We start from the raw sequence: 144,179 nt of genomic DNA on the forward strand, positions 1-144,179 counted from the left end.
ACAGTCCCAAGATTTTTTTGGAAATTCTTCAGGACCCCCTTGAGAAAAACAAAATCAACTGCTGTCCAGTTGATGCTGACTCATGGAGACTCCGTGTGTTTCAGAGTAGAACTGGGCTCCACACAGTATTCAATGGCTGTCACCTTTTGGACAGATGGCCAGGCCTTTCTTCCAAGATGCCTCTGGGTGGACTTGAATCACAAACCTTTCAGTTAGTAGTCTGGTGCTTAATTGTTTGTGCTACCCAGGCAGTCTCAAGCCCCTTTTAAGGTTCTTGAAACCCAAATCCACTCTTATGCGTAAAGGGTTAATGCTTTCATAACACAACTTTATTTGGCCTTAATGGGGGGAAGGAAAACAATAAAACTATTGTTTTAATTTCTTTATTTATCAATAGTATCCAAAAAAAAATTGGGAATTATAAAAACAAGTTAAATGCAATATAGAAGCCTACTAAATACATTTTACAAACACACAGGCAACAGAAACCTGTTCAAATTCTTTCTTGATGTTTGACTATTTTAAAAGTAGGTGGAAAGGAAAGATGTTCGGAGCTTGGTCCACATGGCTTTATTAGCAGGTGGAAGAGCCCTGCTTTCCAAAACCAGTGATGGAGTCCAGAGTCATGGTATGTAGGAAGGTTTCCATGGACGCTGGTCTCAACAGATATGTTTATAAAACCACATGCGCACACAGAGAAAGCCCAAGGAAGCTTGCAGTCTAAGCCCTGTGCTTTTTAGAAGGCTGGAGGAACTGAGCCCAGTTTGATCCAGTTTGTTTGCTCCATGCAAAGCTCTATGCAGGACTCTCCAAACTAGGCTATTCAGCAGCTTTCCATGAATGGCCCTAAGATTATGTGATTCTCCGGCACAGACAACAGCTGCCCTGTCTACACAGAAATAGCAGAACTCAGGAGGAATGTAGATTTGCTCGTGAGAACTCAGTGTTGCTGGGTGGGATAGTCTTGGATGGCAACCACAGTCCTAAATGTGATCGGTGAAGACACAGCCAGACTTCTGCTTTAAACAAACCCGTTTCCCAACTCTCTCCCTGACAGTGTCCAAGGACTTGTAAACCTTTTGATTAATGTGTGCTGTTGTGAGCTCTCCAAGATGCTTGGACAGGAAGGTACATTTCTGATTGTACAAGCAGGGTTTGAAGTGAGCTTTTAAATGGGATGACACATAAAAGCTCAGGATTCTAGAGAAAGTGGAATGTTGTCCTTTCGAAGGAGAACAAGAAAGAATTCCAATTTAGGCACGACAGTTTCTCACCGTTGTCTGTGCGTTACAGCCTACATAAATTTCCTCTGATGGTTTGTAATCTGCTTTCTGTACTGAGTTTTCAGTCCTTGTTATTCCAAATGCATCTTACATATAGTATTGGAGTTGGATTAACCATCACAGAAGCCAGGAGACACAGAGTTCATTGACTTCTTGTCACATTAGTTTTAAGATTTAATTTCCTTTTTTTCCCTCTTGAAATTGGAAACCACTTTTTGTCCTCATCTCTAAAGGGAAAACTATTGCTGTTTACAAGATGAGGTTAAACAGGAAATGAAAACGCGAAGACAAAATGGAGGTTGCTCTCCTTCCCAAGCTCCTCCCAGCCAGGCCTTATGCATGAGGCCTCTACATCACAGTACAACCTGCGGATCTTCCAGACCCAGGTAATATTCGGTCATCTTGTTTTTGGTTGTCATATAAAAAAGGTTTCATTTGTCTCAAGGAGGAGGAGGAAAATCACAGGAACCTGTCTCCCTCTGGACCAGTGACCAGAACCAGAGAATTTATTCATTTATCAAATCTAAAGGTTTATCAAATCCATTTCTACCTGCTCACTGAGGAAACTGAGGCCCAAAGAAGAGTCAGGGAAGAGACAGGGCTGAAGTCACTCTCCTAGTTAGTGGTGGTGGGTCAATTAGCGTATTAGTAGGCTGGGGTATCCTAAGCCCTGCTTAGCTGCATGTATTTCTCATCTCCACCCTTGGGAATACTGATTTGCACTGAACTTCTCAGAATAAACAAAAACAAATTAGCTTTTTGGACCTTGAAAGCTTAGTATGAAGATGTTGCTTCTTCCCCTGGCATCTCTCCGAGGCATCCCCTGATCCTCGGACAGACCGCTGACCCACTGGAAGCCAGTGGAGCAAACTCTGGGCTGCAGCTTGTCTGTGACAAGGTGGGGAGTCTGGGTGATAGGGACCCCTGCCCAAGGAGCACAACACACGAAGGACCCCCAGAGTCTCCCACCTCTGACATGGTAGGACTACTGACAGAAAGTTATAAAAGCTTAATTTCTAGTCAAGAAAATATTAACACAACAACAATAATATAATGATAATAACTGAAAAATGAAGTCAACTTGCAAAAAAAAAAGAGTGTTTGACAGAAAAATAGCACCTTTGGTAAAATGTGTTTTTGGAAATTTGGTTAGCTCTCTAAGGGGCTCAAAGTAGGCAAGTATCTGCATCATTTGGGCGTGCCTTCTCAGAAGCTCCATCCAGATCTGAGGGATGCTGGGAAACCAGCCAGATGGGTGCGGAGCTAGAGGCAGAGGTTGGCGTTCTGTCATGCTGACGGCAGTGGGGAGTAGCTGGACGCAGAATGTGTTCCTCTGCATTGAGCTTCTCAAACCTGTCTCCTAGGGACAGCCTGAGAAGATCTCTTGGGCACTGCCTGCCCTCCCTGCAGCATGTTTGGAGCTGCAGAGGACCAGAAGGGGTTCCGACCTGGGTCTGCTCCTCTCCCAACCACGAGGCAGTTTCCTTACCACCTCCAGCCCCCGAGCACCATTTACAGTTTCTCTCAAAGCACTCTGAGAGATGAGTCTATGGCCCTTCCCCTCTTGGCCAGACACCCCCGTTTCCTTTATTGCAAAACAAATAAACAAAATAAAACTCATTGCTATACAAGCAAACACTGGTGATTTGGCGATTGTAGCAGACACTTGCGTATACTGGACTCAGCGCTGAAGTAGAAGGGAAGGTGCCGGCTCCAGACACCATTCCCAGATTCCCCCCTCATTAGATCTCTTTGGTGCTCACTCTCTTGGTCTTTTCAGCTGTTTCCTATAAGAAGTAATAGAAAATAATCATTATGAAAATAAAAAAAACATCTTTTGCACGTATCTAGTCGTTGACAGGTATTTGCTTATCATGCTGGATTTTACTGCTGTCTCTCCACGGACAATGAGCAACTTGAGGGCAAAGACTATGCCTTATCCATGACTCTTCTGTACCCAGCACAGTGCCTGGAATACAAGAGCTGCTTTCTCAATTAAGACCTGACTCCATTTGAACTTGTATAAAACTAGTAGATGAAACATTTTAATCCCCATTTTAAGGATGAAGAAAAAGATACTAAGTGGAAGGGCTATGAGATGCTCTGAATCCAAGTCTAGAGAAGTTTTAACAGCAATGAACTCTGGGGGCAGGCTGTCTGAACTTGAGTCATGACCTTGGGCATATTACGAAGATTTTCTGTGCCTCGGTGTCTTCAACTATAAAATGATAGTAATAATAGCACCACTTCTTATAATAGTGTTAGACATATTTCTCCAAAGAAGATACATAAATGGCCAATAAGCACATGAAAGGTTGCTCAACATCATAAGTCGCTACCCATATCCATTGCCGTCAAGTCGATTCCAACTCATAGCAACCCTACAGGACAGAATAGAGCTGCCCCATAAAGTTTCCAAGGAGCGCCTGGTGGATTCGAACTGCCGACCTTTTGGTTAGCAGCTATAGCACTTAACCACTATACCACCAGAGTTTCCAAATCACTAGGGAAGTGGAAATCAAAACCACAATGAAACCACAATGAAATACCACTTTGCATCCACCAGGATGGCTAAAATAAAAAAGATGAATAACAAGTGTTGGCAAGGATGTGGAAAAGTTAAAATCCTAATACACTGCTGGTGGAATGCAAAACAGTGCAGCTACTTTGGGAAATAGTCTGGCAGTTCCTCAAAACACAAAATACGCAGGTACCATATGACCCAGAAATTCCATTCCTAGGTATATATGCCCAAGAGAATTGAAAATATATGCCTCTACGAAAACTTGTATAGGAAATGTTCATAGCAACACCGTTCATAATTGCTAATCCAAACATCTACCAAATAGTGAATGGATAAATAGAATGTGGTATATCCGTACAATGGAATATTATTCAGCCATAAAAAGGAACGCAGTGCCAACTAATGCTACAAAATGGATGAATTTTGGAAACATGTTAAGGGAAAGAAGCTAGACAAAAGGCCACATATCACATGGTTCCATTTCTATGAAACGTCCAGAATAGACAAATCTATAGAGTCGGAAAATAGATTAGTGTTTGCCCAGGGCTGGGGAAGGACAGAATAGGGAGTGACTGCTAATGGATATCGGGTTTCCTTTTGGGGTAATAAAAATGTTTTGGAATTAGATTGTGGTATTGGGTGCATAACTGGGTGAATATACTAAAAGCCACCGAATTGACTGTTCAGATGGGTGAATTTTATGGTATGTGAATTACACACCAATTAAAAAAAATTCAAGAGAAAAAAGAAAAAAAAAAAAAAAACCCCAACAGTGCCTGGATCTAGCAGGCACTGCTGGGGCCCCACCCATGACCTCCTTGCCCTTAACATTTCCATGTGCACTGGCATGGCTTCTTACTGCCAGTGCCTGCACCTCTTTGCCTGAGGGCTTTCTCTGGCTGCCAGCGCTGCTCTGCCCACACATCCTAGCAGGCCAGGAATGCCAGGGAAGTAAGGTTTCCCGGTAGCAACCCTCACGGCTGACGCAAGTTGTTGTTTAAATACCCTGGGTCCTTTCCTCCTCAGGCAGTCAGTCACTCTGTTCCCAGAGCTCCCCAAGGGGGTCAATTTCCACTGCCCCACAGTGGTAACCTGCTGGAGTCCACCCTCTTTATTGCTTTCTTCCCTTCCTGGGCTCATTCCTCAGTTCCCCTTCGAGTGTTTCCTGGGATTGCTTCCCAAATAAACTATTTGTACTTGAATGGACTGACACAGTGGCTACAACAATTGGCTCAAGCATAGCAACGACTGCAAGGTTGGCACAGGGCTGGCCAGTGTTTCGTTCTGCTGTACGTAGGGTCGCTATGAGTCGGAACCAACTCGATGGCACCTAACAACAGGGCCTGAATCCTAATGTCAGGGTCCTCTTCTGAAGGAACTCACATAAAACAGAGGCACTTAACGGTGTTAACTATTACAACTCAGTCTCCACTGTGTACTCTCACACATTCTCCACCCTAAATGAAAGAAACACCTAATAAGCTTTTTTATTCTTTTATAGGGCTGTATGCATCAGGAGACTCAAGACTGTTGAAATATGAGAAAACAAAAGATTACATTTCCTCTTCTGCTTAAAAAACTGACATACAGTGTCTACAGTATCGGTGACAATAGTGACAAAATGTATATGAAGAATAATCAATAAATATGAGAAACTGTTATTAACAGTTCTTTATATTCATGCCAAATATTTTATCTCAACAGTTCAGCAGTTCTTGTGACCATTATATTCCTTACACACTTATGTGTCAGAGGGAAGGCTTGTATTTCTAGACCTAGTCTACAGACAGGCCATCTAAAGGATAATATCCATTCTTAAAACTACACGGTAAGTCTGGGAAAATGGATCCAGGAACCCAGCATGTCCATGTGTTCTCTAGGTGCTTAGCATAGTATCTCAGTGGATCACTAAGGACCTTGCCCCCAAAGAGGCCTCTCAACTGAACGACATAGAACTGAACAGAATTCTTAATTATTCTCTCAAAAATCTCTAGGAAGGAGAACTTCTAAGTTCCCTGTGCTTATCATTCCCAGGCTGTTTTCTAGCCAGCATGACCGTTAACTTCAATCCTTTCTGCTGCAGTCCAAATCCACTAATTCCAGGCTCACTGAGTGCTGGCTATGTCCCAGGCCCTGTGCCAGATGCAGGGCACACTGGTGACCAAGTCACAGGGCCTGCCCTCAAGGAGCTCTTAGTTTTCAGGCCTGGGCACTGGTCAGGACAGGGAATAGTAACACTCCTTTGCACCAGGCTCATGTGCAAACCACTTCCACAGCATTTACAAACCACGCGGTTGATTCTTACTTAAGCAGCAACTCACAAAGTTGTAACCTACAACTGCTGGTCTGTGCGCCCTTCGAGGACTCCATCACGGAACTATCTGTATCATGGTTTGATACAGATAATGGGATAGTATCATTTAAGACCTACTGTGTTGGGCAAAGCGTGTCTTCTTGGTATCCCTGGGCACCAGGCGGCTACTGAGTGGTGCGAGACCAGCACGGAGGCTGCCACTCACCTGGTGCTTTTGGAGCTCCTGGACGTATCTGGTCATCCCCTCCTCTGTGTGGGTCTGGGACCCCTTCTGATTCTTTCCTGTAAAAAAAAAAGCAGGGCTCAGAGCAGTAGTGACTGTGGGAATCCAGTTAGCAATCCCACCAAGACCTGTCTTCTAAATTCTCAATTAGATTGCCCAGTTAAGCTATAGGAGAGGTGGAGTACCCTCATTTCTCTGCATATGAAGACCTGAAGTGTCCAGTGCTGCTGATACTTCCAAGGCAACGCACTGTAAACGAAACAATCTTGCTCCCTCCCACCACCACCACCCTACTCTTCTCTGGCCTCTGTCCTGAGTGCCTCCTTTAAGTGCTCCCAGCACACCCACGCCAGGGATTGGTCATGCAGAAAAAGCTATGGGAAAACCTGGATCCTGATTCAGGAGAGTCCTCTGAGACATTGATACTCAACCGTTCACAGGGCCTCCTAACTTCCTGGAGAACGTTTACAGGTACAATTGCCTAGGTTTAGGCCACAGAGACTCTGATTTCACTGATGTGAGGCAGGGTCTGGGCACCAGGATTTTTTAAAGGCTCTCTAGGTGATGCTAACATGCAATCAGGGTTGACAACCACTGCATTGCCCAAATGTAGACAGTGATTTAAAAAAACAAAAACACCACATAGTAGACATCTTAAAAATACAGGTTCCCAAGCTGCTTTTTGCAAATCCTGATTCAGCAGGTTTGGGATGGAGCTCAGGAACCTGTATGTTGATCAAGCATAATGGCTATTGTTAGCAAACTCTGATAGGACATGTCTTCCTGACATCGACGTCAATCTGCTCCTCACAAGCAGTTTCCAGTGGCTCTGGCACCATTGGGCTTCTCATCCTGATACCCTTTCCTGTTTGCTTCATTTGAGTTTGTGATTTAAGACCAGACTGCTCACTTTCCAGTACTGACCTGAAAATCCCTTGAAATAACGCAGAAAACATTCTTGTCAAGTCAATTCTGACTCATAGCGATCCTATAGGACAGAGGCACCACAGAGTTTTCATGGAACAGCTGGTGGATTCGAACTGCCAACCCTTCGGTAACCAACCAAGCTTTTAACCACTTCACCACCAGGGCTCCTGGAATAGCACCTCTTAATTTCCTTTTAGATCCATGGCCTGTACACCAAGACCTGCTCAGGTCCCTGAAGCACCACCATCTGGATTGTTCTTTATACCCATGTGTAACTTTGAACCTGGGCCATCTAGATGGGTAGTCCAGGCCTGTGTGACTGTGGAAAAGGTCACTGGCCCATGGAGGTGATTATTTGGTTTTTGTCTGAAGCATGTGGTAGGGCTTATTATCCACATGACCATGATTAGGGCTCTGTAAACCCGCTATATACCAACTACCTGTGTCTTGGAAATGAAAGAGTACTTTTACAAAGTCAGAAAAGGAGCAGTTAGGTGTGGTGAGCCACGCCCTCCAGTCTGTCTTGTGAAGTCAGGCACCAGGAACACAACAGGAAGAACACAGGATGCTTCCTGGTAAGGCAGGCTGGGCCACTGTTTTGAGATGTTCTCTGATAGCTTCAGTAGCTGCTGTGTGCTTGGTCTGAGTACTGTGGTTTGGTCTTGACTCCCAGCAACTTCTAGGAATTTCTAGAATCTAAACAGCTTTTCTGCTCCTTCACTTGTCCCTGAAGATAGGTTGGCCTCCTTTCTCCCCACACTGAGAACAGTTATGGTCCTAGGCAGTGGGGCACTGGCAAGCCCCTGGTTAGTACTGGATTCCATTTACACAGCTGGTGTTTCCTGGCTCCTTGCCTAGAAGAACTTTTCCTGGGCTCTGGACCGCTGTCTTCCGGTTATCATCTTACCTGACTTTCTTAGATATAATCTTAGGTACTAGTCTTCTCTTTCTTGCCTCAGTTGACTTCTTAAGATGTAACTTTACATTCACCCCACTGGTGTAAACTTTGGGCCTGGTTCCTTCTAACTGACCCATCTTCCAAAACCCAATGTGACCCTCCATTCTGGGCTTGACTTTAACACCTTTCTCTTTCTTGCTTCCAATCTGAAAAGTCCCTGGTTCTTTGATGAGACTTGGCTTTGGTTCAGTAGTCCCTCATCATAGCCCCAAGAGCTTGATGGAAGCCCAGAGGCTTCAACATACCCTTCAGCTCTGCATTGGCCCCAATTTCCCTCTGACACCTCTATCTTCCCATTCCACCACTGCCCATGTCTTGACTTTCCCTATGTTTAGAATTATCCAATTCTGTTACTTCAAAGAGCACTTAAGAACATTTTTCCTTTTTCCACTCGGCATGGCAAAGGGTTGTCATTTTGTCTTCCAACCACCTAAGTCTTCTACATAAAGTGTTTCCTCAGGTGTCATAAGGATTATGTGGGTTACTACGGAAAGTGCTTAGAAGAGTCACTGCCATAGTTAACACTAAATAATTGTTCGTTTTCATCATCATCATCATCATTCCAATCTCTTATCAATATTTACTCTTGCCCTGGAACTATGTCTTCTTTCATGCCAAGCCTCTGGAATAATTTTTTAACTTAAGGCATCCAGGGTAAGTGCTTCGCCCTTAGGGCTGCCCACTGGGATCTTCAAAATTACAAGTCTGAGTCTGTCATTTCTCTCGTGTTCTTTGCTCCCAAACACTGCAGTTTTCTGTATCACCCCCACACTGACTTCTCTAATGGTGATTTCATGAAGGGCGCTCTCTCCCTGCTATTCCTTCTTTCTGCTCAAGGCACAGCTCACCGTCACAGGTCATGGCCGTGCAGACCCAGTTTCCACAGGCACAGACACAGCGGTTACAGTCCACCTCGGTCTCAGCTCCATCTGCATAGGTCTCATCCTCCAGGGCACACTCTGGTGCATCAGAAAAAAGGGGCAACAGTTTTAATTGTGAAGGTGGGACACCTTACCCTTTTCCCAGACAAGACCCGCTTATCCCTCAGAGGTGCTATATCTGAGCAAACATCATCATCAACCCAACGATTATGGACCCTAACTTCACTGTGGAGATAAGGGGCTGGGGTACAGTTTAGAACTGTGCGAAGGGGATTGACCCAGGAAGTTCTGGAAAACTCTATCAATCCTCTCTATTGTGGCCCCAAAATGCCCCCACCCCTTATAATTCCCTATATTTCTTAGGTTAAGGTGAGGGAAGCATACTCTTCTCTGGAGGGTTGAAAGACGGGTTGAGGCACTTAAGGAACTCTTGGAAGCTGAGTTTCCAGTCAGCATTTTCATCAGACAGTTCGATGAGAGCATCAACACAGAGTCCTCTGAAATAAAATAGGAAAAAAGTGTCAGTAAGACCTCGGCTCCACTCATGAGGCAAAGGAATTAAACATCAGGATGTCCTTGCTATCATGTACATCTGAGGTCTCTGCAGAAAGTCAAAAGGTGACTATTAATCAAAATGCTTCCTTCCACACTGACCTCCCACAACCATTCCCATCCTGACTACTATGAGCAACCAACCTTCCATTTGTTAGGCTGCATGTTGGATCACTCAAACTGTTCAAATGTTCCTCCCAGGACAACCAATGTGTCTCAGTGGTTTTTAACACCTTGACTGACAAATATTTTCATTACCTGTACACTTTTCACTAGCAATTGCCTTTGTCTATGGTATAAGGGTCAAGCAGGAAAATCAAAACAGAGGAGATATGAATGGATGACATGACAGCAACATGCGATTTGAAGGAATACGTGGCCCAAGCATGAGTCACCATCATCACTGTTGTAGAAGTGGGATGAAGAGGTCTTTCAGAACAGTTTTCCAGAACACTAGCTCCATCGTTCCCTTCAGCCTGGGTTTGAGCCCTGGCTTCATCACTCACTACCCAAATGGCCCTGAGCTAGTTATTCAACGTCACTGAGCCTGTTCCCTCATTTATAAAATGAGAACAAGAAGCCCACCTTTACTGGGCTACTGTGTAAATCAAACATTGCTAAAAAATGATCAAATTGCAGTACTTTAGGTTCTAAAAACATCAAGGATTTGCAGATCAGATACTTTAAGGTTGTGGACTATGATTACAAAAGAATGCTTTGGTGGTATCATTTGGAAAAAGAAAAAAAAATGGCTGCACAACTTGAAAAATGCAACCCATCGTCACCGAAGCATACACGTGGAAACTGATTAAATGTTTTGTGTGTTCCTATCTGTATTTCACTCTAATAAAAAAAGAAATAAGCCTCGTAGAAGGTGGACTTTGTCCTTTGTACTTCTTTTGAACAAAAGTGGTGATTTCCTCTTTTTAATGCTTGCTCATGAGCTGAAACCAAACCAGAAGTTTCCTAGGGGTTAATTTTTATTACTGTTCACCAGGAATAAAATAAAACCAGGACAAGTGAGAGACATATTCACATTCATAACAATTAGTAATCCTTCTATGAAATAGCACTGACTACCTTAAAAATCAGAATTAATATTATATTAGACCTACAGTTAAATAATACATTAATGTAATTTCTTCAGAAAAAATTATAGAAGATGGCTCAGGAGCTTACGTAACTTTACTCTGTTGTGATCTTGTTAATTTGTTTTAAAATTACATTCTTTCTACTCTTTGCAAGACTTGGCCAAAAACAATAATTGTTTCATCAGATACTGAGGTTTAATACGTTAGTTCAAATGTGAACCAAAGATTGGCACTGGTGGCTCTTCTGTAGATAGAAAGGGGTTCGGATCTCCTCTCCTACCCAGCCTTCCCCTCGTCGGCCACTCCCTGATCCCCTAGCCCTACTCACCTAAGCAGCTTATTGTTCTCCTGGTCTACATAGGTGCTAATGTTGATGGCGGTTTCATTCTGCTCCACAAATTTCAGGAATTCACTGGAGTCCAAGTGAGAATCACCATTATCAAAGTTCTAGAAAACAGATGAAGAGATCTTTCAGGTTCAAAGATTTGTAGGACCCCAGTTCCATCACTGACCCCTCAGCCATCTCTGGTTCACCATTTTCTTGTCAGGTTCCACGCCTGCCCTTGCCTCGCCTGAGAGAACTACAGCAACGAAGGTGTGAGTCCCTGGGGCATCCAGAGAGAGTACATGTGCCCCAAGGTGAGAGTGAAAGTGCCTAGCAGAGACCACTGAGGTCCCTTCAGCCTAGCAGAGACCACTGAGGTCCCTTCAGCCTAGCAGAGACCACTGAGGTCCCTTCAGCCTAGCAGAGACCACTGAGGTCCCTTCAGCCTAGCAGAGACCACTGAGGTCCCTTCAGCCTAGCAGAGACCACTGAGGTCCCTTCAGCCTAGCAGAGACCACTGAGGTCCCTTCAGCCTAGCAGAGACCACTGAGGTCCCTTCAGCCTAGCAGAGACCACTGAGGTCCCTTCAGCCTAGCAGAGACCACTGAGGTCCCTTCAGACTAGCAGAGACCACTGAGGTCCCTTCAGCCTAGCAGAGACCACTGAGGTCCCTTCAGCCTAGCAGAGACCACTGAGGTCCCTTCAGCCTAGCAGAGACCACTGAGGTCCCTTCAGCCTAGCAGAGACCACTGAGGTCCCTTCAGCCTAGCAGAGACCACTGAGGTCCCTTCAGCCTAGCAGAGACCACTGAGGTCCTTTCAGCCTAGCAGAGACCACTGAGGTCCTTTCAGCCTAGCAGAGACCACTGAGGTCCCTTCAGCCTAGCAGAGACCACTGAGGTCCTTTCAAGTCTAGACCCTACTCAGGAGGGCAGGCTGTATAGAGGCCTGAGCTGCCCAAGCAGCCTGGTGTGCCCAACACTATACTATAGACATCCTCAACTTTGTCTTTGGGTTTAAACCACCCACCACGCCATGTTTTCCAACGCTGATGATCAAACAATTAAAAAAAAAAAACCCCAAACCTGTTGCCATTGAGTTAATTCCAACTCATAGCAATCCTATAAGACAGAGTAGAAGTGCAACAAAGGGTTTCCAAGGACTGGCTGGTGGATTTGAACTGCTGACCTTTTGGTTACCAGCCAAGCTTTTAACCGCTGCATCACCAGGGCTCCAATCAAGCAATAGCAGAGTCTAAAGCTATGAATCAGAATCTCTGTGCTGGAGCCCAGGGTGTGCATTTCTAACAAGTTCCTGAGAAGCAAGGACGCAGGTGACCCTCAGAAGTCCCTTTGGGAGTTACTGGACCATTTCTTGCTGTATGGCTTCCAGCCTCCCTGCCTTGCTGTCACCGCTCTACTTTCACACTGTGGCCACATCATCGAGAAGTCATAGGCAAAGGCCCCGAATCAACAACAGCAGGTGGAGGTGCTGCCGTGCCCCACTGCTCCGCCCCATGCTGTGGACCCACTGCAGATGTGTGCCTGGCTCCTCGATTACTCAGCACAGGCTGTCCTTAATGACCAAGGTGGCATCCCATGAGTATGGGGTGAGGGCGGAGTGAGCTCAGGTGTTGTTCTCTCTTTAGCAAGATGCTAAACTGAGACTTCAGCCATCTAAGACGATGCTGGATGCCCAGGCTCCATCTGCAGGAGGAGGGTATTAATTTCAAGGCTCTGATCAAATTTCAAGCCGGATACTGCTACTCTCCTAAATAATTCCAATGGCTTTTTCCCCAAAATTCTTTCTCCGTGCTGCCTCATCCTGCTGCCCTGGGAGATGGTCAGCATCCCCATGCCACTGTCACGATGGCTCCCCAGACAATACAAGGGTTTCTGGAAGAAAAGCTGCCCAGGTTTCTAAGTAGCAGGAAAAGACGCAGCTACCAATGCGCCTCTCGTGACTGTCATGCCTCACCGGCATTCCATCCCAAGGTTGTAAATTTCTCCATAGTATAATGATGAAAAACCAAAACCCATTGTCGTCGAGTCAATTCCAACTCTTAGTGACCCTATAGGACAGATTAGAACTGTCCCATATGGTTTCCAAGGAGCATCTGGTGAATTCGAACTGCTGACCTTTTGGTTAGCTGCCAAGCTCTTAACCACTGCACCACCAGGGCTCTATACAATGCCAGGTGCTTAGAACGTAATCATATAGGCCTTTGTTTGGTCCTATTTATCATTCTTGCCCTAATTCCTAGGAACAAGTCTCAGATGTTCTCTAGTCACCTTACATCCACCCCACAGAAATCTCCCTAAGTATCCACCTTGTGAAGTCTTAATCGGCTAATGGGGAGGAAGTTAAGTTTGGTCAGGTGCCATTGTTAGGAGCACAAAACTTCCGTAAGTCCAAATGTTGCCTCATTTGGACAGACTGGAGTGACCCTTACAGACCCAGACACCATCAGGGTCTGATGACAGGCTGAGTGCAGTGAGAGGACAGTCCATCGGTGGCTGGAGGCCCAGGGTCAGAGGGCACCAGTGGGCACCCTGTACCTGATGACTGCGGCCCCGGCAGCTCTCAAAGGCAGTACTGAGTGTACACACTCCACATTCAATGCGGCCAGAGTCCAGAAAGGCCTGGGGCTGCCAGGAGTTTCCAGCTGCTGGCATTAAGGGCCCAAATGGGTCTCCCCAGACCAAATCTGTATGTGGGCACAGAGGTCTGGTGCTTGCCCCCAGAACAGCCTGAAATGCCTGGTGGACCTACCTGCCTATGGGGTCATGATCTCGGACCATAAAGCAACCTAATTCACTTGGCCTCTGCGCAGCGAACCAGTGACAAAGGCCTAGCATATACCTGTATTTCCCATATTTTCCGTATTTGAGGTAACACTTTTCTTCTGTCATTATAAGGTTGTGGAAAGGCAGAGAGATGCGTTAGGAGACTCATGCTTGGGGCTAATCATTATGTCTTTAAAGACTGTTCAGAAGGGACAGGCTGAGTCAGGCTGAGCTTCACTCACACACAGCAGCTGGCACAATGGGGGACGCGATATTGGCTAAGGGAGAAAAGAAGCCTGGCTCCAGTTATAGCTCTGGACACCAGGATTCTGCCACCAGGAGTCACAGAGAGGGGGGTGTGTGTGTCTGTGTGTGTGTCTGTGTGTGTGTCTGTGTGTGTGTGTACCTGAAAGGCTGCGGTCTTCTTCATCTTGTCATGCGTTCATCTAAGAAACAGTGACTGAACCACCAAAGTTAGACTTTGGCCATCTTCAAATTCTGATTAAATTTGCTTTTCAACTAATTTTGATATAAGAAATGGGACAGCTGGGCTGGGCTGCAATTCACTGGCTCAGAAACAGTGTCTGAGTATACAATCCATTACCAGCGGGCAGCTGCTGAATACGGTGGGAGGGAGCCTTCCCTTGAAGACAGGATCATACAGGACCCTGATAAGCATCAGAGTAGAAGGCGAAACCCCCTATTTTCTCCTGAAAGGCACTGCTGGCGAGTCTGGAAGAACACGTGTGCTGTTTGTCAGTCATGACCCAGCTTTCTTAGTTGGGCGTGAAATGCCCTGGAGAAAAGCTACTCTCTCAAAGGGCCTTAAGGTTTTCAGGCAGGAGCCTGCTGGAGCGAGATACTGCTGGGGGAGTTGGGCGTGAAATGCCCTGGAGAAAAGCAACTCTCTCAAAGAGCCTTAAGGTTTTCAGGTAGGAGCCTCCTGGAGCGAGACACTGCTGGGGGAGGTGGAGATGTGGGAAAGGGAGAGTGTAGGGAATCAAATCTAATAGCAGGTGTCAGTGATAGCCACCAAAGGGCCACACGAATGGTTACCAGGTCCCAGGGGCCCTCGGGAGGAGTGGTCTGGGCCCCAGGTGCTCCTGCACTGTAATAACTGTGGCAAAGTCACTGCTCACCACAGACCCTGCAGAGCTGCTCACTCGGCTTTTCAAAAACCACGTTAAGTTACCCTTTGCTCCTGCCTCTCCTGGCTCAACAATATGATGTGTTTTGTTGTAGAAGGGGGGCTGCCCCCAAAGGGCTCTGGAATGTGGCAGTGGTGGAGACAGGCAATGGAGAAAAGGGCTGAGAGCTTACCCCTCCACCCAGGTGCTTCCAAAAACCTGGACTCCTGAGACATAATTTTGACCACAGAGAGAAATCTCCATCTCAAAGCAGCACAACCGAAATCTTAACTGAGCAAATATCCTATTTCAACTCCACCCAGTATTTCTCCTTTCGTGGTGTCCACAACCAATGTCAGTTAGAAAGAGGAGTCCATTGACCAGACTTGTGTTGACCATATTTGGTGGCCTCAGAGCTACCCAGATGCCTCTCACGTGTTGGGAGCTGCTCCTGAGTCCTGGCTGGGTAGGCTCTGGGGCGTCCGGCACCGGAAGACTATGGGCAAGGGTAGATCTGGGGATGAGGATCTGAGGGCATCGACCTACAGATTTATGCCTGCAGTGAAGGAGGCTTTCGTGTTTACGTGGGAACGTGTCTGAGTGTGTCTGTATGCGGGATGCGTCTCTGTGTGGTGCTGTATCTCTGTGTTCTGAACAGGGGCCTCACGTGCATTTCCTCCTGCTCCGGAGACGGTGGTCAGGCCACGGCAGGAGGAAGCCTCCCTTTCTCTGGGGCTGAAAAGTCTTGACCCCAACTCTGGATTACCTTAAAGTACTTATCTAGGATTTCACTGTAGTTGCTGCCTTTGGAGAACCAGCCATCTGGGATGATCTCGGCTTCCAGCCACTGGATGATGCGACGCCGGAGCTCATCGCGGTTAGACTGATAGCAAACAACTGCAGGACAGAGAGAAGGAGCGCTGAGTGGTGAGGCAAAGACCCAGGGCCGCCGAGCACCTACCACGGGGGAGGCTCGGTGCCAGCCGGCCGGAGCTCTGCATTCGTCACCTCACTGCACTCCAGGGGGACAGGATTCTCACCCACATTTGACAGAGGCGTGACCAGGGGACACAACTGCAAAGCGTGTCACACAGGATGCAAGCTCACATCTCTGCAAAATTTATAAAGATTGAAAAGACTGCAACTGGGAGATCACACTGCTCAGGTGGGAAAAGAGTAGAGCAGAAACATAAGGGACATTTTCATTAACTTTAGAAAGCTGGGGGCGGGGGAATCAGTCAATAAAACAGCTGTCTTGGCTCAAAGATGAGCTGAAATAATCCGTGAATAAATGAGATCATTACAATTCTTTATGCTACTGGATGTCTTGATTCTCGTGCTAAGGCTTTTCCCTCTCCTACTTAAAATTTTATACCACCTGCACCATCCTTTATTATAAACAACAGGAAACTAGGCCAGAAAAGAGCCATGTTTGAACCCCACACTGGACAGTGTGAGCCACACTGGAATAAGAGATGGGGCTAAGAGTCAGGTCACTGGAAAAGCAAGGAAAGGAGAGCCTTGGCAGGAGGGAATTCCTAGAAGACAACACACGTTGGGATGTGAGAAGGGCACTGGGCCAGGAGAATGAAAATCAGGGTACTCTTCCCCACTCTGCCACTTCCCAGCTGTGTGACTTGGAGAAATTCACCTAACCTCTCTGAACCTCAATGTCTTTATTGATAAGGTAATTACAATAACCCTAAGGTTGCTGTGGGGACCTCAAGAAAAAGTATATGATAAAGCGGTCCGTAGCTATAAACCATGATGAAATCTTAACTTTTATTAATAGACACGGAATCAGTCTTACTGGCATTTCCAAGTACCCCATTTCCAAAAGAGCTGTGCCTTCTTATTCTGCTAGTCCATGACATTAGCATGCTTCACAGAGGGAAGGGCTCAATAGCTTTCCTGTCCTCAGAGTTCAATGGCTACTCAGCAAAGCTGGAAACCACACCCAACATTCTGACCCAACCAGCTGCTTCAAATGGAAGCACAAAAAAATGCTGTCTTGCAGCTTTTCTGAGCTGTGCAGAGGAGTGACCAGTTAGGGGTCACAAGTTCTGACACAGAGAAGACCTTGTGGGCTCTGGCTGGGCTTGTGGAACACAACACTTCCATCATGAAATGAAATTCCTCCTGAGGATGCGTGTTATTAGAAAAGAAAGGCACTCACCTGGGCTGGCAGATGGACTTATATGTTTCTTCTCTGTAAGACAAAAGCAGAAGATATGTAGCGGAAAGTGAAGAAAAAAACAACTGTTACCAGGATTAAAACTGCCCCACATAAGTTGGGTGTTTGTAATCTTTTCACGGTTTTGTCTTGAAGTGGTCTCCTCTGCTTCATCCAGAGCTTAAGTATGAGGATTTTTTATTTCCTACTTTGCCTGGTGGCACTGTGGTTAAGTGCTCAGCTGCTAATCGCAAGGCCAGCAGTTCAAATCCACCAGCTGTTCCTTGGAAGCCCTATGAGGCAGTTGTACTGTGTTTCCTATATGGTTGCTGTAAGTCGGAATTGACTTGACAGCAACAGGTTTTCGGGCTTTTTTGAGTTTCCCTTCGGGTCCCACACCACTTCCTGTTGGGCTGAGGGGTGGCCACTGGGATTTTGTGAATTCACGTGTAGAATCATTACGAAGAAAGGAATGGAGGGAGACCAACGCCTGGGAGACAGTGTCTTATTTCTCCAGGAAAGTTCAAGGCTGAGAGGGGCTGGGCAGGGCTGGGGCTTAGCAAGGGGCTGTGTCTAATACGCAACATTAGCTCAGGGGGTAGAATAAGTGTGGGATTCCCTCCCTCTCAGTGATATTAGTGTAAAAAAGAGGACAGGTAATACTACCAGTGCCAAGAGGTACTCAAATTTAAAAAAAAGGATGGGAAAGATGAAAACTACATGCTTTCTAAAATGGTGCAGAATTCACTTAAGAACTTCCTTATTATGCTGATTGTTGACATAGTTGCCTTATCTACTATCCAGCTGCAGATGGTTCTGGAAACTCCCTTAGGGGTCTGATGGCTAGAAGCCCTGGGCAAATCATCTAGGGCTAATTCAACAGGTTCATGAGTGCCAAGAGAAAATATCTTCAAGCAACTGGGTTGTCTCCGTGGCTATGGGTAGCTGTGGTCAGGGAGGAAAGGACTCTAGGAAGTCAGGCCACGCTGTTCTGCTCCTTGGCTCCCCATGGCAGGGCTGGGATGTGGTGGCGGGAGCACACCTCACCTTTGCAGTGTCCGTCGTAATTAACCTGGATTTTGGATCCAGTGAGGCAGGCGTCTCTATGCAGCTCGCAGTGGTTGAGGTAGGTCTTGCCGTTACTGCCACACACAGGCCTCTTGTGAGGTTTGCATTGCTGAAATAGACCCGCCGGAGGGTGTTCATGCCTTGCGGTCATGGATGCCGACACACACGTACACACACAGAACCACTTGTGAGGGAACTTCCTACTAGCAGAGACGGAGCCTCTGTTCCCAGCAGGGCACCGGGGGACTCAGCTCTGGCCATCAGTGACCCTACCCCCTCATTGCTGGAGTTCCCCATGGCCCTCTGTGCCCATCCAGTACTGGGTCATTTCTTCTACTCTATGAAGAAACACACCTTCCTTACCCTGTAACATCAGCGGAAAGGGTATTTAATTGGAAGTCAGGGATCTGAATGCTCTGATACTTTTGGAAAAAGTCACTCAATGTCGCTGAGTGACCTAAGATTCCTTACAATTCCAACATTCTGTGACATAAAACAGCCAGGTCTGAAGGCTAGGAATGAGGCGAGACCTAAAGGCACGTAAACACACACACCCCCCAATTCTTCTGGGGCCTAACTATAAGGATCTTGGTTCTCCTGCTTTGTTTAGCATTTGGGGGCCATTTTGCTTTCCTCCTCACCTAACAACTCCTGTTGTGAGGCTGGGGGTGCAGGTGAAGGGGTGCATGAGTCTTTGTGAAACAGTCCGCAAAATCACTACGATCAGGGAAATGGAATAAAGTTCACTTGGCATCTTGGTTCTGCCTCAACAATTTAAAGGGCCACAGTCCCAAGCAAGCTCAGTTTATTTAAAGTTCTGTGGTTTCTAAAAAGAGAAAGGAGCAGTAAGTAGGTCAGACCTCATAATAAAAGGGGCCAAAGCAATGACGAACACATGTGCTGAGTGACCAGAAACATAGAAGACTGACCTGGAAGGGCTTCCTAACCCAATCTCTCCAATTTACAGACGAGAATACCAAAGCCCAGAAAGACAAGATTCATTTAACCAATATTCATTATTGAGCGTCTACTATGCGCTGGGGTGCTGGGCAAAACCAAACTTGGTCTCTGTCTTTACAGCATCCAGTGGGAACCGATTTGTTCAAAATCACACAACTAGGATGTGACTTAGCTGAGACTACAGTCAGGACCCCAGACAGAGAACTTGCATTTTTCACTCATTAATGTATTTGGACAAGCCTCCAGGTCAGCAGGCATAGGTCTAGCTCGAAGCCCAGGCTCACGCTACCACACCATGGCCAGGCACACCAGGGCAAATGGATACCCAGCAGGACCTGGGGCTCAAGTTTCTGAGTTGGGAGGGTTCCTTTAGTAATCAGGATCCTCAATCTGGGGACTAAGGTGAATGTATTTATTTGCAGGAACGCAAATGAGTTTCTAGGCTATCGGTTGGTTTTACAGAAAGTGGAAAAAATAAAAAATAAAAGCCCACGTCTCTCCCAGGTACTTATGTTCTCCTGAAGAGGGAGAACGTACTAGAATCCTGCCTACAAAAGAGGCAAATAAGGTTATTTCTCAAAAGCTCATTTTTTACGTTTCATGAAAAAAAAAAAAACCCTATAAAACCTGCATTCCATTAAAATGTGCAATTCCTTTGACTTAGCAAACCCACTTGGGGTAATCCATCCTACAAACATAAAGGCAGCAGCAGCGTGCATGGATATTTGCCCAAGTTTGTTACTGTTTATAGTGCTTAAAAAAACCATGAAACAACGGAAGTGTCCTTCTATAGAAAAATGGTTGAGTAAATCTGGTTCTTTCATATAACTAAATATGCAGCTGTTTTAAAAAATGAGCTAGAACTATACATACTGACCTGGAGGCTTGTCCAAGATGTATTAATGAGTACAAAATGCAAATTATGTGTATCTATCACGACCTCATTTTTGTATGAAATAGGAAGAAATCATATATGTTTATATTGGCATAGAAAAAAAATATGTAGAGCAATATATACACAAATACCAAACTATTAATACTAATAGGATTGGAGGATTATTAGGAAAGATTATTGATTTTATCCTTACAAATGTCTGTACTACTTGACTTATATAAAGCATTTGTTAATTTTGCAACCAAAAAAATTTATAGGGCAAAACATTTTTTTAAAAGAGAAAAAAGCATTTCTGCATTCACGTCTGATTTTTTAACCCCTGGGATAAAAATTCCATGTCTTTCAGATAGACAAAGGTGTGCATTTATAAAGACAATGAAGTAGCTGCATTGCCCTGCTGATGGATGGCTCCAGCAAGGTAGCCACGTACAGTCTCTGCCGTTGTCCTCTGGCTCTGGATCTCACGGCTTACCTCAATGCAGAGGCAGGTGGGTTCTCCCTTCTCGGTGACGGCACACTCCCGGCCAGCTCCACAAAACACATTGGCACAGATCTTGGATTTGCTCCTTAGCTCCTCCTGAGATGTAAAACCATAAAGGAAACCATATCACTGAGATGAACCTATCACAGGATGAGCCAATGGTGGTAATCATCTTTTACGCTTGGGCTTTGGCCTGGAGTCAGAGCTCATGGTGTTGAAACGTCTTAAACGGTCAGCACCACACTCCCCAGCGCTGTTACAGCCCAGGCCCAGGTAGCTCTGTATCACCAAAATTGTTTCTTGTAGACTAAGAGTTCCCTTCTTGCCTCCTTTCTTCTGAAAATGCTCATGGAGCACCTTGTCTATGCCAACACTATGCTAAGGGCTGGGGATATATAGGCTTCATGAAGCAACATGACTCAGAGGAAACTGAAAAGTAAGGAGATATTTAGAAAAAAATATGGAAGTGTAACAACAGGTGCACCAGGAGCTGAAGGCAGGGAGGAGGGCAAAAACCAAATGAGACTTTCTGAAGATACGATGCAGGTCTTAGCTGCCTAGTGCTGCTGTAAGAGAAATACCCCAAGTGCATGGTTTTAACAGAGAGAAATTTATTCTCTCACAGTCTAGTAGGCTACAAGTCTAAATTCAGGGCATCCACTCCAGGGGAATGCTTTCTCTGTCAGCTCTGGAGGAAGGTCCTTCTCATCAATCTCCCCCTGCACTAAGAGCTTCTTTGCGCTGGGACCCCAAGTCCAAAGGACCTGCTCTGCTCCTGGTGTTGCTTTCTTGGTGGTATGAGGCCCCCACATCTCCCTTCTCGCTTCTCTCTTTTATATCTCAAAAGAGATTGGTTTAAGACACAATCTAATCTTAGAGATATCAATATCATTAATCCCTCTCATTACATCATAGTGATAGGATTTATAACACATAGGGAAATCACATCAGATGACAAAATGGTACATGATCATACAATACTGGGAATCATGACCCAGCCAAGTTGACAGAAATTTTGGGGGGACACAATTCAATCCATGACAATGCCTGAACTGATTTTTAATGGTTAAGCAAGAGTAAGCCAGGTAGAAATGGAAACATTTGAGAGAAAGATGGGTATCTGAAGGACCAAAACCTCACTGAGTGGTTTCAAGGCTGTATCATCTCAAAGGGCAACAGGAAGACAGCTAAACCATTGCAGACATGGACCTGCTATCATTCACTATGGCCCCATTCAGCCATCCATCCACATTCGCCTCTGGCCTTAAGAGAAACAAGTCACATGACAAAGAATGAACTATCCTCCAACATGCAATGGACAGGCATGCCTGCTCAGATGTACGCAGCAGGACCGACAAGGCAGGCAATGGCTTCAGTCCACACAACCTGCAAATGTGGGTGTTGGGTAGGCACTAATCCTTTCCCTTATATTAATTGGTGGCAGAAAGCCAGCCTCACCCCCTTTGCCCAGTGGCTCAGCAAATCACGGTTAAACAAAGGAGAACCTGTTTTCTCCAGCCCCCTGCCCTTACTGGCTGAGCAGGCAGAGTCACTGGACTGGCACTGGCTGTGACAAAAGCAACAAAGATGACAGGAGCCAAGATGATGTCATAGGCCTGGCTGTGACAAAGGCAGGGATAGAACCTAAGATTCTACATTCTAGGCCACGTCTACCATATCATACAGACAACAATTCTTACAAATCAGTAAATGCTTTCTATCCAGGAATAGCTCAAAAAAGCAAAAACAAAGTAGGCGCTTGAGCCTTGATGGGCTGTGCCCACTACAGCTGGGGTCTGCTGCCATCTGGAGGCTGCTGGGCCAACTCTAGGTTATTATTTTCTCTTATAAGCCATCTTGCCTGTCATGCAGGGCTCCTATTGGCCTAGAAAGCTTTCCCATTTCATTGGTTTGCACGCTGTTGCTATACCAGTTCTTTTTGGGGTGTTGCTAAGGCGAATTCAATAAAGCTGGCAGGCAGGGAAGAAAAGAGGAAGTAATTCCCAGAAGGCTGGGAAACTGAAGATTTGTTGTTTCCTAAACAGGGAGTGGAGATAAAATCAAGCATATTCTTCAGGCTCTTGTGGAAATGGTGCCTGGGAATGGAAAGCAACTCTAAAAAGGCAAGAGACCCGAATAAGACTACCATCCCCCCTCCCCTCCGCGAACTAACGCTCTAATCGAGGGATACAGACAAATATAAAATGCAACACGGGAGAAAAAATTCTCCAGAGAGAGTCTCTGCGCCATTGGGGCGTGTCCCTTGAGCCACAGATACACAAATACATAACGAAGCCAGCTTGGACATGCTCTATGCTCTAAGATGCCACCAGCACACTGCTCCACAGCCCTTTACCACTGGTGCTAGCTATGCGGCCAAAACTAGCCATTTTAATTCTTTCAGCCTTGGCTTCCTCATCTGTAAAATCAAATACCTGCCCCGTCCTGTGAAGATAAAACGGGATAGAGATAATATATTTGGAAGTACATCATAAACCGTAAAGCAAGCTGTCGGTGAGAAGTGTTGTTCATGTTACTGCCTTATACAGCTTTTTGCAGAATAGCCTGTGGCATTTTTAGAGCCTCCCTTTTTTCTAATGTTGTTGTTTTTTGCATTAAAAATAAAAGCTTCTTACTTCCGGTGAATTCAACCCAAGTTATTTTTCCCAAAAGGCTTCTCAAAAACCCATCTGGAGAAACAGACCTTATACTTAAAATACAGCCACTAATATTTCAGTAAAAACCGAAAACCAAACCCACCGCCATCAAGTCAATTCCGACTCATAGTGACCCTATAGGACCGAGTAGAACTGTCCCCATCGGATTTCCAAGGAGTGGCTGGTGGTGAATTCGAACTGCCGACCTTTTGGTTAGCAGCCGAGCTCTTAACCACTGCACCACCAGGGCTATGATGTTTGAGTAGTACAGTTATTTTCACGTACTACGTGTGGTTTCATCTTCCTGTGTGGACAGCCATGCAAGAAGATGAATTTTACCATCGGATGAGGACACTGAAGATTATTAGGAAGGTTAAGTGATTTGCCCGAGGCCCCAAAATGAAAAAACGAGAGGCGCTATGATTCCAATCCAGGTTTTCAGACATTAGATAACTGAGCTTTCATTTATAAACGTCTAACACCCTGCTATGTAATCTTTATTATACATTATCTTATTTAAGCTCCACAACAACTCCATAAATTAGACATTAATTTTAAGGCGTGCTGGTGGCGCGGTGACTAAGAGCTTGGCTGCTAACTAACCCAAAGGTTGGCCACTCCACAGGAGAAAAGACCTGTAAAGATTACAGCCTTGGAAACCCAACATGGCAGGTCTACTCTGTCTTATAGGGTCTCTGTGAATCAGAATCCACTCAACAGCACATAACGACCACCCCTATTTTATACATGAAGGAACTGAGCCGTAGACGTTAAAAAATTAGAAAATGGCAGAGCTAGGATTCTATTCATCCTAAGGGAAAACAGTTTTTCATATTTTATTTTCATATCCAGATGATTTAAGGTTAAGGGAAGGTTTTAAGAACCTCAGCATTCTGATGGAGATGTGACCTGCGGAATCAGGAAATGTCAGAAGAAAGCAGTTAAGAGTGGGTCAGAGGTTTAGATCTGAATTCTCCATTTCCCACCTCTGCTACTTACCTGCCGTGGTCAGAGGCAAGGCACTCTCTCTAAGCCCCAGTCTCCTCCTGTGTAAAAGAGGAATCATGACCCTAAACAGGGTATAACCGGTTAACCAGGTGCCCTCATGTCTATTCCAACCCAAGGCGAGCCCACGTGTATCAGAAAAGAACTGTGCTCCATAAGGTTTTTGATGGCTGATTCTTCAGAAGTAGATTCCCAAGCCTGTCTTCTAAGGCATCTCTGGGTGGACTCGAACTTCCAACCTTTCAGTTAGCGGCTGAGCGTGTTAACCATGCACACCGCCCAGTGACTCTTGCAGGAATGTGGAGAGGTCGGAGATTTGTCACATGCAGCAGAGTGGCTGCCACACACCTGACAATCAAAGCACCTCTTATGCCATCGAGTCGATCTCGGCTCATGGAAGACCTGTACGACAGATCTGGACCATGCTATAGGGTCTCCGACACTGTAATCTTTATGGGAACACACCATCACTTCTTTCTCCCGCTAGCCTTTCAGCCTTTCAGTTAGCGGCCGAGCGCTTAACCATTACACCTCCAGGGCTCCTTCCACATACCCAGAGGAGGCTATCGCTACATTGGGCTATTTCTTTTCAGTTTTCACACTGAGATGTTGCCATTACACCTTGGGCTGTCATGTCCCTGTTTTCTCTTTCCCCTCTTACACTGGAATGATAATCCTGAGGGCAGAAGGACCGACTGAACAGGAGAAACTAAGAGTCTACCTACCCCAACAACCCCCGCTGAAGATCCCGGACAGAAGGGGGGGAAAGCCACTCACAAGTTACCCAAGCATTCTTCTTTGCAGGTGACACATCTGTCAATAGGTGGCAATCTCTCCCTTTGTCTCAAAAGTGCAAAGAGCCGCAATGCAGAAGTACAGCCCCGGCTCCCGCAGCTCTGTCCTTCAGTGAGGGGGCCAGAGGCAAGAGAATAGGGCCCCCACAGGCAGAGAAAGGGGCTAAGAATGGGGATATGCGGCCCTGACAGCCCTCCCCAGTTCTTCCCATGCTTTAAAACAGAAATCAACAAGAAATTTTTCTCCAGAGGGGAGGCCTCTTTGTACCACTGAAAGCCCTTCTCCAAACCCCATCTTGTCTGGGAGCTGAAGTGTGAGTCTGCATCCCCCCAGCTCCCAGCGAAGTTCCTTGGGGTGGTAGGTGGTCCTAGGGATTTGCTGAGAGACTGGCTGATTGTGCGTGGGGGAGAAGAACATCTCAGGAGGGGACGAACGTGCTCATGGGCCGGGGGTGACTACTGGCTGCCTAGGGGGAGGCTGGTGGCCAGGAAAACAGAGGGTTGAGGCTGGGGCTCTAGCTGGTGGGGGGCCTCGCCAGCTGATCTGAGGGGCACTTCAAGGATCTGGTGGGCAGTGGGGGCCCTGGTAGGTTTGGAATCAGGCAGATGACATGATGAATGGCGTGCTTCGGAATGTTAACGTGCGTCTGGGCCCTTCCAACTCTGAGATTCCAATCCAAAGTGCACAGCAGCCTGGATGGAGAGAGGCTGGAAGCAGGGAAGGCTGTCAGGGCTCAGGCGGCAATCTGGCTGGGGGTGACTAGGGGCTAGGGCCCAATGCTAATGATACTATCTAGAGCACCCACAACTCAGTGAGGCTCCTCAGGGCTGTTTCTGTCCTCACAACCTCCGTGCACGTCTCTGAACAGATGAGGGGACTCCCTGGGTGGTGCAAATGGTTAACATGCTAGGCTGCTAATTAAAAGCTTGAGGCCCCCAGAGGTGCCTTGGAAGAAAGGCCTGGGAGCCTACCTCCAAAAATCAGCTATTGAAAATCCTATGGAGCACAGTTCTACTCTGACACACATGGGGTGGTCACGAGTCAGAAAGAACTCAATGGCAGATGGTTTAACAGATGAGGGAGAATTTGAGATTCAGAAAAGTTCTGTGACATACAAAGGCTACATAACTAGTTAGAGCTGAGTCAGGATTGGAATACAGGTCAGCCTGACTCCCGAGCCTTGATGTTCTCCTACCGGGTACAGCCAAGGAAGAGAGCTACCGGGAGAGGGTACAGCTACAAGGCTGGCACTGAAGGGTCACGGGGTACAACGTAGTTCTTGTAAATTAACTTGCACTGTTTACCTGACCACCACAAAAATTTTTTGGAATTAGGTTCCATGGCTGTATACAAGAATTTTTTCCACGCTGAGATACCACATTGCACATGAATGTCCTCTAGGAGTACGAGGTCAGAGGCAGGTCTATTATCATAAAACTATAAACCCATTCTGTAAGTCTGAAGGTACCTCTGAAAGTGACTGGATGAGTCAGGGGAAGGAGTCATTCTGGAAGTGTGGACACCCTGATGTATTGATAAAAACCAGTAAAATACCTGTCCCCAAATGGAGCTTTGCCTACATCATTTCCTCCACCTTGTCTTCATTTAGTGTTGCAAACCAAGCTCTGGGGGTTTGGTCTCACGGTTCGTTTTCACAATGCAAATTCCACTTGGTAAAAGACTTGACGAAGAACTTCCTGACTTTTACCAGGTAAAAACTTTCTGAGCAACGGCCAGTTGTTGTGTGATAATAATGGTGCTACGTACCCATACAGCTATTTTACTACTCTTTAACTTCTACTGTCACTTTTGATTCTCAAAACCGTTTTGAGACAGGCAGGCCCTTCCGGGTTTAACCTCATATGATGTTAAGAGGACACCGAGGCTCAGAGCCATCTCTGACCAGTCCAAGAGCTCACAGCTACAGAGCTGACTCCTGGCCTAGCTCTCCAGACTTTAATTCCAGGCCTCTCTCCACTAAGCCACTCTGCAGCTTTACAAACCAAAGCCAGGAAAAGTGTTGCCTTGAATCCAAGGTGCTGAGAAAATAGATTATTAGTTTTGGAATCGAAAAAGATCCTTCGCAAGCACGAGGAAAAGTTATTGGCCAAACCACCAGTAGAGGCGATATGGCACCTGAGACTCTGGGCCCATCAGCATTAAGTCTGAATGTAAAATCACTTTGAATGTTTTTTAAAAAAGTCTTCTGAAGTAAAACGATTTCTGGAAGAACAGTGTGCTCTGGCAGGAGAGGAAGCTTATGAGTAAAGCCATAAACCTGTCAGTTTAATATACTATCATTTGAACTGGGTAGGCTCTGTCATCTCCGTTCTTTTCCTTCTCCCCAACTTTCCTTAAAAAAAAGAAAAAGAAAAAAAAAAAAACCCTACTTATGCTAAAGTGGAGTTTTGGCCCCATTTTCCACTATTCTGTGACAGAGCAGCTTTGTTGACGTGAGAAACGCTCTCTCCTTGCTTTGCCAGAATTAGTCATGGAAACTTCACAGGAACACCAAGGCCCCTCCTGCTACACAGATCACCATGGAGCTTGAGACAAAGGAATCCACAGAACTGAAAAGTGAAGGGGGGGCGTACAGGGTGGAATGCTGGCTGCTCCCAGGCAGCTAATCTGGAAGGGAAAGCAGGAGCAAGGCCTGGGAAAGCCAAGGAGGAAGAGCAAAACCATTTCAGGATCCTGCAATTTATACTCTATTCATTCCTTTCACCTTGTTCAAGTCTCTCTGATTCTTTTTCCTCTGAAAAGAATAGTGCTGGTGACTCCTGCATAGTCTAGGGAAAGGGGAGGAAAGAGGAGTAACTTCCAGCATTTGCAGGGACGATATCCCTCCCCTATGTGTGCTCACAACCATGCCAGGTGAATGCAGCAGGGCCAGGTGCAGGTTTTGTGGGGCCTGAAGCTTAAACAATTTGGCGGGGGGGACTGCTTAAGAAAAAGAATACACAATTATGAACGTGAAACTCGGTACAGGGCTTTGGAAGGGGCCTTGTTAGTGAAGGGTCTGAAACAAGCTTAATTAGCTTCACTGTAAATCCAATTCTCCAACTACCCCATTATTTTCTTCACAGACAAGAGCTTTTCAATAATGGCTTTTATGCCTTTGGTCTGTTAGTCAGACCCCATTTAATATTTTATGCATATACGGCTTATCTCAAATAAACGTGAAGCACCTTGTACATTTTGGCTTCTCATAGACTGCAGTTTCCTGCATGAGAGAATGTTTAAATTTTTTTTTTTACATTAAATGTCATGTGGGATCCATTCAGGTGGCAGTGACCATGGCCAGTGACAATGGGGCTCTGGATGTTTTGGGGAAGGCATGACTGTGTTCCATGACATCAAAATAAGGGATACATCTCCCAAGACGATTAACTTTAAAAAGATCAAAAAAAAAAAAAAAAAAAAAATTATGGACCTGTCATTCAAGAATTATTTAATCCTCCTTTGTATTAATTTCTATGTTCAGCCTCTAGCATAGTTTATGGGATAACAGTTTTCCGACATTTTCTACTCATTATATGATAATGCAGGTATGTGCCTGGAAATGAAACCGGTAAACCAGCTGCTGACTGAGTCGATTCTGACCCAATGTGACCCCCCGTGTGTGTCAGAGTAGAACTGTACTCCATCGGGTTTTCAACGGCTAATTTTTTAGAAGTAGGTCACCAGGCCTTTCTTCCAAGGCAACTTGGGTGCTCTCAGACCTCCAACCTTTCATTTAGTAGCCGAGTGTGTTAACCGTTTGCACTGCCCAGGGTCTCCTACTTGGAAATTACTACTCTCAAATTTCAAATGGGATGCTATTGTCCACCTTAACCAGATTCTTTATTATTTTGCCGATCCTGTCACACTCTCTAAGTGTTTACTTTTCAGACTGAAGGATCGAAATTGGCTGAGACAATTTTCACATGAAGTCTCTCACCTTCCCAGCTGCTCTCTGGAATGCCTCCATCCCATATACTCAGTTCTCCCTTGAGGTGGCCCAGACACAGCAAACTAGAAGCTTGGTTTCCACATAACAGTACAGTAAGTTCAGGTTTCTGTAATGGTCTTTTCTAGTTGCATCAGAAGTACACACAGGACCACAAATAATCTCACCAGGATCGATGAGGACAGAGGTGTCATGCCTGTTCGCAATGAGGAGACTGTGACTCCAAGAGGAGCTGAGTACGATTCAAACTCAGGTGGGTCTGACTCCAGAACCTGAGCAGGGCTGTAGGCTGCCTTCGGGTCATGATCCACAATAACGAGTCGGGGTGTCTCTCCGTGAAGTTCCACACCGCCTCCCTGCACTGCCAACTGCACTATTAAAGGGGCAAAGTGGGCGAATCCCACCTTTATCGCTAACTACGAAGTAAAGATCACCATAATCCAGTTCCCACCTAGAACGGGACGCAAGTTTCACCTTCCCACATCTCTATCATCCTCATCTCCAGCCACTTCCCCTGGCACTCTCTCTCTGACCCTAACTATCTAGAGTTGGGTCAGAACACAGAGCCCTGGCCACCTTTTCTGAATTAGCCACCCCGAGCTAAGTCAGAGTCTCAATGCTCCTTTGTGGGTTCACTAATTCCCTTGAACAGCTCACAGAATTCGTGGAGACTAGTACTAACAGTTACCCATTTATTTTAACCAGAAAGGATACAAGCAAAAAGACATATCAAGCAAGGTGTGCGCATTCCTGGCAAGAGGCTTCTGTTGTCTCCAGGGACATGTCACCCTCTCCTGTGCGTGCATGTTCTCACTAATCCAGGAAGCCCCCCAAAGAGAGAGCTCCAAGCTCCAGGGTCGCTCATAGTAGTCACTGGGGCCTCAATGCATATGGATGACAGGCCTTAGAGCACACACATTAACCAACGAATACGCATGACTGAAGGTATCATGCCCTCCTCCCTCAGTTGCCTGGAAACCTTGGTGGTATAGTGGTTAAGTATTACAGCTGCTAGCCAAAAGGTCGGCAGTTCGAATCCGCCAGGCGCTCCTTGGAAACTCTATGGGGCAGTTCTATTCTGTCCTATAGGGTGGCTATGAGTCAGAATCAACTCGATAGCACCAGGTTTGGTAAGTGTTGCCTGGTTGTTTCAGAAAAACAAAGACACCTTGATTGCTAGAGAAATTTCAAGGCTTACTTACGAGAAAAAGGAGCCCTGGTCGCTCAATGGTTAAGCACTCAACTGCTAACCAAAAGGCTGGCCAGCAGTTCAAACACTCCAGCTGCTCCTTGGGAGAAAGATCTGGCAATCTGCTCCAGTAAAGATTACAGCCTAGGAAACCTTGTGAGGCAGTCCTACTCTGTCCTGTAGGGTCGCTATGAGTTGGAATCAACTCGACAGCACACAGCAACATTTTTCAGAAACCAGAGACAAAAGCCAAACTGAGTCCTTTGTCCCCCACTCTCCCCAACACAGGCCATCCAGTGAGTCCATCTTTACTGATGGCGTCAACTGGGCTACTCGACATGAAAGCAGGATTTATCTGTTTACAGTCTTCAGTGTGAAACCTGGAAATCCCAAGATCTCGTCAGTCCTGCAGAGCGCTTTTTTGTTAAAAAAAAGAAAACTTCACAATTTTACCCTTCATTTTTTTCAGATTGCTTGGGTGGAAATCCTCTAATCCAGACACTTATCCACCCTGAATTTCTGTTAAGTGTGAGCATGGTATTCATTTTCCACTCCTTAGTCATCTGCCTAAGACTTGTCTACTTTAAACGAGTGTGTGTGTGCGTGTAGAGTCTTCACAGTTTTTCAGTAAAAACAAGGGAAATCATTTAAACCCATCAGAGAGCATATTTGATGAATGCCTATAACCACAAAGCAGTAATAACTGTTTGTGATCAGCATGGTGCAAGCTCTCTTCGCAGGCATTGCTAACCTATTTGGGGACATAAAACTAACACACACAGATACCGCACAATGCTGTCCTGAAGTAAACAGGGCTGTCTCCAGGGGATGGGGCTTCATGGAAGAGGTGGAACCTCAGCTGAGCCCTAAAGAAAGCTACGATCTAGATAGAAAACCTGTAGGTTATTGAATAGGAGGGTTTTAAGAACAGTCTAATGGTATATGGTACACGGGAAGGAAAGGGTGAGGAGGAATTGGGGGCACAAGGAAACCAGTTATAAAGGGCTTGGGGTGATGAGACTCATGTAAGGTGGTGGTTGTATGGATACAGAGAAAGAAAGAAACTCAAGAGAAATTCCTAAAGAACAAGATCGGGCAACAAACTGGATAGAAGAGAAAAACGAGAAAATCGGTAAGCTTCCAAGATCTTGGCTTTGAGGGCCTGGAAGGCTGGTGCTGTCTCTGTCTGAGATGGAGCCTGGTAAGGGGGCCCAGTGGAGGTGTGGTGGACGATGATGACTCAGTGATTGACATGAGTCGAAGGCGACAGTGGAACATCCCACTGACAGCTGGAAATAAAGAACTAGAGATGCACATTTGGACGTCCTCCATTCAAGAGTGAGAAATGGGGCCAGGGGAGCAAGTGAGCTGAGACGAAAAGATGGCAGTAGAGGGCTGAGGAGAGAAAGTGAGAGGATGCACAGGGGAGGGGCAGGAAGGACAACACAAGGGGTGTCTGTGCAAGTCTGAAAAGGCGCCTCCCCCTCCGGGCAGATGCAGCCCCAGACTGTGACGTAGGCTTGGCAACCAAGGTGCAGGCTGCATTTCAGCCCCCTCATCTCCTTGTGCAGTGAACAGCCTGCACGACCACTTGAGGGCTCTGAAAGCAGAGCAGCCAAGAAAGCAGAAAGCTGGGAGGAAAACCAGGAAGTCTAGAGAGTTCCAAGAAATGGATGATGCGTGTCATTGTACAAGAAAAGATTTGGCAAACACTGGAATAAAACAGCCACACACACATGCGCGCACACACACAAGGCTTTGAAACTTCTGCTGAAACCAGAAGCAGTAACAGCCCGGAGGGCAGATGAGGCGGTGAGGTGCTGGGTAAGAGGAGCTGTGATGCAGGAACCTGAAGGAGACTGAACCTTGGACACGTCTCTACTTCTAACTCATTGTGTGCCTTAAGGCCATACATTTGCTCTCTCTGGGCCACAGTTTTCCTATCCATAAAACAGAGGGGTCATAAATGATCCCTAAGTCTCTTGAATTGTTGGAATTCTATTAACTAGAAAGTTCTGGAATTTACTTTTTCAGATGTATCTAAAGAATCTCCCAAGTGGGCGAACCTCCCTACCCAAACTAGAGCAACTGGTTGTATATAGGGCCTCTTGAGCGTTCTTAAGGGTTTTTGCTGGGCTTTGGTGGGGGAAATTAAAAGTTGACTCTTGTAGTTAAAGGATTTTCATGAGCAATGCCTTTTTATTCCCTCCTGGATCATGGCAGGGGCAATCAGGGGCGCAGTAATGGGACCCCAACTCTGTGGCCTAGCTTCTCTCCTGGTTAACTGGTAGAAACCCTCTCCTGCCCTGGAATGCTATTAATAAAGTTTTTACTCTGCTTGTGTTTGCCTTGCAAGAAAAAAAGGGAAGAAAAGAAGGGAGAGAAGGGCTAAAGGAAATTCACATGAGATTCACAATTCTTCATTCCTGCCAAAAACCTGTCACTGAAGTATGTCTGGGGCTGCCAGGGTTCACATTTACTCAGCATTCATGCTCTAATTATTTCCACATGTAGTTCAAGGAAAAAAGTTGATTAAAAGCTTTTTTTTTTTTTTTAAAAAAAAAAGGCATACCTAAATCCCAATACCCACAACACTAGAGGGGAGAAAGCTCCAGGGCAGCAGTGGGAGAGTTTGGGGCGAGCCAGTTGTACACTCTTCCCCTGCAGTGCCTGCCACATCTGGACCAACATCCCTGCACATTCCTGTCACTCTAGCCGGAGCAACCAACCCTCTACCTCCCCAAGCTTCACAAGCCCCGAACCAATTAACATTCACATTCTTTGGAATTCTGAGTGGAATGTGGGATTTATTCCCCTGATTTGGTGGAAGGCACTTGAGAAGTGGATACAGCCTGAGTTATGCAGTTCTTCTCTCCACCCCTCTGCCCGGGGCTCCATTCAATTTAGGTGGCTCCTGGGTAGTCTCTAGCACCAGACACTGGCAAAGGAACACACTATGCAGAGGGAGAACCTGGGTAATTTCCTGGAGCTGGGGACTAAGTCCCCCTACCAAATCTGTGGCTTTTTTCCATCACCTCAATTTGTACATGGCTTTCTCCAAAACTGAAAGTTAAGCCACCGTGCTCCACAGGTGGGTGGTCACATGACCTAGCACTGAGTTGGATGCCCAGCATTGTCATCTACTGACTATACTTGGCCACAATTAACAGTCTCTGGCACGTGGCTCAGAGTCTTCTTCCTCTCTCCGGGGTGACTTCATTGTTCATGTGGCCTCAAGATCCTTTGGCTTCCTCACTTCTAGTAACCTCCATCTTCCCTCCACTTCTCAGAAGGTATCTGTGAGTAGAACAGGTAACCACAGTAGATTTCAATCAAGAGCAGACTAAAACAAGGGGTATAGGGCTTCCGGGGTTCTACATTTTAAAAAAAGAATTCATTACCCTTTGAAAATGTCAGCACCATGAGGTATTGTTAGATGCTTCTTTAACCTCCAGATGGGCAGAGAACGTCTCACAAACTCAGCTAAAAAAATAATGCCACCATCTGGGAAGTCTGATTTACTGACTGGCTTGCCCAAATTCTTTCCGTCCTTCAAGGTTTGCTCAAGTTACACTACTCCATTTTCCGTGACCTTTTCCTTTCGATTTGGATGAACCCTTTCCTTCCCTCTCTGAATTCTGGCTCCTTTTTGTGTGTGAGCTCATTTTGATCACTTATTTTATTTGTGGTAAGTATATAGATAAGAAATCACTTGCTATTTCAACAATCTTCACATGAAACATGTTCACCATGTTGATCAACCATCCCCCTTAACAGACACTCAGTGCCCCTAAGCACGGTGCCTTCCTTTGCTTTCCACCCTCCCTCCTGTCCACTCCCAGTAACCACTAATAAACTTTGGTCTCTATAAAAAAAATAAATAAAAACCAAACCCAGTGCCATCGAGTCGATTCCGACTTATATCGCTGGCCAATTCTAGATATTTCATATAAGTGGTATCATACAGTGTTTGTCCTCTTTTGACTGACTGACTTCACTCACCATAGTGTTTTGCATCAGGGCTTCTTTTCTCTTTAGGGCTGTGTAATACCTCTTGTATGTAAGTACCACATTTTGTTTATCCATTCATCTGTTGATGGACATTGAAGCTGTTTCCGCCTTTTGAGTACTGTGAATAGCACTGCAAGGAACGTCGGTATACAAGTACCTGTTTGCACTCCTGCTTGTAAATTCTTTTGGGTACACGCCTAGGAGCAGAACTGCTGCATCATACGGTAATTCTAGGTTTAACTTTTCCCAGGATCACTTATTTTTTGTTTGTGTGAATTTTGTCTTCCCAGGACAAGGACTGTCTTAGAATTCTTTCAGAGGTCCCAGCATACCCTGTGTCACTCAATCAACCTTTGTTGAAAGCATTAAAAGGGCAGACTGAACCACACTGCCTTGGGGACTTGGGTAGACACAGAAAGACACGGCCCATGTACCAAGTCCTTTCCTGGGGCTGTTTTCTCCCAGGACTTGTCTTTTTCTTAAAATAACCGGAAGAACCCACCCTCCTCCACCAAGCCACTCCACCAGAGCTTCACTAATTAGAGATTAGACCTACAGAAAGGTATGTATTTATGTGCTGGTTACAGAGCGGAGAACAATGGGGAAGCTGGAATGGCTTCCAGACAATTTCCTTTGTCCTCAGTGTTAGCTGAGACATGCTGATGGGATGGAAAATGAGGTAATGTGGAACGTGAGGTACCTCAAGGAAGGCAAAATTGTGTAACACTTCGAAGTACTGGGTGGGACAATCAAAGAGCAGCAAGTGAGAAGGGGCCAAGGGAATTGCAAAAAGGGCTTACTATCCAAGGCAGCTGTTTTGTGTTCATTCTTCTCCGGAACCCCTGGCCCCTCCATTGCCCCATAAGGTAGAAGGGAGGCAGGATGGGCTGTCTCCCTAGACCAGAGAAAGAAGCTTCTTGCCTTGCTCTGCCTTTCCACCTCCAGAAGGTTCCAGGTGTCTCCAGACACTTTCCTCTGGCTCTTCCACTAGGCTATCCTTGCAGTAGGCCGGAATGCACTGTAAGGGAAGGACAAAGCCTTAGCTGTGTCCAGTGGTGTATACCCCCTGGGGCTGGATGCCTAAAAAGGAGCTGTGATGCCTAGCCAAGAGTTGAGACCGTCTGACAGAATGGCCAGAAGGGGGAGATGGGGAGGATGGAGGTCAGGGTTGACTAGAACAAAATGGAGCTGAGAGAGCCAGCACAGCAGAACAGCATGTGTCTCCAACTTTAAAAACAGGGACAAAGCCCTGGGAATCTTTTGGAGCAGTGTGGCTGCAAAGCAGCTGTCAGGTTTCCAGCACCCCCACACCCACCCCCACCCTCTGCAATTCTTCTCCAGGCCAGGAATGCAGAAAGGGTTAAAACGCAGCAAGTAACTCTGGGCTAAATGAAATCTCCATATGTGTGGCTCAGTAGGGTTCTAGGAGAAGCAGGCAGTTGTAATTAGAAGTTCTCAGACACTGTGTTGCCATGGCAACTGCTGGCCCAGAGAAAACTGGGGGGAAACCTGGAGTCTGAGGAATACAATCTCCCAGGGAAATGCCAGAGGCAGGTGGTGTTCATCACTATCAGACTTCGCAGTTGCTCCTCCAGCTCTTGAGAACCTTCCCTGTCCAATTCCTATTTATCCCTACTCTCCAGATCTCCAAATATACACCCAGAGCAATTCCAAATGCAAATGAAAGGCTTCCTCCAGGATGGCATCCAAAGGAAATAATTAGGAAGGAGCAGATTCTTAGAGGCGGACGGTGGTGGTTCAATGGTAGAGTCCTTCCCTTCCATGAGAGAGACGTAGGTTTGATTCTCAGTCAATCCACTTCCAGCACTACCACCACCCACCTGCTGGTGTAGGTTTACATGATGCTGAGCAGGTTTCAAGCAAGCTTCCAAACTAAGACGGACTAGGAAGAAAGGCCCGGTGATCTATTTCTGAAAAACCAGCAATTGAAAGCCCTATGGTGAGGCCAGAAGAACTGGATGGTGCCCGGCTACAATCCAATTACTGCCCTGACAGGGAACACAACAGAGAACCCCTGAGGGAGCAGGAGAGCAGTGGGATGCAGACCCCAAATTCTCATAAAAAGACCAGACTTGATGGTCTGACTGAGGCTAGAAGGACCCCGGTGGTCATGGTCCCCAGACCTTCTGTTAGCTCAGGACAGGAACCATTCCCGAAGCCAACTCTTCAGACAAGGATTGGAACGGACAATAGAATAGAAAATGATACTGGTGAGGAGTGAGCTCTTGGATCAAGTAGACACATGAGACTATGTGGGCAGCTCCTGTCTGGAGGGGGGATGAGAAGGCAGAGGGGGACAGAAGCTGGCTGGATGGACATGAAAATAGAGGGTGGAGAGAAGGAATGTGCTATCTCATTAGGGGGACAACAACTAGGAGTATATAGCAAGGTGTACATAAATTTTTGTATGAGAGACTGACTTATTTGTAAACTTTCACTTAAAGCACAATAAAAATTAAAAAAAAAAAACCCTATGGAACACAGTTCTACTCTAATATACACGGACTCACCAGGAGTCGACTCTACAACAAACACAACTGGTAGATTCTTGGAGGAGGGGCGTGTGCAGGTGATATTGTTTTCTGGGCAGTCTAGGGTCACAGAGGCCTTCTGAATCGAAGTCTGAGGAACACTGAGGCTGCAAGCTTACTTCACCTATCACTATGGAGCCCTTCTTCGGTCTTCCTTATTCATTGTCCAGACTGAAGAAGAATTGACGCCTTTGAATTGTGGTGTTGGCGAAGAATATTGAATATACCATGGACTGCCAAAAGAACGAACAAATCTGTCTTAGAAGAGTTAAAACCAGAATGCTCCTTAGAGGCAAGGATGGCAAGACTGGGTCTTACGTACTTTGGACATGTTGTCAGGAGGGATCAGTCCCTGGAGAAGGACATCGTGCTTGGCAGAGTACAGGGTCAGCGGAAAAGAGGAAGACCCTCAACAAGGTGGATTGACACAGTGGCTGCAACAATGAGCTCAAGCATAACGATTGTAGGAGTGGCTCAGGACCGGGCGGTGTTTCGTTCTGTTGTGCACAGGGTCGCTATGAGTCGGAACCGACTTGACAGCACCTAACGACAACAACAACATGGAGCCCTGGTGGTACAGTGGTTAAGAAAGAGCTCAGCTGCTAACTGAAAGGTCAGCAGTTCGAATCCACCAGCCACTTGTTGGAAACCCAATGGGGCAGTTCTACCCTGTCCTATAGGGTCACTATGAATCGGAATCAACTGGGAGGCAACAGGTTTGGTTTTGGGGTTTTTATGGAACCTACCTCCTCTATGAAAAGGGGGTGGGGCTGGGTGGACGTTACAGTACAAGCGGGGATATGTGAGCTTAAGCAACCGTGTATTTTATCATCCAAAGCGGGACCTTTTTGAGAGTAAAAGAGAACCTTTTAAATAGATACATCTGGAAAGCAGGCATAAACTAGGTCTCATGGTCAACCTTAATTATTAGGCTTCCTAAGAGAATAATTACTTTGTCGTATAGAGTGGTGATTCTAACCTGGTATCCACAGACCCCCAGAAGCCCAGATATAGATTTTGGGACTAGATTTTCGAGGGAGTATATATGTTCAGATACCGACAAACCCAAACCAACCTAGGAAAGATGAGAAACCCAAAGAAATTACTGCTCTGGGCGTGGACTGTCTCTAGTCACCTTAATTTCCCTTGATTGAACAGCTATATGAAGATTTTGTCCATGGGGTTTTGTTGTTGGGAAGGAGGGGAATCTGAGCAGGTGGGACCACCTTTGCTTCTAAATCTTGGTCATTACGAAGCCTTTCCAACTACTCCTCGAAAGAGAGAATCATTCATTTCAAGCATCGTCGCCAAAGGATATGGTCGTCTATGAATTGTTTACAGCAATAATGTGGGCAGTTGAGTAGGACCATTCTATGGCAGGGATACTAATAGATCTCCCTCTGGATAGGGGAGGCTTTCAGGGGTGCATTCTTACACATTCCTTAACCAAACCAAACCAAACCCACGGCCACCAACTCGATTCCGACTCATAGTGACTCCATAGTGTTCCCGAGGCTGTAGAAAGTGAACCGAAAATGGTGGCTCAGGGACTCTGTGGTCGTGAAACCCAGGGTAAGCCAGCCTCTTAGGGAACCAGCAGAAAGGACTGTATTTTTGGCATAAGATAACCAGTCTAGAAATTATGAACAAGTGGTCCGACCACAAGCTGAGTTAGAAACCTGTAGGATGTTTAAAGGGTCAGGGCTCCCCTGCCCCCAGGTGTAACCCTCAGTACTTTTTCAGAGACTTTGGGAACCAAGAGCTATCTGGTAAGAGTTCTTGGCAGTTACTTGGCAACATGGCTGGTGGTGGCCCTCTTCTCTTAACCTCAGCTAAGGTTGGGAGCCACTGGAAACAACGTGCCTTATTTACAGCTGCTAACCAAAGGGTCGGCAGTTCGAATCCGCCAGGTGCTCCCTGGAAACTCTATGGGGCAGTTCTACTCTGTCAGGAGTAGAACTTGTCATAACAAGTTCTACTTGTTATGAGTTGGAATTGACTCGACAGCATACAACAACAACATACCCAGATGGGTGCAAATCTCCAAGTTAAATGTGGAATTTCTCCAAGATGTTTGGGGTGACACCTTGAGGCTCCTTACAACTTGTAGACATCAGTTAACACCGCTGCTCTTTGCCTGACCTGTGTGTCAGGAAGTTCTGGCACACCTGCAGGTTCCCTGGATTTTGTTCATCTAGTTTAGAGGAACATTCATCTTTCTGGAGCAAATTAAAAACTACATCAAAAATCAGTCCCTTTGAAAAAGCAACCCTGCAAACACCAACTTCTCTGCATTTTCTTATCATTTTCCAAGGTGTAATTACACTAAACCCATTTCCAAACAGGTAAGCACCATATGGAGCAATCAAGCAACAAAATACCAAATATTATGCTGGAGGCTGGGGACTCAAGGAAGTCCATGTCCCTAAGGCGCTTACAGTTTAGGTGAGGAGATAGGGCATAAAAACATGGAATTTTACCTAACAGCAACACAACGCAGTAAGACATGACTCAAGGCAATGTACGGTTAAGTGACAAGTGTCTACAGCAGAGCCGCCCTACAGAAGTATAATGTGAGTCTCATATGATTTAAAATTTTCCAGCAGCCTCATTAAAAAATAAAAAAGAAACAAGTAAAACAAATTTTAATAACCTATTTTATTTAAGGAAACCCTGGCGGCGTAGTGGTTAAGGGTTCGGCTGCTAACCAAAAGGCTGGCAGTTCGAATCTGCCAGGCGCTCCTTGGAAGCCCTTTGGGGTAGTTCTACACTGTCCTATAGGGTCACTAGGAGTCGGAATCCACTTGACGGCAATGGGTTTTTCTAATTTTATTCTACTGAAGCCAGTATATCCAAAATATTGATGGAATCAAAATTACTAATGAGATATTTCACATCCTTTTTTTCATGCTGTCTTTGAAATCTGGTGTGCATTTTATACTTATATGGCACACCTTAAATCGGACTAGTCACATCTCAAGTGCTCAAGAGCCCCGTGTGGCTAGTGGCTATTCGTGGTGGACAACACAGCGTTAAACAATGAGTTCTGAGTTTAGACATATTACTGAGAACTGAACTGAGGAGAGGAGTTTAAGTAGGAGGAAGGCTGTCTTTAACTTGGAATGTTTTAGAAGTGGTATATATGATTCAATCTAATAGATACTCTCTGAACATAAGGCCAAGGCTGGGCTGAATCTCAGAGCGGGAATCTGAAGCAACGAAGAGCCATTCTTTGGAGATAGGCAGGGGTTGTGGCCACTGCAAACTCACCTCAGCTTCATTCCGGCTCTGGTTTCGGTGCCGTGGGACAAGTCACATCCCCCTTCAAGTCTCCTCTATCAGAAAGATCAAATGTTTGCCACCTCCTGCCTTTAGGACTTCGTATGGCTTAGCCCATGAAACAACGATAAATGGCTAATTGAGCTGTAATTTAAACTGCTAGTTAAACTTTTGACTTTTAACTACTTTAATTTTACCTTTTTTACATAGAAATCTATGGATATATCTTTTTCAAACTTTTTTTTTCACTATCTTGTCTCAACCGCTAAAGTGTTTTACCTCCAGCTTTCAATATTTTACTCACACACAAATTTTAGTGCCATAAGAGTAAAGTCAGTGAAAACATACACATTCTGTCTTCTTGAGACATTCCTGCCTTGCATTCTTTCCTTGGAGCAGTTGGGAAGTCACAGCTGGGGGGGAGAGGGGGGAAGGAGCCTTAAAACCTACTTGTGCTGGCCAATCAGGCCTGAGCTGAGCAGATACCCGCCAATGAGAAACCACCAGGTATTCTGTTCAATTGTAGCAAAACCCCCTACTTTGACAGACTCAGATCCCAGGAGACCCTCCAGCAGAGCCAACAATGCACAAAGACTCCCTTTTCTGCTCGTTTTGTTTCTCCCCAAGGATGGCATTAGAAGCCCCACACAAAAACAGATTGTCATTTGCGGTAAAAGCACTCCCAAGTACAGTGTAGCAGCATAGTCCTCAAAGCTCTTCCATTCTTTATTTTTAACTGACTAACCACCACCAGAGAAATGCCACATATCAAGCTGCTCTTGGTTACCCTGAAGGACCCCACCTCCACTGAGAAGTAGGGCAATATGCTGTGGTGAGGGAACTAACTAGTCTTTGGACCAGATGTAAGGGCTAGTACTTAGAAAGAAGGCTGCAGCATGGTGGGGGGGGGTCTCCTCCCAGGGACCCCGCCCCATGCTGATCACTGTGCTACTGGTGGACTTCCCCAGAAAGACGTCTTTTCCTCTGAGGTTTTAATGTATAAACCCAGCGGCACTGGCCACCTTTCTTTTTACTTCTTTCAGTCATACTGAGGACAGACATCACAGTTGCTATTCAGATGAACCAGGAGAGAGAGTGAGTAAAAAGGATCCCAAAAAGCAAAGAACTCAGCAGAGGTCAGAAGATCAAGTTACCTGTGACTTGGGGGCAAGGAATCACCCACAAGAGAATTTAATGCTTTATCTTATGTTCCCTGGGACGTTAGCTTCCTCTGGGAACAGTGCCCAGTTATATCAGAATTGATGATCGTGGAAGAATGAAAATGTTTATTATTCAGCTAGTCCCTGGATAAATTCCAACTTCACCTGGAGAGAATCAGAATCCAGGCATCTGATTACTACACGTCCAAGGTCAAGCGAAGTGTTGATGGGCAAGCGCTGTGGGCCCTCTTCCCGGGGGCACAAGATAATTGTAGAATATGGCCCAGTGATGATCAGGATACAAGATTACAGGCAGGACACTAAACACCGTGTCATATGAGCCATTTGGTCAGTGGATTAATTTAACAAGAATTTATTGAGCACCTAGTATATGCTACGTGAGGCAGTGGTGGCGCCGTGGTAGAATTCTCACCTTACACGTAGGAGAGCCAGGTTTGATTCCCGATCAACGCACCTCAAGAGCAGCTACCACCATCAGTCAACGGAGGCTTGCGTGTTGCTATGACGCCGAACAGGTTTCAGCAGAGCTTCCAGACTGAGATGGACTAGAAAGCAAGGCCCGGCAATCTACTTCTGAAAATCAACTAACGAAAACCCTATGGGTCACAGCAGTCCAATCCGCAACCGACCGTGGGGACGGCGCAGGGCCAGACAGTGCTCTGTTCAGTTGTACATGGGGTCACCACGAGTCGGGGCCAACTCAATGGCCGCTAACAACTATATGCTAGGCACAGTTCTAGGTGCTGGGGTTTCAATGGTAAACGAAACAGAAGGGTCTTTGCCCTGAAGGAGTACACACAGCAAAGGAACAAAAAAGTAACAAGATTATGATGAACGCCTGGAAAAATATAGAGTTTTTATGGCAGAGACATCTCAGGGAGAGGGCACCACTTGCATCAAGTGGTTCTGGAAAGCTCTCATGGGCTGAGACCTGAAGGTTGAGAGGAGAGAAGCACAAAGGCCCTGAAGCAGGATGGAATTTGTTATGTTTCAAAACAGAAAGGAGGCCAGTGTGGCCATGGCAGCATAGGGTCCAACAGGGAGGGGGCGTGAGGTAAGCCGGGAAAAGCAGGCAGAGGCTAGACCGTGTAGGACCTTGTTGGCACTGATAAGTTTGTATATTATTCTTAATGTGTTGGGGGCCTCTGGAGGACTTTATACGGTGGAGTGACATGATCATATCTGTGTTTTACAATATTACTCAGGCTGCTGTGTGGGGAGATAGACAGCAAAGAGGCAGGGGTGAAAAGGGGGAGAATTAGCATGTTCCTGCAATAATCCAGGCACAGAACGGTAGCTTGGACTAGGGTGGTGGTGATGGAGGCAGAGAGTAGTCCCTGGAGAGGTGGGAGGAGCCTGACAGCAGAGCCAACAGGACTTGCTGGTCATCTGGGTATGGGGAGGATGGAACATGAAGAATCAAAAAGAAGAGACCTGGGTACTTGAAGCTGGCACCCCCAAAACCCCAGCCAGTTCTAGGTAGACTAGACACAGCCATGCCTATGGTCTAGTCAGGAGTCATTGCTAGAAGGCCAATCTCCCCTCAGTCTGTCCCAGGCCTTCCTGATAAAACTGAAGTGGTTTAGGAAGTGAGTTCAGCAAGCCCACTAAGCACTGGGGTCAAACATAAACAGACTGCTGATGGACACTGGTCCAGGTTTTCAAAGTGCTCCGTGGAACACTAGTTTTTAAATATTTATGGTATTTTTTGAAAAGGTGTTCTGTTGGTGGAATGTTTGGGAAACACTGTTTATTATACTTTCTTCCTGGAAAGTCATAAATAATGCACATGCATACATTGTGAAGCTTTGAAAATCCCACAGATAAGAAACCATTTAGCCTAGTGTACATATTTACATCACTCAATACAGTTTGAGAAACACAGATCTAGGCTCAGTTCATCTCTGCCTGTAGTTCTATTATTCCCTGGTATTCAACCAATGTGGGAGTCTGCTTCCATAGGGGCAGTTCTACTCTGTCCTATAGGGTCACTATGAGTTGAAATTCGACTCATTGGCAATAGGTTTGAGTTTTGGGTATTTCAACCAATAACAAGGACAATGACAATAATAATAGCAGCTACTGTTTACTGAACACTTTCCTTGTGGAAGGTACTTTATGTACCTTCCCTTATACACATTAGATACAGGTGCTGTTTTAATTTACAGCTTTTATGTTATTGCTTGCTCTTTTGAGTTTTGGTTAGAGATCATACATTCACTTCACAAAAAGAATTATCTATCTTTTCTGATCATATAGCATCAGCAGTGTTTGCTCATGGATAAAGACCAGAAATTCTTCCATTTATCACCCCATCTTTGTTGCTTGTCCCACTACCATTAACGGTGAGTTTGCTACTCCCATCACTGCCTCCCTTCCCTTCCTCTGGTCCTCCTCATCACTATTTTCCATCTTCCTATTTGCTCTGGCCATTTCTAGGGCAAGAACCATTCTGGGACAGTTCATCACATGGTTTGAACCTCCTTGGGCTTAGAATCCCTAACTTCTGTCTCTCCCTCAAAGAGAACGTCATGACTTTCTGAATATGGCTTTTGTCACAGCTGAGCCCACAAACTAGCCAGGTTAGAGCCTGCAATAGCCATCAGCTACCTGGAAGCAAACACACACATACACACACATTTCACCAACCTAGATGGAGAGAAGGTTTTACCTGGACTTAAACAATAAATCACTGGGGATCAGCGAGGTCTTTATGTTCCAGGCCACTATTAATATGAATAATTACAGTCATTAAATAACAATGCCATTTACACTGTGCAAAAGAATGATAGCATTACCCGGAGGAATAGGCCAATCTGCCAACTGAAATACAGCCACTGGGAAGGAACCCAACTTACTCTATAATTCACATAGCAATTCAGGGAAGCAACTGAAGCAGGAAATGAGAGCTTTCTATTTGATCAAAAGTGCAAGAGAAATTTAGAGGAAAAATGCAATTTCCTAAATTATAAAATGAGTGACACAGTGGAGTTAGTAATTCCCAACAATTGCTTGTCCTTATAGGACTTCACATCATCACCATAGTGTTTTTTTTTTTTTTTTTAAAAAGAGTACCTAACCTAGGGCACGTAATGAACATAAGAATGCCAACTTTTATAAGTTAACATCCAGGTTATACTATACTTGTTCTTTGTAGAAAATAAAGAAAAACGCAAGAATCTTTTCCAATTATACTTCTTAGATATAAAGTTATTAAGGCTTAAACTGTTCTTTAAGTATGGCCCACAAAGAGATTAGGAAATTTCATTAAGAAATAAAATTTCTGCGGTGACTATTGAATTTATTGTATCTGACGTCTAACAAAGAGTTGAATGCCTGGCCTCTGCTCCAAACACTTCCCAGTCCCATCCTCCCTTATAATCTCATCAGCCCAGAAAGTGAAAAGGAGAAACAGAACATGAACTCACACCTGAAGTGTTTCTCGAGCTGCAGTTTTCTGTGATCATTCGCCAGCCCTTGGTGCCACGCAGAAAATTATTCTTTTGTTGAACATGATGTGGGCACCAATTACAACAAGGGGAAAGGCTTTCCCCCTAAAACCAACTGCTAAACCACGAAGTCTGCTTCTCTGTGTGTGGCTGTAGGCGAGACCAAAGCCACACAGGATAAGAAAGGACGGCTGACAGAAAATGACAGGGACGAAAGAGGAGGAAACAAAAACAAATGGACACATGCCTGTAAGAATGGCATGTCCGTGGCGTCTGATCACCTCTAACTTCACAAGAGGGAGAGATTCATCATCAACATCAACAGCCCACAGCTAATTCCTATGAGTCTGAGGTCAGCCATGCCTCCTCTCTCTGCCATCTTTACCAATTCTGACACCACCTGTCCTCCCATGGCACTCTCTACTTCCCTGCTGGGTTCGACAATTCATTGCAATGGCGACACGGCACTCACAGACCATACTCACAATAACAGGTTACAATTCAGGTTCAGGAACACAGAGGATACAGTTCTTCCATTAGGACAGCCTCTTCCCAGCCGTGCCAGCAGGCTCGCTTCTCCCTGGCCCTTCGCCTCTCAGCCCCTCAGCCTCCGCCCTGCTCAGACAAGTGTTACAAAGCTCTTTTAGCTCCATTAATATCTGCCTGGAGGCACCTCACTCCACCAGCAAGCCTTGGCCCAAAGGCATTCAGCTCTCTCCATGGCCAGGAAGCCCAATGCACTGTCTCTTGGTTCTGCCACTGCTGTTGCTGCTTCTCGAGGTCTTCAGGGTTACAGCTCTCCCTCTGTCTTTCCTGTTATATTCCCCCCCCCCCTTAAACCTAGCGGGATGGCAAAACTGTGCATTCCCATTGTTAGGGTTCCATATACCCTACTTGCATGGTCCCACCCCCAAAAGAGTGCCATGCATCTTATTCACATTATTAGCAAGCTGTTTACTCCCCTTGGTGGGCCACAAGCACCTTATTTGCATAGTCCCACTCAGTCATTTGGTGAGTTACAAAGACTATGGCTAGAAGGGCCCTATTAGGTAGTTCACTGCACCACAACCCCTGAAAAATTCTTAAGACGCTAAGGAGAAGCCAGGTGAATTTCCTGCTTCTGATGTCAGCCTCAGCCTGCCCCAATTAATTACAGCACCAGCTGCCCGCTGAAGACCCAAGGAGGAGATGCCCTTGGAGATATGAAGCTGAACATTCTGAGCTTTTGTGAATGATAAGCATATTATCTGCCTCCATTCTAAAGCAGCTTTTGAGAGCGGGGCTGGGCCATCCAGAAGGCACACCCAGGCCCTCCTGAACAGGATCCTGACCGTGAAGAGGACTCAGGCATGTCCGAGTCTATGCTTAGCGCTGACATCTGCATTTCTGCTCCTATAGTTTTCGGCTGCTCAGATAGACAGTCTGTTTATATAAATTCCATATTAATATTGAGATGTGCCAGATATCTTGGTGAGAGTCACCAAGAATTTTCAGTTCCCCAACCATTTTGCGACTGCCACAAACTTGGGTCTCTCTTCATAACCGAAAATACAGTCTAACCCTTCCAGAAGCTAACAGGGCATGCTGACCATGGGTTTTGAGAGGGAAAACATACAACTTATTTTTGAAAGGAGGTAAAAAATGAATAAATGAATGAGTAACATATTTATTAAGTTAATGCTTGTTAACAGGCTAACCATACAAGTATAAGAACAAGCACTGGTCTATGTGCTCAGAAAGAAACCAGAGCAGCAAAACAGAAGTCAAGTAATGAACTAAATTAAAACAAAACAGTCAAATTAAGGAAAATGTAGTAACATTTTTGCTTCTCTTCACTGGTTCCCACAGGAATTTGTCTTTATGAGGGTAATCTCACTATTTGAGCTATGGGTTGGCGGTCATGTTCTCCAAGTGGTAAAATTTAACTCTGTGTGCAATGTGTGCCCTGGTGGCACAGTGGTTAAAGCAATCCACTGCTAACCGAAAGGTCAGTGTTTCAAAATCACCAGTGGCTGCAAGGGAGAAAGAATTGGCAGTCTGCTTCCATAGAGATTTACAGCCTGGGAAGCCCTATGGGGTCGCGATGATTCAGAATCGACTTGATGGCAGTGGGTTTGGTTTGTTGCAATGTGTGTGTGCAGAGATGAAAGGGAAGGGTATAGAATCAGACTATCCTGGGACACAGAGCCAATTTTAATTTAATCCTGACACTGTGCAAAGCACCCTTATGAGGAAAGAACGTTTCGTGCATGTAACATGGGGCTGGTCTCCCATTCAGGACCAGCAGTCAACCCAGTTTATCACACTGGGATTATCGGGTAGGATTTGGGAACTGGTGTGCAGGCAAGGTACCAGGATGTAAACACGACTGAAACACCCATGTTGGCCTCTGCTTCCTTACTGAGTTCACCCTGGTAAGTCACTTGATTTAACTGCTGAGGTCGTGACTGAAGGAAGACCTGTGCCCACAGGCTGTAGTGAGAGCCTTGAACTGATCCAGAGAGCAGGGCATGGGGGCCAAGGTGAGAACTTCATCAGTACCTGCTCAGGGAATCCAGGCCACAGGCTGGCAACAACCACAGTGAGAAGGCAAAGCAGGGTTCCAGAAAAAATGGAATTAGGGTCCCTACATTGTTTTCAGACAACTTTTCTATAAGTCTTTTGCAATACCACATCATTATTTTTAAAAGAAAATGTATTTACAAAGATCAGAAGATTTTTTCTTTTGCTTTTAATAAGTTCAATACAAACTCAAGTTGCACACTTTGAAATTTTTCGTTGTCTTTTTTTTTAAAGATTCCTTGCTCAATCCCAACGGACTAGTATCCATAATTTTTCACCCTGTGCTGTAAGCAGTTGGTTTCTGAAGTGGAAAATAAAGTAATTCCTTTCCGTAAACAGCACTGGGGATCCTCCTGCATAAAGACTGTCAAGGTACCACACGCCGTACTGTTTATATTGTACTCAACGCTCGCAGGAGGAGGTCAGGGACACAAAATGACTCCTACTTTTATTCATCTCTCTCTTCCCATTCCTGGGCCAGCCTCTCTTTCAAACTGCCCTTCCTTGGGTCACGAATTAAGACTAGAGCTAATCAAATGTCCTAACTCCATTAAGTAGACTATTTTGATAATCCAACCTAATGACTGCCTACAGAGTTTCAGAGCTGGGTCTTTGAACTCATCTCCTCTAACCCCCAGTTTTGCAGATGAGGGGCCAGGGACTTGCCCAAGTTCATATTACCAGTGGGAGGCAGGGGGCTCACTACCTGGAGTGCCTGTCTGCCCCGGGTTATTCACCCCCCGCCCATCTCTGCTGGATAAATGCAGGCTTGCTTGAAGCCAGCTCACTTCAGGGGTCTGCGTAAACTCAGCCACAGCTCAGCCAGCACTGCTATTTTCTCAACTCTGAACCCCTCGAGGCAGCTGAATCCTGACAGTCTCATAAATTCACTCAGCTGCTTCTTATGTGTGTGGCTTATGCCAGTCCCCTGAGACAGTTTAAGGCTGACTAAGAAACCGAGGGAAATGAGTGAGGAGAGGCGACCAAAGTCAGAGCTGCAGAACTTTGAGGATTGTGCTGAAAAGGCGTGGCGCCAAGCAGACACTGTCTAGACTTTAATCGGCCTCTCCCAGCAGAGTGGGAGGGGGGATTTGCAAGGAAAGAGGGGGAGCAAGCTGGAAAGTCTTCTTACTTTTTGTTCAGCAAATGCAAACATACGATACAACCTCTCTGCCAGGCTCCAGGCTGGGGGTTTGCTCTGTCTAAGACATTTCTTCCCAGGCACTAGAATTCAGCTGGGGGGCCAATCCAGCCATCAGAGGGAAGCTATGAATACTTTTCTTAATTCCTAGGGAATCACAGTTCCCAAACTAGAATGGGTTGGGCAAGAGCCAAAAGTAACACACTGTGAATGCAATAAGAACAGATTTTAAAACTTTCCATTTGTATCTTCTTAGCTTATCCATGAGGAAAATCCACAAAAACAGAACTTGCATTTAATGAAGGGCATAAAATTATGAAAATTTTGTTAAGACTGAATAAAATCTATGTATAAAAGGCACAGATGTAGAAAGTGCCACTGTAGCCTAACAAGTATCACAGGAGTCAGAGATAATGTTGGGTTTGGGGGAGCTTGATAGAGTTCAGGAAAATGGCGCTCCTTCCTCTGCATGGGCAGACAAGCCCCATGCAGGGTACGTGGCTTGGAGAGCAGAGTGCAGGATGGAAGTCAGCCCCACACGCCCCCTTAGCTGGAGATGAACATGCCCAGCAACTCAGAGCTGTCATGCAAAATTTGGTTTTATTTAATGTGGAACAGTTGTGAATGAATACATCTCAAGGGCAAAGAAACCGCCTGTTAACACCCCGAGTCACCGAACATCATGCTGCAAACGCTCTAATGTAACAACTACACTCCAATGCTGGTCATAATGTTGGACCCAAATCCAGCTGACACCACCCACACCCATGTCATGGGGCCAGAAAGACCAGGCCTGAAGTGCCAACCAAGGCACTTAGGCCACTTAACAACTGATATAACTTGTAACTTTAAGAGGTAAATGGCCAGGCCCGTTGAGTCCATGTTATCAAGCAAAAATGTCTTTGGTTTGTTTTGAAACTTGCTTTCTGAAATAAAGACACGGTGGGCCTAGAACATCGAGTGTTTGCCTTGAGGTTTTAAATCCTGAGTTTGCATCCTGTCTTTTCTGCTTAACTAGGTGATTGGCTGATTTTGGGTTAACTAGCTGAATTCTCTGAGTCACAGTCTCTTCACAGACAAAATGAAAATTATAATAACTGTATCATAAGGTTGCAAGAATTAAATAAGATAAGGCTCTTTCCCTCTCCTCTTGTCTTGTTTTTCTCCGCTTACCTTGTGGGTCACTTCCTCTTGGAAACCTTCCTGAACCCCCTAGTGCTGGGTTAGGTTCTCAGCCATAACCTCACGCTGATCACACTGCACCGCTCTGCGCCTGTGTCCTCGTCTGCCTCCTCCCCTGGACAGCAATACAAGCCCCTCGAGGACACCAACACTAACTCAGTGCTGACAGACAGCAGGCTGTGATTCCTTTTACTTTCCTTTACTGAGTTTACTTTGAGAACATCTACTTTGTCCCAGATGGATGAAAGAAAATAACGCATCAAGGCTTTGTGCAACCTCTTTTGCGGGGCTCCTGGGATTGGTGAGGACATCATGCAGGGGTAGGGGTGGCACATCCCCGGCGACAACAAAAGCCTCATGTTGCGACTGCTTCCAGACCTTGCCTGACGTGTCTCTTCACTTGTATCCTTTCTGGTTATAGTAAGTGTGTAACCAATTTTTTTTTTTTAAATAATTTTTATTGTGCTTTAAGTGAAAGTTCACAAATCAAGTCAGTCTCTCACACAAAAACCCATATACACGTTGCTACACACTCCCAATTACTCTCCCCCTAATGAGACAGCCCGCTCTCTCCCTCTACTCTCTCTTTTCGTGTCCATTTCGCCAGCTTCTAACCCCCTCCACCCTCTCATCTTTTCTCCAGGCAGGAGATGCCAACATGGTCTCGAAGGCTCACCTGATCCAAGAAGCTCACTCCTCACCAGCATCCCTCTCCAACCCATTGTCCAGTCCGATTCATGTCTGAAGAGTTGGCTTCAGGAATGGTTCCTGTCCTGGGCCAACAGATGGTCTGGGGGCCATGACCACTGGGGTCCTTCTAGTCTCAGTCAGACCATTAAGTCTGGTCTTAAGAGAATTTGGGGTCTGCACCCCACTGCTCTCCTGCTCCCTCAGGGGTTCTTTGTTGTGTTCCCTGTCAGGGCAGTCATTGGTTGTAGCCGGGCACCATCTAGTTCTTCTGGTCTCAGGATGATGCAGTCACTGTTTCATGTGGCCCTTTCTGTCTCTTGGGTTCGTAATTACCTTGTGTCCTTGGTGTTCTCCATTCTCCTTTGATCCAGGTGGGTTGAGACCAATTGATGCATCTCAGATGGCTGCTTGCTAGCGTTTAAGACCCCAGACGCCACTCTTCAAAGTGGGTTGCAGAATGTTTTCTTAATAGATTTTATTTTGCCAATTGACTTAGATGTCCCCTGAAACCATGGTCCCCAGACCCCTGCCCCTGCCACGATGGCCTTCAAAGCATTCAGTTTATTCAGGAAACTTCTTTGCTTTTGGTTTAGTCCAGTTGTGCTGACCTCCCCTGTATTGTATGCTGTCTTTCCCTTCATCTAAAGTGGGTAACCAATTTTTACAGGCTTTGGATCTGATGAATCAATGCTATTGAACATGGACATCACCATAAAGATATGTCTATATGAAGAATTGTCTGAAGAAGTACTCAGCCCAGTGCCTGGCACACAGTAAGTGCTCAATAATTACTAAACAGATGAATATGAGCATAACAATCATCATAACAGACTTCAATGTACCTCATGAATATTTGCAAAGCTGTGTATCTCTGCGAAGTACAAATTTGACAGTAAAATATCTGTCAAGGAAGAAAAGGACTGTCCAACTTTATCTTGGCATGAAATGTGAACATGGTGGTTCATGGATGTTTTGCCAATTCCTAATGCAGCCCCCAAACTTTAAGATGGCCTCTTTGTAATGGCAGGAGGAGGAAGAAGAGAAAGAATAGATGACAAGGTAGGGGAACGCAAAAAGCAACAAAGGCAGTAACAAACAGACCTCGCTCCAGGGCCTGGGAGATGGTGGTCATGCGAGCCTGGAGTCAGAACTGGCTGCCAGCCCTGAGCCGGCAGCTCAGATTTAGGGTTTGTGTGCAAAACACAAGAAGCTGGTGCCCTGGTTCCCAAGGGGGCAAATCCCAGTCTGCTCCAGGAAAATTTTCTACCCTTTCACAATAAATGGTATGTATTTTTTAAACAATGAAAGCACAGGGACATATTCCTTTGTGTGATCACATTTTCCAAACCCAAAATTTAGAATTCAGGCTGGGCTATGAGGGTTGTGAGTACAGTGTGAATATATGAAAATGACCACCCCCATAAAACCTAAGCTACCTGGTGACCAACTCCAATATGTAAGGACAGACATGGGAGGGGGAAAACTAGCTGTGGAAAAATTCCAGGAGTTTTATTACTTCTTTCGCCTTTTATCACTGTTCTTCTCTTTCCACTTCTTCCCTTCATCCACCCTATCTTTTGGAAGAACCCATGCTGGCTTGCAAATCCCACTGCCTGTGCACAGAGGTGCTCAATAAGGACTTAATTCTTTTCCTGGAGGAGTGAAAGAGTTGTGTCTTCAGAGGAAACACTATCTCGAAGAAATGTGAAGGTGAGATTCGCTTAGAACCAAGTGTTCTGATATAAATCCTGGGTGCCAAAGGGCCCACTGACTGTTTGTAACCACCATATAAATACCCAGAGTTTTCTTTTTAAAACAGAACATGATACTTAAACCTCTGGAATGGGGAAAAAGAGAGGCAAGGGGGGGTGCACATGCCATAGGTGGGCACACACGTGTGTATACACACATACACACACATCTCTCCCTCCTAATGGCTTTTGGGGGTCTTCCCATAAACAGCCAATGCCACAAGAATAACAATATTAACACTTACTGAGCACTAGGTGCCAAAACACTCTTACAACTGCTTTATATGTATTACCTTATCTGATTCTGACAACCCATCTACAGGGTCCTCTGTTTTAGGGCCATTTTATAGATGGGGAAACATGCCCAAAGAGGTTAAGTAACTTCTCCAAGATCACATGGCTAGTAAAGGCAGTGCTAGGATTTCAACTCGGGTAACCTAGCTTCAGGGCCTGGGCTCTTAACCACTATAAGACACTTCCTCTCAAAGGTAGATCACTAAAGTGGAAAAACAACTTGAGCCAGTGCACGGGTTGTACAAATACAGACACTCCGCAGCAGATGTTTATGTGTAAACTAAGAATTCCCTTGTGGAAATCATTCCACTCAAAAACATTCCATGTCAGTCCCCACTAGGGGACTACTACTAGGGCAAGAGGTACTTCATCTCTTGGGGTCCCTCAAGCTCTTTTGGGTGTTTCTTTTTGGTGTTGACTCTATGCCATCATCAGACAAACCTTTTCCATTATCTGATAGCAGAGTTCAGATAGACAGGAGCCAATTCTGTTTTACAGATGAGGAAAGTAAACTTAGGATAAGTAACTTATCCAAGGTCTCACAGGTAAACAAGGCCAGAATTCAGCCCAGTCTACTACCCAAAGCCCTCACTCTTAACTGAAGCAGCAAGTCAGAGGTATCACAAGACTTTAAAAAGGTTTTACGAGCTAAAAAGGGGCAGCCCAGGACTTCTAAGTACAGGTCAAGGACTCTCATTATTCTATAAAGTCCTTTTTAATAATGAGAAGATTCTGTATGTAACAGGGTCCATGTCAAAAAACAGACTTGGAGGTACCCAAATATAAGAATAAGAGAATAAAGAAACTCTGTGGAAGGCTCATGTGACATGAAAATGGGAGAAAAGAGAAAAACACCAGCACTGCTGGAACTGACACAATTTTAAGTGACATTCCTGACAAAAAGCGGCCACCTGATAGACACACTGATCAGGTGGACATGGTGGACAGAACAAAAATGGCTCCAGCTGCCCAAGCGGAGCTGCCTAATTCCAAGCAGGCAGAAGCCATCCATCCCACTGCTCCATTTGAGGGTTTTCTGAACCAGTGACAAGGTTTTCTAAACAATTACCAGTAACTTCCGGTAAAGCCATTTATTTGGTCCCTAATGCCCATTTAACACCATTTGAGCTGCTCAGTAGCTATGGTGGTAGGAGCTCCTTAAGGACAGGGACCTATAAGGTACTGCTGTTTATTCCCATCCTGTCCTTAACAATAACATATGTGCCAAGTGGCTAGCACAATGCCTGGCACTTCTGTACATCAACACGTGCACACACACACACACACATCTGGGCCTGCAATATGTCACGGCTTTTTCCATGTATCCCAGGATTTGCTATGGCAACAGCTTGGTTAACAATAATATCTAGGATTATTCAGGGGACATATTAGGACCCTAAGTTCAGACTTTATTCTGGGAACAGCTTATTGGTGACGGCTTCCAAATGAGCATAGAAAAAGTCTCTAAAGAGATTACACAGAAATCCTGCAGCCACCACAGAAAATGCGGCCTTTTAGGGTATATTTTGTACTCCAACTACCCAAAGAGCTTTCTATCAGGAAGTTATTGCCAGATGACTGCTAACGCAAAAGCCAAGGCCGTTATCTACGACAGCAGCAGCAGCTCTCAGGACCTCAGCAAGAACAACTGTTGACTCCACCGGAACAGCCAAGAAAATGCTCATTATCATATTTTTGTTGAGGCCCAGCATGAGAGGATCTGGCTTTCTTTAAGGTGTTTGGATTCAAATTAAGAATTTAGAAGCTTGAGCCAGAAACTGTTAAGTGCTGGTTTCCTGACATTTTCATCCATTTGCTACCCTAGTTCTATTACCTCTTATCCCATGTTGTCTTTGTGTCTTTCATACAGTCCCAAACTCTGCCTTCTAATCACTTTAATTTTGGCTAAAGATATGTCAGTGCTTGCCAAATGGACTGATTTTTCCAGCAGGAATGGCAAATAGCTTTCATCTCACATACAGACTTAATTGATTGCTAGTGGCTGCCTACAACGTTGCTGAGAAGGATTTTCAAACCTCCTCCAGACTCAGCTGGAAAGAATTCCACGATTGATTAGCGATGTCTGTTATGGGTAAGGGAGAGGATAGTGGTGACACGTATGCCTGGTTTGTGCTATCTCAGCAGGTCATTTACCTCATGGTGTTGGAAGGTACTTACTTGTATTGCCTGCAGTCTAGTGGGCACACCTCACACATCTGTTGATCAGGTCTGATAATTCTTTGAAGGGGAAGCAATGGTGGCTAGCTGTACAACTTTATGTCCCCGTCATCCTCTCCTTACACAATGCAAAGGGCCACCAATCGCTGGAAGTTCGGCTCCCTGGGCATTCTATCCAGTGTCTTGACATGAGGGAAATCATAAGGATTCTTCTGACTTCCCTCCTTTTTCAAAAGAAATTTACCCTTCTAATATATGCTATGGAAACCCTGGTGGCGTAGTGGTTAAGTGCTACAGCTGCTAACCAAAGGGTCAGCAGTTCAAATCCGCCAGGCGCTCCTTGGAAACTCTATGGGGCAGTTCTACTCTGTCCTGTAGGGTTGCTATGAGTCAGAATCGACTCAACGGCACTGGGTTTGGTTTTCGGTAACATACGCTATCTTAAATAAAGTAAAAAATGAATATTATTGTCTGATAAAAATATGAAAATTAAGTATGCAAAAACTTAGAGAATATTGAAAAAACTACAGCAAAGAATAAAGTTACCCATAATTCTACCACCTGAAGATCATTTGTGACACATTTTGTCACACTTGTGTACACATTTTTATCCAGTTGTCAGGACAAGGTATGGGGTGGGGGGGGGATTCTACTTCTTAAGATTAAATCATAATTCCTTCCCAGAGCTTTAAAAAATTTTGCAAACATAGTTTTCAGTGGCACATGAGTGTGTCATGATTTACTTAACGCTGCTCTTCCTGTTGGCTATTTAGCCTGCTTTTAAGTTTAGCTGTCATAAATAATGTGACTGACACACGTAAAAATAATAAGGGCAAAATGGCCAAATAAAATGATCTAAGTTTCTTTCCTTGCTTTAGCTTCTCATTGGAGATTATAATGAGCCTGGGATTATCTATCCACAAAATAGTCAAGTTAGCTCTTTCAAACCTACTAAAACCAAAAACCAAACCCACTGCCGTCGAGTCGATTCCAACTCATAGCGACCCTATAGGACAGGGTAGAACTGCCCCATATGGTTTCCAAGGAGTGCCTAGTGGATTCAAACTGCTGACCTTTTTGGTTAGCAGCCGTAGCTCTTAACCACTATGCTACCAGGCTTTCCATTCAAACCTACTGGATGGGCTTTTAAAGTATAAAAACAAGACAAAGTTGTATTCTTAAAAACCCAGGGAAGACATACAACGGACTATGACCCAGCCACAAAGAGAAATGAAGTCCTGAAGCATGCCACAACATGGATGAACCTTGAAAATATCATGCTGAGTGAACTAAGTCACAACAGCACAAATACTATATGATCTCACTTATATGAAATAAGCAAATACATAGATACCAAAGTGGTTACCAGGGATGGGAAAGAAGGGAAAAAGGAGAGTTTTGGCTTAGGGGCCACTGAGTTTATGTTAATGGTGGTAGAATCTGGAAAAGCAAAAATGGTTGCACAGCATGAAAATGTTATCAGTGTCACTGAATCAAACATGTAGAAACTGTTGAATTGGGGAGTGTTTTGTTGTGTATGTTTCCATCACAATATAAATAAAGAAACAAGGAAGAAACACTGTATATCTTGATTACGGTGAGTCCAAATGTAAGAATTCATCAAGCCGGACACTAAAGAATCATGCATTTTACTAGCGTAAAAAAAAAAAATTAAAAATCAAGGGAGGCCTTATGTTAATGCAACAATAACTGCAAGACACTTGTTCGCCATGTGGCTGTATGTCGCAGCCTACCTCACCAGTACAATGCAAGACAGCCAAGGGGAGAGACCATGTCTTGCACCCCACATCCCTCTGCCTTGTGTGCAGGGCATGCTGGGCCTGCAGAGCCCTCAGGGATGCTCAGGGCCCGGTGAAGGGAAGGTGTGTGCAGGAAAGCCTCACTGTGGGGAAAGCACTCCTTGCCAAAGCCACAGGAGCCAGGAAAGGGCCCCGGAGAGGGAAGCATGCATTTGCCCTCCGAGGACATTAATCACCTGGCTCACAAAATAAACCCATCCAGTGTAAGGTTTTGTTTGTACCCTATAATCCCTGGTGTCATTAAGCTAGTAATATTTGTTTTTACTAAACACTACTAAGTTATTTGTATCTATGAAAAACTACCAAAAACTTTCTGGTGGGAAATCCAGTAATTTGAAGAAGGGCAGAAAAAAGAAACCCTGACATTTTCAATTCTCTTGCGTGACCACTGGTATTCACAGCAGCTCAGCCTTTGCTTTCTCTGTTCTCCTGGAAACGTGTTCATTCTGCCTCACTGACTTTGAAGACTTTATCTTCCTCTTCCTTGGGACATTTTCTCCAGGGTCATTACCTCCACTGTAGCCCACAACCCCTACTCTGACCCTCAGTTCATGCCCAACTTGTTCCTGCGAGCCTGGGAACTGACTGCTGCTTTCCATCACCCAGTCCAGAGACTTCCATGGAACTGTAACATGCTTACCTCCTAAAGACAGTTCCAATGGCCAGAGACTCAATTTGCTGGGTGTGTGCCCACTGGTTTTGGCTATAGAGCAGAGTTCCTGCTATGTTTGAACATCCTAATTTCCAACAGTGATCTCTGGAGTTACAGCAAAGAGTTTATTTTCCCAAGGATAAACAAACAAGAGATTGTTTTAGGGTAGCTGACGTACAAGCTGGGTATTAAAATCCTCATTCTGGTGCAGCTTCGAGGAGAGTCAGAGGATGTGGGTCAGGATCCAGGCCTACCTGCATCTACCACTAGAACAATTCTAAAGAATGCAGACAGCCCACATAAACGAGTAAAACCCCTAGTGGCTGAGTCACTGTGATGTTGATAATAAGGTATAAAAGAGCTTAAGAAATGTGGCTTTGGAGGGACTTTGCCCTAATAATTTCATTTCTAGTACGGCATCCCCAGAGCTAAGTGGGGTATGTCTGTTTGTATACTTGTCCTTGTTATTATCTTAGGTGATACACTCATAGTCTGTGGTTGAAGTGTGAGCCCTCACTAGAACAAGTGTTCAGATTTGTAAATCAGGCCCCTGAACATGTGACTTCTCATGATGAACTGATAGACCTGGAATGCTGAGAATCAGAGTGCCAGCAGAAACCACCACCTAGTGGGTGGGGAATGCCTGGGCACTTGCCAAGGCAGTCTTTCCAAGGCGGGCAGTTGGTCCACAGGGTCTCCTCCAGTCAGACATCTTAGAGTGGCCCCAGAGATCCACCCACTGAGACTCAAGGGGCACACGCACTAATGCCTGGGTTCTCAACCTTTACCCAGACTCCACACAATGCCTCCCAGCATCAACACCTCTCGGTGAAACTGCAGCCATTCTCAAAGGCACAGGGATGGAAGGGGAGAGTAAGCAGGGTTACACAGCACCTCCCAACAGAACCTAGAAATGCGCTAGCTACGTAATTGGTGGAGTCCCCGGCTCAACTACTAACTGAAAGGTTGGAAGCTCAAGTCCACCCAGAGTCTCAGAAAAAGGCCTGGATCCACCTGCGAAAAAAATCAGCCACTGAAAATCCTATGGAGCACAGTTCTGACAAACATGGGGTCACCAAGAGTCAGGATCGACTCAACAGCAATGCGTACTGGTCATGTAGGTGGCAGCTGAAGCACTCCTGCTGCTGTCCCTACCCTTCGCCCCATCACTCCTCTCACCCAGGTGTTAATATGTGCCCCTCTAGAGACATGTACCCACCCCCAGCACTCCTTTCAAGATGAGATTTGCTGCCGTAAGGAGTTCATGAGTAGAAGCTCAGATGGATGGGGCAGAATTAAGATGGAGGCTGGTTGAAGGACTATGTCGGTAGGTAAGGAGGTAAGAGAGAGGGTAAGCAATAAGAAAAGCAACGCTGAGGGGCCAAATAAGTGGGAGACCATTGAAAACATTCAAAACAATGTAAGGCTCTTCTTAATGAGATGTGTTAATAGTGTCTTGAATCTAGCCAAACAGGATTTGCATAGACTGGCAGTGTTGATAACCATGAAGACCACCTTTTCCCAATCTTAGGATACCTCTGATTCTAGAGGTCTACTATTCAAAGCCTTTGGTTTCTTCAAAAGCAACGTGATTTGTTAGGTAACCACATTTTTTAAAAATGTTCAATTAATGGAAAATCCATGTTCCAACAAAAACTTGTACATGAATGTTCGCAACAGCATTCTTCATGATGGCCAAAAAGTCAAAACAATCCAAGTGTCCACTAACTGATGAACGGGTAAACAGAATGTGGTCTATCTATACAATGGAATATTATTCTGCTATGAAAAGCAATAAAATACTGATACCTGCTACATGCATGAACTTTGAAAACATGCTAAGTGAAAGAAGCCAGACACCAAAGGCCACATATTGTATGACTCCACTGATGTGAAATGCCCACAACAGGTAGATCTAGAGACAGAAACCAGGTTACTGATTGCCAGGGGCTGGGGGGAGGGAGTCACGGCTTAATGGGTATGGCATTTCTTTCTGGGGGTGATGAAAACGTTCTGGAATTAGACAAGGGATGATGGTTGCACACCACTGTGAATGTACTAAAAGCTACTAAACTGTATGCTTTAACATGGTGAATTTTACATAATATGAATTTTATGTCAATTAAAAAAATTGCTGAATTAAATCCCTGTGCTTATATTAAATAAAAAGCATCAACAGACTGATTTTCCAAATTTCACTTCTGAAAAATTCATCAGTATCTCTGTAATTGTTTAGCTGACCTAAAGTTTGCTAAAACGTATTCATGTCAATAAATACCATAAATATCATTATTGACTGTGTTTTCTCTATGTTCTTGTAGCTTTCAAGGAAAAACAGAATTCTAGCCAAGCACCATTAACTACTAGATAAAATGCTTAAGGTAACATCTGAATTACAAGTCTCATATGGAGAGGGTTACTTTACCTTTTCCTTAACTATTAAAGGGTTATTATTATTAAAACCTGGATTAAAAACCCACCTAATGTTACTGGGTTCAGAAACCAAGACCCTGGATTAATTAAAAGATAATAATCATTGGGTAAAGAATCATGGAATGTACCCTAGATCCCGTCTAGTACTCAGTTGATTGTAGCTGTTTCCACACAGCCTGAATTCACAGCCTCCTTTCTGTACCAACTTCCTCAGTTTTCATGCCTCAGCACTTCTCCATTTCTGCCTCTTTCCCCATGGATTGTCCCTGGGAATTCAGAGAGAGGAGCTGATGCTCCTACTTCAAGCAGGAAATTGATGCTGGAGGACCTTCCTACGAGAGCTAAGCTTTTCCCTGCAAAGTACTGGGAGTGTAGTGCAGGCTGTCTAAAATAGACCTGGGGCTACACAGCTTTGCGGTGGGTGAACCAACAGCCTCCTCACACCTCATGTTTGCATTCCAGTTCACAGAGTGATTTCCCACACTAGCTAGCAATTCAGACTGGTGTAAAACCAAAGGGATTCACCTCATCCATCACCCATCACCAGGCTGCAGCTGCCTTGAGAGCCACAGCAGGGGATGAAGGAGTGTTCCCTTCACCGGGGCTAAATTCAGCCAGTGATGGGAGTCCCTCCCTCAAATTCAAACCCTGGAAAACAAAGTGAATGAGATGCAGGGCTGGAGTTCAAGACGCGTTCCAAAGGCAGAGGGAGCGGGTTCAGATTCTTCTTCAATACCCACTAGCTGTGTGACCCTGGGCAAGTTACTCGATCTCTGGAAACCTGGTTCCTACTCTGTAAAATGGGGATAACAATACTTACCTTATAGGGTTTGGGGATCTTTAAAAAGAAATGTTGCATTTAATGCAGGTAACGCAATGTCTGGTATAAGTATTTGGGTAAAAGATAAAGCCCTGGTGGCTTCGGTGGTTAAGAGCTGGGCTGCTAACCAAAAGGTTGGCAGTTTAAATCCACCAGCTGCTCCTTGGAAACCACATGAGGCAGTTCTACTCTGTCCTATAGGGTCACTATGAGTCAGAATCGACTCAACGACAACGGGTTTATGTTAAGCCTTTGTGCATGGAAGTGGTAGGGTTAGTAGTTAAAAGCCTGGGTCTGGGGCCAAGCTGCCCGTGTTCAAATCCCACCCCTACCATTTATTAGCTGGGGACATGGATAAGTTATATAATGTCTTCATGACTTTATTATACACATATTAGATATTCAATAAATATTAGCTATTTTTATTTCACTAATAGTAAAAACAGCCTAAGGAGTCTTCACGGCACAATGGTTAAGTGCTCCCCTGCTAACCAAAAGGCCGGTGGTTCAAGCCCACCCAGCCACTCCCCAGAAGAAAGATCTGGCAATCTGCTCCCATAAAAATTACAGCCTAGAGGGCAGTACTACTGTCACATGGGGTCACTTATGAGTCAAAACTGACTCAAAGGCGACCAACAACAACAAAAATGCTTGGTTTCCACCTCAACCAACAATGTAGAAACCAAAAAAAAACCCCACTGCTGCAGAGTTCATTCTGACTCATAGAGACCCTGTAGGGCAGACTAGAACTGCTCCCACAGAGTTTCCAAGGCTATAAATCTGGTGGGTTCCAACGGCCTACCATTCCTTTAGCAGCCAAGCGCTTTAACCGCCATGCCACCAGGGCTCCTGATTACATGAGTTCAGTGTAGTATATATATATATATATATATATATATATATATATATATATATATATATATACTTTTTTTTTAATTGTGAAGAGCTTGTATGCTTTTATGATTTTTCTGGGCAGAATCAAACCTTGATGCTAAGGGTGGGGCTAAGCTGTTATATGAAGGAAAAAAATTCAAAGAGGGAGAAAAAAATCACCCACCAGGGAGCTATTTCTTTTGTAATGTACATTCCATTTCTTCTCCCTCATGCTTTTTAATTCCTTCCACATTTCCTGCCATAATTATCAAATGTTTGGTTTCTGACCTCACTTTTCTGGAGACTAGAGCCCAGGGAATTCAGAATTGTTTATTTTCTGTCCATAAACCTTTGAGTTAATGGAAGGGCTTGTGAGCGCAGGGTTTGTTGGTTTGTTTGTAATGTCTCAGGAAGGTCACTGGAGTTGAAAAGAAAACATTATGGAAAAAAAAAAAAAAGCGCTGAAATCTTTTAACTGGAAACGCTGAGCCCCCAAAGAGCAGAGTACTGGACCTCTCAAACTTGCACAACGCTAGTTTAAGGGAAATTTTAGATTTAAAAGGCCGTTATACGGCTCGGATAATAACACAAAACCGAAGGCTCTTTATAAGGAAGAGAACAGATACCAGAGAATCTTACAATCTCACTTTATAAAAAAATTTATTTCGCCCCCAAAGAAGTCTCTTGAGATTTCGCCTCTCTCCACTCCACACCCCACTCCCCCCGCCCGGCCCCCCGAAGGAGACAGACTTGGAAGAGAAAAGTCTCCAACTCTTCTCAATTTCCTCTTATGGGAAGGAAAGAACTCAAGGCGCCTTTTTGAACTCGGCTGCTGCTCTTGTCGCCGCCTCCGTCCCAATCGGCCGCTCGTCCTCTCTCCCCCTCCCCACTCTCCGTCCATATTAGCGAGGTGGGGCTCCCGCTGACCGCCCCAAACTACTTTTCCTGGTCTTGGTGGGGCTCCCGCTAATCGCCCCAAACTACTTTTCCTGGTCTTGAGATTCAAGTTTCCCAAGTAGCATTTCTGCTCCGCGCGCGCCTGATCCCTGCTCTACCCCAAGTATGGAAACTCCCTATTTCCAGCCCGGCACCCACTCACGGCCCCAGGGCCCGAGCTCGGACCTCCCCGCCGCTCGCCTACCTCGGCGTGGACCCAGGCGACCGCCACCAGCGCGAGCGCGAGCGCGAGCCAGCGTTTCCACATCTGCGGAAGAGACAACAGAGCGAGACTGAAGGCGCCGGGCCCGCGCCGACCCGGGAAACTTCCTGGGGTCCCGCGAGCTCACCCCTCGGCCGACCACCCCCAGCGCCCGGCGGGGTCCGCCGCCCGCGCTCACCGTGGTCCCGTCCCGGTCTCCGGAGGGCGCGGGGCGCGGCGGCGGCAGCGAGCTCTGACCAAGGTGGGAGCGGCGCTTCTCGCCTGCCTCGGAGGAAATCCGACCTGGGCTCGCCGCCCCTTAAGACCACTCTTTCCCCGATGCCTGCCCCCCAGCTCCTCCCCATTCTCCTCCCCCTGCTGCAGCAGCGGCCCCCGCGGCTCCCGGCCCCCTCCTTCTCCCGCGCCCCGCTCCGGGGCGTCCGCGTGCGTCCTGGCGCCTCGGGAACCCCTCTCCGCGCCGGTCCCTCGCTGAGCACCCCTCGGGCCCCCAGGGCATGGAGGGGGAGCAGAGAGGGGGGCGTCCCGGAGGGCACCGCAACAAAGGCAAAGAGGGAGAGGGGGAGAGAGCCGAAACCCCACCCCGGGGAGTGGCCGCTCGCTTGCGGCAGCCGGGGCGGGTCGCCGGCGCTGGCTGCGGCGCTGGCCAGGTGGGCGGTGCCGCCGGGGCCCAGTGCCCGCGCTGGGGCGGGAACCCGGAGGAAAAGGCCCACCGAGGCCTGGGGAGTCGGAGCCGCCCCCCACAGCTGAAAGAGAGGGGGCCGGGGGCGCAGAGAGGACCCCGCAGCCAGTGATTGAAGCTGTCACTGAAGCGGGGCGCAAGGAGCTCAGGACCGGCAGACATGGGGAAGGCTGCTTTGGGTTCAACTGTGGGTTTCCTGGAGAAAGGTGGCTGCCGCCCTGCTCTGCTGAGAAAATCCTTACTCCAGGGTTTGCTGGCAGCCTCATCCCGTCCTTCCTTTGGGTCCTTCCCTTGGGTCCTTTCCTTGGGTCCAGGAGCGTGTACCCCCTTCTCCCCCCACCCCCCCGGGCCGCCTACCCCTCACCTGTGTCCTGGCTCCCAGCCCTGTCATCTGAGCTGTGTTCCATCTTCATGCTGTCCATCTCCACCAACTTCTTCCCAGCTGCTTTCAAATGTCCGCTGCCTCTTTGATGGTGTTGACTCCCAAACTGCTCCTAGCTGTGGCTTTTTCCTACCTTGGGTCTGTGTCCCTGGTTCCCAGAGAAAAAATCCACTTGGCACTTCAGATTTAACATGCCCAATGTTGTGTCCCACTTTCCACCAGCTCCCCTGGAATGTTCACCTGTCTCTCTCAGAGTAGTGCCCCCATTTTACCAGTAATGGGCTTGAAAACTATCTCCATCACCCAGACCCACGTGGTCACCATATCCTGTCAGTTTTCCCTTTGAGATCTCATAACCCATCCCTTCACCCCCATTCACTGGTCCATTTCTGTAGGCCAGACCCTCACCTTCCCTCACTAGGGAATTATGGAAACCACCTCCAGGCTCTTCCTCCCCTAGGCTCCACTACAACACTTTGCCATATTTGCTTACTTCCCCCATTTAAACACTTTCTCATGGTCTTCTCCTGCTCGGAAACCTCCAGTGCTCTTCTTCCCACATGAAATCCAAACTCTCCACCTTCCTCGTAAGCATTTCATTGCCGGATCTACCCTATCCAGCTAACCTGACTTCAACAACAACATAACACCCTCTGCTGCAATCAGGCCCACCTTCTCACTGTCCTCTGAACTTGTCATATTCACTCATCTACCACGGTTTGTTGAGTGCCTTCTGTTGAGGTTTTAGGGGCCCACAAAATAACATCCGTGTTCCCCATGCAATTTCAGAATTGACTGAGGTCGTCTCAGGAGTCAGACTGACAGAGAGCACCATGTCTTCCTTGTCCCTGGTAAAAGCTGGGGTAGTGGCCATGGCTTTAGCTCTGCAGGGAGAGTGGGCTTGCTAGGACTTTACCCAGAATTGAGCATACCTACTCAGTCACAAAAAAAAAAAAAAAAAAAAAAAAAATTTTTTTTTTTTCTTTACTCAGTCACAAGCAGAGTTGAAAAATTGCTTGTGTAAAACTGACTGCATGGAAAAGCAGAAAACACGTGGTGCTGTCTGAGACAGGCCTGCTCCCTAAAATTGAGGGGCATAGAGCCACACTTGCATAGTTCTGATTCCCCGGTCAGACAGTTCATTCCTGCTCCTGTGTGATGGTAACAGGAGGAGGGAAGAGGTGTCCCCACCAGCTCCTCTATTACAGGCAGTGAGCTAGCATGGAGAGAACTGTGATGTACGAGATGCCATGCCTGTCTTCTAATGCTGCACCTCCCTCAAAACCAAAATCTGTGTTATCTCCTTTCCTCCCTCGCTTCTTCTGTCTTTTCAAATTCTTATTTGTTAAGGGCCCCTTTCAAGTTTCATGGCTTCTCCAGCAGCTTGGCGTAGTACAAAGCACATGAGGCTTGAGATCAAACCAACCCGACTTTGTGACCTTGGTTAAGTTTCTTAAGCTCTCTAAATGTAAAGTTTCTGCATCTGAGAAATGGCAGTCACCATGCCTTGCAGGGGGTTGTGAAATTTGAATACAATAAGTTGTATAAAGTGCCTAGAAGGTAGTAACAAAAACCAACTCATAGCGACCCTATAGGGCAGAATAGAACTGCCCCATAGGGTTTCCAAGGCTGTAAATCTTCAAGGAAGCAGACTGCAGCATCTTTCTCCCACCAGAAACTGCTGGGTTCAAACCAGCAACCTTTTGGTTAGCAGCAAAGCACTTTAACCACTGTGCCACCAGGGCTTCTTAAGTACTAGACCCTCTATAAAAAGATAACCATTATCATTTAATTGATCTACTTCACATCTAAATTGCAGTTGGTATCTTATAACTTGGCATTTTGTTGCTTACTGATATAGAATGTTTAACACTTGATCACATGGTTCTTCTTGACTCTTCAGCTAGACTTTAAGTTGCATAGGACATAGGCAATGCTTTTCATATCTTTATTCTCCAGAGCATTTAAGGCACAATTGATGGATTTGATTACATCAAAATTAATGATTCTTGTTCAATCTAGAAAGCCATAGACAAAATGATAGATTAGAAGGAGATACTACAATATCTAAAACTGACATGGAACTCATCACTACAATATAATGAGATCACTGAACATCAGTAAGAAAAAGAGAGGAAACCCGATAGAAAAATGGGCAGCGGGAACAGGCAGTTCACAAAAGGAGAGCCCCAAATGGCTAGCGAATGTAGAAAAGATGCTCAAAGTATTATTTAAACCGCACAACAGCCCTGTGAAATCAGTATTGTTATTGCCTTCATTTTTACAGATGAAAAACCTGAGACACAGAGGGGCTAATTTGTCCACGGTTACACAATAAGTGGCAAATATCACCCGACGCTTGTCATAGCAGCAAAAATTAAATTGTTGGCCAAGGCCAGATGTTAGTATGTGAGTACCGCAGTCTGACTGGTATAATGTAGAGCTTAAGAGCTTGAGTTTAGGAACCGGACTGCCTTGGTTCAAGTTGTCTTTGCAGTAAATCTTGGCTTTACTTTACCGTGTAACCTTGGGCAGGCTACTTAATCTTCTCTACGTCTCACGTTTCTCATCTGTAAAATGGGGATAATAATAGTACTAATTTCATAGGGTTATTATGCAGATCAAATGTGCTTATAACAATGCCTGGTACATTAAAAAAAAAAAAAAAACAACTGTTGCTGTCAAGTTAATTCTGACTCATACTGACCCTATAGGACAGAGTAGAACTGCCCCACAGGGTCTCTAAGGAACAGCTGGTGGAATGAAACTGCTGACCTTTTGATTAGTAGCCGAGCTATTAACCACTGCACCACCACGGCTCTACCTGGTACATAATAGGCATATAACTAATATGAGCTACTAAGAAAATAATCCAAGAAGAGTGACATTGTAGGTACCAATGATAACACAGCACTCATATGGGCCTATATGTCAGACAGTCATGAATTACACAGCATTTGTGAAGTACCATGTATCAAGTACTACGAGGAGGTGCTACAGAGTAAGGTCGACTCAACTCTCTACAATAAGATCTAAAAAATAAAACAACAAGGCAAACTGTGCAAGGGAGTTGGCAGTTAAATCAGTAAGAAATTTTTTGGTTGCAAGTGACAGAAAAGCCAACTCAAATGGCATAAGCAACTAAATGAAATTTATTAGCCCATATAACTGAGAAATTCAGGGACCCGCTCCTGGAACTACCCAAAAGAAAATCAGGCTAATATTGGCAGGAGAAGCAGGAAATAAGTGCTGGAGGCAACTAACCAATATCTACTACAGCAATTAACCCAACAACTCACACCATGAAATTGATGCTCTCCATGTGTCTTGTCAGTTTGTCGTACTATGAGGGCTTGCGTGTTGCTCTGATGCCGGAAGCTTTGCCACCGGTATTTAAATACCAGCAGGGTCACCCATGGCAGACAGGTTTCAGCTGAGCTTCCAGACGAAGACAGACTAGGGCTAACCCAGGGGTTTACTTCTGAAAAGAATTAGCCAGTGAAAACCTTATGAATAGCAGCGGAACATTGTCTGATACAGTGCCGGAAGATGAGCCCCTCGGATTGGTAGGCTCTCAAAAGATGACTGGGGAAGACCTGCCTCCTCAAAGTAGAGTCGACCTTAATGACGTGGGTGGAGTCAAGCTTTCAGGACCTTCGTTTGCTGCTGTGGTGTGACTCAAAATGAGAAGAAACTCCCGAAAACATCCATGAATAATCAGAGCCTGGAATGTACGAAGTATGAATCTAGAAAAACTGGAAATCGTCAGAAATGAGATGGAATGCAGGAACATCGATTTCCTAGGCATTAGTGAGCTGAAATGGACATATAGTCTACTATGCTGGGAACGACAAGTTGAAAACAAATTGCGTTCATCATCCAAAAGAACATTTTAAGACCTATCCTGAAGTACAACGCCGTCAGTGATATCCATACACCTACAAGGAAGACCAGTTAATACGACTATTGTTCAAATTTATGCACCGACCACCAAGGCCAAAGATGAAGAAACTGAAGATTTTTATCAGCTTCTTCAGTCTGAAATTGATTGAACATGCAATCAGGATGCATTGATAATTACTGGTGATTGGAATGTGAAAGGTGGAAACAAAGAAGAAGGTTTGGTAGTTGGAAAATATGGCCTTGGTGATAGAAATGATGCTGGAGACTGCATGATAGAATTTTGCAAGACCAACTTCTTCATTGCAAATACCTTTTTTCAACAACATAAACAGTGACTATAAATGTGGACCTGGCCAGATGGAATACACAGGAATCAAATCAACTACATCTATGGAAAGAAACTATGGAAAAGCTCAATATCATCAGAACAAGGCCAGGGGCCGACTGTGGAACAGACCATCAATTGCTCATATGTGAGTTTAAGCTGAAACTGAAGGAAATTAGAACAAGTCCGCCAAAGCGAAATTACGATGTTGAGTATGTCCCACCTGAATTTAGAGACCATCTCAAGAGTAGATTTGAGGCCTTGAACACTAATGACTGAAGACCAGATGAGTTGTGGAATGACATCAAGGACATCATATGTGAAGAAAGCAAAAGGTCATTAAAAAGACAGGAAAGAAGGAAAAGACCAAAATGGATGTCTGAAGAGACTCTGAAACTTGCTCTTGAACATCAAGTAGTTAAAGCAAGAGGAAGAAATGATGATGTAAAAGAGCTGAACAGAAAATTTCAAAGGGTGGCTCGAGAAGACAAAGCAAAGTATTATAATGAAATGTGCAAAGACCTGGAGATAGAAAACCAAAAGGGAAGAACATGCTTGGCATTTCTCAAGCTGAAAGAAGTCAAGAAAAAGTTCAGGCCTTGGGTTGCAATATTGAAGGATTCTATGGGGAAAATATTGAACGATGCAGGAAGCATCAAAAGAAGATGGAAGGAATACACAGAGTCACTATACCAAAAAGAATTGGTCGATGATCAACCACTTCAGGGGGTCGCATATGACCAGGAACCAATGGTACTGAAGGAAGAATTCCAAGCTGCCCTGAAGACACTGGCAAAAAACAAGGATCCAGGAATTGCTGGAATACCAATTGAGATGTTTCAACAAACGGATGCAGTACTGGAAGTGCTCACTTGTCTATGCCAGGAAATTTGGAAGACTGCTCCCTGTCCAACCTACTGGAAAATATCCATGTCATGGATTGAATGGTGTCCCCCCAAAAATATGTGTCAACGTGGTTAGGCCATGATTCCCAGTATTATGTGGTTGTCCTCCATTCTGTGATTGTAATTTTATATTGAGAGGATTAGGGTGGGACTGTAACACCACCCTTACTCTGGTCACCCCCCTGATCCAAGGTAAAGGGAGTTTCCCTGGGATGTGTTCTACACCCAGAGAATCGGGGACTTCATACCACCAAGAAACCAGCACCAGGAGCAGAGTCCGTCCTTTGGACATGCGGTCCCTGTGCCTGAGAAGCTCCTCAACCAGGGAAAGATTGAGGACAAGGATCTTCCTCCAAAGCCGACAGAGAGAGATAGCCTTCCCCTGGAGCCGGCACCCTGAATTTGGATTTGTTACCTTTTCTTTTATATATACTGTGAGAAAATTAATTTCTCTTTGGTAAGGCCATCCATGTGTGGTATTTCTGTTATGGCAGCACTAGATGTCTATCCCCAAGAACAGGTATTCAACCAAATGCAGAAATTATAGAACAATATCATTAATATCACATGCAAGGAAAATTTTGCTGAAGATCATTCAAAAGTGGCTGCAGCAGTATATTGACAGGAAACTGCCAGAAATTCAAGCTGGATTTAGAAGAGGATGTGAAACCGGGGATATTATTGCTGATGTCAGATGGATCCTGGTTGGAAGCAGAGAATACCAGAAAGATGTTTATCAGTGTTTTATTGACTGTGCAAAGGAATTCAACTGTGGGGATCACGACAAATTATGGACAACATTGCGAAGAATGGGAGTTCCAGAACACTTAACTGTGCTTATGAGGAAGCTGCACATGGTTCAAGAAGCAGTTGTTTGAATAGAACAAGGGGATACTGTGTGGTTTAAAACCAGGAAGGATGTACAGCAGGGTTGGATCTTTTCACCATACTTCTTCAGTCTTTATGCTGAGCAAATAATCTGAGAAGCTGGACTATATGAAGAACAGGGCATCAGGATTGGAGGAAGACTCATTAACAACCTGCATTATGCAGATGACACAACCTTGCTTGCTGAAAGTGAAGAGGACTTGAAGCACTTAATGATGAAGATCAAAGACCACAGCCTTCAGTATGGATTACACCTCAACATAAAGAAAACAAAATTCTCACAACTGGACCAATAAGCAACAGCGTGATAAACAGAGAAAAGATTGAAGTTGTTAAGGATTTCATTTTACTTGGATTTGCAATCAATGCCCATGGAAGCAGCAGTCAAGATATGAAAAGATGAATTGCATTGGGCAAATCTGCTGCAAAAAGACTCTTTAAAGTGTTGGAAAGCAAAGATATCACCTTGAAGACTAAGGAGCACCTTGCCCCAAACCATGGTGTTTTCAGTTGCCTCATATGCCTGTGAAAGCTGGATGATGACTAAGGAAGACCAAAGAAGAATTGATGCCTTACAATTGTGGGTTTGGCAAAAAATATCGAATATTCCATGGACTGCCAAAAGAAAGTACAAATCTGTCTTGGAGGAAGTACAACCAGAATGCTCCTTAAAAGCAGGAATGGTGAGACTGCACCTCACATACTTTGAACATGTTGTCAGGAGCGATCAGTCCCTGGAGAAGGGCATCATGCTTGGTAAAGTAGAGGGTCAATGAGAGAAAGGAAGACCCTCAAGGAGATGAACTGACACAGTGGCTGCAACAATGGGCTCAAGCATAACAACGACTGTGAGGATGGCACAGGACCAGGCAGCATTTCGTTGTGTTGTACCTAGGGTTGCTAGGAGTCAGAACCGGCCCAAGGGCACCTAACATAACAACAACAACAAAATGGGGTGTTTGCTCCCCAGATGGCATGGAAAAATATTAGAACCATTTTTACAATCTGTACATTAGACAGTCGTGAGTTATACACCATTGACAAGTACCGTAAGGAGAGAGTAGGCGTTCTCCCACACAAAGGTGCTGACAGCCGCCGTTCCCTTTACTGTGTGATGACATATTGCAGTGTAGCCAGTTACATGAATTTACGTATTATACTGTCTCGTTTTAACTGAACTGGATTAAAAATAAGGAACCCTGGTGGCACAGTGGTTAAGTACTCACTGCTAAGTGAAAGGTTGGTGGTTCGAACCCACATAGCAGCTTTATGGGAGAAAGACCTGGGGAGCTGCTTCCATCAAGATTATAGTAAAGAAAACCCTATGGGGCAGTTCTACTCTGTCACTTGGGGTCACTATGAGTCGAAGTCAGCTCTATGACACCTAATAACAAAAGATGAGAAATATTTAAGCTAAGAAATCACAGATTGAAGATGAAACTCTTTCCTATTGTTAATAAATAAGAAAAGGGCAGAGTCGACATGTTCTCTACTCCTGAAAGACGCTTGCTGTCTGCCACACTAACAAGGTAAAGACAACAATTTAATTAGATCTGACAATAAGTTGATCAAAAAATTCAAAAGTGATCTGAACAGGCACTTCAGTAAAGAAGACATTCAGGTAGCTAACAGATACCGTGAGGAAATGCTCACAATCATTAGCCATTAGAGAAATGCAAACCAAAACTACGATGAGTTTCTATCTCTTGCCAAAAAGGCTGGCATTAATCTAAAAAACACAAAATAATAAATGTCGGAGAGGTTGTGGAGAGACTGGAGCACTTATACACTGCTGGTGGGAATGTAAAATGGTTCAATCACTTTGGAAATCGATTTGGCGCTTCCTTAAAAAGCTAGAAATAGATCTACCATACAACCCAGCAATCCCACTCCTTGGAATATATCCCAGAGAGATAAGAGCCTTTACACGAACAGATATATGCACACCCATGTTCATTGCAGCATTGTTTACAATAGCAAAAAGATGGAAGCAACCAAGGTGCCCATCAAAGGATGAATGGATAAATAAATTATGGTATATTCACACAATGGAATACTACGCATCGATAAAGAACAATGATGAACCTGTGAAACATCTCATAACATGGAGGAATCTGGAAGGCATTATGCTGAGTGAAATTAATCACATGCAAAAGGACAAATATTGTATGAGACCACTATTATAAGAACTTGAGAAATAGTTTAAACAGAGAAGAAAATACTCTTCGATGGTTACAAGAGTGGGGAGGGAGGAGGGAGAGGGTTTTTCACTAATTAGATAGTAGATAAGAGCTACTTTAGGTGAAGGGAAAGACAACACATAATACAGGCGAGGTCAGCACAATTGGACTAAACCAAAACCAAAGAAGTATCCTGAATAAACTGAATGCTTCGAAGGCCAGCGTAGCAGGGGCAGGGGTTTGGGGACCATGGTTTCAGGGGTCATCTAAGTCATTGGCATAGTAAAATCTATTAAGAAAACATTCTGCACCTGACTTTGGAGAGTGACATCTGGGGTCTTAAAACCTAGCAAGCAGCCATCTAAGATGCATCTATTGGTCTCAAGCCACCTGGAGCAAAGGAGAATGAAGAACACCAAAGACACAAGATAATTATGAGCCCAAGAGACAGAAAGAGCCACATGAAGCAGAGACTACATCAGCCTGAGACCAGAAGAACTAGATGGTGCCCGGCTACAAGTGATGACTGCCCTGACAGGGAACACAACAGAGAACCTCTGAGAGAGCAGGAGAACAGTAGAATGCAGACCCCAAATTCTCGTAAAAAGACCAGACTTAATGGTCAGACTGAGACTAGAAGGACCCCAGAGGTCATGATGCCCAGACCTTCTGTTAGCCCAAGACAAGAACCATTCCCAAAGCCAACTCTTCAGATAGGGATTGGACTGGACTATGGGATAGAAAATTATCCTGGTGAGGAGTGAGCATCTTGGATCAAGTAGACACATGAGACTATGTGGGCAGCTCCTGTTTGGAGGAGAGATGAGAGGGCGGAGGGAGTCGGAAGCTGGCAAAATGGACACGAAAACAGAGAGTAGAGGGAAGGAGTGTGCTGTCTCATTAGAAGGAGAGCAACTAGGAGTATATAGCAAGGTGTATACAAGTTAGTTTTTGTATGAGAGACTGACTTGGTTTGTAAACTTTCACTTAAAGCGCAATTTAGAAAAAAAATCAAAAGTAACAAGACAGTTTCGAATATGGATTCCCATTCGTTATTATTAGTGATGTCATCATTCTACGTGTATATTGTGCCTTGAGATACTGGTTAAAGACACTTGGAATTAGCAAGGCTTTTAGAAACCTGGTGTCATGGATTGAATTATGCACCCCCCAAAATGTGTGTATTAACTTGGTTAGGCCTTGATTCCCAGTATTGTGTGGTTGTCTTCCATCTCGTGATTTTAATTTTATGTTGAGAGGATTAGGGTGGAATTGTAATACCATCCTTACTCAGATCCAATGTAAAGGGAGTTTCCCTGGGGTGTGGCCTTTACCACTTTTTATCTCTCAAGAGATAAAAGGAAAGGGAAGCTAGCAGAGAGTTGGGGACCTCATACAGCCAAGAAACAGCAATGGGAGCAGAATGTGTCCTTTGTACATGGGGTCCCTGCGCCTGAGAAGTTCCTCAACCAGGGGAAGATTGAGGACAAGGGCCTTCTTTCAGAGCCGACAGAGAGTGAAAGCCTTCCCTTGGAGCTGATGCCCTGAATTTGGACTTGCAACCTACTAGACTGTGAGAAAATAAATGTCTGTTTGTTAAAGCTATCCACTTATGATATTTCTGTTATGACAGCACTAGATGACTGAGACACCTGGTATTTGGAACACCAAAACAAATGGGGAGATGATGTTTAAAGACATGCAATACTCAATTCTGTACTTGAGAAAATTTCACTCAACTTAATAGCAAATGTTCACAGATTGCATTTATATTTCTTAATGACAAAAGACACAGCTTCGGGGAAACAATTGTCTTCCTGTTCTAGTCAAGATGGGTAGAAACAGCACATGGAAAAAAAGCTAAAATGCATTCTTTTGTCAGCATATGTCATTGGGATTGGCAAAAAATTTAACTTGCTGAATATTAGCAGAAAAAATAAGTCCTAGAGCAAATTATACGTGTAGCATATTTGCTATGTAATGAGTGAAAACATAGCTGTTTTAAATATTTCCCAAGCAATTATACTGGCTAGATGCTATTTCAATGATGAAATGCACAATGAACTGCTGTTTTTGTGAGCAACTAAGGAAAACTATACCAGAAAAAAACACATTCTAAATAATGAATGACTTTTTTAATGAAAGCAGTATTTTCTGGAAAAACTGTATGCGTAGCCACAGAAGAGTGGCTGCCTGGAATATAGGGGAAGAAAGATTCCACGGTAAGGGTTCACGGTTACCACATGTGAAATTCCTTCACTGCACAACTCTTGGGGAGGTACTGCAGCAAAGACACTGAGGCCGGAGCTGCAAGCATAGTACAGAAAATCACTGATGTGGTTAACGTCATAAAAATAAGACCTTTAAAATACAGCAGAATATTCGTAATACTTAGCAATGATATGAGAAGTGACTGGGATATATTTTATACCACATATAAGCTCAAATATTATTTTGAAACAGAATTTAAATGTTCTTGAACTTGAAAACACACATCTGTCTTTGACATGAAAAGAACTGCTCCAAATTTGTTGTCTTCCTCTGTGATAAAGGGAATGCTACTGATTAAAATCATTGTTAAAAATAAATCCACACGCAACCTATCACTTCAAGGTAAGATGTGGTGGTAATGATGAATAAGAAAGTAACTGCTTCTTAAAACAATCTTGTGCTATGAAGAGGATATTTGGAAATTGGATATTTGGAAATGTTTCATCACGAGATGATTCTGTTGCCAGAAACAATAAAAGTGTGGCACCCATAAAAACTCTCATACCTGCAACTTAAAAAACTTATGAGTCAAACTTTTCTAATTGGCTTAAAATTTTTCTAACGAAGATTTTTCACGAGGGTGCTGGTTTATTTATTCATTTGTTAAAAATATAAAAATGCAGTGACTTTCACTTAGTTTGAAGAACAAATCATTTCCAGAGAAGTTGGAAATTTACTAGCCAAATTTCAATAAAAAAAACTTTTCATGACTGGTTTATAGGATTGAAACCTGAGTGCTCGAGCCAAAGGTGCACATCTTCTATCTGGATCCACGTGTATTTGTGAGTTACCTTTTTCAGCTCTCACAGCCATAAAACCCAATATCAAGATAAATTGGACTTAGAGTCGGGCCTTCAAATCTCTGTCAAAATGTTAAGCAAATATTTTTAAATGAAGTAAAAATATTGCTCTCACTAAATTTATTGCTATTTTTTAATGAGACCAAAACTTTTTAGATTGCTTATAAATAAAACAAAGAGTATTTTTAAAACATTATCTTTAACTCACCATTTCATTCTATATTTTAAAATAAATTTAGAAGAGAAAAACAACTGCCCTTTTGCAGGAAAGGGTTAACTCAGCAGACGTGTAGCGTTGCTCAAACCCTACAGGCTGCCAAGAAAGGCTTGTCTTTAGGACTAGTCCTTGGCTAACTCCTGAGAGATGAGCTGTGAACCGTTGGAATATTCTGTCTGGTAAGTTTTTGTATGCCTTTGGCCTGGGACTGTGCATATGAGTTTGATAACATAGTTTATACTATATGTCTTAGTCGTCTAGTGCTGCTGTAACAGAAACACCACAAGTAGATGACTTTAGCAAAAAAATTTTATTTCTTCAGAGTAAAGTAGGCTAAAAGTCCTAACTCAGGGCATCAGCTCCAGGGGACGGCTTTCTCTTTCTATCAGCTCTGGAGAAAGATGCCTTGTTGAGGAGCTTCTAGGGCACAGGGACCCCGGATCCAAAGGACTGGCTCTGCTTCCAGTGCTGCCGTCTTGGTGGTATGAGGTCTCCCCTCTCTGCTAGCTTCCCTTTCCTTTTATCTCTTGAGAGATAAAAGGTGGTTTAGGCCACACCCCAGGGAAACTCCCTTTACATTGGATCAGGAATGTGACCCGGTAAGAGTGTTACAATCCTACCCTAATCTTCTTTAACATAAAATTGCAATGACAGAATGGAGGACAACCACAAAATACTGGAAATCATGGCCTAATCAAGCTGATACACACATTTGGGGGGGAAACATAATTCAATCCATGACACTATACTAACAATGTAATGTATGGTGAGCACCTGCTTTTGTTTTGGGGGGCGGGAGCTTCAGTAGCTGCGGTCAGGCAGGAAGGTGCTACATGGCTACATGACTGATCCACAATAAAATTCCTGGACACCAAAACTCAGGTGATCTTCCCTGGTTAGCAACATATCACATGAGTTGTCACATAAGAATTGTGTGCATCTGTGTGACTCCACTAGGAGAGGACTCATGTGTCTGGTTTCACCCCATGTGTCTTTTCCCTTTGCTAATTTTAACCTGTATTCTTTCACCGTAATGAACTGTAACCGTGAGTATAACAGCTTTTTATGAGTCCTGTGGGTCCCTCTAGTGAATTGTTGAGCCTGAGGGTGGTCTTGGGGACCCCCAACAGTAAAGTATATAATGTACTGCGTACCTGTGGTACAACAGATGGATTTTGTATGGCCTTTCTCACCATAGTCTTGTAACTCCCACCCAAGTGATTGGGTGGGACTGAGAAAATAAGGTAATTGTGGCCCACCGAGGGGATTGGTCAGTGTTGCCATCCCACTAGGCTTAAAAGAGAGCCAATTTCAGAGCAGGAAGAGGATCTCCTCACTACCAAGGAAGAAGAGTCAAGACCGATGCGCATCCTTTGGACCCGGGATCCCAGCATTGAGAAGCTCCTGGAACCAGGAGACCAAGAGGGAGAAAGAGAGAGACTGAAAGAGACCTGCAACACCAGGGACGGCCAGAAGCAGTGTCAGAGAAATGTCAGCAGCAGAGGCAGCAGAACCAGAAGACTGGCAGGAGAATAGCAGGAGATGACACGTTGGGCTACCTAGCCCACAGAGTAAGAAAGCTGAGTGCCTTCAAGCAGGAGGCTTGCTAGCAGCATGGGGTGCCTCTGGACTTGGTGGAGCTAGGTTTGCCGACCCACAGAGCTAGAGCTGAACACCTCTGGGCTGAGGCTTACTGTCAGAGTGGGGTGCCTCTGGGCACTTATTGGCAGAGATAAAAGAGCATTGTAACACTTGCCTGGGACAGAGAGAGGCCTTCCTGTGAGCATGGCTGAGAAAAGTCTATCCTGATGGAAGAACTGTATCCTGAGTGATCCTGAACCTGAGCTGTAACCTGTAAACTTCCCTAATAAATCCCATAATCGTGAGTATGATCAATGGGTTCTGTGTGGCCATTGCAACGAATTATTGAACTCAGCAGAGAAGTAGAGAGTGCCATGGGAGGGATGATTGGTGTTGGAACTGGTAAAGACGGTGCAGAGGGGGGGCATATCTTACCTCCAACTCATAGGACTCTGCCTTGGGCTGTCGATCTTGATTCTCCTTCCTCCTTGTTAAGTTAAAGTAGGTCAGACAGACGCCTTGCCCATGACATTTTTACAATACTGTACATACCAGTCGCTGTCAAGTCGATTCCAACTCATGGCAACTCATGTTGCAGGGTAGAACTGCATTCCATAGAGTTTTCATGGCTATGACCTTTCAGAAGTAAATCACCAGGCATTTCTTTCAAAGTGCCTCGGGGTGGGTTCAAACTGCCAACCTTTGGATTAGTAGCCCAGCTTTGTACCACTGAGGGAGTCCTATATATTTGCACATTTTTATTGACAGAAGTAAGTGACCGTAAAGTTTGAAGACCACTTCTACAGAAAATCAAATCTCAGAGTTAGGCCAAAAGGACACTTCTACAGTTGAGTCATAATATTTACTACGGTTAATTAATCATACTCACTGTGACATTTTGTTTAATTATTGAGAGGACTTGTGACAAGATGCCTTCATCAGCAAGCAAGTTGGGGAAATAAAGTGTTTATTAAGTGTTTGTATGCCATTGCCCTGCTCAAAGCAGTGTGTAAGCCTGTCTATTCCACCGTGTCTAAAGGTACCAGATACATACAACTTGCGCCAATTTCTCAAAATTCTGTTTAGTAAATCAGTGGCATAAATTTTTATATTAAATTCACGAAAGTATGATTTATAGTAATCAATCTATTCATTACAAACTTGGAAGGCCTATTAAGTTGGATAAATAAAGGGACTTTATAAAATTTTTAAGTGTTATGATAGTTAGTACACATCTATTCCTGTTACACCCATCATACTTTCTCTGGTTGACCCAAAGAGTTTGCACTTGCCTACTAACCAAGCAGGATGGCACAGGCTGGGCAGTGTTTCATTCTGTGGTACATAGGGTTGCTATGAGTCAGGACCAACTTGACAGCCCCTAACAACGACAACAGCGCTAACCTAAAAGTTGGCGGTTCAAATCCACACACCAGCACCACAAAAGAAAAGGCCTGCCAATCTGCTTCTGTAAAGAGTATAGCCAAGAAAACCCTATGGAGCAATTCCACTCTGTAATACATGGGGTTGACATGAGTTAGAATCAATTTGAAGGCAATGAGTTTTTTGGGGGGGTTTATACTTTCACTGTACTTCGGATACCCATACCCGGTTTCCCTCTAGTATACCATTCCTCTGCCACTCCCGATTCATGTGTTCTGCCCCACTTGGAAGATAAAACAATGACCTAGGATAAGCCAATCAGTCAATTTAACATCCCCCCGCCCCACCCCGTGCCACAATAATTAGTTCAAGAGAAGGCATTTGACAGAAGTCAGATCAATAGAGCCAATGAGATCCAATTCTAAGATTTTGTTCTACCATCAGGGAAGCCAATGGAAGTACCATTAGGTACTGGCTTCGGTACCATATGACATGAGTCTGAAGCTCCAAGGGGCCATCTCCTGGGGTCTGAGATGGAGCCAACTCTGAGCACACAGAGCAGAGATGGAGCCCAATAGCATCATCAGAACCCCAAAGGGAGCTGTACATGATCTAGCCCTAGACTTTTTAGGTTTGTCGTTTGCTTGGTTTTGCTCAAGCCTCTTAGTGTGGGTTTTTTTTGTCACAGTTGAAAAATATCCCAACTGACTATCAGGCCGTAAGTATAAGTAAAAAGTATAAGTACAGAGTGTTTAAAACAATAAAATAATTAGCATGAAAAAATGCAACGGTCCTTAAGCCTAATATTTGGAAGGGTTATGAAACAGCAGAGCTGGCAGAGGGAAGTGATTTTCCCAATTGCTAGCAGGGCGAGTGTTCTGTCCTCTATGTCAGGCTGCCTCCTCTGCTGCCCCGCACTGCTGCAGACATGGGGACGTGCATTATTTAAGACTACTTTACTGCAAGTGACTGACTCCAACTCGTACTAGCCGAAGCTACCAGAAACCAAGCCAGACCAATGATGACCCCATGCTGTACTCCATAGGGTTTTCAATGGCTAATTTTTCAGAAGTAAATTGGAAGTAGTTCTTTCTTCCAAGGCACCTGTGGGTAGACCAGGATCTCCCTGTGCTCACCCCTTGCACGAAGAATATTGCTGAGGGGAGAGGTCCTGGGTTTGGCCATGTTTGGGCTGTGATATTATCCTATAGCAGGCTGAGCATTCTAATTGACAGCTTCACAATGTAGACAGTACAGGAGAGAGGCTTCCTACAAAGGAAGGGACACCTGGCAGACTAAGGCCACAAATATCCACTGCAAGGCAATGGGCCTGATTCCTGGGCTAGTCTTCAGCTTGAGACACTATGAGGACAGGTAGGATTGGGGACAGAAGAGCAATAGGCTTGTACCGGGAACACGGGACATTGGATATTCATTCCTCTAATCCAGACAGAGAAACAAACAACTGCCTTAAATTTATGTGTAGACTGGAAAAGCTGCTTGTTTGATCAAAAAGTTGGGCCGACAATCATGTAGCTTCCAGTCAGAGTGGAACTGGTCTAGGCCGGATGAGAGAGTAGCCCCAGCAGCACCATGAAGTATAGCCGGCAGCAAGAGGTTATGGGTAGGGTTGGGCTTTCTTGATAAGACTCGTGGGACAGGCACTTTCATGGTAAGGGCCCAAGGCTGAAAAGAGCCTCTGCCTCATTCCCTGGGCTCTTCATTTCTCTCCCTTTCCACCTTTTAGCCTTCCTTCTCTAGGTCCCTGGGTGGCCCACATTTTTTGTACTCAACTACCAACGTAAGGGTTGGCGCTTTGAACCCACCCAGCGGTGCCATAGAAAAAGACCTGACGATCTACTTCCACAAAGATTACAGCCAAGAAAACTCTGTGGAACAGTTCTACTCTGGTACATGGGGTCGCCATGAGTCAGAACGGACTCCAGTAGCCTCCCTCCATCTTTCCTTCTCTCTTCTCCTCTCCCAGCTCCCACCCTTAGGTAGGAGTAGAAGCAGGATGCTAATACACCAGCCATGGGCTTTGTAGGAAGCAGTTTTTTTTCTTTTTCCCACTGAAAAGAAAATGCCTGACTTTGGTGGAACCCTCTATTGTCAACGTAATCACTGACATTTATCATAAAACATCACTGACTGAGATTCTCCCCGGGCCTGGGTTACTCCCCAGGGGTAAATCAGACACTTTTGAGCAATGGTAGGGCTGCTTTCAGACCCTTAGGTATTTTTTTTAATGGACCAGCAAAACCTAAAAATGGAAGAGAATAAATGCAGCTGCTCAAAGGAATGAAGTTGCACGGAGAGGTCATGCAGCGGGAGAGTGTGGCTCATTAGGAACGTGTGAACGTGGCAGAAAATGTTCATTTTTACTGGCCTTTCACGGTAAATAGAATCGCTGCCATTAACGTGCTGAACAACCGTTCCGAGTGAGCCTCCCCGAGATGCTGCCAGCAGCCTCCACCAGCTGGGCCTGTCCCCTCCATATCTCCCCTTTGCACTCATTAAAATTTTAGGTGCTTTTATGGCTACTTCCAAAGAACGCTGACTCTTTCAAGTTACTGACTTAAATAGCAGTAATGGATATATGGGGATAGGGCTTGTAATATCTCTGCAAAGGAGAGGCTTATGGCTTTGTTTTTTTCAATGTGAGGAAATAACATTATTCTAATATAAATGAAAATCTATAGAGCCAATTAATCTCTGGATCCCCAGCGTGTGTTGGGGATCCCCAGGCTACCCCCAGGCACAGGAATCTGTGTATAGTCACGTTCATGGCTATGATTTATTACAGCAAAAGGATACAAAGCAAAATCAACAAAGGGAATAGGCATGTGGTGTGAAGTCTGGAAGAAGCTAGGTGCAAGCTTCCAAGAGTCCTTTCCCAGCGGAATCGCCTGAAATCATAAATCCAAACTAGTTGCCGTTGGATTGGTTCTGAGTCGTGTGTTTCAGGGTAGAGTCGCACTCCGCAGGGTTTTCAATAGCTGTGATTTTTAGGAAGTAAATCACCAGGACTTTTTTCTAAGGTACCTCTGGGTGGATTCAAACTGCCAATCCTTCAGTTAGTAGCAGAGTCACACAGGACATACTTAATTCCTCCAGCAACAAGCTGTGACAAGACATGTGAAATGTCTGCCACTGAATCTCTCCTGAGCCTCGGAGTCCAGGGTTTTATCAGGAGTCAGTCACTTACACACCGTCTGCCTAGCACGTGCCCAAACTCCAGACTCCTAGAAGGAAAGCAGGTGTTCAGCATAACGTATTTTTTACATGAACAGCTTAGGCACAGTGAGCCACTCTTGTCAGTTTAGGGAACTGACAAGAGGAACCCTCCTGAGATGCAAGTTCCCAGGTGTCAGCCAAGGACCAGCCTTGAACGCAGGCCTTTCTAAAGATCGCAGCCTCGGGACCGCTATGTTAACTCTTTTCTGCAATGTCGGTGGAAACTTTCCAAGTCTTTAATCTCCGCAGTTTACCAATGCCCACAGTATCTCCTGTATCAAGGAAGCTCTGACCTTAGAAAAACAGAACTTACCAGATGTAAGTTAGGAGGTACACTATGAAGCCTCAGATGTTTGACATGCCTCCAGCTGTCTTCTGAATGGTACTCACGTGCCGTGTGCTTATCTACTGTCTGGGCCACAAATGATTAAACCAGGGATCTTTGCTTGATTTAGAAACTAAAAGGTATGGTATAGGCTGGACATGAATGAGACTGAGTCACAAAATCTGACCAATAAGGGGAGCCTCAGTATTTTATGGTGACCAACTGGTTCAGTCCACTCTATGGCAGTATAAGGGCTAGGTGGAGAAAGGGAAAGTGGGTGGCTAGAGCTCAGACTGAGTGAGAATAAAGCTGAACTATTGTTCCAGGTCTCTGTGAAGCTACTCTCCCCAGTCTGGGAAGTCTATGGTTAAGATGGCGATGGCAGCTCCTTGCTCAATTCCCACGTCTCCTGACGATGAAACCATTTCCTTCAGTAATAGAAATGTATCTCTTCCAAGCAGCCTGAACCAGCCTACATAACACCACCAGTTGCTATCAATTCAATTCCAATTCTGATTCATGGCAACTACATTTGTAGAACTGTGCTCCATAGAGTTTTCAGTAGCTGATTTTTGGGACGTCAATTACCAGGCCTTTCTTCCAAGGCACCTCTAGGTGGACTCTAACTTCCAACCTTTTGGTTAGCAGCTGACTGTATTAACCATTTGTTCCACCCGGGGATTCCCGCACAGGGGGAAACATTCTCATTGCAAAGAAATTTGGCAACTAAAATGAGAACGGTTTTTTTAGAAGGCATTCAGGCATCCAGGGACGTGAGAATGAATTTAGTTTGGGTCAGTAACAGGAAGCGGTATGTTTACATGGTAAAAAGGGAATTTCCAGAACTCATTCTACCCCCTCAAAAAATAGAAAACATAAAAATTGTCTGTATGGTCAAATCATTTGGAGTTATTGGGAAAACTCTGAAACTGTTGCCCTGAGGTAGTCTTTAAACCTTAAACCAAAAATATCCCCTGAAGTCTTCCTAAAACCAAATAATAGTTTGGCTTAACTGGAAAAAAAAGTCTGCCTTGAGCATTGTGCCTTTTAAGAACTATCTATATGGGATCAAATTGACAACAGCCACTCAAAAGATTAGATAGGGACCTTAAAACCAAAACCAAACCCAGTGCCATCGAGTCGATTCTGACTCATAGTGACCCTATAGCGACCCTATAGGACAGAGTAGAACTGCCCCATAGAGTCTCCAAGGAGTGCCTGGTGGATTCGAACTGCCGACCCTTTGGTTAGCAGCAGCAGCACTTAACCACTACATCACCAGGGTTTCCATGGGATCCTTAGGGGCCAGTAAATTTATATTGATGGGGGATGAACAACTCAGAAAAGGAGGTGAGAATGGTCACACAATTTGAAGAATGTAATGAATGTCACTGAATTGTACATGTAAAAACTATTGAATTGGCATGGTTTGCTGTGTGTATTCTCAACAATGACAACAAAATAAATAAATTTAAAAAAGAAAGAAAAAAAGCTCAATTTGTTGGACTGTTTCCTCACCTCCGAGGTGGATGTCAGGACAGAATGATGCCTTCCTACAACACAGCTTTAGGGTCCTAGTCACATACTACCCCAGGCAGGATAAACCCAGAATGGCCTGGAGCACGGATTCCCCCGATCCTTTAATCTCTGGCTTCATGATGAGGCTGCCAGCAGGGGTTATGAAGTTGAGCATATCCCCTGAGGACCCCAAACTGTATACAAACAATGAGCCGAAGCAACCTGATGGGCTCAATGGGAGCCCAAAATCAGTCCTCTGAGTTCTTTTAGGAGGTTTGAACTTCCAAATGGGGCCCTAAGGCAGGAGCGTAGTGTACATATCAACTTGTCTGTGGATTCATTACATACACCCCAAGAGTATACATTTCAGGACTCCGCAAGGATGAGGGCAATTAAAACTGCATCCTAGGGGCGCCGCTGAGTCCAGGATTTTCTTATGAAAGGACCCTCAGAACCGCAGTTGGTGTGTGGGAAAGCACGGCCTGCCAACTGACTTACAGAGACCCCCGTTGACCGGCTGTTGGCTGAGGCAGGAATGTGATTAGAAAGGATGACTTCATTCCAGCACCTTCTTAAGGAAAAGATAACCTTCCTTTATCTGGCATGTGACCTTTTAGTTGAACTTGGAGTGTTTCAGGGCTGTTCAGAGATAGTGAAACAGGCTGCTGCTCAGCCATACCTTGAACAGTACTTGAGCCAATTTGTTTTTTTCCTTCTTTCTTCTTTCTCTCCTTTCCCTCCTGTAGCCCAACCCTGCCTCCAAGTAAGATCCTGATGTTAGCTCCCCAAATGGTTAAGTGTTAACCAATGTTTCCTCTAAGACTGGAAAACAAGTGATATTGATGTCAAATAAGACGAAGGATGGCGCCAGCTACCCCCTGAGCTGATGGGATAATGGCAGGAAAAGATCAACATGTTTGAGATAAAAAAAAAAAAAAAAAAAAGGACCACCAAAACCAAACAGAAGAAAGATAGCACACAGTCCTCAAGTCCCTAAAACTTATGGCCCTTTTTCCCTTAAAAACCCAAACCCATCGCTAGTCTGGTGAGACAGGCGACTTTAGATCATTCCCCTCTGTCTCCATATGCCGGTATATCTAATAAAGCTCTTGCTACCCACCTGACCCTGTCTCAAGAGCTGGCTATTTGCGGCAGGCGGCTCTGACTCGCAAAATTGCGGTAACAATAGTGCTAAATGTACGTGAATATTGACTCTATGATGATTGTTTCCCAGTGAGCTTCCTGCAGGAAAAGTGAGAACCATTGTTTGAGACCATCCCGTTTTAGTGTTCAGGCCATTTCCATCCTTTGTGATTAAAAACGGGCCTAAGTTTTCTTTCTCTATACACGTAGAAGTATAGCCAGAATGTTCCTTAGACGCAAGGATGGTGGGACTTCATCTTACCTACTTTGGACATGTTATCAGGAGGGACCAGCCCCTGGAGAAGGACATCACACTTGGTAAAGTAGAGGGTCAGCGAAAAAGAGGAAGACCCTCAATGAGGTGGACTGATACAGCGGCTGCAACAATGGGCTCAAGCATAACAATGATTGTGAGGATGGTGCAGGACTGGGCAGTGTTTTCATTCTGTTGTGCAAAGGGTTGCTATGAGCCAGAACCAACTTGATGGCACCTAACAACAAACAACATACAGCCAAGGAAAAATGAATAACTTCCTTAAGCACTCAGGATGTGGGTATGCTTTGGAATACAGGGGAGTGGTTGAGACTATAGGTTCTGGAGTATTAGAGACTGGCAGCTTACTGGCTACTTGGATCAGTTACCTAACTGTGATGGTAACCCACTGGGTGGCTTCAAACCACCAAAAATAGCTAATAGTAATTGAGCCATTGCTATGTGCTGGGCACTATGCTAAGTGTTTCATATACGTTATCCAGTTCTATACTCACAAAAACCCTGTGTAATATTATTATTATTAACATTTCACAGAGGAAGAAACAAAGGACCAAAGAGGTTATATCTAAGGCTGGGTTCTCTAGAGACGCAAAACCAGTAAAGCACATAACTGTATATGAAGAGAGATTTATATCAAGGAGATGGCTTATGTAGTTGGAGAGGCTGGAAAGTCCCAAGTCCGTGGGTCAGGCTGGAGGCTTCTCCCGACTCACCTAGCTGCAGGGGCTGGCGAACTCAAGGTCCAGACTACAGAGGTTGATGAATCCCAAGATTGGGAGGCAAGCTGCTAGCTCAAGTCCCAAGAACCAGAGATCAGATGAACAGGAGTCAGTGGCAAAAGCTGAGAATCTTGCCAGAAAGTCCACCTATATCGGACGCAGGTCACACCTCCAAGGAAACATCCTTTCAACTGATTGGCTACTCACAGCAGATCCCACCATGGAAAAAAAAAAAAGAAGATCACATTTTATCAGATCTCATCATGGAGGAGATCACATTTTATCAGATCTCACCATGGAGGTGACTACATCATTATATGACTGCCAAACTACATCATAACTGCCAAACCAGTGTGACTCACGGCCCAGCCAAGTTGACACACAATCTTAACAATCACAACAAGTATTCACTGTATTATTCTTTCAACTTTTCTTTGGTTTGAAAGTTTATAGTTGGAAAACCTTTGTAAAACATCCTTTCAAAAAGATTTTTCAGAAAATCCCCTTCAGTTAGAAATTAAGTCCAGAATCTCTAGTCATCTTTCCTGGACCTTGAACTGATACATCACTTGTTAGTTCTGGGTGGAGGGGCCTGGGGCACAGAGAGGAGGAGGTGGACTTCAGAGAGAGAGGAGCAGAGCAGAGACCCAGCATCAGGCAGAGGGCAGAGAGTCTCCATCCCTGGGAAGTGGGGAGCGCAGGCTTGATTCTTGTTCTGGTTTGAGCCCAGAGGCCTGGTTTTGGGGCGAGGCCTAGCTCTTTTTTCTGCTTCTGAGTTCCATAGGATACCATGATAACTTTTTTAGAAAATACATATTTTTTTAAATATATTCTTTTAAAACAATTTTTGCTTAAGATAGCTTGAGTGGTTCTGTTCCTTCTGAACAAACGGGCTCTAATTAAGACACCTGGCCACCCGTGGTAATGGGTGCACTGAGATCCTTATGGGACTCTTCCTCTGAGTTGGTGAAGTGTGGAATAAGTCACTCAGCTAGGTAATGTGCTTAGCAGACTGCTCCCTGGGCTCCGATTTCCCTAACGGATTCTGGGAGTTCTCTCCACCCTGCTCCTAGGGCTCAGCTTGTGAGGCGATGGCACAGGGTCCTTTCTCAAGTCACCATTGTGACATTCTTTCCCTTCCCCCTTGTGCAGCCCTGGGGTAGGCATTGGATCATATATCACCTGGAATTCTTCCCAGTTTACTGCTTATGGCACATATTCTTTTAAAACTTCATTTTTTATTCTTATTAGAATACCAGAAGAACCAAACCCACTGCCATCAAGTTGATTCCGACTCATAGCGACCCTGTAGGACAGAGTAGAACTGCTCTATAGGGTTTCTAAGGCTGGAAATCTTTGTGAAAGCAGACTGCTACATCTTTTTCCCATGGAGTGGCTGGTAGATTTGAACTGTCGGCCTTTTGGTTAGCAGCCGAGTGCTTTAACCTTTGCACTGCCAGGGCTCACTTCTTATTAAATACCTACACAAAAATGGAGCCGTGGTGGCACTGTGGTTAAGAGCTCAGGCTGCTAACCAAAAGATAGGCAGTTCGAATCCACCAGCTGCTCCTTGGAAACCCTATGGGGCAGTTAAACTCTGTTCTATAGGGTCGCTATCAGTTGGAATGGACTTGAGAGCGCACAACACATGCAGAAACAGAATATTTCACTGTTTTCTTTAATTTCAAAATAATTAGAGCTAACAAAAAGAGACTTTTTAAAAAGTTTTTTTGTTGTGTTTTAGGAGAAAGTCTACAGAGCAAATTAGTTCCCCACTTGATAGTTTGTACATAAAGTATTCCCTGACATTGGTTACATTCCCTACAACGTGTCAGCACTATTTCCATTTCCTTCCTAGGTTCCCTGTTTCCTTTTGTCCTGATTTTTTATCCCTTCCTGCCTTCTCATTTTTGCTTTTGGGCAAATGTTGCCCTTTTGATCTTGTATAATTGATTATTCTAAGGAGCACGTTCCTCTCAGGTGTTATTGTTTATTTTATAGGTCTGTTTATGGTTTGGCTGAAAGGTGGTCCCTGGGAATGGCCTCAGTTCCAGTTCTGAAGGGTGTCTTAGGGCCATAGTCTCGGTAGTCCCTCCAGTCTATGTCAGACCGGCATGTCAGGTCTTTTCTGTGCATTTGATATTTTGTTTTATAACTTTTTTCCCACTTTGTCTGGGACCCTCTGCTATGATCCCAATCAGAGTGGTCAGCAGTGGTAGCCAGGCACCATCTGGTTCTTCTGGCCTCAGGGTTGTGGAGGCTGTGATTTATATGGTCTATAGACCTTTGGACTAATTTCTCCCTTGAGTCTTGGGTTTTCTTTACTCTCCTTCGCTCCAGACGGTAAGAGACCAATAGATGTATCTTAGCCGCTCACAAACTTTTAAGACCGCAGATACTACTCACCAAAGTAGGATGCAGAACTTTGCCTTTGTGAACTGTGTTGTGCCAGTTGACGTAGATGTCCCCCGAGTACAAAGAAAGACTTTCTGTATTGCCCTTTTAGAAACATAGGATTCATAATTTAATAATATGTATTATGGCACGATTCTATACCTTGGTTTTTTTTGGGCATTAGCTTTTGGCTCCCAAAAATCCATTTTTCTTGCAAAGCCTATTTTGAAACCCAAAAGCTAAGAGCTGACATCTTCTTCATCTGCATCTTGTCGCAACAAGCCTACCTGAGGAGTATGGTCAAGGGGTACAGAAGTCCCCCCTTATCCACAGGGAATACATTCCAAGGCCTATCATGGGTGTCTGAAACCACGGATAGTACTAAACCCTTTATATACTACGATTTTTCCTATACATACATACCTACATGTTCTGTAACAACCCAGCACCTGAACCCAAGGTTGGTCACATCTCCAAGAGACCAAAGAAGGACTCTGGAACCAGCGATCATGACATATGGCTTACTGGGAAGCTTACTTACGGGGCAGTCATCCACAGAGGTGGCTGGACTGGTTTAGAGCTCCGCAACCACCTAGCAAGGGACACAAGCTTATATACTGTTCCAGCTGGGACCAAGGCTCATTGTTCCTCTCCCACTTCCATGGGCAGTCAGTGTTCCCCAGGACTTCAAGTCCAGGCCCAGATGTTTTCCTTCTTGTTGCTAAGGCGTTCCTTGGCCTTGGTCACTGGCCCAGTCATGCCACTCCCAGGCTTGTACCTTAGCCCGAGTCCGTCCCGAATTCATCCTCAGCATGAAGAAGAGCGGAACTGACTCCATTAGAAGCAGATGCATATAGCTGAATAGCATTATCCTCAACCAAAAAAAAAAAAAAAGCCATTGCTGTCGAGACAATTACGACACATAGCGACCTACAGGATAGAGTAGAACCGCCCCATAGAGTTTCCAAGAAGCACCTGGTAGATTTGAACAGCTGACCTTTTGGTTAGCAGCTGTAGCACTTAATCACTATGCCACCAGGGTTTCCAGCATTACCCTACAGTTTAATTTATAAATTAGGCAGAGTAAGGGATTAACAATAATAACTAATAATAAAATAGAACAGTTATAACAACATGCTGTAATAAAAGATATGTGAATGACAGGGCGGGATGGTATGAGATTTCATCAAGCTATATAGTCATTTAACATTTGCAAACCAAGGTTGACTGCAGGCAACTGAAACTGCAGAAAGCAAAAGGGCAGATAATTGGGGGCCAATGCATAAAAGCAGCCCTGGTGGCACAGTGGTTAAGAGCAGTGTGGGGGTGGGGCGGGAGGGCATGCAGGGGGAGAAGATAATAGGTTATATATCCTACTATATACGCCGAGGTCTGTGACTGGTGGAAAGAGTTAATGCACTTACCTGCTTACCAAAGACTTGGAAGTTAAGAGGCACCTCGGAAAAAAGGTCTGGTGATCTACTTCCAAAAGATCAGCCATTGAAAATCCTACGGAGCATAGTCCTACTCTGACACACATGCGGTCGCCATGAGTCAGAATCAACTTAATGGCAACTGGGTCTTCTATATGTCAATGTGATATTTATGAATTTGGGGATTTAAATAGATCCTAGATTTTTCCTTGCCAATGTTCATGTTTTCCTCTGTGGAAGCATACAGGATTTTTTCCCTTGTGGGAGCTTCTCATCTACCTGAAACTTGGGTTGGATGAGGCAACCTCACTAATCCAAACACAGCTGGGGATAGGAGGTACTAAACAAAGTCTTCAAGTCACTAACACAGGTTTCGCAGAGGCTGTACACCGATGAGTTCATTCCTGGGAGAGCCCTTAAACCCTCCAATAAGCCTATTTATTTTCACTTATATATTGTTCAAACACGTTCAGTCATCAATTTCTGAACTGGTATAGGGCGTGGTAAGTAACAGAGGGACCTAGTTGTTTATTGCAAACAGTGAGAAAAAACACTGAATGCATGACAGCAGGGGAGGAATTGGAAATACAACAGAGACCAAGAACAAATGTTTAAAAATTCAGTGCAGCCTAGGAACTCTAGTGTAAATATAAAAATATAATGCATCTTAAATTCCTTTGTTCCTGTATCCAGTACTGAAATCGATCATAGAATCTTAGAGCTCAGTGGGAATTTAGAGGAATCTAACCTAATTATGAAACATGGAATTCATAATTTAATAATATATAACATGACGTGATTTTATGCTGAATCTCTTTGAGTATTAGCTTTTGATACCTAAAAGCCAAGCTTTTGATCTCAAAATTCTTTTTTCTTGCAAAGACTATTTTGAAACCCCAAAGCTAAGAACTGGTTCTTTCATTGGCTTGCTTTCTGCTGTAAAAAGCCTACCGAAGCTTTATAATTTAGTGACAGAAAAGTCATGTGATTTTTCCAAGGTCTTTAAGGAAGACAAAGACTTGAACCCAGGGCTCTTCCCACTGGGCATGCAGCTTGGCGTAGCAGAAAGAACGTAAAGCTTTAGGCTGGAATCTAGACCCCACCTGTTAGAAGATGGATTGCAGTTTGTAAAGGTCTAAACTTCTCTGAGCCTCAGTTTGCTCATTTATAAAATACAGATGAGCTGTATGGATTATCTGAGATTAAATTCAGGTTACATATGTAAAATACCTAGCACAGGCCTGCATACAGCAGGCAGATAATAAACGTAGTGATGAGATTTGGATGTCTGGGTGGTTAAAAGGATAAGTATCAGGTTTTCAAAATTTGGGAGTTCTTGGGTAGTGCAAATGGTTAACACATTTGGCAGCTAAGTGAAAGGTTGGTGGGTCCATCCCACCCAGAGGTACCTAGGAGGAAAGGCTTAGTGATCTACTTCCCAAAAATTAAAAAAAAAAAAAAAATTAGCCATTGAAAATTCTATGGAGCGTAGTTCCACTCCGACGCGCATGGGGTTGCCATGAATCAGAGTCAACCTACAGTTACTGGTTTCTGGTTTATTCAGAATGCTGGGATTATCTAGAACTATTCATTCTCCAAAGTCTGTCAATAGTTGAGATTTCGGTGTAAGCATAATTGTGTCCTTTGAACCATTTTCACTTTCTGTTCTTTTTTTAGGTTTCTACTCCAAGTTCCCCAGTTTTCTTATACATGATCCATGACTTCTCAGCGGCCCCCACTGTTATTTATTTTTACTACATTTTATTCTTTTCTGTAGTGCCTCAAATGTCTATAATGAATGTATATTACTTTTAAACCAAGAAAAACTCATCATAAAATGTATCAAGAGGTCAGGAAGGAGAAATGCTTGTGAATTTGACCATTGCTAACCTCAAGGGAAGGCCGTTAAGTGTGAGATGGTGATAGAAGCCAGACTGCGCAGGTGGAAGGCTGAGTAAAAAGTGAGGAAGGGAAAATGTGTGTGGATGAGAGCGTGAGAGGGGAGGCTCCAGTGTTTAGAATGAGGGAGACATGGATATATTTATAGATGGAGAAGAAGTAGCTTCTGGGGAAGGTAAGATTAAGCATACAGACGAGAGAGAAAGGCCTGGGAAGAACCAAGAGGGATGGGTTTAAGCACACACAGGTGAGGAGGTTAGCCTGGGATAGGAGAACTGGAAGTCTTCCCTGGGAACAGGCGAGAAGGAGGAAAGTTAGGGCCATAATAGATAAGGGTAGAGAAGAGGTGAGAATGGGGAAGTACACCACTAGCTCATAGCTCTTTGCAACCTTTCATTCTAACTCAAGTGGTCTCAATGGGGCTTCCTTCCAACCTTCCTTCACTCAGTACTTCATTTCTCTCCCTCCCTTGGTATGATCCGGGTGTGCCTCTGTTTGAGATCCCACTTTCCCAAACTAGCCTTGGCCAAATTTCTTGCTGGTAACTGCATCGCTGCCTCCCAGGGAGAGTGCTTTTCCATACACTCCTTTGTTTCAAAAACCTTGTTCCTAGAAGCAGACAAGCTGTGAGATGCCTATGAACAACACAACTAAAAATAGTCACACAATAGGCAGTATTTTGGAACAGAAGTGCATTGTTTAAACAGATTTTTAATAGTTTCCCCCAAGTTGGGGTACAGTGAGCGGCCTCAGCAAAGCTATAATACATAATTTTTTGTTTAAAGGAAATTGTGGTGTTCCTCAAACTTTAATGTGAATATGAATCACCGAGCGATCCTGTTAAAATGCAGATTCTGATTCAGGAGGCGTGGGGTGAGGCCAGGAAACCCTAGTGGCGTAGTGGTTAAGTGCTACGGCTGCTAACCAAAGGGTCTGCAGTTCGAATCCGCCAGGCTCTCCTTGGAAACTCTATGGGGCAGTTCTACTCTGTCCTCTAGGGTCGCTGAGTCAGAATCGACTTGACGGCACTGGGTTTTGGGGCAAGGCCTGAGAATCTGCATTTCTGAAAAGGTCTCAGGTGATGCCAGTACTATCTGTCCACCAATGACACTTTGAATAGCAAAACCTTACAGATTATGGAGCAGAAGTTCTCAATCCTGGCTGCACATTAGAATCACCTAGAGAACTTTTAACAATTATTGATGCTTGGTCCCAAGCCCCAGACATTCTGATTTAACTGGTCTTTGGTAGGGCTCAGGCATTGGTGTCTTTTTTTTTTTTTTAAAGAATTCCAGGTGATTCTAATTTCAGCTAGGGCTGTGAGTCACTGTTCAGTGTTGTTTGGAACTTTAACATGTACCCAGATCGCCTGGTGATCTTGTTACAGTGCGTATCTTGATTCAGTAGGTCTGGACTAGGGCTCGAGTTTCTGCATTTCTAAAAAGTTCTAGGTCACGCCCAGGCCTCTGGGCGGTTGACCACACTTGGAGTAGGAATGGTCTAGTTCTTAGTTGTGGGAGTCTGTCCTGCGTATGGAAACCCTGGTGCCGTAGAGGTTAAGTGCTGCTCACCAAAGGGTCAGCAGTTCAAATCTGCCAGGCGCTCCTTGGAAACTCTACGGGGCCGCTCTACTCTGTCCTATAGGGTCGCTATGAGTCGGAACCCACTCGATGGCACTGGGTTTGGTTGTTTTTTTTTTGTCCTGTGTATTGTAATGATTAGCTGTATCTCTGGCCTTTACCCACTAGATGTCAGTAGCACCTCCCAAGTTATGACAACCTAAGATGTCTCCATATTTTGCCAAATGTCCCCTGGGAGGCCAAATGGTTCCCTGTTTAGAACCACTGGTGGAGAGTGACAATAATCTATGAAAGGAGAACACACACGTGTGTGTATGTCAGCATATGTTTGGCTCCATAGAGCTAAATGGCAGTTCTTGGTCAATGCCTCATGTCCTCACCTACCTCTCCATCCTCTTTCTCCAATCCAGACACTCACTTTGATGTTAGACTTAGCAATGTGAGACCAACAGAAGCCACGATTACATTTATACCACTTCTTTAAAAAGGGGGTGGGGGTCATATCCTCAGTTTGGTAAAACTGGGGGCTCTTTCCCTGGCTTCTTCCCTACCAGAAGAATGTCTCCTTCCTGGGTGGAAGCCCCTCCCTGAGGTGTTTCACAGCTCCTTTCAACTCTTGGGCCCCTGGACAGGAGCTGAGGAGTCTCAGAGAGGGTAGACCTGTAGGGGGATGGGGTGGTTCGAAGGAAGCAGTGGGAGCAGGTGCCAAATGAGATATTTCTCCTGAGGCTCCATACATCAACCTTGTCTTTTCACACCAGGAAAATATGTGCTGAACTAACAACAATAGCCTTCGGCAGGCCAAGTGATGTTTCTCAAGATGGATTTAATCATCAGGCCGATGCACATTCAATGATGACATCTCAAAATAAACTCACTCTGTTTTCCAAACTGTTGGAACATGAGAAATAAAGCCTCAAGAGGAATGAGGAGGGGGTGAATGTACGTCATCCCTTAGTAATGCTGGGAGGATGCTATGAAGTCCTGTCTTCGGGACCCAAGTTCGGGTGCAGAAAGGGTGACTTCCCTCCCTATATACCTTCTTGTATCTCCCAGAACATCTGCCGTGTTGGAACAACCTCCTTTAGGTTTTTGTAGATGAAAAGTAGGCTGACCTAAGAAAAGATTGCCCCTCTGTGTTTAGGATCCTATACATCTTGATTTTCACTATGCGTCATGGTGAAATACTCATTAAACATGACAGGGATCAGAGTTTGAAAGTGTGAAACATGGAAGGAGCCAGTGGTCTCTGTCAGGAGAGCAGCATAATGACGATCATAAATGGGGCACTTGACCCTCTCACCATTCGATCCATATGGAGCTTCTACCGTCTTCCAGGCTCTGCAGTAGACACTCGAGATGTAGGAGGAGAAGATACAGTTTGGGACCACAGGTTGTTGGAGGGGGACAAAGAAGTAGGTAGTTGACTGTCAACCAGGCCGACCAGTTTAAGCAGATGGGAGTTATCCAGGTGAACAGTATGGTTGGTGGGCTGGGTGGGGAGTGGGAATCCCAGGCACAGGGCAATTAAGAGGCCCAGAGGGAGAGAGGCCATAGACTGGAAGCAATTTAGTCTGGTCGGGGTAGAAAATGCCGAGTGGGGAGTGCTAAGAGAGAGGACTGGAGAGATGCATGGAGGAACCCACGTAAGGAATTTGGCTGTTTCATCAGGAGCCAGCTGGAGACCAGGTCTAAAGACATAGCCTTGCCACTGGCACCTAGGTTGGTCTTAGCAAGAACACCACTGGGGTCTCCTGCTGACTGTAAACCCAGAGATCAGGACCAGTAAGAAGCTAGGAAACCCAGGGTGGGGCTTAGTGTCTTGGCAGGTGTGGAGCTGGAATTCCTGAACTCTGCGTGGGTGTAGATGTGCTTAGTCACACTGCGGTTTGAGGGCCAGTGTCCTGGAGGACTGGCAGGAGGTGCTCTGAGAGACGCATATATGGAGCAGGGCAGTATGGCTCATTTCTGTCAAAAAAAAAAAAAAAGTCTCTTATTACCAAAACAGGGAAAGGAATGCATAAATAATCAACGCTAATTTTTTTTTTTAATTAGAGATAGGCAATGACCAAGCTGGAGTTTCCTCAGCTGCCAGACATGAATAAATCCCCCCCCCCAAAAAACCCATGGCTGTCAAGTTGATTCCGACTCATGGATAGAGCCATCTAAAAGGTATAGGGTCAAGGTGGACCCTCCTCCATGCCACACGTCGACATCTTTCTTCAGTTTGGGCAAGCCCGTGATCACACAGGCCCCCATAAGAGAGTTCCAGATCAGTTTGGGGCTCAGACCGCAGCCATCTTCCCTGTAGGGTGTCTGCTCCCTCACACGTACCACGGTCTGCTCTCTACTCCTTGGGATCCCTCCCACCACCCACTAAACAGCACCCATAATAGAATTCTTTCAAATTTCAGAGCCAGAGAGAGAGTTTGCAGAACATATTATCCAACTTCTTTGTTAAACAGCTGAGGAAACACAATTTACAGCTGAGAGCTGTGAGGGGAAGCCATTATCTGCTATGCTGGCTGTGTAACAGAGAAAGCCCGACTTCAGCGAGAGGCCATGAAGCAAATAGAAGCTCAGAAAGGAGCAGAGATGAGAGATGGTGAAAGAGGAGTCCCAGTTGCCTGGTTCCATCTGTTCTTGAGGTCTGGCTGCATCCTTGCCTCAGGCTCTATGAGACTCTCCTAAATCTTAATTACAAATTCCCTTTTTTGCTTATGGTGCTAAAGTCAGTTTCCGTTACTTGTATGTCTGTTACTTTGCAGATGTAACGAATCAGAATTCAGGAATGTAAAGTCCCCTGTAAGAGAAAGGGCAGCTCTCAGGCTGAAATTGTAAGTCCTGGTTTCTTGTGTAATTGTAAATTTCTTGTGTCTGCTGTAACAAATCGTCACAAACTTGATGGCTTAAAACAACAGAAATTTATTCCCTCACGGTTCCGGAGGCCAGAAGTCCAAAATCAGTATCACTGGCCTGAAATCAAGGTGTTGGCAGGGCCACACTCACTCCAGGGCCATGCTCCTTCCGGAGCTTCTAGGGGAGAATCTTCTTTCCTCTTCCGGCTTCTGGTGGCTGCAGGTATTCCTTGGTTTGTGACCACTTCACTCCCATCTCTGCCTCTGTCTTTGCATCGCCGTCTCTTCCGTCTGTGTATCAAGTCTCCCTCTCTCTGTAAGGACACTTGTGGTTACATTTAGGGCTCACCAGATAATCCAGGATAATTGCCCATCAAAATACTTAACATAATCACATCTGCAAAGACCACTTTTTATGCCACAGAAGACAAGAGTCATTGGTTTCAGAGATTAAGATGTGGGTATCTTCTGGGGGACATTATTCAGCCTACCACGGTTGGAATATTAAAAACAAAATTGCCAGTTAAAAAGACGGTTAGCTGGGCATGAAAGCGTAAAGTAGAGCTAGTGAATGTTTTTAGCGCTGGGTTGAATAAGAGGCACCAGACGCAAAGAACACAAATATCTGATCCTCAAGTTTGGGATAGACCCCTGGAGGAGATGGATACGTTGTGTTATCATGGTTCAGACACCAGTCATTAGGATCGCTCAGCTAACATCTTTGGTTCCGATTTCGATGAACGTTCTGTTAATTTGGTTGCTCATGCAGGTTAACCTACACTGACACAGTGTTGATCTGCACACCAAGTATCTAGTTGGTTGGATCATTATATTTCTCATTGTAAATTTAAAAATCAGAATTCTGGCTTTTCTGTTCATTGGTTTGCACGAGTTTGGGTAACACACATCAGGCTCTCAGATGAGGGCTATCTATTTTACAAGCTCAGAAACTAACGTGCTAGTACACCAACAGCGAGTTCATCCCCAAAGTGGGCAGTCAAACTGAGTATTAATCTCTCGGTCCTAGTTTCAAATTCCCAAGGAAGGAATTGAATTGGCCAAATCTGAATCAATTTCCTGTCTTTGGAACGAACTCTGGCTAGGGAATAAGGTGTCTTTGAAAGTGCTGCTTTTATTTTATATACATTTAGGAGGGATGAGTTATCTTCCATAAAAGTTGGAGAATGTGGCAAATAAGTAAAATAGTTGTTCACGTCAGTCTGTGTTGTACTTCAACTCTCAGAAGACATTCTATTTCCAAGTGTCACCTGTACCATCTACTAATCTTCTTGATTGTGTATTTGTATGTATTTTTAGGATTCGTGGTAAAACTACAGTTTCTACTCCCTCTGATGTATTCTTCTCACTTCTGCCAAATTAATCTCCGTAAAACACCTTTGATTTACAAGCTATGATGACTATTACTCATATACCATCCCTGCGTTTTTAGCCATATCTATGTATCACCTGTATTTTATATTTCTCTTTAAATCAACTCACTCTATAATTAAATGCATTCATTATTTATTTTTTAAATAAACTCTCTCTACTACAAATGAAAACTGGATATCGCTTTTCTTAAATAGAAGGTAACCATATGAATAAAATATAGCAGGGACTTAAAGTGGGATTCTTTTTACATTTTTTTTTCTAATTTTATTGTGCTTTAGGTGAAAATTACAGTGCAAATTAGTTTCTCAGTCAAAAATTTATACATAATTTGTTTTGTGTGACATGGTTGCAATCCCCGCGTTGGGTTAGCACTCTCCCCCTTTTTCTTTCCACCCCAGGTTCCCTGTGTCCATTCTACCAGTTTTCCTTTCCCTTCTTGCCTTCTCCTCTTTGTTCTGGGGCAGGTGTTGCCCATTTGGGCTCATCTGCTTGAGTGAACTAAGCGGCAAGTTCCTCACATGTGTTATTGTTTGTTTGACAGGCCTATCTAATCTTTGGCTAGAAGGTGGACTTGGGGAGTGGCTTCAGTTCTGAGTTAGGGTGTCAGGGAGCCATAGCCTTGGGGGTTCCTCCAGTCTCTGTCAGACTATTAAGTCTGGTCTTTTATCTTGTGAATTTGAATTTTGTTCTACGTTTTTCTCCTGCTCTGTCCAGGACCCTCTATTGTGATCCCCGTCAAAGCGGTCAGTGGTGGGAGTTGGGCACCACCTAGCTCTTCTAGGCTCAGGCTGGTGGAGGCTGGTGTTCAAGTGGTCCATTAGTCCTTTAGACTAATATTTTCCTCATGTCTTTGGTTTTCTTCATTCTCCTTTGCCCCAATGGGATGGGACCAATAGATGTATCTTAGATGGCCACTCTCAAGCTTTTAAGACCCCAGACACTCTTCACCAAAGTAGGATGTAGAATATTGTCTTTATGAACTATGTTATGTCAATTGACCTAGATGGCCCCTGAGACAATGGTTCCCAGCCCTAGCCCCAGTAACTCGGTCCTTCAAGATGTTTGGATGTGTCTAGAGAGCTTTTATGACTTTGCCTTGGTCAACCTGTGCTGACTTCCCCTATATTGTGTGTTGTCTTTCCTTTCACCAAAGTTACTACTTGTGTGCTGTCTAGTTAGTGATTTCACCTCCCCCTCTTCCCTCCCTTGTAACCATCAGAGATTTTTTTTTCTGTTCGTAAACCTTTTCTTGGACTTTTATAATAGTGATCTCATACAATATTTGTCCGTTTGTGATTGATTTATTTCACTTAGCATAATGCCCTCCAGATTTATCCATCTTGTGAGATGTTTTGGGGATTTATCATTGTTCTTTATCGTTGTGTAGTATTCCACGGTATGTATATACCATAATTTGTGTATCCATTCATCTGTTGATGGGCACTCAGGTTGTTTCCATCTTTTGCTATTGTGAATAATGCTGCAATGAACATGGGTGTGCATATGTCTATTTGTGTGATGTCTCTTATTTCTCTAGGACATATTCCCCGTAATGGGGTTGCTGAAGCACATGGTATTTCCATTTCTAGCTTTTTTAAGGAGGCACCATATAATTTTCCATAACAGCATTTTACATTCCCACCAGCAGTGCATAAGAGCTCCAATCTCCCCATAGCCCCTTCAACATTTGTTATTTTCTGTCCTTTTGTTATTGAGGTGTTGAAGAATTTTATAGATTATAGAGGTTAGACCCTTGTCAGATATGTCATAGCCAATAAAAAAATAAAAGGCACAGTGGGAGCTAGCAGGTGGGGGCAGGCAGATCCAGGGTGGTGGCAGGCCAGTGGTGCTCTAGCTGAGCTGTGTGGCATGGCCTGCTGGGAAGGGGTGGAGATGGTGTATGGGGCAGAAGGATGAGAGGGGGGAAAGCATGTTTCTCTGTTTACAGGGTACTCTGTCTCCTGTTGGGAGCTCCATGAAGTTGCCTTCCAGTACTCCCTGTCTGGGGTCATTGCCTGCTGCTTTCCAAGTTGGCGACACTGTGCTGTGTTAGTTGACAGGAGACTGCCACTTCATGTGTCTTCTTATTCTGTTTTCTTTCAGTTTCTTCTTCCATTTGGTGTTTGACCTAATACTTTATCCCTTCATTTGATGTTTAGGATTGTTGTTTGTATCTGTTTTACTTAGTTTTTAGGGTCTTTGCTACAGACAAATGGCATGATGCAACTGTCTAGGGTTCCATGTTGGTTCTGCCTCCTATTTAGATTTTCTTTGATTTCTTTCATTGGCATTTTTTATTTTTGAGCATACAAGTCCTGTACATGTTTTTTTAGATTTACATCTAATTATTTCAATATTTTAGCCATAATAAATGGCATTGTATTTTTTAAAATTTATTTTTGGTGGCAATATACATAACCAGACATACATCCATTCACAGTTTCTACATGTGTACTTCAATGGCATTGGTTACATACTTCACAATGTGTCATCATTCTCACTATCTCTACCCATGTTATTATATCACCATTTATTTAGACTCTCTGCCTCTCCAAGTTCTCATTTATGCTTTAGATTAATTGTTGTCAGTTTGAACTCATATAGATAGTTCTTTATAACACTGAAATGCTCAAGGAAAACACTCTTTATTAATTGAGCTAAAAGTTGTTTAGTTTAACAATGGTTTCATGAGACAGTTTCAGTTTAAGGATTGTTTTCAGACAATGGATTCAGGGGTCGCCCAGTCTCAATGGATTCAGCTAGACTGGTTTCCATATGAATTTGAAGTTTTGTACCCTGATTTTCCTCCTTTTGATCAGGGTCCATCTACTGGGTCCTTGATCAAAACGTTCAGTAATAGTAACTGGGCACCATCCAATTCTTCTGGTCTCATGGCAGAGGAAATGGTAGCTTATTGAGGCAATTAATCCTGCAGTCCATTTCCTTCTCTGATTCCTGTGTCTCCTTCTTCCTCTGGTGTTCCAGGTGAATAGAAACCAATTGTTATATCTTGGGTGGCCTCTAGCAAGCTTTTAAGACCCTGAGTGCTACTCACTGAACTAGGAGGTAGAACTCCACTATCTCCACTGCCACTGAGTCAATTCCAACTTATAGCAACCCTACAGGACAGAGTAGAATTGCCTCATAGGGTTTCCAAGGAGCCATTGGTGGATTCAAACTGCCAACCTTTTGATTTGCAGCTATAGCTCTTAACCACTGCATCACCAGGGCTCCACAGAAAGTCTAAAAATAACTTTAGGCCAATTGACTGGAAAAATCTATTAAGCCATGATCCTAAACCTTCAAATCAAGAAAACTAATCTCAGGAAGCATTTAGTTGTACCTAAGTAGCGTCATCATCATGAGTCGGAATCGACTCGACGGCACTGGGTTTGGTTTTTTGGTTTTAAGTAGTGTCAACCAATTCGTTTTTTTTTTTTTTTTGGCTGCTGTTGTAATAGTAAAATTATATAGAACATTTGATTTGCCATTTCACCCCCCTTTTTTTGATGTACAGTTCAGTGATAACAGCTACTTTAGTCAAATTGTATAACTATTACCCTTAGTTGATGCCAATTTTCCCGCCAATATAGACAAACATTAACTCCTTCCCAGAGAATAATTTTCCCTCTCCCTACCCTCTTTTGCCCCTGGTAAACATTTGTAATCATTTCTCTATATAAAATTACCTATTCTTGTCATTTTATGTAAATGAGACCATACAATATTTGTCATTTTGTGATTTACTTACTTCACACAGCATAATATCTTTGAGGTTCGTTCAATTGCAGCATATACCAGGACATCATTTTTCTTTAAGGCAGAGTAGTATTCTGTTGATAACTTCCAATTTTCCTTGATTCATACTTTATAATTCCATGTTCTGATTATTATGGGTGTTTGCAGCTGTTTCTTCACATTTTGAGTCAAACCATTTCAGCAAATACGGGTCCTGGAACCTTTAGTCCATTCACATCATTAAGGTTGACTCTACGATGTCAGTGAGGATAATATCTGCAGGCCTACAAGAAGATCAGCTAAAATGACTGTTATTCAAAATTACGCACCAAACATTAATATCAAAAATGAAGAAATTGAAGATTTTACCAACTTCTGCAGTCTGAAATTGATCGAACGTGCAATCAAGATGCTCTGATAATTACTGGTGATTGGAATGTGAAAGTTGGAAACAAAGAAAAAGGATCATAGCCAACTGTGGAACAGACCATCAATTGCTCCTATGCAAGTTCAAGTTGAAGCTGAAGAAAATTAAAACACATTCATGAGAGATGAAGTATAACCTGGAGTGTATCCAACCTGAATTTACAGACTACCTCCAGAATAAATTTGATCCATTGAACACTAGTGACCTAAGACCAGATGAGTTGTGGGATGACATCAAGGCCATCAGACATGAAGAAAGCAAATGGATGTTAAAAACACAGGAAAAGAAAGAAAAAAACCCAAGATAGATGTCAAAAGAGACTCTGAAACTTGCTCTTAAAGGTACAGTAGCTAAAACAAAAGGAAGAAATGATTAAGTAAAAGAGCTGAATAGAAGATTTTGAAGGGTGGCTCGAAAAGACAAAATAAAGTATTATGAAATGTGCAAAGACCTGGAGTTAGAAAACCAGAAGGGAAGAACACGCTCAGCATTTCTCAAGCTGAAAGAACCGAAGAAAAAGTTTAACCCTCCAGTTGCAATTTTGAAGAATTCGATAGGAAACCCTAGCATAGTGATTAAGAGTTATGGCTGCCGACCAAAAGGTCGGCAGTTCAAATCCACCAGGTGCTCCTTGGAAATCATATAGGGCAGTTCTACTCTGTCCTATGGGGTCGCTCTGAGGTGGAATCGACTCAACAGTAACAGGTTTGGTTTTTTTTGGTACCAAAAAGGATTGATTGATGCTCAGTCATTTAGGGAGGTAGCATATGATCAAGAACTGATGGCGCTGAAAGAAATCCAAGATGCACTGAAGGTACTGGCAAAAAAACAAGCCTCCAGGAACTGACAGAATACAATTGAGATGTTTCAACAAACAGATGGAACACTGGAGGTGCTCATTCTTTTATGCCAAGACAACTGGAAGACAGCTACCTGGCCAACCAACTGGAAGAGATCCATATTTGTAACCATTCCAAACAAAGGTGATCCAATAAAATGTGAAAATTATTGAACAATTTCATTAATATCACACACAAGTAAAACTTTGCTGGAGATAATTCAAAAACAGTTGCAGCAGTACATCGACAGGGAACTCCAAGAAATTCAAGCTGAATTCAGAAGAGGTTGTGGAACAAGGAATATCATTACTGATGTCAGATTGATCTTGACTGAAAGCAGAGAATGCGAGAGAGATGTTTACCTTTGTTTTGTTGACGATGCAAAGGCATTTGACTGTGTGGAACATAACAAATTATGGATAACATTGCAATGAACAAGAATTCCAGAACACTTGATCGTGATCATGGGGCGCCTGTACACAGACCAAGACGTAGTTGTTCGAAAAGGCGAAGGGGTTGCTGCACTGTTTAAAGTCTGGAAAGGTGTACATCGGGGTTCTATCCTTTCGACATACTTATTCAATCTGTATGGAGAGCAAATATTCTGAGAAGTGGGACTATATGAAGAAGAACTCGCCATCAGGTTTGGAGGAAAACTTATTAGCAATGTGTGATATGCAGACTACACCACCTTACTTGCTGAAACTGAAGAGGACTTGAAGCACTTATTGATGAAGATCGAAGACTATGGCCTTCAGTGTGGATTACACCTTACCGTAAAGAAAACAAAGATTTTCACAACTGGACCATTAAGCAATATTGTGATAACTGGAGAAAATATTGAAGTTGTCAAGGATTTCATTTTACTTGCATTCACAATCAATGCCCATGGAAGCAGCAATCAAGAAATCAAATGATGTATTGCATCGGGCAAATCTGCTGCAAAAGACTTCTTTAAAGTGTTGAAAAGCAAAGGTATCACTTCGAGGACTAAGGTGAGCCTGACCCAAGTCTTGATAGTTTCAATCACCTTGTGTGCATTCAAAAGCTCAGCAAAAAATAAGGGAAGACCAAAGAAGAATCGATGCCTTTGAATTACAGCATTGGCGAAGAATATTTAATATAACATGGACTTCCAGAAGAATGAACAAATCTGTCTTGGAAGAAATACAGCCAGAATGCTCTTTAGAAGTGAGGATGATGAGACTTTGTCTCACGTACTTTGGATGTGTTATCAGAAAGGACAAGTCCTGGAGAAGGATGTCATGCTTGGTAAAGTGGAGGGTGAGTGAAAAAGAGAAAACCTTCAATGAGATGGATTGACACAGTGGCTAAATAGTGGGCTCAAACATAGCAATGATTGTGAGAATGGCACAGGACAAGGCAGTATTTCGTTCTGTTATACACAGAGTCACTGTGAGTTTGAACTGACTTGACAGCACCTAACAACAATGTATTTATATATATTTAATTAATAATATTTTAAAAATTATTAGACAAAAGGTGAGTTGATTTAAATAAAAAGTAAGTTAAATAAAGATATAATTCAAGATGCATATCTATATACTCACGTACATTTAATACAGATAGGTACCAGCAGTCCCCAGCTTAAGAACGTCTGAGTTACAGACGACTTGTACTTTCCCTTTTATGTTATGTAAATTCGCCCTCACTTTGAAACTATCGAACCAACCTACGTGGAACAAATTCTTTATCTCAGTCACCCTCACTTGCTGCATGTGCAGCTTCTAAATCATTGAAAAGGCTTCGAGCTTTTTCTTTCACTAAAGGCTAAATAAGAACTGTATGCACCTGTACCAGCTCACCTACAAATACGACTTAAAGACACAGGAAAGGATCTCGTTCATAACCTGGGGACTACCTGTACGTGAAAGTTAACAAACCCAAAAATACATACACACAGGCACATACTCACTGATGTTGTAAATTGGTGGACTGTGGGTATCTTCCACAGACCCTCAGGGTTTCAGGCCTTGGGGTTAGAGGCACATAGTTACTCTGGACACAAATCTCAGGGCAGGGTTGAGAATAAAATGTTCCCCAGTCAGTACACAGGCAGAAGATCCAGGGCACGTGTCTTGTGGCTTCCTAATAAACATATTCTCATCCATCTGTCCTCCAGGAAACGTACAACAGGACAGACACACACACACACACACACACACACACACACGCATGCGCGCAGAGACATAGCTGAACCTGGTTAATAGAAAAGTGGCTGAAATGACTTGAATATAGAAAAGAGAGTATATGAATAATTAATTAGCAGAAATGACATGAGATAAAACCAACATTTGTTAACTACCCACTATGTTCCAGATAGTCTACAAGTATTATCTTTTTGAATGCTCTCTACCACACTTACAAGTTGGTATTATTAACTTGTTTTTTGCAAATAAGCAAACTAAGGCTTAAAAAAAAAAAAGGCTTAGGGAGGTTAAATAATTTGCCAACTGTCACATTTAATATCTGGTAGCACTCATACCTGTACCCAAATTTATTGGATTCAGAAATCTTCTACTTTGCTGTCTGTCTCTCAAAGGAAAAGGCAGGGCTTGGGGACATTAGGAGATAAGATAATAGAGAGAGTTGGTAAAGTCAAGGAGGTGGCCACAGAGGAGTATGCGGCTGGATTTTACTGGCTTCTTCAGGCCCTCTTAACCTCATTATTGTGATGTGCTCTGTTCCAGAGTCTACAGCCTTCTCTTCTCAGGATAAACTTTTATTTCAAGGGAAATCTCTGAGGTGGGCTCTGCTCTCCCTTTGGATTTGAAAAGGAGTTGGCCAGGTTTCCTCTTCCTGAGTGAACATGACTAAAAAAGATGGGAGGGGACCCAGCACAGAGACCCATCGCCAAGAACATCTCAGGGTGGAGAGACTTCTGGAACATTTTTTCCACTCTGCATCAGGCAGAGTAAAATTGATTAGCATTTAATTGGTTTCAGCTGTTCTTAACATGTTGCATAGAAAACTTCAACATACTTTGCTAAATTCGATATTCCTTATGGTTAAAAAAAAATTTTTTTTTTTTTTTTTTTTAACGGGTAACAGGCTGAAAACTAAAATACTCTTGAAGAAAACACCAGAAATGAGTGTTTTGGACTATATTGAGTCCTTTGCTACTGTTTATTCATTTGGAATGCTCTGGGAATTCTAAATACTTTGAATTAGATATAAAAAAGAAACAACCCATGTCCAGTAAGACTTTCGGGTAGGTTGTTGTTGTTAAGAGCCATTGAGTCGATTCTGACTCACAGAGACCCTATGTACAACAGAAAAAAACACTGCCTGGTCCTGCGCCTGTATCACAATCGTTGCTATGTTTGAGTCCATTGTTGCTACCACGGTGTCAGTCCATCTCATTGAGAGTCTTCCTCTTTTCCCTCACCCTCTACTTTACCAGACTTGATGTCCTTCCCTGGGGACTGGCCCCTCCTGATAACATGTCCAACGTATGTGAGACGAAGTCTTGCCATCCTTGCTTCTAAGGAGCATTCTGAATGCACTTCCTCCAAGACTGGTTTGTTTGTTCTTCCACCAGTCCATGGTATATTCAATATTCTTTGCCAATACCGTAACTCAAAGGCATCCATTCTTCTGTCTTCCTTATTCATGGTCCAGCTTTTGCATGCATATGAGGTGATCGAAAACACCATGGATTGGGTCAGGCACACCTTAGTCTTCAAAGTGACATCTTTGCTTTTCGACACTTGAAAGAGGTCTTTCGCAGCAGATTTGCCCAATGCAATATGTCATTTGATTTCTTTCCTGCTTTTGTGGGCATTGGTTGTAGATGCAAGTAAAATGAAACCCTTGACAACTTCAATATTTTCTCCATTTATCATGATGTCACTTATTGGTCCAGTTGTGGGGATTTTGTTTGCTTTATGTGAAGGTATAATACATACTGAAGGCTGTAGTCTTTGATCTTCATCAGTAAGTGCTTCTTCTTCACTTTCAGCAAGCAAGTTTGTATCATCTGCATAATGAGGTTGTTAATGAGTCTTCCTCCAATACTCCTTCATACAGTCCGTCTTCTTGGATTATTTATCATCTGCATAATGAGGTTGTTAATGAGTCTTCCTCCAATACTCCTTCGTACAGTCCGTCTTCTTGGATTATTTGTTCAGCATACAGATCCAGTAAATATGGTAAAAGATAGAACCCTGATGTACACTGTTCCTGATTTTAAACCATGCAGTATCCCCTTGTTTTGTTTGAACAACTGCCTCTTGTTCTATGTACAGGATCTTTTTGAGCGTGGTTAAGTGTTGGGTAGATGACTGCCTAGAAATCAAGGTATCTAGGCTATAGCTCTAGCTTTCCTCCGGCAGCCATGTGATATTTGAGTTAAAATCCTTCACCTCTCTGGACTGCTCTCAGGTTTCTAACCTAGAAAATGAGGAGGTGAGACTCTGTTCTCAAAGATTGCTTCTATCTCTCACACGTTGTAATTGATTTTCATCGTTCTGATGCTTCTGGAAAAATGCAACAGTACAATGCTCTCTCATTATCAAGTGTGCAGAACAAACAATGGCAGATTGCCTGTTGGAACCCAATGAGGGAACGGTATCAAATGAAATACCCTGGCCAAGGGTAAATAATAAGGCATTTTAGTTTCAAAAGGCCAGAGAACAAATGAGAGACTGGGAATATCCCTGGCTGCTTCACTGTGTGTTCTTGGGTAAGGAGACTCTTCAGTCCCTACCCTACGCACCCACCTACCCATTGCCATCTGATTGATTCCAACTCATAGTGACCCTACCCTAGTGTCTCCATCTATGAAACGCAATTCAGGACACTTGCCTGTTATTGTAAAAATCTTTGTTAAGAAGTTTGGTCAAAGGGTGGGGTACAAATATTGTGTATCAGACACTGAGGGCCACAGATGGGGTGCAGGCTCAGTACCTACTTTTTAGTCTTGCCTACTTCTCTTTCCTAAATCCCTTTCAATTGCCTGCTCTTTAACTCTCTCTTTGCCTTTATTTCCTCTCCCTTGCTTCTTCTCTCTTGCTGAATCACTTCCACTGGGTCTTCCCTTTACCAGTGTCTATGGATGACTGAGGCAGCAGCTGGAACAAGAAAAAGCTCCAGAGAAGTTTCACCCTGTGACCCTGATGTTTAGGAGGTCTTGAGGAAGCCTTCGGAGGCCCTGCTTGGCACTTACTTGGCTTTATAAGGTCCCCAACAATTGTTGTTCCCTTACCACCAAACCTCATGTTAGCATTCAACTGACTCTCTACACACAACCCTACCCCTAAGGCCTGAGGAACTCCTGATCTGTCCCAAGCAGCCTCAGAAACTTCCTCACTTAGCCCCAGGGCTGTGAGATGGAGTATGGACTTATTTATACTTGAGCCTGGAGAACCATGAAGTACCTACATTGAATGCCTCCCCCATCCTCCAAAGCTAAGGACTTCCCTGTTCTTAAGGTAACTCAGACTACTGGACCCAGAGTTGGTGCTGCTGCATCCATGGTCCAGGGCCCATAAGGGTTGAAGACTTTCACAGTGGGAGGCAAGGCCAAAGCTGGTTCTATCACAGTGCTAGAGCCCTGCTCCGAATTGTAACATTGAAGCATGGCTTCGAAACGGTTCTTTCCAGTTCGAACCCCTGCTGTGAATTTGCATTTCCACCCCAGATATACTGAATCAGAAAATACAGTTTAACAAGATTCCCAGGTGACTCTTATGTATAATAAATTTTGAGAACCCCTGCTCTACTGGTGGTTCTCAGAAGAGGTCCCTAACTAGGAGCATTAGCATAGCCTGGAAACTTGTTGGAAATCTGAATTCTCAGCAGGGGTTCGAACCAATTTGAAGGTAGGCATTGAAGAGCCATTGTCCTCAGCTGTGATGGTCCTACAGAGTTCATCCACTTCATAGATGGAGTAGATTTGTGTAATGAGGCACACAGTTACGATATTGAAGGCAATACTAGATATTAGAAGGTGCATGTTGCTGGTAAAACTTCATGAGGGGCGTCATATCGATATGGAACCCTCCTTCCAAGGTCAAATCATGCACTGGGAATCTGAAGTGTGGGAGACAGTTCAGTTTTGTTATTGACTCACACACATGGGGATACCCGTCTCATTAGGTGGAAAAATGGATTAGTGTTCTCCCCCTCAGGAAATGTGTGTCTACATGGGACGGGGAGAAAGGGCTCCAGGTAGAAGGTCTTTTTCAGTTTCATCTGTTTGCACTTTACCACACTCTGAGAAGAATGGCCTGCACGTAGTGATCCTGGAAAGCAGCACAGCATCCTTCAGGTTTCTCATCTTCATAAATAGTGGGACATTTTATCTCTCTGAACATTACTAGACGAGCCAACCAAAATAGAGCCTATTGAGTGAGCCTTCCAGCACAGCAAAATACACAGTGCTACATACTGTTTTGTGCTAACTACTCCTGCAGAATCTGGTTCTCTCTTGATTTTATTTTGGATCCCTTACCAAGCTTTTCCTGGGAACTTGGGAACTACACACTATTTCAGGCACCATTCTTCTTAAGAGCTTACTCAAGAATGGAAATGTGAGGGAGTCCATGGAATAGAAATGAGAAAAAGATGAACATGGTTAGTAAACTCTAAAGCGCTAGTGTTATTATTCTGATTGTTGGTCTATAAAACCTCATCAACCCCTCTACCAGTGGTTCTTATTTTCTGCTTGCTGCATCAAGGAACAAAGCTCTGTCATCTGGTGTCCTAGTCATTCATATTTTCCAAGGAGAAGCCCAATCCCATCCTTCTAGTCTGGCCAGCCATGGCAAAAAAAACCAGACTCATATTAGATCCTGATTCTACTCTCCCCTCCCTGTAGCAGTAGTGACACCCTTCCTTACACATTGAACCCAGGCATTTTCCTTAATTTCCTAGCTCTAATTCACCGATGGATGACAGAAGATCATGTAAGTTTGTCCTGTTTTGATTATACAGAGAGAAAACAAAGGAGCTTTTATTCTTGCAGACACACTGTACTTCCCACACGTTGCTCTGGCTCAGGGTGGGAGAGGAGGGTGTGGTTAGAATCAGACCTCAATCCCCCCAGAAGCTCCCAGCACAGCCTCTGTTTCCCTCTGGGCACCTTTCCCAGCCCTTCTGAAGGTTACCTTTCTTTCTCTGGTGTTTCTTATAGTCCGAACTCATGTGAACTATTTAATGAGCCAGGTGGCATTATCCAAGTTTTAGAAATTCAACGATAGAGGTTTATAAGAAAACAAGCCATGATTATGAAAGGTGCCATGAATATCACGTTCTACGCTGCTGCTTTTGAATTGGCCTTTATTAAAAATTCATTGTAATTCTTCTGGGCTCAGGGCTGCTAAAAATATCAGGAAATAACTTGGAAATTCTATGCTTTCATTATGCCCGTTTCCTCTGCTATTTGTTTTCTGCCAGGAAATCTGACATATCTTTAGATATGTTACTTTTGCCATAGGCCATAAACTTTAATTTCAGCCGCTGCGCCCTGAAAACCCAAGACACCCAGAATATTGTTATTTATATTCACAAAAGCAGATTTGTTTTTAATCAATCAGGTTTACTTGCCCAGTAATTAGGTCAGCTGGGACAAACATGCTTTTCTTCCACTTTCTTACTGATGATAAAATTGTGAGAATTATTGTATCCTATAATTCTGTGTTTAGGTATTTTATCTTAAAACACCAATAAAGGAAAAATAATAAAATGGAACAGATAAACAGAAGAAAACTCTTCCTTTTGCCTCCCCCCATTTTTTTTTTTAATTTGACTACTTGAGCAGCAGCAGTTTCATGAATGTCCACGTGAATTTAAATTCTACTTCTTGTTAGGATGACTATTATGAACTCCTCCCTAACTGAAGATGTTGTGCTCTGAAGTCATTGTTTTCGTAGGCTTTGGTCCAGAGTGACTTCATTTTCTGCCTGCTGGGGTGTAAGAGAGCCTGTTAATATAAGGCCAGTCTTTTGTGAGCCAAAGATGTTTCTCTTTCTGACTCATGCTAAACAGGGCTGAACTGTGTGTTAAGATGCCCATCAGGTTTCTCCAAAATTTCAATTAGTATTACAGAATTCTACTTGGCTCAACCAGGGAGTTAATTAAAATGTACATTATGGATCTGATAAACTTAACAGTGAATTGGCACTGAGAAGGTGCAGATACAGCTACTAAAACTCAGTTCTTGGAGAACAGTTCTCAAATCTCATACTAAACACCAAAACCAAAAAATCCCATTGGCTTTGAGTCAATCCTGACTCATAGTGACCCTATAGGACAGAGTAGAACTGCCCTATACGATTTCCAAGGAGTGGCTGGTGGATTCAAGCTACAGACCTTTTGATTAGCAGCCAAGCTCTTAATTACTGGGCCACTAGAGCTCCATATTAAACACATCAAAGTTAATTTTGGCCACAACAAAAAGTGAACATGAGATAATCTATAAATCTTAAACCAAAAATATCTCATGACATCTTCTTAACACCAAACAATAGCTTAGCTTAACTAGTAAAGAATGCCTGTCTTGAGCATTATGCTCTTTTAAGATCTGTCTATACGGGATCTGGAGCCCTGGTGACACAATAGTAAAGAGCTTGGCTGCTAACTAAGAGGTCAGCAGTTCAAATCCACCAGTTGCTCCTTGGAAACTCTATGGGACAGTTCTACTCTGTCTTATAGGGTCACTTTGAGTTGGAATCAACTCTACAGCAATGGTTTTTTATGTACATATATGGGATCTCTCTATAAATGATACTGTGATGGAGGTGCTCACTCGACTATGCCAAGAAAATTGGAAGACAACTGCCTGGCCAATCGACAGGAAGAGATCCACATTTCTGCCCATTCCAAAGAAAGGTGCTGCAACGGAATGCAGAAATTATAAAACAACATTACTAATATCACACACAGGTAAACTTTTACTGAAGATAATTAAAAAATCCTTGTGGTGGTACAGGGAACTGCCAGAAATTCAAACTGGATTCAGAAGAGGGCGTTGAATGAGGGACAACATTGTTGATGTCAGATGCATCCTGGCTGAAAGCAGAGAACACCAGAAAATATTTACCTGTGTTTTATTGACTACGCGAAGGCATTTGACTGCGTGGAACATAACAAATTATGGATAACATTGTAAAGAATGGGAATTCCAGAACACTCAGTTGTGCTCATATGGAACCTGTACATAGACCAAGAGGCAGCTGTTCATACAGAACCAAGGGGATGCTGTGTGGTTTAAAATCAGGGAAGGTGTGCATCAGGGTTGTATCCTCTCACCATACTTATTCAGTCTTCATGCTGAGCAAATAATCTGAAAAGTTGGTCTATATAAAGAAGAACATGGCTTGAGGAATGGAGGAAGATTTATTAACAACCTGCGATATGCAGATGACAAAACCTTGCTTGCTGAAAGCAAAGGGAACTTGAAGCACTTACTGGTGAAGATCAAACACTACAGCCTTCAGTATGGATTACACCTCAACATAAAGAAAACAAAAATGCTCACAACTGGGCTGATAAACAAAAAAAAATCAGGATAAACAGAGAAAATATTGAAGTTGTCAAGGATTTCATTTTACTTGGATCCATAATCAACACCCATGAAAGCAGCAGTCAAGATATCAAATGATGTATTGCATTGGGCAAATCTGCTGCAAAAAGAACTCTTTAAAGTGTTGAAAAGCAAAGATGTCACTCTGAGGACTAAGGTGTGCCTGACTAAAGCCATGATATTTTCAATTGCCTCATATGCATGTGAAACCTGGACAATGAATAAGGAAGATGGAAGAACTGATACCTTTCAATTATGGTGTAGGCAAAGAATATTGACTGTACCAAGGACTGCCAGAAGATTGGAAACCCTGCTGGCGTCGTGGCTAAGAGCTACAGCTGCTAACCAATGGGGCCACAGTTTAGCTCCTTGGAAACTCTATGGGGCAGTTCTACTCTGTCCTATGGGGTCACTATGAGTTGGAATCAACTCGACGGCAATGGGTTTGGTTTAGTTTTTTTGGCCAGAAGATTGAACAAGTCTGTCTTGTAGTAAGTACAGCCAGAATGCTCCTTGGAAACAAGGATGGCGAGACTTTGTCTCACTTACTTGGGACCTGTTATCAGGAGGGACCAGTCCCTGGAGAAGAACATCACACTTGGTAAGGTAACCCAGATAGGTCACTGAAAAAGAAGAAGACCCTCAACAAGATGGACTGACACAGTGGCAGCAACAAGGGGCTCAAACATAGCAATGATTATGAGGATGGCGCAGGACCAGGCGGTGTTTTGTTTTGTTGTACACAGGGTGGCTATGAGTTGGAATTGACTGAATAGCACCTAACATCAACATGTGGAATCGAACTGACAACAGCAACTCAAAAGATTAGATAGAAACTTTAGGGAGCAGTGAGTTTATGTTGATGGGGGAGAAACAACTCAGAAAAAGAGGGTAAGAATTGTTGCAGAATTTGAAGAATGCAATCAATGTCCTGAATTGTGCATGTAGAATATATTCACAACAACAACAAAATTAAAAAGTTGACATGAGAGTCATTCCCAGGGATTTTTTTTTTCCCCCTAAATTGGTTTGAACGAAATGACAAAAGCATGACAGGGTCTCAAAAAGGAGATAAAGAATTTACTAATTATGAGCCCATCCATTAAGAATGATGCTGCCATCTGAGCTACTAATATCAAGACATCCAGTAATTGGCACCAGTGTGAACCAGAAAGTCAACACTTGTGAGGAGGCCTATGTTGGAAGAAAATTGACACTTAAAAATTATCTCCAAAGTTAGTTACTCCAGCCTTCAGGGGGAAAAAGGGCAAGTTTCAGAATTCTTTTTAAGAGGTAATCCATGATGTGGCAAAAGATTCATGTATATGGGTGTTTTTTGCAACATTATTTATCACAGTGAGAAATTGGAAATAAAAAAATAGTCAAAAAGTAGAAAATTGTTTAAACAAATGTTGACACATACAAGGGAATACTATACGATCATAAAACAATGTTATTTTGAAGTAATATTAGAGTTCATAAAAAAGTATGGTATGTTCAGTTAATTAATATACCATGCATAATAAGAGAAGAAAGCAGGTTACAAAATAGTAGTAAATTACAAAATTTAATTGTGGCTAACTATGGGGAAGTACCCAAAAATCTGAATTTTTTTCTCTCTGCTCTTTTTTATGTTTTCTTTGTAACCAAAGAATAATAAATGCCATAAAAGACATTTCATTTGCAAATCTGTTGAGAGAGTGACATATATTTTAATCTCTTGTTTTTAATTTTTTAAATTAGAACTCCCAAATTACTTGCCTTTTCAGAGCTGCATCTACTTTTTGTATTTCTCATCAATTTTTAAAAATGCCTGTCACTTCTTACCGTATCTGAAAACTTGTTGCTTTCCACTTATACAATTCTTTGGGGAAATTCAATTTGATTGCTCAAAGTCATCAGAAATGGCCTTAATTTTGTTTTTGTGAATCCTTTTTAAATGTTTTTTTTTAGGTGGTATTGATAGGCTGTTAAATTAGCCAAGAAGCCATTAGGCCTGCAAGAAAATAGTTCTTTATTACTGCAAAAACTCCCTGGACAAATTCTACCTTCAAAGCAACATGCAAACCTCAGAAAGTGAAAATGAGACACATGGTAAGCCAAGGTGATCCTACATGCATAGCACCAATTAAGCTACATGACTGAAAATGGAGAGCTGAGGCTTCAGTCAGTTAGACTGTACCCTGAGGAAAGATCAGGCTTTTTAGGTCAATACATTCTGTCTTGGATTCTAGTCCAAGGCAATTTCACAGCACAAATGAGAATGACTCTTGGTTAGATGGGAAATTCCATTAAATTCTATTATCCAACAATGTCAAGAAACTAAAATGTTATTGAACTAGCTGCCCTTGATTTGAAATGTATGTGTTAATGGAAACCACATTTAAAAAAAACTTCAAAATCACAATCATCTCTGTCTCTTTCACCGCCCCCCCACCCCCCACACACAGGGTAGCAGGCAGAGACACATTTTTGGGTTATGAATCATGGCAATACCTGAAATTTTCAGTGTTCCTTTCTGTCACATCTCTGCCCGTAAACCAGAGCACGTCCTTTTCTCTCAGGCACTCCTATTTCTTACCCACACCACACCCGCTGTACAAAGTCAGTTGCATGAAGGACAATGGGTTAAATTTCTCCATGCCTGGGGTCTTGGGTTGCCCAGGTTGCTTGCTGTAGGGAAGGAGGTAGCAGAAACGCTAGGCCATAGAGGTGTGGATCCCTGGTGTGGGGTGGTGAGGTTCAGAGTGAATGCTGCTGCTTGGTGCCCATACCATAGGGATAAGGAGACCCAGGTAAGAGGGGAAGAGTACAGAGAGGAAGAATAGAGGGCGATGGGAAGGAAACAGTTAATAATGTGGGCAATATTGGGGCCTAAGCATGGCACAGGCAGGGAAGAGAGTGAGGTGGGAGTGGTCTGGGAATGGAGAACTGCTGAGGAACTGTCAGGGTAGGAGGCATGGTTGGTAACAACAACAAAAAAATTCTTTCAATGAAGATCTATGGATCGTACACATAATCTTAATTTTGTGATTGTGAAAAGATCTTTTTTTCCTGTCACTGGAATCGTGATTTAGCTGGATTTAACAATCAAAATGGAAAGTTTTGTCCTTTCAGCACTTTGAAGACTGCTTTCTCCATTGTTCGTACCATCTAATGTTGCTGCCAAGAAGTCTGCTGTCAGGCTGGGGTTTAGTTTTTGATAATCTGTGTTTTCTCTCTGATATATTTAAAATTTCTTTTTTATCTTTGTATTCTAAGTATCATTACAGTGTATCTATATGGGGATTTATTTGTATTTATCCTTTTGGTATCTTGAGAAAATATACTGAGCTTTTTTCAATCTGAGGATTTGTGTCTTCCTTCTGCTATGGAGAATTCTCAGCCATCAATTTTTCAAATGTTGCTTCTCTCATTCTTTTCATTCTCTTTTTCTGAGACTCATCTTATATGTACGATGAAGTCTTTTGACTTAGACTTCATGTCACTTAGCCACTTTGTATATTTAAGCTCTTCGTCTTTCTTTTTTTTTAATATTATACTTTAAATGACGGTTGACAGAACAAACTAGATTCTCATTAAACAATTAGTACATGTATTGTTTTGTGATATTGCTAACCAACCCCATGACATGTCAACACCCTCCCTTCTCGACCTTGGATTCCCTATTACCAGTTTTCCTGTCCTCTCCTGCCTTCTAGTCTTTGCCCCTGGGCTGGTGGTGCCCCTTTAGTCTTGTTTTGTTTTATGGGCCTGTCTAATCTTTGGCTGAAGGGTGAACCTCAGGAGTGAATTCATTACTGAGCTAAAAGGCTGTCCAGGGCCTGTAGTCTCAAGGTTTCTCTAGTCTCTGTGAAGCCAGTAAGTCTGGTATTTTTTTGTGAGTTAGAATTTTGTTCTACATTTTTCTCCAGCTCTGTCCAGGATCCTCTATTGTGATCCCTGTCAGGGCACTCAGTGGAGGTACCTGGGCACCATCAAGTTGTACTGGACTCAGTCTGCTGGAGGCTGTGGTAGTTGTAGTCCATTAGTCCTTTGGACTAATCTTTCCCTTGTGTCTTTAGTTTTCTTCATTCTCCCTTGCTCCCAACTGGGTGAGACCAGTGGAGTACCCTAGATGGCCACTTACGTGCTTTTAAGACCCCAGACGCTGCTCACCAAAGTAGAATGTAAAACATTTTCTTTATAAAATATGTTATGCCAGTTGAGCTAGATGTTCCCTGAGACCATGATCTCCACAGCCCTTAGCCCAGTAATTCAGTCCCTCTGGGAGTTTGGATGTGTCTATGGAGCTTCCATGACCTTGCCTTGGACAATTTGTGCTGGCTTCCCCAGTATTGGATACAGTCTTACCCTTCATCAAAGTTACCCCTTATCTATTGTCTATTTAGTGTTTTTCCATCCCCACCCCTTCCTTCCCTAGTAACCATCAAAGATTGTTTCTTTTTGTGTATGAACCTTTTCATAAGTTTTTATAGTGGTGGTCTCATATAATATTTGTGCTTTTGTGATTGACTTATTTCACTCAGCATAATGCCCTCTGGATCCATCCACATTGTGAGATGCTTCGCAGATTCGTCATTGTTCTTTATTGTGTAGTATTTCATTGCGTGTGTACCCTAGTTTATCCATTCATCTGTTGATGGGCATCTAGGTTGTTTCCATGTTTTTGCTATTGCAAACAAAGCTGCAGTGAACATGGGTGCGCATATGTCTGTTTGTGTGACAGCTCTTATTTCCCTAGGATATATTTCTAGGAGTGAGATTGCTGGATCATATGGTATTTCTATTTCTAGCTTTCTAAGGAAGCGTCATATTATTTTCCAAAATGATTGTACCAATTTGCATTCCCACCAGCAGTGCATAAGAGTTCTAATCTCCCCCCAGCCTTTCTAACATTTGTTATTTTCTGTGTGCCAGTAATGTGTCTGTTAGCCACTTGAATGTTGTCTTTGGTGAAGCGTCTCTTCGTTTCCTTTGCCCGTTTTTTAGTTGGATTACTTGTCTTCTTGTTGGAGAGGTGTTGGACTTCTCTGTAGATTTTAGAGACTAGGCCTTTGTCAGAGCTGTCATAGCCAAAATTTTTTTCCCAATCTGTAGGTTCTCTTTTTACTCTTTTGGCGAAGCCTCTTGATGAGCATAAGTGTTCAATTTTTAGAAGATCCCAGTTATCTAGCTTATCTTCTGGTGTTTGTGCATTGTTAGTTTTGGTTTGTATGCTATTTGTGGCATGTACTAGGGCCTCTAGCATTGACCTTACTTTTTCTTCTATGATCTCTATATTTTATGTTTTTATATTTAGCTCTTTGATCCATTTTTTAAATTAGTTTTTGGTGCAAGATATGAGTATGCAGATGGACATCCAGTTTTGCCAGCACCATTTGTTAAAAAGGCTGTCTTTTCCTCTTCCATGGACTTTGGGCCCTTGTTGAAGATCAGTGACTGTAGGTGGATGGATTTATATCTGAGTTCTCAATTCTTTTCCATTGATCAATGTATCTGTAATTGTACCAGTACCAGGCTGTTTTGACTACCATAGCTGTACAGCAGGTTTTGAGGTCAGGTAGTGCAAGTCTTGCTGCTTTATTCTTCTTCTTCAATAGTGCTTTACTCGTATGAGGCCTATTCTCTTTCCATATAAAGTTAATAATTAGTTTTCCCATCTCTTTAAAGAATGCTGCTGGTATTTGGATCAGCATTGCATTACATTTGTAGATTGCTTTGGGTAGAATTGACATTTTCACAATGTTGAGTCTACCTCTTCATGAGCACGGTATGTTTTTCCATTTATGTAGATCTCTTTTGATTTCTTTCAGTAGTGTTTTGTAGTTTTCTTTGTATAGGCCTTTTACACACCTGGTTAGGTTTATTCCTAAGTATTTTATTTTTTTATGGACTATGATAAATGGTATTGTTTTCCTGATTTCCTTTTCATTGTTCTCTTTATTGGTGTATAGGAATCCAACTGATTTTTTTTTAATGTTTGTCTTGTATCCTGCTACTTTGCTGAAACTTTGTTAGTTCCAGTAGTTTTCTCTTGGAGTCTTTTGGGTTTTCTATGTATAGTATCATATTATCCACATATAAAAACCCAAGGAGCGCCTGGCAGATTCGAACTGCTGACCCTTTGGTTAGCAGCCATAGCTCTTAACCACTATACCACCAGGGTTTCCTATCCACATATAGGGACAGCTTTACTTCTTCATTACCAATGTGGATATACTTTATTTATTTTTCTTGCCTTATTGCGCTAGCTAAGACTTCCAATACAATGTTAAATAGGAGTGGTGATAAAGGGCATCTTTGTCTTGTTCCTGTTCTCAAGGGAATGTTTTCAGCCTCTCTGTTGGTTTTATATACATGCCTTTTATTATGTTGAGGAATGTCCCTTTATACCTATTTTAATTGAGAGTTTTTATCAGGAATGAGTGTTGGACTTTGTTGAATGTCTTTTCTGCGTCAATCAAGATGATCACGTGGTTCTTTTATTTATGTAGTGGATTTTGTTAATTGATTTTCTAATGTCGAACCATCCTTGGATATCTGGTGTGAATCTCACTTGGTCATGGTGTATTATTTTTTTTGATATGATGCTGAATTCTATTGGCTAGAACTTTGCTGAGAATTTTTGCATCTATATTCACGAGAGATAACGGTCTGTAATTTTCTTTCCTTTTTTTGTGGTATGTTTGCCTGGTTTGGTATCAGGGTTATGCTGGCTTCATAGAATGAATTCGGAAGCATCCCTTCCTTTTCTATGTTCTGAAATAGTTTGAGTGGTACTAATGTAAGTTCTTCTCTGAATGTTTGGTAGAATTCTCCAGTAAAGTTCTCTAAGCCAGGGCTTGTTTTTGTTGAGAGTCTTTTTTTTTTTTTACATTTTCAATCTCTTCTCTTATTATGGGTCTGTTCAGACTTTCGACATAATTTTGTGTTAGTTTGGGTAGGTACTGCGTTTCTAGAAATTTGTCCATTTCCTCTAGGTTTTCAAATTTGTTGGAGTATAATTTTTCATAATACTCTGTTATGATCCTTTTTATTTCTGTTGAGTCTGTTGTAATGTCCTCCCTCCCCCCGCATTTCATTTCTTACTTGAATTATTTACATCCTCTCCTGTTTTCCTTTTTTCAGTTTGGCCAGTGGTTTGTAAATTTTGTTGATTCTTTCAAGAACCAACTTTTGGTTTTGTTAATCCTGTTGTTTTTGTATTCTCTATTTCATTTATTTCTGCTCTGACCTTTATTATTTTCTTTCTTCTGGTCTTCTGTGGTCTTCTTTTGTTGTTCTCTATTTGTTCCAGTAGGGTAGCTAATGTTTTGATTTCGTCCCTTTCTTCTTTTTTGATGTGTGCATCTATGGCTGTAAATTAACCTCTGAGCACTGCCTTTGCTGTGTCCCAAATGTTTTGGTATGATACGTTTTCATTCTTATTTGATTCTAGGAATTTTTTTTTATTCCATCTTTGATTTCTTCTATTACCCAGTGGTTTTAAAGCAGGGTGTTATTCAGTCTCCATGTAACTGATTTTTTTTCCTTGCTCTTCCTGCTGTTAATTTTGAATTCCACAGCATTGTGATCAGAGAAGATACTTTGTATTATCTCAATTTTTGGATTTTGTTGAGGGTTGCTCTGTGGCCTAAGATGCGGTCTATTCTGAAGAGCATTCCATGTACATTGGGAAAGAATGTGTACTTTGCAGCTGTTGGGCAGAGTGTTCTATATATGTCTATGAGGTCAAGTTGGCTGATTGTGACCTTTAGATCTTCTGTATCTTTGCTGAGTTTCTTTCTAGATGTTCTGTCCTTTACTGACAGTGATGTGTTGAAGTCTCCTACTGTTATTGTGAAGCTGTGAATTTCTCTTTTCATTGCTGTTAGCGTTTATGAATTTTGGGGCCCTGTCATTGTTTTTGTTTTTTATTATTATAGGTGTGTATTCCTGATGGATCAACCCTTTAATCATTATATAATCCTCTCCTTTGTCTTTTATGGTAGATTTTATTTCTAAGTCTATTTCATCTGAGATTAGTATTGACACTCCTGCTCTTTTTTTGGTAGCTGTTTGCTTGATATATTTTTTCCATCCTTTGATTTTTAATAAATTTATGTCTTTGATTTTAAGGTGTATCTCATAGATAGCATATTGATGGATCCTGTTTTTTAATCCATTCTGTCACGCTCTGTCTCTTTATGGATGCATTTAGGCCAGTTATGTTCAGCGTAATTATTGACAGGTGTAAGTTTATTGCTGTCATTTTGTAGTGCTTTTTTGTGTGTGTGTGTGTGGTTCTGATATTTTCTTTGTTCCTATTACTCTCCTGTGCTGTATTCCTGTAGTCTGTGGATTTTTAAATTTTTTTTGTTTTTGTAGATTTTGTTTTTACTGAGGCTTTGTTTTTCTTCTTGATTTTGACGAGCAGGTTTGTTAACTTTCTTTGTGGTTACCTTGAAATTTACCCTTATTTCCCTAAGGTTGAACCAGTAGTTTATTACTTGGCATCACCTCGCCTTCCTCTCCATTTGAAAGTTCTATACCTAAGCCATTTATTCCCTCTTTTATTGTTCTAATGTTGTTCTCATTTACAGATTAACCTCTCTGGTTCTCTGTTGTAAATCTTTTTGTTTTGATTAGTCCTTCTGAGTTCCTTACCTAGGTTGGTATCTGTCCAATACAGCCTTGCATTGTAGATTCAGGCTGTTGTCTGATGTTTGTTCTCAAACTGACAGAATCCCTTTAATAATTTTTGTGAGTTTGGTTTGGTTTTTACATATTCCCTTAATTTCTGTTTATCTGGAAATATCCTGATTTCACCATCATATTTGAATGAGAGTTTTGCAGGATATAGTATTCTTGGTTGGTAATTTCTTTCTTTCAAGGTTTTATGTATGTCACCCCATTGCCTTCTTGCCTGCATGGTTTCTGCCAAGTAATCAAAGCTTAGTCTTATTGTTTCCCCTTTGTATATGACTTTTCATTTTTCTTGAGCTGGTCTCAGGATTCTTCCTTTGTCTTTGGTTTTAGCAAGTGTGATTATGATATGCCTTGGTGATTTTCTTTTGGGGTCTATCCTATATGGGGTTCATTGAGCTTCTTGGATGGTCAGCTTTTCATCTTTCTTGATATTAGGGAAGTTTACTGTCAGTAATTCTTCAATGATCCTCTCTGTGTTTTTCATTTTTTCCCCCATACTGGAACTCCGATCACTTGCAAGATTTTGCTTTTGGTTGTATCCTACATCATTCTCAGTGTTTCTTCATGCTTTTCCTGATTTTTCCTCAAACAAAGCGGTATCCAAGTTTTTGTCTTCAATTTTGCTGATCCTGTCTTCCATTGTTTCAAACCTGCTCCCCTGCCCTTCTATGACACTGCCCATTTTTGAAATTTTGTTGTTTATCTTCTGGATTTCTATTTGCAGTTTTTGTATGATTTTTAGTTGTGAGTTTATTTTGATATTTTGTTCCTGTATTATTTTCCTGGCTCCTTCCATAGTTTTGTCTGTTTTTTTCCATGATTTTGTCTATTATTTTCCTCATTTTTTTTTCCCTGCTTTTTCCTTCAACTCTTGGATAGCTCAGAATATTAGAGATTTGAATTTCCTATCAGGTAGTTCCAATGCCTTTTCTTCTCCTGGAAGGTCATCTGGTATTTTATTTTGGACACCTACTGGAACCATCCTTTTCTTTTTTTTAATGTTTTGATATTGTCTTTAGGACATTCAGTAGTTATTTTCTTCGTTTATTGATTTGTTTGTTTTGTCCTCCCTTTTTTGTTTTATTTGGTTATGTCTGAGCATGTGGGCTGGACATTCTTTGTTGTTTGCTCATCTGTGGGCATGATACTTCTCACCATCTTGTCCAATGGGCAGGACCAATCACTCAGCTGTGGTGCAGCAGGGCAGGTACAGCAGAAGACAGGGGATGGGATGGCTTGTTTGTGGCATTTACTGGGCTGGCAGGGTGGGGCTGGGGGTCAGTGAAAAGCAGGTTCCAATAGACTATGTCTGTGCTCTTCAGGGGTCTGATGTTCAGCACATGGTGAGATAGGTGGGGGGGGAGGGGGAAGGTCGTGATGTGTGGAGCTAAGTGGGTGTGGGAAAGAGGAGAAAGGGGAGAGAGAAGCAGGAGCCAAAAAAAGAAAAAAGTGCTGAAGTAGCCTGCTGTTTGAGTGCTGCAGACCAGAGGAAGCTATGTGCTGGTGGCTTTCTAGCCAGGCGTGAAGCACAGCCCATCAAGAAGGACAGACACAGTATGCACAGCTGGATCAGCGGGAGAAAGGAAATAAAGGAAAGGAGAGAGAGATAAGAGACTAGAATTAAAAAAAAAAAAAAGACAGAGGGAGGAAAAGGCACACATGGCTAGGTAGTCAGGAGAAAGGAATGGAAGGAATGTAGACAGAGACAAGACACTCAGAAAAAAAATGCTGCCAAATGGTTTAGAGGAAGAAAAGGAGGGGAGATAGAGAGAGACAAGAAACCAAGAAAAAAAAAGAAGAAAGAAAAATAAGTGCCCCAAGGGAGCCCATTGGAAGTGGATCCCCCACTGAGCAACACTGTAAAGCCTGTTCAGAAAGAGCAGAGATGGCACATGGCACCAGGTGTTCAGGAGAAGGGTAAGGAAGGGAGGTAGAGAGTAAAGTAACTGCGGGAAAAAGACAAAGAAAGCAAAGAAAAAAATGCCTCAAGGAAGCCCACCAGCAGCAGGTCCCCAGCCAAGTGGCACTGCACAGCCCATCAAGAAGGAGTGGAGATGGCACACGGCACCAGGGGCCCAGAAGAAGGGCAAGGAAAGAAGGTAGAGGGAGACAAGAAATCAAGAAAAGAGAGAGAGAAAAAAAAATTAAAAGATGCCCCAAGGGAGCCCACTGGTGTGGTGATGCAGACCTGGGAAGTGGCTCCCCAGCCTCACAGCACTGCACACCCCATCTAGAAGGAGCTGAGATGGCACATGTCACCAGTGGTTCATGAGAAAAGAAGGGAAGAATGCTAGAGAGAGACAAGAAATTGAGCAAAAAAAAAATGAACAAATAAAAAAATCCCCAAGGGAGCCCACTGGCTTTGTGGCTTGGACTAGGGAAGTGGCTCCTAAGTTACTAGGCACTGCATAGCCTGTCTAGAATGGGCGGAGATGGCACAAGTGCAAGGTATTCAGGTGACAGGAAAAGAAGGAAAGTAGAGAGAGACAAAAACCCAAGAAATATAGAAAAACAAAAGAAAAAAATAAATGTCCCCAGGGATTCCACCAGTGTGCCAACAAGGATTGGGTAGGTGGCTCCCAAGCTGCTAGGCACTGCACAGCTTGTCTAGAAGGGGCAGAGATATCACACAGAGCCAGGTGTTCAGGAGAGAGAAAAAGAAGGAAAGTAGAGAAAGACGAGAAGCCAAGAAATGAAAAAAACAAAAAGGGGGGAAAAAAATCCCCCAGGGATCCCACTAGCATGGTGACAGAGACCAGGGAAGCGGTTCCCCAGGTGAGCGGCACTTCACAGCCTGTAAAGAAGAAGTGGAGATGGCACATGGAGCCAGGTGTTCAAGAGAAAGGAAGGGAAGGAGGTGAGAGAGAGAGAGAAAAAAACAAAAGAAGCCAAAAAAAAAAAAGGAACCACAGCAACAAGAAAAAGGCACTGAAGGCGCCAGCCGGTATGGGTGGGGAGAATCCAAACGGCATGGAGGGATGGCGTGGTGCTTCTGTCTATAGCACCGTGTTGGCTCCACCTCCTAAGCTCTCTCTGTTTCTGTGTTTAATTTGAGGTGAACTCCTCAGAATGATCTTCCCAGTCACCAGTTCTTCCTTTACTGAGTCTAGAGTTCATTCCATCTATGAAGTAACTTTTAAATTTCAAGGCCTATATTTCCATTTCAAATAATTCTACTCAGTTATTTTCATACCAAGCTGTTCTTGCTTCATTTCTGTTTATTTTTTTGTATAATGGCTAGTTCTGTTTTATAACTTATTTTTTCATTCATTTGTTTGAGCTTCCTTGTAACCAATTTGTCATACTGTTCATTAAAATTAACTTCCTTCTGGAATTAATTCATGTTCTGATTTCATTTTTTATTGACTGTACTGTCTTAGAATCAGACACCACAGATTCTGAAATTTTGATTTCAAAATTTTGATTTACAAGTTTATTTTGAATTGAAGTGTTTTTTTGTTTCTTTTCAGTCACCTATCTACCTATCATCTATCTCTAGCTTTCTCTCTTCACTTCTCCAACTTCAATAGTTTTGTGGTTGTCGCTTTACCTGGCCCCTGGAATCCTGTTTCAGAACCAGGTGCTATAAAGACAACACAGGGATCTTGGTTATAGTGATGTCAGAGATATCTCAAGTCCAATCATCAAGCCAACATGTGACTTCGTTCTTTTCCTGATTTCAAGGCTGGATATGTGTCCTCTCACCATCCTGAGTCCACAGGCTCCTTTAAATCATAGCTCAGTCAGCCTTTGGTTAAGAGAAATAATCCTGATTTAGGTCCCTTGTCTTAGGTGGAATACAATCCGAGTCACCCAACCACCACCATTCAATTCTGGACCTGGAGACCAGAAGGTCCACAGCTTTAGCTTAACTCACTTTTTTTGCATTCTTCTGCTGCTTTTTCTAGTCCATGAAGATAGTAATCTTTTTTTTTTTTTTCTTGAATTCTGCAATGTCTTTTTTATTTTTTATTGTTTATTTATCTTTGATATATGTTGGGAAGAATAGTAATGCCAAAGTGTGAACTTCCTGGAATCAGTCTTACTACAGCAGTTGTTTTTAAAAGTCTACCTTGTCACACTTTCAATTATCTGTGACAGGCAATCGACCATTAGCACCTAGGTCATATTTAAGGACTGAATTGGAATTTCGTATTTAGCAAAGTTAGGGTGACTTGCTGATTATAAAAATGGCACACAGTTTTCCCTATCAGAGGTCAAACCATTCCCACTGAATTGATGTGAAAATTCTGTAGTCCCTCAAGGCCTAAAATCCGGAAAAAAAAATCTAAGTATATTTTCTCAAAATTTAAAGAAGGATAGGTCATCTTAGGATTTTAGAGCTCGAAGGGACATCGAATTATTATCAGTATCATTATTATTTATTATATATTTATGTATACTACAGCCCCCTTGTTTCTGGATCCGGAAAATGAGACTCAGAGAAATTAAAGGATCTTATTAATTAAAGGATCTGATTAAAGGATCTTAGTAGCAAAGCTGGAGCTTGAAAAAATGGATTCTTCTATGTTTGTGTTTCTTCAACAAAAGTGTCTTCAGCATATATCAGAAATGATAAAATTAGGATGTTTGATATATGATTTCTACTTCAGTGCGCTTAATTATTTACAACATGGAGGCATTTCACAGAACAAATCACATCCAGGTTTCTTAAGGTCTCAGATGCAATTTACTATGTGTTTTTCAAATGCAAATATGTGCATACAGCATTTCTTGTCCCAGAAAGAAAGCTGAGTTAAGCAGGATGCTCCTTATTCTGTCTCTCACGTGGCCATGTTCTGTTAAGAGTCTAATTTAGATAAGTATAAGAGAATAAAAAGTAAGAGTAGATAAGGAAATAGAAGTATTTCTCAGGGTCCATGGCTACTGGCATCAGTAGCTCACTCTGGCTGATTAAGCAGAAAAATAATTTATTACAAGCATTTTGTGAAGCTCACTAAAGTCTTGGGAAGACTAGGGAACCAGGTGTGAAGATAAGCTTCCAGAATTAGAGCTCAAAACTTTAGAAGTAGCCTGATGGGAAAACCACTACAGCTGCTGCTGCAAGCGCCGAACACTAGATGCTATTAGTGAACTAGATGCTTAAACAGGAGCTTTACGAAAACTACAGTTGCCACCAGCATCAATGCCTTTTCTATGCAGAACACATCAGACTATGAATGGTGCCTTCTGGAACTATGCAGTGTGTCGATACTGCTTCAGTCATGGGAGCTCAGCTCGCAACCTCTGCTGACCCTGAAAGCCAGTCACCTCTGTCACCACCCTCAGCAGCAAAATAAATTCTGTGCAAAGCTTCCCGCTCAAGGCAGGAATCCCTTGTGCTTGGGTGTGTCTAATTGGTGGACTCTGGTTCACATGCTTACAAGCTAATTTCAAATGAAGGGCTAGGGAAGCAAGTTTTCTCTCTCTGATCTTAGAGCAACAGGGCTGATAATGGAGAAACTTCCCCAAACATTGCCGTTTAGTCACTAGGCAACTAGAAAGTTTCCCAGTGCTACTACATTTAATAAATTAAAATTGCCAAAACAAATGAAGGAGCCGAAGTGCCCATGGAGGTGCCATGTGGGGCAAGACCATCCACTGTGCTAGATATTCTCCATTTACTCCCCTGCACCGTGCCCCTGGAGGCTGACCTCTATGGACTGTAGCGATGGGTTCCTTGCCCTCTGACTTCCAGGTGGGTTTGGCCAGTGGGAGGGGCTGGCAGGAGATTAGAAGGTAGCAGAAGGGTGAGGTTTTACAATTTAGCTCCTCAGTTTCCTCCTGGCTGGGTTGAAGGCCTCTGTTGAATGGCTCTTCCCTACAGCTCTGGGTTCTAGCCACTGCTCCCTCCTCCAGCCCCTTCAGGTATAGTGATTTCCACTTTTGCTAGCCTGGACTATGTCACCATCCCTTGTGAGTTCCCTTAACCTTCTCGACACCCTGTAAATACTATCTTTTAAAACTCTCTCAATTGGAACCCGAATAACACATCTATTCCTACTGTGCCACGTGCTCAGATCTTGTTTTTTAATTTCATCAATCAAAGTGCTGGAAGATATAGATACAAATATATTTCTTTTTGTTTTCTTCTCAAACCCAAATTACTGATTAATTGAATTAAATGAGGTTAATATTTTAAAACATGACAGTAGGAGTAAGCTGTCATTAAGGATTTGAAGAATTTATTTTGCATAGCTCTAGCCAAGTTCTTTTCAGTCCTGACCATGCGCCATAATCTATCTATAAAACTCTTAGAAATCGAGAATTTGGAGCTCCGTTTCAGACCAGGGTGGAGACAGGGGCATATTTATTGTTTGTTTTTAATGCGTCAGCTGGTTCTGAGGCAAAACCTAGACAGGTGCTAAGGAAGGATTCACAGAAACAACACAAAATGATAAATATTTCTCTCACCTTTCCAGATATCCCTATGGACATATTGCCTCTTTCAAGAGTACCATAACTCTTGGAGGGCTAAAATTAGTACCCTTGGTGGACTTAATTTTTTACGCAGAGAGAAATTGTGTCTCAGTTCTCGTAAATCTCTACAAAGGGCTTTCTTGCTTAAATAGCTGTTTTCCTCAGCTGCTCCTGATTGATGGATAATTTCCTCTTACATTTTAACAGATGTCTTCGTCATTTCTGCCACCTGTAACACGAAATCACTTGCACATAAAACCTTTACTAATATAATACAGTAATGGATCAACTGAAAGTTCTACTGTACCCTGCTTTTATAAAAAGAAAGAAAATCCCAAGAAAACAAGGTCATATCAAGATTATAGTATAAAAAAAATCAACTGGCAGTACAGGCTCAACCCCTCTCTTACATCTACACTTGGAATCAGTACTTACTGATGGTCGGACCAATGGAGCCTGGCCTGAGGCGTAATTAAGGTATAGCAGGAAGGGAGAGTGCCCTGGGCAACACTTACCTGGGACCCGCTTGAGGCAGGGTGCCAATGGACAGTTTCTATTGGCCATCACAGTTTCTTTTTTTTTTAACTTGTGCTTCAGGTGAAAGTTTACAGAGCAAATTAGTTTCTAATTAAACAATTAATACACAAATTATTTTATGATTGCCAGCCCCGAGATTTGTCAACACTCTCCCCTTTGGCCATCACAGTTTCCATTGCCAGCTGTGAGAGATTGTCCAACAATTTAACACTAATTGCCCTAGGCACTATTTCCTGTAGCTAGGCCCCTGCCAAGAACATTATCATCAGTCATAAGTATTGTTTCATATGTTCAGTATTTACTAAATTTTTTCTATGTGCCTAGCTTTCCTCCAAGCTTTATGGGGAATGAAGAAATATGATATGTGATGTGTGTGCTCAAGGAGCTTACAATATAATGGGGACAACAGTGAAAATTATTTAAATTATATTGCATGCTAAATTGTGTGACAGTCAATGTAGAGAAATACAGTAAACTTTGGCGTGGCCCTAAAAAGAAAGAAACCCGTTGCCATCGAGTCAATTCCGACACATAGTGACCCTATAGGACAGAGTAGAGCTGCCCCACAAGGTTTCCAAGAACCACCTGGTGGATTCGAACTGCCAACCTTTTGGTTAGCAGCTGAGCTCTTAACCACTGCGCCACCAGGGTCCCTGGCCTGTTCCTCTATGTGACCTATTTCAGTGTTTGCTCAGCTGCTCACTGAAAGTTTGGTGGTTGGAACCCACCCATCGGCTCCACAGGGTAAAGATCTGGCAATCTAATCCAGTAAAAATCACAGCCTGAAAAACCCTATGGGGTAGTTCTACTCTATAGCATGTGGTTGCCGTAAGTTTAAATCAACTCAACAGCACCTACAACAACTGGTCAACAAGCTTGGACCAGTGAATCTTGGTGGATGACCCATGTGGCAACTGTGACCACACCAAGCCTTCTTTTAATATGGCTTGCAATTATATTCTATTTTTAGCATCCATATCACACAAGGAAACCCTGGTGGCATAGTGGTTAAGTGCTGTGGCTGCTAACCAAAAGGTCAGCAGTTTGAATCTGCCAGGCGCTCCTTGGAAACTCTATGGGGCAGTTCTACTCTGCCCTATAGGGTCGCTATGATTCGGAATCGACTCAACAGCACTGGGTTTGTTTTTTTTGGTTTATATCACACAACTGCCTTGAAGTCTGTTTCACAATAATGATTCTGGCTTTAAATTTCTTATATTCCACACTTGGTGTGATTCATTTTTTGAACCTATAAATAAGACTTTATATACATTCATCCCTATTAGATTTGTTCTTCTTGTTTGAGGCCCATCGTTCCAATTCGTTAAAATAACTTGAATTCTAACATTCAGCTTCTTAGCTTTCCCTCCCAACTTTGGGTCACCTGAAACTTCAACTTGGCTATGTCTTCATTATAAGGGATTTTGGTGCACTGTGAAATTTTCTAAGCATTACTGCATGTATTATCTCATTGCATCGTCACAAAGTCCCAGGACACTGGTTACTCCCATTCTTACGGATGGTACTACTAGAGCTCAGAGCAATAGGGTGACTTATTGGCAAGTATAGAGGCAGGACAAGGATACATGTCTTCAGACAAATGCCTTGGTTCCCTATCTTTCTTTGAAATACTATATTTTATAAAAGGGGCTCTTTTTGAGGGGTATTCACTAATTAGTAGACAAGAACTACTTTAGGTGAAGTGAAAGATGACACACAATACAGAAGAGGTCAGCACAACTGGACTAAACCAAAAGTAGAGAAGTTTCCTGAATAAACCGAATGCTTTGAAGGCCAGCCTAGCAGGGGTGGGGGTTTGGAAACCAAGGTTTCAGGGGACATCTAGGTCAATTGGTATAATAAAAGCTATTAAGAAAACATTCTACATCCCACTTTGGAGAGTGGCATCTGGGGTCTTAAACGCTAGTAAGTGGCCATCTAAGACGCATCAATTGGTCTCAAGCCACCTGGAGCAAAGGAGAATGAAGAATACCAAAGACACAAGGTAATTATGAGCCCAAGAGACAGAAAGGGCCGCATAAACCAGAGACTACATCAGCCTGAGACCAGAAGAGCTAGATGGTGTCTGGCTACAATCAATGACTGCCCTGACTGGGAACACAACAGAGAACCTCTGAGGGAACAGGAGAGCAATGGGATGCAGGCCCCAAATTCTCATAAAAAGACCAGACTTAGTGGTCTGACTGAGACTAGAAGGACCCCGGAGACCATGGTCCCCCGACCTTCTGTTAGCCCAAGACAGGAACCATTCCCAAAGCCAACTTTTCAGACAGGGATTGGACTGGACTATAAGATAGAAAATGATACGGGTGAGGAGTGAGCTTCTGGGATCAAGTAGACACATGAGACTATGTGGGCAGCTCCTGTCTGGATGGGAGATGAGAAGGCAGAGGGGGACAGAGCTGGCTGAATGGACATGGAAAGGGTGGAAAGGAGTGTGCTATCTCATTAGGGGGAGAGCAACTAGGAGCATATAAAGCAAGGTGTATATAAATTTTTGTACGAGAGACTGACTTGATTTGTAAACTTTCACTTAAAGTACAATAAAAAATTTTTTAAAAGGGGGCTCTTTTCATTTATTTTTAATTTTACAGATAATGTGTTAAATACATTAACACTGCATAAAACCAAACACTATAGATTAATTGAAAGTCCCCCTTGGTTCTTACTCCAGCCACAACTCCACCTCCAAAGGTATTCACCCAACTCAGTTTGGAGTGTGTTCTTCCAAGACCTTTTCCCCAAGTACTTCTTCACTTCTGGAAATAGTTTGTTTTGAGGGATATAATATTGTAGTTATTTTTCTGAAGCTTGCCTTTTTCACTTCATAATATATTCAGAGCTCTTTCCATGTCAGTATTTACATACCTTACTCATTCCAAATTCTGCACAGTGTCCCCCATAATTTATTTGACTTTGTTGTTGTTGATGGACATTAAGATTGTTTCCAGTTTTTGCTACTAAAAAAATGCTGCAATGAATATCTTGAACATGGCTCTTTGGGCACATGTGTGGGAATTTCTCTAGGCTTGATACTCAGAAGTGGAATTGCTATTTGAAAGGAATGTGCTTGTAAAGTCTTGATAACTAATTGTCCTCCATAAAGGCTTTGCCAATTTACCTTCCAACCAATGTGTATGAGACTACCATTTCCTCATGTGTTCAATAAAAAAAAAAAAAAATTTTTTTTTTAATATTGGATAATACCAGTTTGCCTTAGTTTTTATTAATCTGAATTGCTCCAATTTTTAATGAGTTTGAGCATCTTTATTTCCACTTCTATGAATTGCTCATTCTTATTCTTTTTATAATATTCTTTTTACTACACCATCTGCACCTCTGGAAAAAGAAATGTTGAATACAACAGGAATGTGTACAAACAGCCTTGGAGACTTTTTTCTGCGATGGGCTTGGACCCCCCCCCACCCGCCATCTAGTCTACAAACTGAGCAACATCTATCTTTTTCAAATATACATTCCATGCATCTTACTGAAAAAAAAGATTCATTGTGCCTGATAGCCTATATTCTATTTTTTAGCTTTATCAGAAAATATTAAGAAGTTACTTTAACCCGTCTTAATGATTCTCAGAAATATGGATCAATTACACATTCTAGAATACTGCAGAAAGTAATGCTAAGCTCACTTTATAGATTGCACAATCCACTTTTTCTCCTTTTAGAAAATCTGTATATTTACCTGGCTTAGTTTTCTGGCATCTGTCCCATTTTCTATTTCTCTGATATAAGAAACAGTGGGCCTGAGGCCTATAATCGCTTTTTTTTTTTTTTTTCAGCCTGTAGATTCTGTATACTGGATTCTCTCTTACTCTCTCCTCACTTAGATTATGCTTCAATTTACTCTCATGGGTATCTGTTCTTTCCTTCTCAGATTGAAGGTCACGCTCCTTGTTGGGGAAAACAGAAGCAATTGAGTAGCTCTGCCTTCTCTCTGTTATCATTTAACAGAATCTTCCCCAAGCAACCAGCCTACCCTTTCCTTCACCTTCTTCCTTCAAACTGTGTGTGTTTTCAAAGCCTTTCTTTGGTCCTCATCATTTAGCACTCGTGAGCTCATTCTGGATTTTTGCCTTTTGTCACTGTCTTCTAGGGTTTGTATCACTTTTTTATTCACCTTGGTATGCCCTTTCTCTCTTTTGTACATGTCATTTCAATATAGACTCATCAGATAACTCCATGTTGGGTCATATTGGTTCTGCAGGTAATTATTATAGCACAAAATTTACTTTTTCAGAGTTTCACAATTTAAACAATTTTTTTCTTCTTATTGTCTTAGGCCTTGTTTCTATGAACTTTTTGAAGGCTGTTTTCCTAGAGCCTAAATTGCATGCGTACTATGAACCAAGGTTCTTTTTTAATTTTTCCTATTATAGATTTTTTTTTTTTTTTTGGAGACCCTGGTGGCATAGTGGTTAAGAACTATGGTCGGCAGTTCAAGTCTGCCAGATGCTGCTTGGAAACTCTATGGGGCACTTCTACTCTGCCCTGTAAGGTCACTATGAGTTGGCATTGACTCGACAGCGATGGTTTTGGTTTTTTATCACAGATTTTAGGATGACATGATCCTCTTTCTTTCATCTTCAGGAAGGCAAGGACTGAATTTTATTTGACATATTTGTTGAAATGAAGGTTTCTATCATATAAACACCACTAACAAATCCTTCCTTGCTGGTCAGAATTGGGCCTGGAATAGGAGTTCCCTCATTCTTTCTTCTACCTTTTGAAAGATGAAATTATTAGGAAGGCAAGCCAAGGATGTATTAAGTTCTAAGACTGTTGTAGAGATTTTGAACAGATGTCTCAAAAGTTGAAGTACACCATCAATATCTTGCCTCTGTGACATTTTTATCCTTTGATTTAGGAACGCATCTTCCTGCTCTTCCACTTAGCCTGACGTTCTTCAAATGTTCCCACAAATAACAGAACTCTCTCCCTCTCACTGAATTCTCCTCCTCCCCATGTGCTATATACTGCACTTGTGGATTCCATAGCTTTGCCGTCTTGACATGCGTTGGTAAAATAAATGCATTTTTATCAGGTTCGATATATATTGAATAACATATACCATTCCATTACTTAAAGCAGTTCCCAAAGTCTCAGTAACATCTAGGAGATTACCTTTATCTATGTGGTAGAAGCTATGATGCACCACCCAGATTGCCCTTCAGAAATAAAGAGATTATTATTCTAGTTGCTGGGAGTGCCACTTTGGACAATCCTTACCTGTCAGTCCTTTCAAGGGGCTGCCTTAGCTGAAGAAAACTGGCTCATTGCCTAAGGCCATGCCCCTTCCAGGGTGGCCTGAGTCCAATGACTGATTGGAATTCCCCTCACCCTCAGCTGTCATCTTGGCAGATTTTGGTGGCTTACTTTGTAGTGTGACCCACATCCTCATTCCTGAGGGATATGCTCTGCTCAGGTCAACTCTGATATGCTTGTCCATTTACAGTGTGCAAGGGAGGACTGAGAGATGCTGAAGTGTGTCACCTGAGTTCCACATATTTCTCTTAATCCTTATTGTGTAACATCAGCCTTACCTCCTTTTACTGATCAGAGTCAGCTATGCTGGCCAAGGTGGTGACTCCTTTTCTTGCCTGCTGATCCTTGAACACAAGGAGTCTAAAGTACTCAGGCAACAGCCACAGCTTGTAGTTCAAAAGGACACTTGCTGTGTCCCTGACAACTGTGCCCCCCCCCTTTGGGGACCAGGACCTGTAACCCTGATGAACCCAGAGTTTTAGGGTTAGTAAGCACAAATTTTGCCAGTGGGTCACTAAGAATGTTGGTATGTGGAACCATTCCTGCTTTACCCCTGGGTTTCCGGCAGGGCTTCAAGCCAATTCTGTCCAGTTCAGTCTTGGCCAAGGAAGTGACACCAGAACAGACCTAAATTTTTAAACTTTGGGTAAACCAAACAGTACCAAGAATGGGAAAAATTATGGATCGAAACCCTGCTAGAAACTTATTCTCCCTTTTAGAAGACAAGGGCAGCATACATATTGCATAGCAACCAAATCTCTTGCCGCATGGAATTTTGTGCAGAGCTGGAAACAGCTGTGCCCTGCTCAAAGATGGCCACTGACTGTGCCACTTTGAACATGTGTCACTGTCTGCAGTCCTGGCAGTAATCCAATCTCATGCATTAGGCTCTTGAAAGGGCTCATTATGCCTCTTCTGAGTCTCCCATTCTAGGGCTTTGACCCGTAATTTTTTGCGTTCTGATTACCGTTCCAGATTACCCAAATTTTTTAAATTTGGGTCTCATCTGGTTTTGCATCATCAGCCATGACTGAACCAGCTCGAACTGGTTCAAACCCTGGTTTCAAGATCTGTATATTCTTCCTATTGTAGACATGGTATCATATAGAGGTCTTGATATAGTACATATACTGCATACAGGGATTGGCACTCATCCTCACAGGGTATTGGCTTCAAGTTGGTACTTCAGCTGTGCCTTCGGTCCACCTGTTTCTGGTTGGTGCGGTATGTGATACAATGCATAGATCCTATGGTTCTGGGCTCACTTCTGCATCTTCACTGTGAAGGAGGTATCCTGGTCAAATGCTATATTATGTGGGAGTCCATGTTTGTGTATCCAGCATTTAGTAAGCCCCCAAATGGTGATGCTGGCCAATGCGCTGTGAGAAGAGGCAAAATCATACCCGGAATAAGTGCCTATTCCTGTGACAACGAGTTCTTGGCCAATAAGTGATCCAAGGCAGTCAACTTACTAGTAAATAATCACAATAATAGCAACTCGCTGGCTTCTGGCAGCCTCTATTGCTTTGGGGTTCCCTGTACTGTTCTTGGAAACTCTGGTGGGACAGTGGTTAAGTGCTACGGCTGCTAACCAAAAGGCTGGCAGTTCGAATCCGCCAGGAGCTCCTTGGAAACTCTATGGTGCAGTTCTACTCTGTCCTATAGGGTCGCTATGAGTCGGAATCCACTCGATGGCACTGGGTTTGGTTTGGTTTGGTACTGTTCTTACCATGCATTCCTGATGGCTGGTGAATGTGGATGGCTGGGCACGCCTGTGGAATATGATGCTCTGGTGAGTCTTTAGCCTCAACATACTATATTCACTCCAATATACCCACTTCCCTGAGGCTTTTAATCCCTCCCTCAACCATCTGCCACAGCAATTCAGACATTTTAACTTTGCTCAGCATAGGCCATTGCTTTCTCCAGGGAATTTTTTACTATACCCTGCAGGGCCTGGCCAGGGTGTTAATTCCTATATCCCAGAGAAGCGGGGGGCAGGGGGGGGGTGGGGGGGTGGGGGAACGAAAACAGTTGCCTGTGAGTGGATTTCGAATTATGATGACACCATGCATGTCAGAGTAGAACGGGGATCTATAGAGTTTTCAATGGCTGATTTTCTGGAATTAGATCACCAGACCTGATTGTGCAGGCTCAAACCTCCATCACTTTGGTTAGCAAACGAGTGCATTAACTGTTTGCACCACCCAGAGGCAATCACCAAGGCAGCAGATTTCCCTTCATGCAGTCTCCTGTTCTGGCCACTTGATTAACACCTTCAGGAACCCATTTCCGAGGACATTGGCCTGGCTTCTGCAGCCACATCCAAGCTAAATCTTCTAGCTCCATTGATGTCTATTCCCTTTGCAGTTCATCAGGCCCAGCATATCAGCTGGGTTATGCTGTGTGTTAGCCCTAGTTATCAATTTGGCAGCTAGGAGAGCAGGAGTAGACAACTCCTGTCTTATTTGAGAGAGGTCTCTGCAGTGTTCTCCAGCATGGGGATGGTGCTCGCTCTTAACAGGGAGGAGTGGGCCAACTCTGCAGGCTCTGGGGGTAGAGTTTGGGGAGGAAAATATTCAGTAGCATCTAACCAAATCTCTCTCTCTAGCCACGTATCAGAGTCTCATGTTTATCCAAACAGGCCCTGCCCGTGGCATAACAGACCTGCCAAGGTTGAACATTCTTTGTCTTTGAAGCTTAATCTATTATTAGATTCTAAGTTTGGTCTTCAGTTCATTCTGCTCTCTCACTGCTGGAAAGAGGCCTCTATGTAAACTACCAGAGAGGCCCTCGGGCCTTAGTTTTCAATTGCTTGCTAATTGAAAATTAAGCTTCACTTTATAGGGTCTCAGGGCAATTTAATACCAGCCAGCCCATTCCATCACCATGCATGTATAGTTCTCCACCGTCTTCCTACCTTTCACAGCCTGAATCGTTGCACCCATGCCACCCCTGGCAGAAATATATCTAAGATACAGCAGGTGAGGCATGTGCTCTGGGCACTGTGGAGGAGGGGAGGTGGGAAGTGAGGGAGTGGCAGCACCAATGAGCACTTTCTATTGGCCACTGAAGTTTCCATTGCTAGGTGTAAGGGCTTTAAAACTTATTGCCATAGGAGCTATTTTCCATAGATAAGCTGTTGCCAGGGTGTTCTTCTCCCTTGGAACATTGTCCCATGTCACCATGAGTGAGAGTTTTAGCAATTGGGCCACCATCTTGTGTCAGCGACTACTCTTGGCTCACATATCTCCCAGAATGGCGTTCTCATTGCCAGCTGGGCAGTAAGTAATCCAGACCCAGCACCCGACCTTATCACCTGCTTTCTTGGACCATTCTCTATATCAAATGTGTCTGTTGAATCCTCCAGGAAGCAGATGCTGAGACACAGCCAGGAGTATAAAAGGTTTATAGGGGAATGGGGAAGAGGGGAAAACGCATGCGGAAGATGAAGAGAAGGAAGCAGGATTGGGTAGGGAAAGCCTTTAGACTATGATGCAGATCTGATATCTGTGGGGGAAAAAGAGGAAGAATTAGAAAGAGAGAGCATCAGGCTGAATGGCACATCTGACAGCCAACCCAAAGGGGAGCTCAGGATCAAAGGTGGCCTATTAAAGGAATGATGCATTGGGCAGAAATGCCCAGGCCCTGGATCCCGCCGTGCACAGTCCTTGACGGGGGGCTCCCTGGGAAGAGCATGGTCACGGCACTGCAGTTGCAGGCTGTCAGTTAACTATCTTTGCTGCCGAGCTGTGAGTTCTATCAGGAAGGGGGACCTGAGTGATGCTGCCGCACCTCCACGCTGCCGCACCTCCACGCTGCCGCACCTCCACGCTGCCGCACCTCCACGCTGCCGCACCTCCACGCTGCCGCACCTCCACGCTGCCTCAAGCCCACTCAGACACAATGGCACTGGAGGGCCAACTTTCAGCCCCTCTGATGGCATGCTCATATAACCTGTCTTAACCATGGATTCACGAGAAGACCTATCATTAGGGGCCCTGGAAATCTAGTTTGGGGTAGAGGGAGAAAGGCTTTGTCTGTAAAGTAAATCAATTCATCCTCTGGGAAACTATTTTGGTACGAAGTCAAGAGAAGATGAGCTCCTCAATACTCAGAGGAGCAGGACATACCACTGCTCTTCTATGATCTCCCTCCATAGGGAAAGCCCATGGATACTCTGGTCCCACTAAGTAGCTCCTTCCACTTTTCAAACTCTTGAGAGTTATTTTGAATGATCTCCACCTCCTCAGAAACTTTTTATTTCTGGTTTCTTTCCTATAATTTCTTTAAGACTGTCTGGGGAACCTCTCCCTCTCTAGTTGTAAATCATAGCACCAGAGAAGTTGAAAGGAAATGACAGTCCTGCTACAAACATGTCAGGTGATATTGTGTTGGATTTTGAGATAACTGAAGCCAGTCTCCTGATTCCCCCCAAGAAATGGAAGGACATTAGGCATGGAAGGGTTCACTGAAAGAGTGGGCCTTAGGCAGGCCAGAGGGAGCCCAGCCTGTCCTTGGTTAGGCAGCCAGGGACCTCATTGTCTGTGAATGGACTGTAGATTGAATGGGATTAAAGATGTCATTCTCTGATCAGAGGGACCCAGGAAAGATCTCATTTTATGCAAGGTCCAAGGAAATGGGAGAGATATGCAGGCCTGCAGGACAAGCTGTGCTTGTGATTTAGATTCTCTTGATTGGTGGCATTCTCTGGGTTTATTATCCCACTTGTCATTCCCTCAGCCTGTAGTTCAGCCTTATCTGAACAACCCAGTCTCACAGAGGCTGTACAAAAGAATGTTTGGCTATGCTTTCATCAGAACTTTTACAAAGGGAGACATTCATTGTGAAGGCAGAAGGCCCGAAGACGAAGGTGACACTCACCGGGATGTTCTCCTTGATCAGCCTTGAGGATGGCAGCATTTCCCACGGTAGTGTTTCATCAAACTTGAGCATTTCTTCTGCTAAGAGGGTGACCACCCTGCACAGTAAACATTTGGTTATCAATTCAGGCAAAAAGAGGACCAGTACTCACCCTCCAGGTTCTACAACACTTTTCTCAGACAGTATACTTTCTAGGTCTTAAATCCTCTCTCAAATAATGTTATTAGTGATAGCGGCTAACATTCAAGTAATGATTACCATCCAGTGACTGTTCTGAGCATTTTATAATTAAACATTAGCCCATTCGATGTTCATAATAAACTCTATGTGTTAGATGCAGTAATTTCCCGGATGGTGAACCTGAGGAATAAACAGGTTCGTAAATTTCCCAAGGTCATAAAAATCATCAGGTGGCAAAGCCAGGGTTTGGATCAAAGCAGTCTGGTCCCATGTCCACACTAGGAACCACTAGTCTATAAACCAAAAACCAAACCCATTGCTGTCAATTCCAACTCATAGTGACCCTACAGAACAGAGTAGAACTGCCCCATAGGGTTTCCAAGGCTATAATCTTTACAGAAGCAGACTGTCACATCTTTCTCCCACAGAGCAGCTAGTGGGTTCAAACTGCTCACCCTTAGGTTTGCAGCCCAGAGCTTAACCACTGCACCAGCAGGGCTCCTTCCACTAGACTATATTGCCCATTAAGAGAATCATCAAGCCCCTCTTTTGTGCCTGTCTTAGTTATCTAGTTCTGCTATAACAGAAATACCACAAATGGATGGCTTTAACAAGCAAAAATTTATTTTCTCACAGTTTATGAGGCTTGAAGTCTGAATTCAGAGTGCTGGCTCTAGGGGAAGGCTTTCTTTCTGTCAGCTCTGGAGCAAGGTTCTTGACTCTTCAGTTTCTTCTTCCTCGTTCCTTGGAGATCTCCACTGTCTTGGGATCTATCTTACCCCATCTCTCTGGCTATCTTCCATTTTTTTTCCTTTGTATCTCAAAAGAGATTGACTCAAAATACACACTACACTAATCCTGCCTGATTAACACAACAAAGACAACCCAATCCCAAATGGGATTACAACTAAAGGTATACAGGTTAGGATTTATAGCACATATTTTGGGGGGACATAATTCAATCCATAACAATGCCTCAAGGAATCTTGCATGAAGATTCAAGAATAGGTGGTTACTGGATAAAATTAAGCCAAACAAGTTACTCTCAGCATCCTTTGCTGGGTGGGATCTCCTACTTGTTTCTCCCATCTGGAGCTAATAGAACCATATGCCATGTTCACACTTCTGGGGCTCCTGAGAACGCTTTTTAAGCCTGGAGGCTGGTTTCCCCCAAAATTCTTACTCCTCTTTCTAAGCAGCCTTCACCTATTAACAAAGCAGTTAACAGCCCCCCCCAGCAGCGTTCTACTATAATTTATTTCTCTCTCCCCACCTGTTCACCAAGATTATTTGGTGAGCCTCTTGGTCTAGGGACCTGTAAGCAGCCTCTTAAATTTACTTTGGCTTTTTCTAAATTGTTATTTTCTACCCTTAGGAAACATACAAAGCAATGAACACTTTATTAATAGATTAAGGTGGAAAGTAGGCTAATCCATTTTAGAAATATTTTGCTACCTGAAGGCTTTTCCAGTTAACCTCCCATCTCCCATTAACCAGAAAATTAATTTAACAGGACTATCTGAGCTATATGAGCATATTGACTATATGAGCAAGCTGGCCAATCCATATTTTAATGTAAGACAATACTTATGATCATTAATCTGATTTTTCTCTAAAGAACCTATTCATTTGACTAATGTTTTTTCCTGTAACTCTCTCACTTACCGTGTGAATCTCACCAGTCTGGTTTTTCCCTGTTTGAGAATGATTTAAGAATTCTGCCCTGTCTTTAAACCTTAAACCAAAAATATCCCTTGAAGTCTTCTTAAAACCAAACAATAGTTTAGCTTAACTAGGAAAAGATGTCTGCTTTGGGCATTGTGCTCTTTTAAGAACATCTATATAGTATCAAATTGACAACAACAACTCAAAAGGTTAGATAGGAACCATAGGGGGCAGTGAGTTTATGTTAATGGTGAGGAAGAACTCAGAAAAGGAGGGTAGGAATGGTTGCACAACTCAAAGAATGTAATCAATGTCATGTAGAAACTGTTGGAGTATGTTCTGTTCAACAAAAACAACAACAAAATAAATAAAATAAAATAACAACAGTTCTGCCCTGAGTATAAGAAAATGTTCAACACTCACCTGAGATTGGTACATGGGATAAACATTACAGAGGAACTACTCATGGGACCTTGAAATCCATACCCTTTTTCTCACACCCTAAAGTGGGGCAGTTAGACATCTGTGAGGTTCTGGTTTGTGTTCCAGCACTCCTGGACAGTACTGACTGGCCACAATATTGAATGAGGTATATTATCAGCTTTTAGCATTAACTGTGTACCCAATGCCATGCCCTTTTATTAAGTTTGTGCATTTAGTATTTATATGATTCTTCAAAGACTGTGGAGAGCTTCCTGGTTCCAGGAGAGCTAAGCCCTTTTCCTGGTCCATGGCCACCTACATAAAGTCATCTTAAGGACAATGTTAAAAATCCAAAAGACCAGGCCCCTGCAAGAACTACTAAATGGGAATATTCAGGAGTAGGCCCCAGGCATCTTCATTTTTATGATTCTTAAGATCACTGAACCACAGGTTAACTAAGATTAATAGTATAAGAATCAGCTGAGGGTCGAATTCTCTGTAGATATCCATTTGCTGATTCTACAGTTATATGGAATAGGAATTAGAAGAATCAAAACAATTTTGAAAAAAGAAGAATAAGGTTGGAGAATTCATACTACCTGGTTTCAAGACTTACTAAAAGCTACATGAATCAGGACAGTGTGGTATTGCTGCAAGGATAGACACATAGATCAGGGAAACAGGATAGAGAATCCAGAAACAACAAATCCATTGCCGTCAATTCCAATTCATAAAGATCCTATACCACAGAGTAGAACTGCCCATAGGGTTTCTAAGGCTATAAATCTTTACAGAACCAGACTGCCACATCTTTTTCCCACAGAGTGGCTGATGGGTTAGAACTGCCAGCATTTCAGTTAGCAGCTGAGCACTTAACTACTGTGCCACCAGGGCTCTTTGGGAATTCAGAAAGAGATCTTCTCAAATGTTGTCAGCTCTTTCCTGACAAATGATGTGCAAATGCATTTCAATGGAGAAAGGACAGTCTTTAGATGTCCATATGCATAAAAGTGAATGTCATCCTGTACCCCACACCTTATACAAAAATGAACTCAAAATGGATAAAATGTAAAACTATAAAACTTTTAGAAGAAAATCTTTGCGTGCTTGGGTTAAGCATAGGACAGAGTTCTTAGATAACAATAACAAACACATGATCCCTAAAAGAAAAAAAAAATCATAAATGGAATTTCATCAAAATTTAAAGCTTTTGCCTTGCAAAGACATTGTTAAGAGAACGAATGACAGCTACAGACTGGAAGAAAATAATTGCAAATCACATATCTGACAAAGGTCTTTTACCCAGAATATGTAAAGAATTCTCAAAACTCAACAGTAAGAAAACAAATAACCCATTAAAAAATGGGGAAAAGATTTGAATAGATACTTCACTAAAGAATATAATACATGGCTGGAAAATAAGCACATGAATCGATGTTCAACATCACAAGCTATTAGGGAAATGCAAATTAAAACCACCATGAGATACCACAATTCACTATTTAAAATAGCTAAAAAAAAAAAAACCCCAAGTGAACAAAAACACTGATGATTTCAAGTGTTGATGAAAATGTGGAGCAACTGGAACTCTCATATATTGCTGGTGGGAATATAAAATGGTACAGCTACCTTATAAGAAACATTGGCAGTTGCTTATAAAGTTACATTACACTTACCATATGACCCAGTAACCCCACTCTTATGTATTTATCCAATAAAAATAAAAAGTTAAGTTCACATAAAAACTTGAATACAAATATGTACAGCAGCTTTATTCACAATTGCCAAAAAACTGGAAACAACCCAAATGTCCTTCAGCTAGTGAATGGATAAACAAAATTGATACTTCCATAAAATGGAATACTACTCAACAACAAGAAATGAACTATTGATAGATGCACCAAAATGGATTAATATCAAATCCATTTTCCTAAGTGAAACAAGCAAGATCCAAAGACTATGTATTGCATGATTCCTTTTATATGACTTTCACAAAAAGGCAAAAGCACAGGGAGTAAGAACTAATTAGCGGTTATCAGGGGTTAAGGGGAAGGGGATCTTTTTTTTTTTTATCACAAATAGTTAGCATTCATTAGGGGATTTGAAGGAGTAATGGATCTGTTGTGTATTCTAATTGTGAGTGGTTACATGACTCTGTGCCATTGTCATGACTCAGAACTGTATGCCAAAAAGAATACATTTTTTTAATGCAAATTAAAAACTGAATAATAAAGACTCAGCTAAAGTTTATCTGATTCACAGTTCCCAACAAATCCAAACCAATGTTCACTGAGCACTTCTTATGAGCAGGGCCTGGACTAACGGTATGAGGGGAACAAAGTCTCATAATAATCTTCCCTCCATAGACTCCAATCCAATGGAAGATACAAATAAATACACATGTAACTACTATGGTGGAGTAGGGTATGTGTGATTAACATAGGAACAAAGAAGGCATAAGTGGAGGACACTGAATTCATAGGAGAATGTAAGCTTGGAGAATTGCAAGGCTGAGTCACAGCAGAAATAAACTGGATTGTAAACAGGCCAAAAGTAAAATTGAAAAAAGTTATGACCATAGACCAAAGTGGCTACTGATCAGTGAGACGAAGGTAATAAAAGCAAACTTTAAACATAACGAGATTGAATCAATGGATGTAATGCTATTTAAAAAAGGCAAGTGAAGTAATTCAGTACTGATTCCGCCCAAGGAACGGAAATGAATAGATAAAGGGGGTGCAGTTGCGTCGTCTTTAGATTCCATGAGCAATTTCTTTAGCCCTTTCCTGCCCCCAAGAAAAGTAGTTCCCTCCTCTGGAACTACTGTTGTAAGAAAATGCAGGTCTTCCATAAGCGGAATGTTGTTGTTGTTAGGTGTCAAGTCGGTTGCGACTCATTGCGACACTGTGTATGCCCTTTCCTCCACCATCCTTACAATTCTCATTAGGCTCGAGCCCATTGTTGAAACCAGTGTTTCAATCCTACTGTTGTAAGAAAATGCAGGTCTTCCATAAGAGGAATGTTGTTGTTGTTATGTTAGGTGCCCTCCGGTCGGTTCTGACTCATAGCAACCCTTGGTACAACACAACAAAATGCTGCCTGGTCCTGTGCCATCGGCACAGTCGTTGTTATGCTTGAGCCCATTGTTGCAGCCACTGTGTCAATTCATCTCCTTGAGGACTTTCCTTTTTTTCACTGACCCTGTACTATACCAAGCATGATGCCCTTCTCCAGGGACTGATCCCTCCTGACAACATGTCCAAAGAATGTGAGACGCAGTCTCACCATTCTTGCTTTTAAGGAGCATCCATCCCGGCTGTACTTCTTCCAAGACAGATTTGTTCTTTCTTTTGGCAGTCCATGGAATATTCAATATTTTTCGCCAAACCCACAATTCTAAGGCATCAATTCTTCTTCTATCTCAGTCATCATCCAGCTTTCACGTGCATATGAGGCAATTGAAAACATCATGGCTTGGGGCAAGGTGCTCCTTGGTCTTCAAGGTGACATCTTTGCTTTCCAACACTTTAAAGAGGTCCTTAGCAGCAGATTTGCCCAATGCAATTCGTCTTCTGATTTCTTTTTTTTTTTTAATTAATTTTTATTAAGCTTCAAGTGAACATTTACCATTCCAATCAGTCTGTCACATGTAAGTTTACATACATCTTACTCCCTTCTCCCACTTGCTCTCTCCCTATTGAGTCAGCCCTTTCAGTCTCTCGTTTCGTGCCAATTTTGCCGTCTTCCCTCTCTCTCTATCTTCCCATCCCCCCTCCAGTCAAGACTTGCCAACACACTCTCCAGTGTCCACCTGATTTAATTAGCTCAGTCTTCATCAGCATCTCTCTCCCCCCCGCTGACCAGTCCTTTTCATGCCTGATGAGTTGTCTTCGGGGATGGTTCCTGTCCTGTGCCATCAGAAGGTCTGGGGAGCATTGCCTCCGGGATTCCTCTAGTCGCAGTCATACCATTAAGTATGGTCTTTTTATGAGAATTTGGGGTCTGTATCCCATTGGTCTCCTGCTCCCTCAGGAGTTGTCTGTTGTGCTCCCTGACAGGGCAGACATCGATTGTGGCCGGGCACCAACTAGTTCTTCTGGTCTCAGGATAATGTAGGTCTCTGGTTCATGTGGCCCTTTCTGTCTCTTGGGTTCTTAATTGTCGTGTGACCTTGGTGTTCTTCCTTTGCCTTTGCTCCAGGTGGGTTGAGACCAACTGATGTATCTTCGATGGCCGCTTGTTGGCATTTAGGACCCCAGACGCCACATTTCAAAGTGGGATGCAGAATGTTTTCATAATAGAATTGTTTTGCCCATTGACTTAGAAGTCCCCTCAAACCATGTTCCCCAGACCCCAGCCCCTGCTCCGCTGACCTTTGAAGCTTTCATTTTATCCCAGAAACCTCTTTGCTTTTAGTCCAGTCCTATTAGACTGACCTTCCTTGTACTGAATGTTGTCTTTCCCTTCACCCAAAGCAGTTCTTATCTACTGATTGATCAATAAAAAACCCTCTCCCTCCCTCCCTCCCTCCCCACTTTGTAACCACAAAAGTATGTGTTCTTCTCCATTTTTTCTATTTCTCAAGATCTTATAATAGTGGTCTTATACAATATTTGTCCTTTTGCCTCTGACTCATTTCGCTCAGCATAATGCCTTCCAGATTCCTCCACGTTATGAAATGTTTCAGAGATTCGTCACTGTTCTTTATCGATGCGTAGTATTCCATTGTGTGAATATACCACAATTTATTTACCCATTCATCCGTTGATGGACACCTTGGTTGCTTCCAGCTTTTTGCTATTGTAAACAGAGCTGCAATAAACATGGGTGTGCATATATCTGTTTGTGTGAAGGCTCTTGTATCTCTAGGGTATATTCCCAGGAGTGGGATTTCTGGGTTTTTTTTTTTATGGTAGTTCTATTTCTAACTGTTTAAGATAACGCCAGATGGATTTCCAGAGTGGTTGTACCATTTTACAATCCCACCAGCAGTGTATGAGAGTTCCAATCTCTCCGCAGCCTCTCCAACATTTATTATTTTGTGTTTTTTGGA

The 144,179-nt window shown here is 43.4% G+C and overlaps 1 protein-coding gene across 1 annotated transcript; it reads right to left on the reverse strand.

The window, feature by feature from the left end:
• Positions 1–390: 390 nt before the first annotated feature.
• Positions 391–62,509, reverse strand: FSTL1 (follistatin like 1). The gene is made up of 11 exons (XM_049877431.1): positions 62,368–62,509; positions 62,172–62,234; positions 20,559–20,663; positions 18,211–18,340; positions 17,167–17,199; positions 15,757–15,887; positions 11,082–11,200; positions 9,495–9,607; positions 9,078–9,188; positions 6,327–6,403; positions 391–3,070 (listed from the first exon to the last, which is right to left on the reverse strand). The coding sequence occupies exons 2-11, from the start codon at positions 62,232–62,234 to the stop codon at positions 3,026–3,028; spliced, it is 927 nt and encodes a 308-aa protein (XP_049733388.1). The 5' UTR covers positions 62,368–62,509; the 3' UTR covers positions 391–3,025.
• Positions 62,510–144,179: the final 81,670 nt, after the last annotated feature.

This window comes from Elephas maximus, chromosome 1 (genome assembly GCF_024166365.1).
Source record: "Elephas maximus indicus isolate mEleMax1 chromosome 1, mEleMax1 primary haplotype, whole genome shotgun sequence".
NCBI classification, from domain to species: Eukaryota; Metazoa; Chordata; class Mammalia; order Proboscidea; family Elephantidae; genus Elephas; species Elephas maximus.

What these genes read in the sequence shown, in the direction of transcription:
- FSTL1 (XM_049877431.1), bottom strand. Translation starts at nt 62,234, where the DNA reads ATGTGGAAACGCTGGCTCGCGCTCGCGCTCGCGCTGGTGGCGGTCGCC. An exon ending in CCACCTGCCTCTGCATTGAG is followed by an intron (nt 18,341 to 20,558) that starts GTAAGCCGTGAG and finishes GGTCTATTTCAG; the next exon opens with CAATGCAAACCTCACAAGAG. An exon ending in AAGTCCATCTGCCAGCCCAG is followed by an intron (nt 15,888 to 17,166) that starts GTGAGTGCCTTT and finishes TCTGTCCTGCAG; the next exon opens with TTGTTTGCTATCAGTCTAAC.